This window comes from Rhopalosiphum maidis, chromosome 1, assembly GCF_003676215.2.
Source record: "Rhopalosiphum maidis isolate BTI-1 chromosome 1, ASM367621v3, whole genome shotgun sequence".
In the NCBI taxonomy this organism is placed as follows: Eukaryota; Metazoa; Arthropoda; class Insecta; order Hemiptera; family Aphididae; genus Rhopalosiphum; species Rhopalosiphum maidis.
The window spans coordinates 72,732,506-72,876,684 of NC_040877.1; the positions used below are offsets into that span (position 1 = coordinate 72,732,506).

General features: G+C 27.9%; 2 protein-coding genes and 1 pseudogene across 2 annotated transcripts; 1 reads left to right on the forward strand and 2 right to left on the reverse strand.

Annotated features, from left to right (window-relative positions):
* Window positions 1-9,106: 9,106 nt before the first annotated feature.
* On the forward strand, window positions 9,107-117,344 carry LOC113560408. Its single transcript, XM_026966266.1, has 5 exons — window positions 9,107-9,712; window positions 24,120-24,152; window positions 83,718-83,905; window positions 100,460-100,971; window positions 116,452-117,344. Exons 3-5 carry the CDS (start codon window positions 83,766-83,768, stop codon window positions 117,342-117,344), a joined length of 1,545 nt encoding a protein of 514 aa, XP_026822067.1. The 5' UTR covers window positions 9,107-9,712; window positions 24,120-24,152; window positions 83,718-83,765.
* LOC113552359 lies at window positions 25,724-63,342 on the reverse strand. The gene is given in 32 exon segments (XM_026955262.1): window positions 25,724-25,817; window positions 27,849-27,957; window positions 28,115-28,241; window positions 29,617-29,748; window positions 29,896-30,099; window positions 30,297-30,395; window positions 30,397-30,418; window positions 31,218-31,369; window positions 32,509-32,719; window positions 33,978-34,248; window positions 37,911-38,012; window positions 38,080-38,228; window positions 38,747-38,875; window positions 39,796-39,950; window positions 40,024-40,350; window positions 41,635-42,148; window positions 42,236-42,348; window positions 44,063-44,141; window positions 48,271-48,471; window positions 50,153-50,253; window positions 50,399-50,497; window positions 53,190-53,315; window positions 55,264-55,466; window positions 57,543-57,792; window positions 58,733-58,865; window positions 58,927-59,020; window positions 59,085-59,274; window positions 61,165-61,310; window positions 61,777-61,860; window positions 61,939-62,031; window positions 62,100-62,178; window positions 63,334-63,342. Coding segments are annotated over 32 exon segments (4,797 nt in total).
* Window positions 68,258-69,057, reverse strand: LOC113552449 (annotated as a pseudogene).
* Window positions 117,345-144,179: the final 26,835 nt, after the last annotated feature.

Genomic DNA, 144,179 nt, shown 5'->3' on the forward strand with positions numbered 1-144,179 from the left:
ACAAAGATATATGTATAAACGTTCGTTTGTGTTTTCATTTATATTTTATTCGAGTATCATATTATTGCTAATTTCTAGAAAAAAACAAATAATTAAAAAAAAGGTGGGAAAGTGGGTATTAATAAAGTAGCTGTACTTTAAAAGTGGTTACAGATTCGACGATAGGTAAACAAAAGCAAGTGAAGAAACCTTGGTTCAACAATTCTTGCGAGGAGGCACTTAATAGAAGGAAAGAAGCTAGATTACAATGGATTAATGACCCCTCCAATAGAGAGAAGGAATCTACTTATAAAGTACGCCAAAAAGAGGTAAGTAATATATTTAGATTCGAAAAACGTAAATTCACGAAAGATATACTGTGGTAACCGAGACCAATCACAGAGTTAACAAAATTCGCGAACTATATCAGAAGATTAATACAATTAGGGGTGGGTACAAAAAACATGAAAGATTAGTATTAGTAGTACGGTAGGTTGATTGAATTTTCACCAAAAATATATATAAAAGAATTAATTAATGTATAATAACAGTAATAACTATTAAGTAATATCTAATAATGTGTACATAACTTACCTTTTTTAATTATATTTTTATAGTATACATATAATATATGGTATTATAGATTAAACAAATTAAAAAAAAAACTGTAAAATTAAATTGAATGTGTCAGTTATAAATATTTTATATTATGAAAAAAAAATCAATAATATATAATTCATTATTATTTATAACATTTACAGCAATAATAATAATAATAACAAAAAATGAAACATGAAAATATTCTAAATAATAGGCAGGTATGCATATAATCAGATTTTCCACGAACTATTTTTCCCTTTGGTTGATATTAATAATAAACATGATGCATGATATTATTATATTTTATAGCATTCATACGTTATTTATACCGATAGTACGTATACCATACCATGTATACATATGTTGCAATAATTTGAGTAACAACACTATAGAAACTCTGACGTATTAAAACATTGTAAAATATATTGTTTTTATGTACATTACTGATTTGTCTTTTGACCTGACACACTGTTTCCGTTATTAATATTTGATTCCCTTGCTAAAAATCATCTAAAGGATATGTTGAATGTGAGATCTGTTATATCCAGATGTGTTTTGCATTTGTTGGAGTGCAAAACAATTAACTTGTGTTCTGTTGAATCGTTGTAACTCATTTGCGTGGATCGGGGATAATACAGCGTGGCTCTGTCCGTTATGGTGACCGTGGCGACGCGACGTCCGTCGAAAAACTGAACAGAATAATATTTCATTTCGTAAACTATGAAGATACATTGGAAATGAAAATGTTGGTCGCCAAATCTCATTACTAATCATTAACGGCCAATGGTCAGCAAGAAATGCACGATTTGCAATGAGCCGCAGATGTAGGATTATGTGACAACGATGACGATTTCCATCGATCTTCCGGTTTGTCTGTCTGTGTTACGAGACGATGAGCTTTAACACCGTATTTATAAAACATCATCTCATCACAGACAGGCAAGCAATACGAGTAGTCTTAATTGTCACAAGTATCACTACCAATAGTGTATTGTAGAATCCACGAACTCCCCGGTTATTGTCGGAGACTTCACTGTAGGTTTATCGTTTTACAGTTATACAGTCTGATGGTGCTATTCTCTCGTGGTCTATTGCCACTAAGCTGCTTTCGTGAGATGTTGCTTCTATACCTTTTAACGGCCAGTTATCGCTACTAATTCGATACTACTTGTCGAGTCGTCTTCGTGGACCGTCGAAGTTGTGTTTTTGCAGTCAGTTGTCGAGTCACCTTCGTGGCTTGTTGCCGCTATGTCTTTGGGATGTGTTTAAAGTGTGTTTTCTTGGCCGGTCGAAGCTATGACTTGTTGACGTTGCGATTACGGCTATACAGTTACGGACTGCAATTATTTAATATAAACCACTCCGTTCAGTGAACGCCTGAAGTATAAATTAGGCTAAGTGCAGTGCCACTCCCGGTCACCTTTACCAGGGTGATGGCAGATAATTTTGAGGTCGAAACGAGACGCCAGGCAGACAGCCGTCGCAACACACTTGTGGAAATCATTTGTGATGGCTTTACTAACGGAAGTCTGGTAACATAGTTGTATGACGGCAGCGCGTCAGTCGACAACCAGGTTAGTTTTGAGGCATCAGAGGAACTGTCTCGAGTCCGCTGCGACGGAGGTGCACTGATTTATAATGGAAAACGGTGTAATAAGGATGTGTGTGCTTTGTGGATACGGCACAATTTTACGTACGACCGATAAGTTAAACAAAACTATGAACATTATTAAACATTAAAACGGAAATATATCTCATGCGTCACAAGTATAAATATAATATATGTATAACACAAGTTTGCCAGTACTGTGATAATATATATTTTTTACTTATACAAATTTGTTAGTTTTGCGGCAACATATCTTTGTAATGGTAATTTTTGGATTTTTCTAAATTAAATTTGTTGTTAAATTATTATTTGTGTTTTTTTATTCAATATTATGTAATGATTAATAGTGTATTGCGTGTACAAAAGCTTATGTTCATATAATGTTTCATATCTGTCGTCGTATAAGCTTTATGTGTATTTATATTATGTACAAGACAAGTACATTTTTGTTGAAAACGACAATTGATCACTGAATATATTGTATACATTCAATGATTAAAATTATACACAGTAGAATACACTATGTGTAATATGAAACTGAAAACTGTACAGTATTGCAATAACAGTAAAAACACGATATTACAGTATACTTTATTATAATAAAACATATTATATAAATAAATATATATGTATATGATAAATCATAGATATTTCTGTGATTCGTTCATGTATAATATCTGTTGACCTGCTACATAATACTATACGTGAACCAAAATAGTCTCGTTACAAAATTAAAATATCGAAAAATTTCTTCTTCTAATAAAGCGCAGATAATGTTGTTACATTTAAGTCTTAAAGTATGATTTTAATATGTTAATTTATTATAATATTAATATTAACTTAACTATTCAAAAGTTATTGACCATAATTTTTCCATGCTAATTTGCACTGGTGAAACTAAGACAACAACGAATAACTTATATTATTAAACATACATTACCATTTGTTATAAGCACTAATACTAAATCAAATATTTAATTTCACCAGTACCTATATTTATACAATCATCTTGAAAACCATAAATATATTTAACTTGAATAGAATTATAAAAGAAAAAAATAAATTTTTACTAGTAAAGTTTAATTTATAATTTATAATAACTAATAAAAACTAATAAATTAATAAATGAATACCTTAACATTTAAAAAACAAATATACCGAAAAATATTATGTACTCGTATTTAACATATGATAATACATACAACATTATAGATACCTACCTAAAATGTACACTTATATTGGTATATTTAATTATCATTATTTGTTTAAGTAATATTAATAATATTATAATCGATAAATTATGAATGAACAGTAGCGAATGAACATAAACACGACGGAAACTTTAGACACATTTTTAGGATCAAACTCGGAACAAAACAAGAATATTTTAAAACTATTATAATTAAAACAATTTAAGTGACAATATAATCATTGAAATGTTAAATGAGTGTACAATGAGTGTAACATAATGTAAACATTTTTGATAACTATATCACTAATAATAATTAATACAATGTAACGAATTACCATTGCTGCAGTTGTATTAAAATTTAAAAGTCAATAATAATAATAATAATAATAAAAAATTATGAATTTCAAAGCATAAAAATATTATATATTTATCTTTTTAAAATTATTGTATGCAAAATTTTCTTCAGATATACGCTGATTTAGTCACAGTTTGCCCAAATTGATGGTGGGTAATAAAAGTTCTTTCATTATTTTTACATATTTCAGTTTAAGAATAAATACAATTGTTATTCGCTTTCATAATTAAAAAATGTACTTATGTATATTTGTTTTGTTTTTGATTTGCTTGTATCATAATATTTTCTTTTCAGCATGAAAATCTAAAGAAAATTCTACAGAATTTGCTATAAACGCTACCATTCACTTCACTTAAAATATTAAAATTAAGTAAACTATAATTTATTATTTTATTGCATGTTGTAATTGATTCATCAAGGCAGTTAACAGTTTAAGATGTTTATAGGAGTTCAAACTATCAAATTTGGCACAGGGCTCTTCTAAAAATTATATTATTTATTATACTAATAATATAATGGAAGGTTGATTTAATTTTTGCCCAAAATTTTGCATTTATTATATTATAATATTTTAATAGTTCTATTAATATTATTACATATTCATTTATATTGTATGTGCATACTCGTATATTTACATTATATACATTTATAAAACTCGTCGATAGTTGGCTAGAAAATAATCAAAGTTTTTTTTTCGAGTAATTTTTCCTTTAAGGGTCCATAACATTGAACTACTACGTAGTATTGCATTCTGCAAAATAAGATAAGCAAAAAGTTTTTTTCACTCGTGATTTTCCAAACTCAATTTCGAACATTTTCAAAACAAATTTGTTTCCGTCAAAACCACCAAAACTTCAGATGGAGAAAATCTAACGCCTGATTTATCATTTCATTTATATAGTGTTATCTGTATAGTGTGAAAGCTCCAATCGATTTTCAGTGAACTTAACCACTGATAAAACAAAATATATTTATATATATATATATAGTTTTCTTAGTTTAAATTGGAAAATACTTATTTCCCGTTGACTGTATATAATGTATATATGTAGATATCAATATTGGGTTGATTTTTATAAATTTTAATATTTAGATGAAATAATTAGAGATATAATAATTTGATAATATAATAATAATATTATTTATTTAAAAATAATTTAATATCGTGGTTTTATAAAATTTCAAAAATAGAAGAAAATGTATGAGAAAAATTATGGCTTAACGGATACAAAATGTAGGTACATACACATTTATATGGCTATATGGCTATATGAGTATACTGTCTTCTATAGAGTTATATACTTATGTGTATGTATAATATTTGATTTAGTATTTCATGTTGATTGTGAGTTAATGATTATAATAATATGACATAAACCAAGACTATCCTTGAATAACCATTGTGGTTTAACATATTTTGTTTAGATTAACCTTCATTTAATTTTTTTTTTCACTGAAAAAAATTGATGCATTATGTGTTAATTTTCAAAAGTTTTTTAAGTATTGTAAAACTTGTTGTTACAGATTTATCGAGTTAAAGATAATAGAATGTGTGGATTTTATATACTACAGGTAATATTTTTACAAGCGCTATAAATACAGTAGACGCCATTCACTTGTTAGACAGAGCAACACAAGCGGGTGAGATATCCAATAATAATAATCAATGGTAAATTTAGAAAACATAATGTAGAAATTAGGTTTGCTATCGTTAAAGGATTGGAAAAATAGTTACAATATCTAATAAAAATATAAATTGCAAAATACATTTTAAATTTTTGTTTAAAAATTGTATTTAAAATTTCAAAATAAAATATTTTTTTGAGAATGTATTTGAGCATAAAACACAAATTTAAAATTATATAAAAAATATAAAATAAAACACATTTGAAAAAAATTATTCGGTGATTACTATTGGCAATAAATTAAAGTTGTCTTAATTTAGATTGTAGTAGTTACATTATTATACGGAAAATCATGATAAAATTAATTTTAGGTGTAAATTATACAATGCGTATAAAATGTAACTTTTTTGGTTGTTAAGTAAGTAAAGGTGATTACTCCTAATTATCCATAGATGCAAATTGTATACATTTGTACTATATTTATAAAGACGATGATTGAACCATAATGATAACAAAATGAGTATTTTTATATTTCAAAAAAATCATAAAAAACAGATTAAATACGGTACCAATAAATTATAAAAACGTATTTATGTATAACTTATACTTTATCACATTTAGTATATTTTTCTGTGGTAAAAAAAGTAGTAGTGTTGATTAATACTAACATAAATAGGTATAGAAAATAGGTGATTAATCGTTGTACGTCAACCCACTTCAAATATTCGGTATGGCGTTCTCAAACTGTTCCTCATATGACATTCATTATATTAAGCACTATGGTTGTTGTATGGAATCGGATCTAATAATGAAACATTTTGTGTGAGTGAATTTAGCTAGATAAATGTAAACCTGGTGTTTTGGTATATGGTATTGATAAACATTCGAGTACGTTAGCTAGTTATTTGTAGTTATAAATACGAAGTAACAATAGCCGTGTCAATAAGTGTTCATTTTAATACAATTTCATTGTTTTAATTAGGTAGTATTCATATTATATAATAAAATATAATATTCTATCTGCGTTATTGATTTGTAAGTTGTAATTTTAAATTATTAAATAATATATGAAACTAATGAATTAACGAAACAATATAAATATATAAATATAATTTTAAAATGTAAAAAACTATTAAATATATTTTAAAACTTATTCAATCAATTTCATTAATCGCTCAATTTTAAAACTAAGGGAAGTAAAACAATAGAAAAAGTTTGAGGAAATTGTTGGAAAAGATTTCATTCATCAATTTTAATTAACAGTAAAATAATGAAATCATGCAATAAATAATAAATGAAATTATCACACAAAGAAGGTCAGTAGAAAAAGTTTACTAATACAGTAATAATTAGGTATAATATCTATATTTTGTTGGCTTAAAATTTTAATATAGCTATAATCTGTTTAATTTAAATTTGGAATTAAATATTTTAAATCTATTTTTTAATTAAAACAAAATCTAGTTTATTTTTTTTCAAGAAGATTTATTTCAATAAAATAAATATTATTTTAATATTATGTAAGATATACTATTGAATTACACACAATTATTTGCATACATATTTAACATATTTGTATTAGACAAGTAATTATTATTAAGAATAATAATCATAATAATAACAAAAATCTTATAAAATATATTAATATAAACATTTTAAATATTTGAATAGTATGATAGTAACACGGCGTCTTGTATAGGCAATTTAGCTACATCTGGGCCGTGGTTTAATTTTCCTGTATCATAATAATATAATAATTAATATTACAGCTATTAAAAACTAATATTCAAGTACGAGTTTAAACATAAAATATTATAACAACAACAAAAACAACAACAACAACAACAACAAAAATGAATTAATAAATAAAATAAAGTTAGCTGTTATTTGTTTGTTTAAATAAAAATTATAAATCATTTTACATTAAATAAGTTTTTACTTAAAGGATACATATTACAATAATATAGTTATGATTATATCATCCACTCTTATTTTATTAACTCTCCTACTTATGAAAATTTATTTAAAATATTTGAATATAATTTGATTTATAAATATCTTAATATTTATTTATGCTGCTTAAATAACGCCAACACAGTGCACCAAACTCGGGTCTCGTTAGAAAAAAACAAACAAGTCTGTGTCTTGCACATTTGTCTTGACTTTTCATTAAAAAAAAAATTTAAATATACTCTGCGTTTTTGTCACACCACGTATTATTTTTGTCCGTGACATCAGAAAGGTTACTAATTTGATAATATCTAAGAGAGTTGAAAATAAAACGAACAAATTCTTACGAATAATAATGTACGAGTACTAAACATAGAATGGATTTTTTAATTAAGTGATATACTGAAAAGTAAAAACGTAAAATTAAATATAATATATTAATAAAATAAATATATTATTTATTTTTAAATAATTTTAATGCTTATAAGTGAAAACAAACTATTTAATAATAGTAAAATAAATTACTAGCAATATCATAAAAAATATCATGATATTGTATACATTTTACAGACTTTTGACAGACTGTATCCGCTCATTTGTTTTTCTTATATAATTATGTAATATAATTGAATTGAAATTTAACACATACATTACAGTTATCTACTCTACATCAACTGTACAGCAAAGAAGTACCACTTGTTCATCGTTTTTGAAGTTTTGTCATTTTTCGTTAGAAAGTGGTTATTATAGTATTGGTGTGGCTCATGATTGGCCCTCTGGTCAAATAATTTGTAATGGGTTTCGATGTCTCATACAAACTTATAAAAAAATGTAATTTTCTTTTAATACAAATGATTTTCTTTTTAATTAAAAAAATAGTTTGATATTATAATAGATAATAGCTACAAAAAAAGTTATAATAAATATGATTTTAAATATTTTGTTTTATAATTTTTTTATTGTTCGTATAAAATAAAAAAAAATTCAATAAATATAAATAATATTAATCAAATGAGTAATAAATTATAAATAAACTAAAAGGTTTTTCAATTTATTGCTGGAAGACTCCAGCATTAATGATTTTATTTTTGTTTATAAATTTAATGGTGTCTTATTCAATAAACAGACTACGTTCAAATTTAACTTACGTGTACAAAAGCATAAGAACGTAATTTTTAGTTACAAAAATAATTTGAAATCTCTCATTCGCGACTCACGAGTCATTTCAATCAACATAATATTTCCATTTAGAAAAATGGGCCCTCGGGCTTCGATATCGAAAAATAAGCCTTCCGGTGGTCGTCGGATAGCCGGGAAGCCCGGACCGGTACAAGTGGATTGTACAATTAAATGATTACAACGGCCAATCGGACGAGCAGGACAAAAAGGCGCACGGCTGACGACGTACACGAGAACTCGGTCGGTCCGAGCCGACGAATCTTCGGGTCGCACTGCACGTCGTCGTCGTCGTCAGAAACCTTTCGCGTCAGAGAGCCACTCGGCGAGTCTTTTGCCGGGTCGCAAAGGTTAGGTTATTCGTCGCGGTCGACGCGTCCGTAAAGACGCCGTCCGGTCCACCGGCTACAGATTTGACGGTGTGGCTGTTGCCGCCACTGCTGCCGTCGCGGTGATGGCAGCGGCGGACGCTGTGCCGCACAATCGATGGGGGTCGATACGGGTGGCCACTTGCCATGCGCTACCGCCAACGGCGTCGACGACGACGCCGCCGCCGCCACCGGCACCGCCACCGCGGCCGCAACCACAGAATACGCACGCAGTGTGTCAGTCAGTCGCGCACGTACGCCGGCGGCCGGTCCGTCTGTCGTATCCATCCGCGTGTCCACACACGTCTCCGTGGCCGCGATCGTCAGTTTATCACCAGTCCGCGTCAACCAGCGGGCCTAGTGGCCGCCGTTACGCGAAGTTACACGTTTTTATTTTTGACATTTTTTCCGTCGCCGGCGCCGACGTCGAATTCGAATATTGTCGTCCTCGTCGCCACCCCTCGACCCCCCACCAGCTGGTTTGCCGAGAACGCGACGCGACGTGTTCTTCCGAGTCCGTTTTATGCATTCGCTGTCGGGTTTCCCGCTCGGCGACCACTCAAACGTTGGCCGGCCCGTCACCGCGCTCGAGTCATCCGACCGTCGCACTCGTTTCCGTCTCGGCCGTCACCGCTGCCAGCGGCTTGTGATCTTCGTACAGTTTTTACGGGCACCGTTCCTCCCCCGCGACGCTCTGCGTGCCGTCTCGTCTGAAAAAATAATATTTTAATATAATATTGTCGCCACCTCTCCCCGACCGCCAACCACGTACGGTTTCCGATCAGTTCGTCTTAGCGTTTTCGAGCCTTGTGTGTACATACGTGTCATCATCGCAGCACTTTCGTATTCCGATGAAATGTGAGTAAATATTATACACGATTACATAGGACCTATCCGGATAAGTTGATGCGATGCGCGATCACACGATTCCGAGGTTCGGGCGCACTGTCCTATTATAGATCCTGTCGGGCCCACTCCGCGACACACTACAATTATTTTAACGTCGTCATGATGTTACCACCAATTATGATTGAGTGACGTGCTCGCGCTGGTCGTCATTGTGGCTTGGATTGTCCGGGAAGAGAGAAATCGGTGTCTCCGCGATATCTGTGTTCATCCGACGACCGTGTTTCTTTTCTCGTTGTTCAGACGGATTCATTAATCAGTCGGACGACGTGCCGTGTGACGCTTACATGCATATATATATATATATATATCACAATAATTGATGTCTTTTTGAAATCGTTAAGTCTTAGAAGTCATTGTATACTGCGAGTAACGGGGACAATCGTATCAATCGGTCTTATAATATTGTTATATCAAATCTTATGGTGCATTGAGCTAATAAATTGTTACGTGCTAGATAACCGGTTAAATGATGTATTTTAATATTTACCAAAGTCCCGAAAAGTGCTAATTTTCAACAGTGCAAACACGGTTTATATGACGATGCATTAAAAAAAATAAAAAAAAAATACTTCTTTTGTGAGGTTTTATCGAAATTGTGTAATATTGTTTTATCATCAATCATCATCGCTGCCACTACCACCGTGGTATAAATATAATGTTGACAAAATTATTTATAGAAGTGTAGTGTATATTATATTATATACTTTTGATCGAAACATATATGTGGTATTATAGACCACTGCACTTATAATAATGTACTACGATTACGGCTTAAGCTCGGTTCGGGACTTATAAGGAAAAAGAGAGAACGTTTTCTAGATACGAACTCGACGAGGCAGAAATAAAAGTATCGGTAATACGCGTCTACAGTGAACTTAGTGTGACAGAGACGAATACGCGGTGTACTGCAGCATAAAGCTTTCGTGGAACTATTTAATTGCGGATCGGGAAATCGCTAATAGTGTGTAAAATGTGAATCAATGAAAATGTTTCGCATGAATGCCTGTTCAATATTGAGTTTATCTTGATACCATCACATTTATAAGTGAATTTATATTTAACTTTAAATAAAATCTATAGTAGTTTTTAAAACCATTGGGGTAGCCATCATACGAGAGTACAATTAATATATTATTTGTGCATATTATTTATTTATTTTTACAATATTCCAAAGCAATGGTTGATGAATTATATATATAATGTTAAACTCTAATAAATTAATATAATATTTTACTAAACGTTAATTTTACAATAATCATTAATAAAAATATCACGTGCAGAAAATAATATTTTTGATCACATACACAAAAACCATATGTTTGTCATTTGTCCGGGTAAAAAAATTAATTTATTAACTCTTAACTCTAGAGTTCTTCAACTTTCATAGTTCGAAACAAATGATTTACTAAACATGTTTGATATTTTCTTACTGTAAGACTTCATTTAAAATATTTTTCAATAGTATTGCACTTTACTTGACAATATGATAATTTATTTAGCATTCAATCTAGATTAGATGCCTAAATAGGATTTTAAATGGAACTGTATGTGTTTTTGCAGACCTTACAAAAATAAACTACTTAAAAAAATATTCTAAGCAATAACAAAATAAATTAGTATATTTTAATTCTATTGTATATTATAAAAAATGAAAAATGATATGGAATATTTATATTTTTTTAAGTAAGCTGAAAGTCGAAAGACATTTTAAATCTAAGTAGATCTGGTGCTTCTCTATTCATTACAATTACGTGTTCTAAAAGGGTATAAAGTGGTTAAAAGAAGGCGTAGTCAAGATGTTTAACCTCTTGACAATTTAATAAATGTCCTAGTAAAACTTGTTACAACCTTTATCACTGTTCATCATTTTTTATATCAATAAATTGTACTTTATTTTTTGAATAATATGGCGTTTCATAATATTATTTATGAATAATGATTTATATTTAATAAAACAATTATTTATCGAATACTTTAAAAAATTTAAATAATTCACGGGTTTCATAAAACTCCATCTTTTTACGAGTTATTGTAGTGAGGTCCGGTAATCTGTTACCAGCTTATAATTATAATAAATAAAATTGTGACATCGTTCAATAACTGTTTACCTAAATTAAACTTAAATAAATTTGATTTTTGAATATTAGTAATTATGAAAAATATTTTATGAAACTTATTAGTAAAGTATAATAAGTAAATATGAGAAACATATAAATGTAGAAAATTCTAAAATATTTAATTGTTATTTTAAAGTATTATTTGACGATTAAAATTAAATTGATTTTGTAACGACATTTAAAAAGTTGTATTATATCTTATCTGTCTATATATTTTGTTTATGAAAAAAATACAAACCAAAATGTCATAAGACAACCATTTTATTATCACTTGTTGCTGTAATAATATAGTCTAATACCTGAGCGTAAAATGCATATTGCGTAGTAAAAAGTTTTTCACTGTTCTTTCTTATTCATGTTATAAAGCCTATACTTCTACTCCAATAAGAACTTTATTTATCACTGTCAATTTCTATTAAAATTTAAAATTTAAAAATATTACAATATTTATAATATTTACCGACACAATTTCGTAATAAATAGGTGTTTATATTATGAAATCACTCTTTAACGTATCAATAAACTTTTTTTAGGTATACATATTAATTAAACGATCAATGTGCATAAACTTTGGTTATAATTGATAATAATATAAACACATGATTATTTATTATACATTTTTATTATTGTAATCGCCCTTTACTTCTGTGTTAATCTTATTTAATATTGTTTTTAACTTGAGGCTCCAATATATTATTTTTATTTTTACGGTAAGGTTAGAATGACTATACACCTATTTAAAAATATTTAATAAATGTATTTTTACTGTTTTTATCAATGATTCTTTTTGAAAAGTTGTTCTAATGATTTCTGTTTTCCTTTTATACAATACAATATGGAAAGCGCAGATTCTGACCAGACATGTTCATATTTCGTCTCTTGGAATCTATGTTGTACGAATTTTACATATTTTATTTCCGAAAGAAACTTCGGGTGACATTTAAACTTTAATGTGGTACACAATTTTATTATTTCCGTGAGTTAGATGCGTGTTCTAAACGAACTAATGCGATAAATCAGAACAGCTGCTCTTTGACCCGTAAACACCAAATACTTACGAACCGAATATTTCGTATGCGTTTGTTTTCATGGTAGGGAGTGGAGAAGTTATGGGGGTGTAATTTAAAGCCAACGACTATTTGTATCAGCCTGGAATTTCGCTTACCATTTAGATATGTACGCTATTGCAGAGAGAGGACAGTCACACACGAATAGCCTGGATAAACAATAGGGCCTGATATTTCTTTTCTGGCTATTCACCCAATCTATTCTTTAGATTTCTCTTTTTTTCGACATTGTTTTAACATTTAGGAAGATATTGATGGTGGAATTTGGTCGTTTGGAGTAGTTCTTCTGAAATCTGGCGATAAAAAATAGCAATAAAAAATGTATACGTTTAGTATTGGCGCGTTTGATTTTTTTTGTTAAGTTTCTTATGATAGTGGGTATGTAGAATTAAATGTTTTATTTAATACTCATAATATAGTATTCGAATAATTAGAGTAAGAAGTGAGTTAATAAATGTAATTTGTTAATTTTAAGTTTTAAATTTTTTATGCTTATTATACATTTAATATATATTTAAATACATAAAAATAATTATACACATTTTCTTTATAGTTGTATATAAACGATTGATAGTTATTTAATAAGATGAAAAAAAAAATATCTTATAGGATCTATGATACGTTTTTATAACTGACGTTAAAAATGTAAATTATTAATATATACTATAGAGTTGTTAAAATTATAAAAGTCAACATTTATCAATTTCAATATTTAATTTTAAATTTGTGCACTCTCGTTCTTAGCATGTCTGCTAAATTATAACAATATTAAATAAGACAATTTTGAAACCCGTTCTATGCCAAATTATGCTGTTAATTTATTTTAATATGTTTGATAATAAGTTTTTCAATTTATGATATTGGTACTTTTAAAACGGGGATTTTTCCTAGGATTTTTATTTCTGATATTCGTGACAAATATTTATATAATCTTATCTATAAAGCTTTAATAATACACTATAATTAAATTAAATAATTACAAAAAATATTTATATTGAAATATTGGCCGGTTTTAATACATGTATTAAATAACAATAGGTTTAAATTTAAAAATATAGTATTTAACTACAAAGTGATTCATTTCAGAAAAAAAAATGTGTAAGAACTCAATTATACTTGACAGTTGACATATTTTAATATTTTGGGTTTTTAAATGATGGTTTAGTAATTTAACTTTAATAGAAATATTAAAATGTAATGGTTTTTGAGAATTATTGTTTTTTAATACCTAAAACTATAACTATAGCCTATGTTATGACATTGCAATTTTAAAAAGTAATTAGGCGAAAACAAGTGTTTAATATTAATTTTTTTCGTATATTTAATTTTTAATTATAAAATAGTATAGAAGTTAATATTTATATTATAGTTAATATATTATTCTATAAATCAGATAAATAAATAATTGAAATAGAGATTAAAAAGGTTTTTCAAAAAAACAATTTTTTGAAGTACATAGAAATCTAATACTTAAGTTATCGTTGTTATTAAGACAATAAATTACTTGTATATGTTGTGCGCTGATTACAATTTTTAATAATTACGCATAAGAAAATATTTTCACCAAACAGAAATCACTGTGAATAAAATCTATTATCAGTATTACATTGTGATCAGAATATTGGAAATGCATTTTACTATATTGCGTAACATAACAAAAATATGCTTATGGTATTTATGTGTTCATAATTCATTTCTAAGTAAATTTTAATGAGAACATTCATTGTAAAATTACAATGATTTTTCTTTTTAAATATAATTTACTTCAGTAAGTACTAATTGAATTCCACTAGAAAATATTTAAAATTTAAAATATTGTTCTAGTGGATGTTGATAATGAGTTTTTAATCAAACGAGTGCAATATGCACCAATACATAAAATATTAGATATATTGTTTTATTAGATTAGTTGACTACTTCTGTATAAATAACTTTAAATTTCTTTAAAATCAAAAATATAAATATTTACAGATTAAATAAGTGAAACGCTTGTAACTTGACACCACAAAAGGTAGTACTAAAAATAAGTGAGATATTTCCAATCAGATAACATTAAGATCAAACAGTAGTTTTTAGATTTTGTTTTGGTTTTCTTTGTTATGGTATGTGTGCATAACTGTATTTTTATTTCTCTTATATAGTTTTTATTTCGTTACAAACTTTAAATATTTTTACGAAAAATATTATTCCAACACAAGTGTATCTTATAATAAAAAACCAAAATGGCTTATGTAATTTTGTTATAATTGTTTCAGGGTTTTTTTTTTTTTTACCAAAATACGATTTAAATACATGGTTTTGGCAGATGGTCATATAACCTGTCACAAAAGATTTTGAAATATGATATAGTCGAGAGCTCAGCTGGGGAGAGAGTTATTTTCTTCGTGTTTATTTCCTTTGGGATTTCAAATGTAAAACTTCATAAGTACTTTACATCCGCGTTATACAAATTGTCTGCGATACATACAAATTAGATCTACAATTATTTTTTTTATACTTTTCAAGGTATTTTTTAATTTACATTTGATTTGTATAAATATTTTAAAATCCGGATCTTTTGTTTTTTTAAACTATATTCATAAGTTTAGCGGGAAAAAATTCTATCTTTGTTCAAAAAAATATATTCAATTTTAATTTTGCGCTTATTTGTTGTTTAAACGAAAAATATTTTATATATTTTTCAATTAGCTGTAATAACAAAAGATATTCCATGTTTTTCTTATACATTTAAATAACCAACAATATCTAAAAAATATAGTACTTTATTATTTATTTCTATTGTTTTTGTAAACATTTTTAATAAACATTTTCGTAAACATAATGTTGATAGTATCTATACCAAAAAAATATTTTTTTTTCACATGGCCAACTATTACTTGAATACTTATTTTTTAATTTGAATTAAATATTTCCATTAAAATTCAACATTAGTTGCTTTGAATTAGTGAATTAGTGAGTTATTTACTTGTATAAGAAAATAAAATATTTTTGTATTTTGAATTATCAAAAGCCATTTAGTTTAACTCGATAAGGAAACGTTAACTAATGGTTGTTAAAAATTACATTGTGTGGTTGAATTATCGATAAGGTATGTTACAAGCAAGACTATGCCTCCACGTGCCAACTTTCTCCCTCATAGACATATATCTTTCTTAAACTAATATGTGTTTTGTAGGGTGAAAAATACAGATCATGGAAAAGATTTAATATTTTTTTTATTATGTTTTTTTGTTTATTTGTTTGGTAATGCAGTTTTTATTCTTTACAAATGAAAAAACCGTGTGAAAATGGCAATAAAAGTCTAACGGCTCGTTGCACATACCCATTGTATAAACTACAAACTAAACAATAATGTAAGGATATGTCAGAATTTGAAATTTGAAAGTATTTGTAAGAAAAGATTTGTTTTATATCTTAATATTTTGTATATACATGAAAAATAGTACTAATTAAGAGTGTATAATTGTATATAAACAACTTAATTTGAAAAAAAATCATTAAGCGGACTGCTCACTTTGTGAGTTGCTTTATATTTATGACTCAAGTACTTAACAAGTTTACTAGTTAGTAAAAATAAACTTTATAGTATTAACCAATATACATTTATTTTATAATATAAATGATAATATGGCAGTGGGATTTGACGAATTCGTATGTAAGTTTGTGAATTAAATATTAGAGATAACGTATATTTTTTTTTAATAAAAATATAATATTTAATTGTTATAAATAACATTTTAAGTCTTATAAATTATATTTGGTAACCATAAATGACTTTCTTTATTTAAATTACTACTAAAACACCAAAACAAATATAACTTGTATCAAACATTGGGGATTTTAACCCCATACTAGTATAAACGCATTTATTTATAGGCCGAGTGTCCATGACTATCGGTAATGTAAAACTATATGTATCATCTACTTTAATCAAACAACAATCGTCGTCTATTTCAGTGTATGGCTCTTTATTTCGTTACAATGTATTCACCAGAACCCACGGTCACACACGGTAAAATATGCATATATACCAATATATCTACATTTTTATTCATATATGTATAATACATTTAATTTAAATAAAATTATTTATTATAATATTAAGGTTTTAAAAAATTTGTAAACATATTATAGTATTTAACTATACATAGTGTCAGTTCGTCTCTAAAATAGTGTATAATGAAATCGTTAAGTAAAGTTTTCTTTTGAGTTTTCTTAGAGAAGTGTTGGTCAAAAAGACGTTAAATAATTTATTTATTGTAGGTATATAAAACAACTATTGTTTAAGTCACTGTAGAACGAAAGTTGTAATAGATGAATGCATGTACAAAGAATATACAAACACTATAATGTAATAAATTATCATTGATAAATAAGATAATTGAAAATAAACATAATAAGATCTTTCTTATAATATACGTTATTTTGAGTTATTTGCATGTCTAGATTAATTGCTGTTATTTTGATGAATGTTTAATTGATGATTAAAATTTTCACAGTGCTGTAAAAATGAGATAACAAAGTAGGAAAATAAATATTTTTAATTTTTCACAATCATGACGGTGAAAATTATTATCGTGATACATTTATCAAAAGTAAACAAAAAATAATTATATTGACTGTTAAGTACAAATATTTTATTTTCGAGCTAAACATTATGAAGAAAAACAATTAAACTACTCAAAGTGTTCTCCTAAATAATGTAAACCAAGATGTAATTTTATAGTATTTATTAAATATTAATTTTATATTTACGTTATTAAACTAGTGTAGAATGGTATAGTTGAGATTTTACAAACTATAATTAATATCTTGTAATATTCATCATTCTAGGTAATAATTCTTAAATTTAATATTAGATATATGCAATTCATAACTAGAGTTATGTAAAAATGTAATATAAACTCTGTTAATACAATATTCAAATAAATGGTAAAAAATATTTAAATAAATATGACAAAAATTATGTAATTATAATAATATGTTAAAATACATATAGTTATTTATTTAATGCTTACTTATTATGATAGATAGTATGCATCTCTAAATATTATTAAAAATTATATAAACTTTTAATAAATGGAAAAATTAAGTTTAAGGAAACTATATTTGGTTAAACATTGAAAAACATGATGTGTCGTCTATACATAACATAAAGTTATAAAATCGAAAAAAGTGGTTTACAAAATCACGTTATTTATAATGAGTTGATATGTAAACTAATATAAACAAACTTTAGGTAAAACTTTTGATTCGTTTAATCTTAAAAGTAATCTATATGTTTATAGCTGGACCTATATTTCCGTAGTCGCGCTAGTTGTATAGACTGCAGAGGTTGCGAGGATAAATTCGATTTTGAAACGTTCACCTCGCGTAGATAGTGTAAGGCTATTATTTTCGACAAGAAAAAGTTGGCCTCGTTGTCACCACAGTCCACATTATTTCATTTCGTCCTTTGACCTTTTATCGAGTTATAGGAAAACCGATGATAGGCGAGTGGATAGGAGAGGAGTACGAGGAAAAAAGTTTTGCCATTATGACCGGTGGCTATGTCGGTAAAAGATAAACCGATATTAATTTTTATTTACCGCCTGTGCTAGAAAATTCTGATAACTATCCGTTTGAAATATAATAAAAGCATCATTGTGTAGAATTTTATAATTGTGTGTTTAGATGAGGTTATTTGTTAAATTGGTGATACATTAAGGAAAAGTATATGAAACTGAAACAGTATAACCAAGTGAAACTGATATTCAGCAATTTTTACAGTACTCGTGAATGTTCAATGATTAAAAGATTATACAAAAAACGCAATAATAAAAACAAACTCAATGTAAGAACTAAAATATAAATTATATTTTGTTTTATTAAATTTAATAGTAGGTATCCAATATTTAGTGTTTTTTATTAAAATATTTAAAAAATCTTGATATTATAGAAGAGAACATTTTATGGTTTTAATGTAAGTATCTTTCTTATTCTTAAAAAATAGACAAAGGTAAAGTGTTATGTAGTTTTTTATAAAGTAAAATGTATGGACTGCTTAAAAAAATATTAATTACATTTTGATTAATGATTTTAAATTTCGCGATTTATTGTTATCATTTTTATAAGTTCCGTACTAATTATTGGGAATTAACAATTTGATTTCAATTAACCACATACGCTTGGGAGTTTGGGAGTAAATTTCCTAGAACCCTACTTTCAGATTTTTTCTTTTTATGTTTTTGGTTATTATTAATGTTATACAAATGTTGATGACTGATACAAACTAATTATAATTTATTATAATCTACGGAAAAACCTTTTATTTTATAAAAAATATATTAAAATACAATTATATGTATATTAAATATACATTTTGTAATCATGTATTTAACTGTCTTATTTAGTATACGGAGCAATATCGTAATAATTTATTTAGCACGTTATTTAATTTCCGGTGAACTTTATAATTATTGTATTAGAACGATATGGATAGCATAAAAATAGTGTCAATTTTATTTTATGTAATTTAGGGGTATTTAAAATTTAATTTTTACTGAGGTTAAGATATAAAATACTAATCCGTCTCTTATCATGTATGATTATAAAATAAAATTACTTAAAACAAGAAGGTTGAAGAAATTAAAAATAAATTCATTGACTAATTCCGTTTTAAATATTTTAAAATTTATGATGAAAATTATTTCATTTTATGTCCGCAATATAAAAGATACTATTCTTATATTAGGTTTTTGATATTTTAACTATTATTCTGTGTAATAAGATAGTAATGCAATTATATTAATGCAGTTATTAAACTATAGTCTAAAAAATCTTAAATAATAGTTTATTTTTATGAATTATGTAATTTAATAATTTAGTATAATCGAAAATGTTTAAATAGTAATAATTCATGTGTTTTTTAAACTGTAGTTTTAAGACATTTTTTTTACCCTTTAGAGCATGAATTATTTTGTTTTATTAATTTTAAATAAAATTTATTCATAAGGTACTTAGATACAATTTTATTAAGAATACAAAAAACGAATAATATGTATTTTTATGTCAAATTTAAATGTATTATTTATAATTTATAATTACACAATTAATATAAGCTTATTAATTTTGTACACGCACTATATTAAAATCAAAATATGTTATTAATCATGAATATTCTTAATTTAAGTATACATTTAAAATAGTTAATTAAGTAAAATTTTGAGTGACAGTTGGAATCATAAGGATTAACACAATATGTGCGTGTAGTGAAAATAGAATTATTTAATGGTATACATTATACATCTATTACGCTGTTAAACATTATTTTATTACTTTACATTAAATTTCGAGTTAATAATAAACTTGGTAGAATTATGTTAAGGTTAGTTAAAATAATAATTTGACATTTATGTGTCTAGGTAGGTACTTATATTATATAGATGTGACAATATCGTTAAATTGTATAAATCACATATTAATGTAATATTATATTAGAAAGCGGTTTAAACATTGAATAATTATTTAGATGTTCGTTTTTAAAGTACAATTGTTATAAAAAATGAAATAAAAATTAGTTTCTTCATTAAAAAACATTCCAATAATTATTTTGTAATTGAATTATATGTTAGATATTATAATGTTATGTCATGTATGAATATAAAAATTAATAAAACAAATCAACTAAGATAACTACTATAAAACTAGCTCTTAATTACTTTTTTTAAATTTTATTGAGAGTAAGCCTCTGCGACTTGGCCATTGGTTGTTTCTAAAATTGATTTGTTTGTTTTTTTCGTTAAAATAAATTTCAGGTTAATTTTTTTTTTCAAAAAATCTTACAAATTTCATTAACAAAAACGTTTAATTTGTCTTATTCATATTGTAAAATAATATTGTATCTGGAAAAAGTTTTGATTTTTTAAAAGGCTAAAAAAAAGACTAAAAAAAAATCATTTTGTATGTAAAAAGGTTATAAATGAATTCTCTCTATAATTATTTTTTGGTGTGTAATATGATAAAATATTATCGATAAACTGAAAGTGTTAAATATTAATATATACAATTTTTACTGTCTTAACCTCATGTATGCAAAGGTTTTACAAGATTATTCTAACATAATATTACGTCCATTGTGTACATTTTAAAATTGCCAATTCATCGTGTAATTGAGTTTATTTTAAACATTATATTATAATTATATTCTGTTCTTTTAATGCATAATAAGACTACAAATCACAAATGAAAGCAGAAAAATTATTTCTCTAGATGAACGATAGTGGAGAATATTTGTATGATGATTTACAATGCAAGATTCATGACCCAGAACGTTGCGTCTTATGGTATAACCCGACAATACACGTAGGCTGAATTGGAATCAGTAAACAGATATTATAAATATTACATAAGATATTGACGAAATGAGGATGAAATAATTGTATGGGTGTGGTTTTTAGAAAAAGTTGATTTGCATATAATCACGGTGTTTATTAGTATTCAGATACACGTTTATTTTCTATAAATTTTTTTTCTTAGCTTATTTCTGAATATATGTTTACATATGTAAATTATGTAAACATCATTACATTTTAAATATATTTCTCAAAAAAAATTATTAATTTTAATTTTAATTGTGGTACTAAAAAATATTTTGTTTATACCAATGAAATATATAGTATGATAAGTATTAGATCAGAATAAATGTACAATTTTTATATTATGTGTATTTTTTTAAATACTAAAATATTCATGGTAAAATTATACTGTGTGGTAAATTATACTTCATGGTAAATTATATGTGAATATTATTATTAATATATTAATAAAAAAAAAAAAACACTATATCTACAACATGGTTAAATTATTGAACATACTTATACCTATTCGTATCTTAGAAAAATATATTTTTAAATATAGTTAAATTTAATAAATTAAGATAATATAAACTTAATTATCGAAATTGAATCAATGACATTTTATTGAAAGTCATAAATCGAATTTAAAAAAAATCTCACTTTTATGATAATTATCAAATCCTCCTGTCATTTAATTTGAAAAATGTTTTTGTTATTGAATAAATAACAGTACGCGTGAAAACATTCAAAGCATAATATTTACTAGACTGTGCATTTATTTGATTAATATGTATGCATGATTACTTTAACTTATTAATCTATCTATGACACAACACTTAATATTTATCCACATTTGTTATTACGAGTATTGAATAAGTGCCAATAATACGAACTATCTTTATACCATTTTTAACTTATGGACATCTGAAAAACTATACAATCAAACATTTTTGGCAACGGTTAGCAATAGTTGGCAGAAAAGTATTTTATGAAACCGTAAAAATTACTAAATAGGGTTTCAAGTAGAAAATGTATGTAATTAATGGACTTAATATATATTTTAAACAATAACTATGCATAATTCATAATATATAAATTAATAAAGCTATTGAATAACATATTATATGTGTTATGTGTACTAAATAATATAGTATAAAATATATATTTTATTATTGGCAAAAATAAAGTAAAAGAAATTTATGAGGACTTGAGTAAGACCACAATTATAGCTGTATGATAACAATTTATTTATTTTTGATTGCAGTATCTTTAAAAGAAAACTAAACAAATTAATCAATTTTTATGAAAATATGTTATTTATACTTTTTATAGTTTATACTGTATACTCAATGAATATTGATAAATTTAATTTTATTTATTCGGGTACATTATTTATTTACTTATAAACGCCCAGTGGCCATTAATTAAAGATATTTTAAGTTATTTCAGTATATAAAATAAAAACAGGTTACTATAAAGAATCAAATAAAACATTTATGACATAATTATTATTTATATACAATTATTTATTATACAATAATGTTTTAATTCTAAGAGAGAATGAAAAAATATTAAATTTATTACTTAAGTGGACGCTTAACCTTCATCTGCAGTGTGTAATCTCTGTCTTACTAACGTACATCATGACAAATTTTCCTCCAGCAAAACAAATTTTGTAATATTAGTTTAATATTAGAGTAAATTTATCTATTAAAAACTTTAAAGGTAGAATATTATCTAAAAAATGACTTATGATTTTATTGATATTATCATTTTAAAGTGAGTTATGAATATTTCAAAGTTGTTATATTTTACATTGTTATAACTCATTTTAAAATGATAATAACAATAAAAGTATATGCAAATTTCTAGATAATATTCTTACGTTTAAATTTGATAATAGATAAATTTACTTTAATATTAGACCTAAGGTCACAAAATGTGTTTTGCTAAACGCAATTTTGTTAGTAAGAAAGAGACAACACATTTGCGGTTATAGGGTCTTCTTAAAGTTAAAATTCGGTTAACTGGTGCGAAGAGACAATAGTCACAATTATAGGTAGGAATATAGAATGTAGATATGGATTTTAACGTTTTGTTTGGGACATTCATAGTAATTAAAACAAAGTATATCAGGATAGTAAATTTTGGAATGTTCAATATTACATTTTAAAGCTAATAATGATTGTAAAAGTAAATCAGCGTTGTTTGCTTTATATGCCAACATACTGTAAAAATCGATTTTGGATTCGTTCCAATTTTTTTATAAGATACTCTCGATGGGGGTTCCAGATTATTGAATCATATTCAAAAATCGATTGTATGAGAGAAAAAGACAAAACATGCATGCAAATAAGATCATGCGATTATGTTTTAAATACTGGAGTAAACATTTTGCTTTACTATGGATTTCATTGATATGTTCGATGTTTGTATGGTCACAAGAAGAAAAATATCTAAGTCTTTAACTTTAGATCTGATATCTAAAAAGTTTTATATTATTCGCAAATAATGCAGACCTAGAATATTATCTAAATATGTTATTTATATCATTGATAAAAATTATAAATATCAGATGTTAAAAATGACTTAAATTCGTGGAGTTAATTAAATTTATATGATTGGTCACCCATTTGGCGAAACTGTTTTTTAGATAACCGTTGGTTTCTGCCATTCTCTGTTTAGAAGTTTAAATTATTATCTGCCTAATAAAGGACATGTTGCGACCTGATTCGAATTGTCATATTTGTCCTGTAATCGGCTACTCCATTGATCTAGTTTTGAATATTTTTAATGATCCAAATAATAATATTAATAATTTTAAATTATGTTTTAGGTGGTTTTTACTTTGATATCTACTCTTCGGTTGGTAAGTATATTACAATAATACACCTTTTAAATTTTTTAGAAAATAGATTTTGATTAATTTTTTTTGAAACGGAATTCTGTTGAGATTTGATTAGATACCAACGAAAAATGAATTATATGAATATGCACCGAACTATACATTCTACCTATATTACATTATTAGATACAACATTTAAATACATACTTGAATGTTTATTAATATATTAATTAGAGTACCTTAAGGATTAAGTAGTTTAACTAGGCATAATACAATTTGTGATGTAGTTCAAATGTTTGAATATTATAAATTTAATACGATTTAAAACTAGTTATCAATAATATGATAGTATGATTACAACTTATCAGGTGATAGTTTTATTAAAATATATATATTCTTTTGTAAAATTATGTCCCGAAAATATTTTGTAAAATCTGTTTAAATGTTTAAAATGCTATATGTCTATATTTAAAATTATAAGGAAAAGACTTTACCTATCCCTATCTAATTTGTAAGTATTATCAAGCAAGTCATTAAACAAAATAATGATTAATACTTATTGAATAATATGTGTACTGTATTTATAGAATTTAGGTATTATACATTTTAAAATAAAACACATTTAAATTAAAATGTTACCGTTGATTGGCACCATTGACCTATACAAATATATCTTAATAATATTTTAATTTATATAGGCAAATAATGAACATCATAATTCATCATTCAAATATGCAATTTCATCAAAATTTAAATTTCAAACGCATACAAAAAAAAATAATGGTTATGTATTTTTTATGTTTTTTTTTTTTCACATATAAAAAAAACTTATACAGGATCTTGTATTAAAATTTAGTCTAGAATTTGCATTGAGGCAATAATCAAAAATCAAAATTTCTTCTATAAATAGCTCAAAAAGTCAAAATATTTTAAAAATTATATTATATATATATATATAATAATAATTAAAACGTTCAGTGATAATGTTAAGTTCTACGGTAATCTGTTTGTCAAAAATAGGTTTTGTATAAACTTTTCTGCTTTTCCTTAATTTTTTTTCCACCGATTATTTAGAAAAGTACTAAAATTTTTACTGTTGACCCCACAAAGTACCAATAACTTTATCCAATTCGTTATCAGAAACTAAAAGAAGTTTAAAATCGAAGTATTTTTACTGCCTTAAAAGGTGATAAAAGGTAAAAAAAAACATAAACACCATTGTAAAATCAATACATTAATCGCTTTGCTTAGAATCTAAAATCTGAAAAGTTTTAAAATACCAAGGTATTTTAGGGAAAACGTTGATAATTATAGTTTACATATTTGTTATAAAACCTCTTTTTTATTTGTAAATATTTTATTAATAAAATAAATAGCGAAGTTTAAAAGACTCGTGTGACGTATGATTTGATTATATTTTTTTTCGTGAGCACTTAAAATTTGAAGAAAAAAAACTTTATTAAACTGAATTACTTTATATTTTATGTTTTTAAACTTTAGAGATATATCCGTTTAAAACTTTTTAGGTCAAATACAAAAGTGTAAATAGTAAGTAGAAAATGTTTTATTATACTACATAAGCTTGTACACTAAAATTATTTTATCCCTAATCCAGATACTTCTAAAAAAATTACATCCATGGGTATTGTTGTCAAAATTTCCATCTTTGTCAAGTATTGTTTATCAGACCTTGAACATAAAACATTAATTACTTTAGTAAAAATAAAAAAAAAATCAATACATTTTTATGGTTAGAACTGTTAGAACTTTTGGAGAGTCGGACTAAATATTTAAAAATTTATTATTTTCTTGTCTGTTTATAACACTATTGACTAGAAAACAATCAATTTTTGTAAAAGTGTTTAATACATTTAATATAGTTAATATGTGTATTCATTTTAATATATTGATTTCACAGCACGTATGAAAATATATAGTTTACTCTAAAGAAACCCGGTCACATCTATTTCTTATGAAAAAGTGTAAACTATAGGAATTTAATCAATTGAGTATGGATATTGGTTAGTCTTTTATAAAGTTTAATTTTTTTAAGTTTTGAAGTAAAATATATAAATGAAAACTAATTTACAGCAATTCTTCAACATAAAGTTGGATATTTCAATTTTTATTGGAGCATTTTAAGGTTTTTAAAGAAAGATACATAAACATTTATTATCGCTGTTATATTTTATGTCTTGATGTTCTTCAAGTTTAGGGCTCAAAAGACTCGGGGTGTTAGAAATATTAAAATAGTTTGATTAGTCTTTTAGTTTTAGATCTTTACTTCCTAATTTTATTAAAATTGATAATGAAATATATTTTGTCGTTCTTACATGAATCTATTATGCATATTACTATAAAATGTATCCATGATTGTTTTCGAGTTTCAAATAAAGTAAAGAATAATATAATTCAATATTATTATTGATTCCTAATCAATACTTATATGTAAAAATATACCATGTATAACGATTAAAACGATATACGAAATGTTATAATTTAGAGTATGAAGGCAGTTAGTTTATAATATTGAGTTGTATTTGAAACAGTCGTAGAAATTAAATTTTGTTGAAATTGGTGTGATTTGAGTGCACATACGAATGTACTTTTATACTAATAAACGAATTCTTTTCCACATTTGATAACTTCCGTGTAATAAAAAATAAAAATGCACCTACCAATGGTAGCTTTTGCGTGCAAAAGTAGCAATGGTATATATAGGCCTGCTGTATAACACACTGTCTAATGATATTTATATTTCATATGCACTTACATGTAAGCATATAATGTAGCCTATATTCAACTCATTAAAAGTAGTCTGTTTTAACTCTCATAAATTATATTATTTAGAATTAAAGTTTATTTAGATTCAAATTAAGTTAAGTAAATGATATAATTTAAATAGAAATATTTATTTTCCTAATAATTATTTACTTTTATGTGTCCAACAGTTGCAAATGTAATGAATTTAAACATTTTACGGTTGAACTAATGTATGATATGTGGTAGTTTGAATTTTTAATTACTTTTCATTAAAACTTTAAAGTAGATCTTACATTGTATTCTTGTAGACATTAACACCAGTTTGTAACTGTAAATTTTTATACTGACTAATAGCTTTTTCTTTTTAATCTTATGAAAAAGAGTGATCTGGAAAAAGCTTTTAAGTTTATTCTCAACTTTTTTAACGTTAAAATGTCAAAAACAAATTACGTTTTTTAGAAAATGATAAAAACTTTGTTCACGAATCCCTCGATAAATTCAATCAGTATTAAATCTTTTTACAAGTCATTAAATTTGTCTTTAAACATGTGAATGATGATGAATATTAGTCACTTTGAATACAAAATTATTTCAAGATGTCTAAAAGCTATTAGCTTAAAACGATGATCAAATTCAATAAAATAATAAAAGTATAAAATTATATATCGTTATTTTTTTGAATATACAAAATTAAAATATAGGATAATATATCTATTTTGGTTTAAATAACACTAAAAAAATCGTGTAAAAATACAATTAATTATTAATGTGTTTTTATACTTTTAACACAGAGATTAGTATCATATGTATTAATCTTATTTACTATGTTTAATTGAAATATATTTGAATAAATGTGCAATCATTTTTAAATTGGATGTCTAAATATTTTTAACCAGTATATCTATTTGAATTAAATTTAAATTTAATTGTTTTGGAAGGTAGATAATATGAACTCACTTGGGTTTAAACGAGACTATGAGTGGGATTGGCTTATTTGATACGACAGCATCCGGTGGTGATATTGTAAATACTTCGTCAACGGAGCGCGTAACAAAACGTTCAGGACCTTTAGAAAAAAATCAAAAAATCGTACAAGCGAACACCATCGAGCGATGAGCTCACAGGCGATTTGATGCCCAACAAGGTGGAAACCGGGTCGGCAAAGTTAATCTATACGTTTATTATTTCACTTGTTAGTCTGTAGTGAGCATATATGCGTGTACCTGAATAAGAAGATAACATCACGTTTATGCTTTTAGTTTCCTCTACGACCACTTGACCAAAATTTATGTAGTTCGTTGACAGTTTTAGTACTGGGAAGTATATGTGAATTTTGAATGTAGCAACCATCTAAACAAAATACCCTAATATTATCGTGTGTATATACTATGAATACTAATAATAATTAAATTGATAGATAGCAATTTTGTATCCGTTTGCTTTTGTGTTACGCTAATATATACATATTATACTAGATGATTCTTTTATAGAACAACAGTTGTTTCTATAAAAAAATGTATTGAAGTTTTTGAAAATATTTATATATATATCAAAATACTAAAAAAAAAAAAAAAATTATGTTTCAAAATATGAAAATGTATGATGTCATTCAAAAAAATAATTAATGATTAAAGATATAAAAAAATTTATTTATTTCGACTGGAAAAACAATATTTTTAAAAACATTAATATATTTTTTGAATAGTGAGTGTTGTTACCAAAGATAATTGCTTTGTATATAACTTATCTATATGTATTCTTAAAATTGAAATAGTGTACAACGATTAAATGCTATGCACAATGTATATACATAATTGCTTAAGAGAAGTATTCATTATCAACAAATTATTGGATAAAATTGAATATATTATAATATTATACAATCTATTTACAAATCAATATTTTATTATAAATATGATTCTCAAATTATTGGTTTTTTATGGAAATATTAAAAATTATTAAACAAAATATAAAATATTCCATAAAGTATAAATAAGCCTATTTTTTTTATCTTAATTAATTAATTAATATATTTTAATAAAACATATTTAATCATTTTTTATTAAACACTTTGCTTCCTAGAATAAAATCAACAATATACCTTAAAAATGGAATCTAAAGAATAATAATTTATTATATTATGTTCGTACTCGTAAATAAAACGTGCTCATATATAATCGTATATTATTTTGGTAACCCATTCTTATTTGAAATCATATAGGTCAAATAAACCTTAACCAGATGCTTTTTATGCCATTATAAAGGATAGAAACGGAAAAACAACCAATTGTTTTGGGAAATAATAGCTTTAAATTCAATTTTGGGCCGAATATTATAGAAATATCATTTTATTGGAAATATAATATATAATATTCAAGATTTAATGCAAGTGTTTTTATAAAAAATCTTAACTTTCAATAGAAATATAGAGTCGAATATATAAATACCATACTGTTAAATCTACTGATGTTTTTAATAATTTGAATACCCTAGAGATCAAAATACATAAAGAATACTTGATATGGGTTAAATTTAATGAGTGACACTTTTTTTAAAGTCCCTAGAAAGCATATATAAATCATTAAATTATTTATGAAATTAATATTTATTACTATTTGCATTAGATATTTTAAATACTTTATACATAAGTTAAATATTTCAAATTTTAAATAAAAATTAGTGAATAAAATGCATTATTTCTTGTATTTTTTTTTTATTTAAATACCTTAGGTTTAAAATAACTATTTTCATATACAGCGCTTAAGTATCCTATTTTTTCGAATTTTCTAGGCGATAGTGTTGTAGGCATTTTTGGTATATAGACTTGTTTAATATCTATAGAAGCTTGCAGTTCGATCTAAAGGAATATCATAAAAATTAAATATATTATGTGTGAAACATTAACAATGTTGAATATTGATGCTATGTTTTAATAAATAAACGTAATAACATACAATATTTAATCAGAAATAAGTAAAACATATTATGCAATAAATTTTTATACTTCGATCAAATCCTTATGAAACAAATAAATAGTTTCTTTTCCGGGACGAATACCACATCTCAATGTTCTCAAACTTGTTATAATGAACGGGCTACTGATTTTGAACGAAATGTTTTCAGGATATCGTAAGTGATTGCACATGGTAAACAATCGACTTACCGTATAATATTGTGATCGGGAGTTATACATTTGCGATGCTGACACCTAAAAATTATCATAGCTATAATGCTATATCCATCGATGTATTTGATCAAGAAGTTTTTTCTTAGAAGGAAGTAAAAGAATAAATGATGCGTTCACGCAATAAAAAATAATATAAAAAATGCCTTGTGGATTGTTTTTTTTATCCTATTAACATTTTTTTTATGTTATTCTTTAATGACTCATAACATATTTATTACTTGGAAAATATTATCCAACTCTCGTATGACTAAGTTTGGTTGAATTGAATGTCTAGTTTCCGAATAAAGATTAACAACAGCTGGTTTCATTTTAAATCCAGTCTTTTCTTATACAATATTCTCTGAAATAATTACAGAAATATTATTGTACTATTCAGGTACTGCTCTATAAATATTGCATAGATAACATTAATTATGCCTATTTCTGTTAACTTATCTTAATAGTATGAAATGTCATATCAATTTATCATGACATTGAAAGTAATGAATTTCAATATTTCAATATTTAAGACTCAAAACAATATTATTATCATTTAAGATATTTAAGATGAATTTGATATTTTTAAATAATAATAGTAGAGACGAGTCTTGACTGATGGCCGATTTTAAAAGTTGTATATTTCTGTTTAGTTATACTTTAGAAATTTCTTAGAACTTATAGTTATACGTAACTTGCATATTAATAAATTATTGTATATTGGTAATTTTGGATGTTGATAATATATATAATATATTATATTATATCACTATACAAATATCCGTGAACACGTGAATACGTAAATTATTCTAAAATGTGTGAACACGGATAGTGAATTCACATGTATTAAGTATAAGTGAATACAAAATGTTCTTTCGCGGACTTAATGTTCATATACGTATTAATTCACGTTTTCGATCAAGACCTCTAATATATATGGCTTAAAAATTAATTTCTATACATTTTAATACATACTCGAGAGTCGAGAGTTCTAAATTATGGAAATAAGTTGCTGTTTAAGTATATTATATGAGAAAAATATTATTGATAGTAATATGCAAGACATTAGTGTTAGTACTATTTACAACAATCTTTTTATTATTTTTATGTTAAAAATGTGTATAAATAAATATAATATAATTAAAGTAAGATCTTAAATTTACCCAGCTGGTTCAAGAGCAGTCACTATTCCAACTGCTTTTCCATTTACTATATTATTTTCATCACGGTTTATGGATATTTCTTTAGCCCGATCTAATGAAAATGTCACATATCCTAAGGTCTTTGGTTCTAATTTCAATATAATAGGTTCAATCTGAAAACAACCAGTTAGTTTATGAAAGTGAGGTTAATTGTTAAATAAGGTATATAAACTAGATATAAATTTATTTTTACATATATTATTATAATATATGTGTAGCATAGTTATTGAAATTTGTTTAAAAAATAAAAGAGTTTTTCATTAGTTTATATGGTATACGTATTAATTTTGATTTTAATAATATGTATTAATATGAGTTTCTTATTTATAAAAAAGTAATGTAGATTAAGGTCAAAAACTGTGGTATTGTCAAGCTATCTTAGTTTGCTGAAAACAGATTAATCATTCACGCCATTAGGATAATGATTATAGTAAGAGGTTTGATGTTTGGTATTTATATATTACGTTTATACTACGTATAATAATAGTATACAGAACTATACTGTATTTTGCTTTTTGTCGTGGAGATTTTTCTTTAAAAAAATTTAGATACATTATTGTCTTAATCTAACTAATTTTAATATATTATGTAGGTGTACACCTACATAATATATTAAAATATATATGTTTATGTATATTGAGTTATTTTCTATTGAAATTTAAGATTTTTATAAATATTTTTTTCAATTTTACAGGATTGTGAATTATACTTTTTGATTAAACTTTTATTAAAATAAAGGTATAAATATGTATTGTTAGCATTTTTTATGAATAATAATATATAGTATAGATAGGAAAATTTTTAAATACTAGAAAAATAAAGTACTTAATACTTAAAAATACTAGTTGTTAAATTTTCAAGAAATATGTTGGTTGGATAAACAAATAAATTGTGTTCCTTAGTTAACTTATAGAAATATATATTTCTTTGAATAATTTATAGGTGTAATTAGATATGTAATATATTATATTTTAATATTCAATTCAAGTCAATTGATTTTCAATATAATTGGTAATTACGTAAGGTTAACATTATAGGTTAACAATTTAGTTAAATATAATTTTTTTTATTCGTTACATCGATTTAATTTTTTAATAGTTAAATAAGGCTTGTATGATGAAAATCATTAATGTCTGTATTAACATTTATAAATTATTACGGCAGTGATGCGAATAATTTAAAAAGTTATTATATCTTAAAGCTACTAAATTATATTATTCTAAAGAATGATAAAGTGGTGTTAATATCTTACTTTAAAATACCGAGGATTTTCTAAACCATCATAATTGGTGATTCTGACAGACCAGTGGTCTGGATGGTCGGGAGTTAATGTATCAATTAATACTCCAAATGGTTTATTTTCTTTAGTTTTATTATAAATGCGCCAAGATATTTTGACCGGAACTTCACTATTATTCAATATTTCTAATCGATTTTCCGATTCAATCGAGTAAAGGCTGAAGCTTAACAAATAATTCACACAAGACAGAAGCGTTACCTATTTAATATGTATATGCTGGTATGCAATAGTTTTCATAAAATAAATTAAATGTCTATAAATATATAAATATATAGTATATTAAATTTGTATACCACACTACTCAATGAAAATAATAATTGTATATGTATTCTTTCAATTTATGTATTTTTGTTAATACATATGTAATTTAAAGAATGTATTGGTTTTACAATGGTCGAGATTTTTTTTCAGTTAGCTACCATGTAAGTAAACATTTTTTTTTTTCAATAGGAGTTCTCTAAAAGTTTCATGTAATCCTTTGTATAACCCTTTTATAGGTTCGTATTGAACACAGATGGTACTTTAGAAAGGTCATTATTTATATTTTCTGTTAGTTTTCGGAGAAATGCAAAAACTTTTGAAAATCCATGGAAATACTTTGAAATTTACGACACAACATCTTTACCTAACATGTATTTTGGTTATTTTGTTACTGAATAGTTTATAAGATAATTCAATATAATAGAAATATCCAATGTTTTTGATTTCAAATATTTATATTTTTCATGGTTTTTTTATAATTTTATTTAGTAGGTAAAACTTTAATTACGACATAATATTCAGTTTATTATTTTAAATAGTTTTCGATGAACCGTTTGTTAATTTAACGTACCTTAAACACTGGATAGTTTAAGAATTATATATTATATTTATACTCGTTTCAACTACACTATATTTAAAACTCAAATACCATATTTGTTCTCATAAATAATATAATGTTCATCTTTTAAATTTAAAAATATAAATGTTCTATAAATATTAGAATAAACTAAAATTTTTTCATAAGTTTAGTTTTATGTTGTTTTGGGTTAATTTGAATTATTTTATGTGCATTTATATTTTATAGCATTACTATGCATCAAATTTGTAATACCTACTTAGGTTTATAGTTTACTGTTAAAAAATAAAAGTATATATTAAGTAGATTATTATTTAACAGTTTTCATATGGAATTTAATATACACTTTATAGTGTTGAACAATTTATAATACGAGTACGTTTAGTTAAAAAAACGTTTTCTAAAATAAAAAAATGTATTTTAATTTTAAATGCTATACGTAGTTTAAGTTTTGAAAAAAGAAATATGACAGAGTAATGATATACTTATTTTTATGAGATGTTTCATATAAGTAGTCGTTGCCTTTGTTTGTTGTCCCAGTTGACTAAAAATTGAATTACGTTGTGAAAATGTCGTTACTTACTTGATGGTTGGTTTGTGAACGTCTTTAGCTAAAGGGAATTCTATAGGGAACGTAATGGCATTGATGATGAGTGGTATGTGGATGGCCGGTAGAATATCGAGTCCTACGTGTAATTCAATAGTCACCACGTCCTCATATCGACCCCAAGTCGTGGCCAACACCCATATGGACACTTTGAATTCATCCATACCGTACAAAATCTCATCATCTCTTTCTATCCATATTGCACAATATTTTTTCGATGTAATGTCTATATTATCTTTGTAAGTGTCTACAAAGTAAATAAAATTTTTATTTTTATTTTGTAAATTAAGCTATTCAGTCAAATGACTTATTGTACACAGTATAAATATATATATATATATATATATGTCCAGCTCAAAAAAATCTAAACATCTTTCTAAATTATAATCATGGACCTACGAGTAATATCTGTTTTAGTCATAATCACAAAACTAAAGTTACTTTTATAAAACTCAACATCGTATTTAATAATATTGTTAAATTAAAGAATATTAAAGATAACTATGTAATTATTAAAAGCAAATTGCTGATCGAACTTAAATGTTACCTATTGTTAAGTGGGTTAATTTTAAAACTAGCTGTACAACAGAATAATAAATATATTTAATATCAATTAGTTGAACATATAAAATAATACATAGTAACATTATCTAGTTATAATAAAAATCTTTTATATTTAGAGTTTGTAACAGATAAGTTAAAATAATTTATTTATCAATTTTTATGATACTATCTAATTAAATAAATATATAATGTTACTACTTGATAGAGCTCTTAAATTTAAATCAGAATTTAGTACGGAAAGAGTTATAAACATGAAAATATGATTGGAATCATTAAAGTTGAAATACTATTATTATTCACAACAATACACAGTAGAGAATTAAATTTTGTTATAACAGCAGTTGTCGAAATTAACTTTTGTTATTAGTTCTTGTTTATATATTGTTTCTTTACGTTTAAGTATACAATAATAGAATATACATAATAATAAAATATCAAGTATAATTACTAATAACTGCAAACAGCTGTTACACGAATATTTTATATGTTTATCTAACCTATAAATATTTGTTTTAATTTCATTATGTATTTTCATAGTTTTATGTATAGTTAAAATATAACATTTATAAAGATATGTAATAATAAACTAACAAAATAAAATTAAAGAAAACATATATCATAATTTACTTAAAAAACATATAATAACATAATATTAAACATATTATAATAACAAGCCTATGTATAGGTAACAATTAAAAGTATTTTAATCTTGGTTATTGTATAAAATATTACCCAATTTTATTAGTGTGAATTAATAAATAATAATTTTGTTTTATCCAGTTCAAAATATACAAAGAAAAGTATTAATTATACTAATTAAAGTAATTCGGCGGAAAAAATATTGTGTTACTTTGTTGGAAATACAATGTACTATTCGAAAATCACTGTTACACATTATTTTTATCATTCTTGTTGTTTGCTTTAATTTCACTCGCCTTCTGTTATTCTCATTTTATACCTTAATCAATACAGTTGTCATTCATATTAAAGAACAAAAAAATATATGTTTTAATTAACTAATTTTTTTTTTCATTTAAATGTCTAGACTCCGTAAAAAATACTTGCTATCGATTTGAGATACTTATAATAATAATTACATAATAACTTTATTGTATTTAACTAATTTTTAATTTAAATAGAAAATTTTCTCTACATTATTAATATCATTATTATTTGTAAATTATAATAATAAAATAATATCCTCGAAGTTTTGAAAAATATATTTTCTGAAAAAAAAATCGTTATTTCTTACAATAAATTAATTGTTATTATGGATATCTAAGGTAACCTTTTTGGTTAGGAAAACTGTGGATTCTAGAACATGTAAGATAGTAACATTGTCTATAGTGTTTCTATGTCATTCTTTATATAAATCTTTTAAATGATTATTTGTTTTTAAATCAATAATTTCAAGTTGAACAATTTCTTGGACATCATTTTCATCTGACAAAAATGGATTTTCTATCATCCGAAATGAAATCATATGTGATTTGAAATCTTAAACACGGTTTTCAAATTCTGTCGATAATTGTTCCAATATACTCACAAAATTATTTGTCGGAAAGTCAATAAAATAGTTTTGTTTAATTTATTGACACGTATTGAAATGTAAAAAATTTTGCTTTAATATTTGGTTTTTAAAAAGTCATAATTTTATTTCAAACAATTTTACATCACTTATAAGCTCGAAAATAGTTTTTGACTGTTTTTGAAGTTTAAGATTTAATTTATTTAAATGAGCTAAAATATTAGTTAAGAAAGCAAGATCATACATCCATTGTTCGTTTTAAAATTCTTCTACTGGTTTATTTTTTTCTATCATAAATATTTAAATTTCCCGCCGAAGATCAAAAAATCGTTTTAAAACTTTTCCTCGACTTAACCACCTAACCTGGTTATGGTACAACACATCTTTATGTTCCGATTCCATTTCATTTAAAAATTCTATAAATTGTCTATGTTTTAATCCGTGCGATCTAATGAAATTGGCTGTTTTTGTAACAATATTCATCACATGTTTCAAATTCATAATTTTATCACACAGAGATTGTTGATGAATAATACAGTGTAAAAATATAGGTGTATCAATCATTTTTGAAGTTGTTAACTATGCTATTCTTCCAACTAATCCAGTAAATAATATTATATCAGATAAGATATACTATAGATATACCTAATATCCTAATATATCTATTGTACATTTTATCGAAATGAACAAAAAAAAACGTGAAGTATATATGGCCCGCAGTATAAATATAAATTTCGAATGTGGCCCGCAAGTTGAAAAAGGTTGGGCACGCCAGGTGCTATACCTTAATCCTTAATGTCATACTCTGCTGTTTGAATTATTAAGACCATTATACTTATTATATTAGTATTGAACTAACAAGATAATATTATGAATAGGGAATAATGAATCAGTCATAGTAAACATATTATTTAATAACTGATCTTCGCTATATCGTTGTTTAGATTTTAAATATACAAATTTTATGAAATTAAGAATAATATAAAATATATTGAATAAGCAATTTAATACATCAATAAATTCGTTTTTTAAAATTTTGAATTAAAGTTGAAGTAAAATAGTTATTATTAACCATGTTTTTAATTTTTAGATAAATATATTTTGAAATATTTTTTTTTAGTGCTAGTTAATATGTTTAGGAAAATTCATGACTGTATAGTATATTTATAATTCTTAGATTAATCATCACCAAAATGTCGAGTCTACAATTATTATTTTATGTATATAAAAAAAATTAATAAAATGTATTTAGTTTATAACTAGGATATTATAATATATTGTTCAAATAATTTACGGTTATAGAAAATACTGATTAATAAATTTCCCTCAAGTGTTGCATATTACCTATATAGATTTATGAAAATTTGTCTGCACCAAATACTGATCATTTATAACACGAAAAAAAAAATACTCATATATTATGATTTATTTTGAATTTTAAATAAGTGATAATTCAGTGATTAATTACATTATTAATATACTTAATTCTAATAGGAAGGTATTTACGTACAATCTTATTTACCCATTCTGATCAATCATATTGAGTGACGTAGTATTTGGATATCAATAAAAAAAACCTTGTCAGTTTTTGTCTATGCCCATTTATAATATGTTTAATAGATGTTGTTACGGAATTATTATAGTCTCCTTCGAGTCCCTCGCCTCTTTTTAAAATATGTAAAACTATAGACATATTTGTACAATGAAAACGTTTAAATTCTTTACATTTATCTCCATAGTAAGTTTTTTGGCGACTCAATTTATTAGATACGATAATTGATTGTAAGCTTATTTCACAAATATTCATGTGTACTTACTTTTTATTTTGCTCGAAGTAAAATAGTCATAATATCTAACTTTCGTTTTAACTTGACAGGAAATTTTCGTAGTATTTTGAATAGTTATACTCTGTTCCATAGCTAAACATTTAAGAACACAGACATAAAATAGATTATCGTCAATTGTATCGAATATGAATATTTGTGCCTGTATTGCATTCTATGTCTTTAAACGCTATAACGGGATGGTAGTAGTCCAGCTCTCGTTGAAATTGTTCGACCAACGGTGAGCATAACGGTGTGTCACGTCTCGGCCATTCTCCAAAACGCCATTTGGTCGGTTCCTGGTCTTCCGGCCTATATACCACAATTGCATCCGGTCATTTTATGGTTTCCCTGTTAGCTTTTATCAGAGCTTTTATGCTCAACGAGCTAGAAAGTTTTATGCGTATTCGCATAGTCGTTTACTGTGATTATATAATTATTATAAGAAGATTTTTTATGTATAGGCGCATATCTACAATTTGTGATTATATAAACGTGAAGTAAACTTTTCGATTTAAATATTTAGTAGACATACACGATAAAGATCCTATTTTTTTCTACACTGATTTTAAAAACTTGCTTAAGTAACTATATAAGTTTAGAATTTAAATTTAACAGCTAATATAAAAATTGAAGAAATTAAATGAAATATGAATATAAATTTATTAGTTTAGTGTTAACTATTAAAATTGCCTATGCAATCTTATAATTATAAGTATTTGAAATACTTATAGAAATGTAATAATAGATCAGTGTTGCTTTGGGTTTTATCTAAAACTTTATGACTCGCCTGATAAAGAAAGAAAATATTTATTATATTGTAACTTTACTCAATTTCATATTCTTCTGCATTTTCAGTTTCAGAATAATTTAAATATTTGGTTATTGATGTTCGATTGCTTTCAGATTCGAATAAATCAATTTCCATTAGTTCTGTATTAATGATCCATTGTTTTTTACTAACAAATGTAAATGATAAAATAAACAGTGATGTCTATAACATTAGAATAATACGTTTTCTTTTGAAAATTATTATTAAATTTTGAGTTAATAATATGTACCTATCTAGATGATGTTTAATATAATATGTATGTTAATTAAATTATTATAACTCATTATAAATAATTAGTAATTTCCAACGTCTGTTTAGAAATTTGATCAAATACTTACTGGATACTGCTATTGTTTAAAATTATAGAAAAAATTAAGTGATATTAAGTCAATTAACTAATTAAATAATAATAAACGAAGAATATATAATAAATAGAATTGTCAATGTAAACAAAGTAAAACGTAATCACTCATGTGGTATTGTGGTTGTAACTTTAAAATTTAATTTATTATTATTGTATTATAGATATATGTGTATTAGATTTATATTAAAATAAGATAAAAAAGTGTATTTCTTGAAAAATCCAAGTAATTTTTTTAACGAAAAATTATTTGACGTTTGAATCGTAATAAAAGGAAAACAATGATGCTCATAGATGACTTACTAGTACATAATATGTATACTATAGTTAAGTTACGACAATTCTAGTTGGATTTCAGTTAGTGCTTTTTGTATATAATTGTATAATGACAATGGGTATCTTTCAGTATTTTTCATAATACAAACTGAATTTTAAGGTATGGATAAAATAAATTGTAATTGAATATTTACTAAATAGAATCATTGGTATTTATAAAATATAAAATAATTATTGATTTGTTCACCTATAGACGGATTTTATTATTATTATCTATTTGCAAAATTTAATAGAAATAAATAATAAAATCAGAACTAACAGTGTTTTTGTTAAACTGTTATATAACTGTAAGTTTTGTTAATTAAATTACAGAAAACAAAATATCAATGAGTTAGTATTCTTATGCGTACTTTTCTTGCCACGTTATACTATATTGTGTATCACACGCGTCGACATATGTTACTGTAGCGCTGAATTCATTTACCCAACATTCGAGACTGATCTGTTGTGGTGCAAGTGCATTGCACTGTATAAAACACGGTATGTGACATTTGTTTAAATAGCCCTAAACAAAATCAATACATTATTACATCTTGGATCACAAGTATTTCGTTAGAGTTCAGTGTTGTAGTCCTTACACTTTTCTTAGGCGTTACAATAAATTCAAATTCAACGTTAGCATTGCTATTAACAGTCCCACTGCTGGGCTTAAACATGCAATCTATTTTATCCGTATCCGATCCCATTGGGTTGCCCCAAGAGTAGACGAAATCACAATGAGCATTATTGAGTAACTGAATTCCTTTGTGGGTGTGAGGTATGCCCCTGTAAAGAGACTCGGCAATGGCAATGGTGTTAACATTCAAATGCACATCTGGGAGTGTCGCGTAAGTAACCGACTGGGTATGTACAGTCTTTGACCCGGCGAACGACCATTCGACTAATTGACACGAGATCCCAGTCGCCTAAAGGTTCACAAGATATTATTGTGGAGGACTTAACAGGTAGTAGGTACCTGCCCTTAGTGATTATGAATTAATAAATGAACATATAAACTAATTTAAGCAGGCTCGTATAATCACTTATTCGCCTGACTAGATACACTTAAGGTATTCTGCACCATTTAATTAAAACACGAAGAAATTGTTTTGGAAATGGTTTTAATTTTGTGCATCCTAAGTTTTGAAATATAATTTCACCTATTTTCTTTTTAAGTTTTTTTTCCATAAAAATTTAATAGTTAACAAAAATTATATACTTTTTATTTCAGTACAATACATAATATTTTTCTGTAACGAGTTAATTTATAATTTACTGTTAATAACTATGTTGTAGAGTATTTATTAGACGAAGTGATTATAATTATGCCTTAGATTTAATTGTAAATACATTATATAAATCGTTAAGTTAATTATGTTATTCTTTTTTGTACAACTTTTCTCTTTATATATTACTTTTAACTAAGTTTAATAATATTTTTTGACTTGATAAAATATTTTACTGAGAAAATGAAATAGAAAAATTAGACTATTATTGACTACACAAAATGAAATGGCGTTATTTAATACCTCCTAGTTTCTATAAATAATTAAATAAATTACTTTTTACGACATTCTGTATTCCTAATCCCTATTATAGGTATATACATATGATGCATATATAAAATATATAAAGTATACCAGCAACATTTGAATGATTTAACTATCCATTTAAGATTTAATATATTAATAATAATAATAATATTTCATGACACAAAAGTAAATGAATACCAACATACTTAGTATCATTTAACTTTATTTAAAACAAAAAAGTACACTGGGTGCACACATTAGCAAGCAGAAAATGTTTTGTTAGTTAATCTTAGATAATAATATCATACAAAATAATTATAATAATATGCGAAGTATAACTAATTAAAGACAAGAAACAAATACGAACGAAAGATGTAACAAATGTGTTATGTGATACATATTCATCCGGTAACTACATGTTAAAAGATTACAATTGTCTATACCTTTAATAATAACATTTCAAAACGTATTAGCAAAATATGCATTCGGTGTTACTTGAAACGTACGGTTATGAGTATATTGTACACCTATACTGGCTATACTTTTGTTTTTCTTTCGATCGTCAAAGGAAAATATGCTAGAAAGCGTTAAATTTCCTATTAGCTGAGTTTTATTTCCTACCAGATGCGTTGAACTCTCGTTCTTTGATCGAGCTTTTTTTCCTGAATTTTCGCTTACTTCGGTTTCAACCGGCGTTTTAAAGTTTAACGTAGTATACATCGTATTTTGGTTTCCATATGGGCCAAACGACTTGATGTCGCCGTGCAAACTTAGCGTACCGATGGTGTCGAATTCGTACAGATACCTTTGCACGGAAAATGAGCCGTTGGATATCACATTAAATTCGACGTCGTACGAATTTAATGTACCCGCGCAGATGTTGTCGAGCGGTGCTATTGTCGGTCGAACGCGCACGTTAGGAATCTGTTCGACCGTCCCGCGTACGTATACTATTGTTTCACCGGTGTCACAGTCCCTATTTTTGGTCAAGAACCTTAACATCTCTCGAAATAGACCAGGACATAAGGGTTCGATAAGCACGCTGATTTTAGCTCGATCTGTAACTTCAAAACACTTGGGTTCTACCACTATGGACGCGTAAGCGTTTTCGTCACTAGGAATCCACGAAACGTGCACGGGATATGACCCGTTGTTGATAAAATTCACTGTTTCTTTAACGCACAAATCGGTCCTATACGAAACGTGTCACAACGTTTAATAACAATAAAACAAAATTGTACAAAAAAATGTGTGTAATATTATTTTCCTTTTTGTTCACCTTATTTGGTGCCAATTCAAATCTACAATTATGCGGTCGGTATATAATGATATACGTTCTTTTCCATTATACTCGGATATCACTTCGATTTGAGCCATTTTTATCGACAGCGACTAAAAACCAAATTATACAGCCCTTTTAAGACGTTAGTTTTGAATAGCTAAATTTATTAATGTTTCTATTTTCATTCGTTATTGTCAAACTGATTGTAGATATTTAGAATTTACAATAATTTCAACGACTAGAAAACTAATAATAAAAAACTGATACCATATGGAACGAAATCGGCTTATAATGTTTAATCAGACAAAATATTGTTTAATTTTGTTTTTGTTTAGTGTACTTTTATATAGGGTAAGCGTATTGAAAATAGTATTACATTTAATGAAGCCCCTGTGGTACAATAAAAATATGAAATTTTTACTATTTTAATAATTTAAGCGAAGAACTTTCAAAAAATATTGTGATTTACTACGATTTTCATTAAAAACCAACTTCAGTTTTAAAGTGTTAAATGTTAAATATTATTTGTGTTTATAAGGTTCATCTGAATAAAAAAGAAATATATATATACATGTTTATGTTAAAATGATTAATTGAATTTCGATAATAATTAGAGTAAAAGTAAAGTAAAGTAAAATGAACGTTTTTTTTTTTTTTATTTAAAAAAAATGTATTTTAAAAACTACCTTAGTTATTCTAATTTTTTGTAAAAAATTATGTCCGTTTACCACCGGATTTACAAAATTACATTTTTACTTTTTATTTTTGCTTATAATTAATACTTGATAAATCTAAATCGTTAACTTGTCTTAAATATACATTTGAAAACTAAGATTGTCTTTGAAATTAATATGCATCATATATTGTTATATATGACATATTCTCATTAAAACATAATAATATGATGTAAAAACATTTGGATTATAATCATAGTATCTAATTATCTGCACGTTAGAACCTAACCTATAGTTATTAATGATATTTGACACAGACGGTCATCTCATAAAATTGTCCTCGTTCTGTGAGTAAACAATCGCCATAAATTTAACTACACGTAGTTCCGTTGTGTGGAGACATTATATACATTATATACGGGTTTACTGCCGTGTTATATTTTATTGAGTAATATTATGTTCAAAGATGCTGAAATGACCACGTCCAAGTCGTCGGTGAAATGATAAAACGGTTAGGAAACCTATTTAATATTAAACTGGTATACAGTCATTTTAGTATGAGTGTGTATACTACAATATATAGTAATTACATACTTCGATCTACACAGTAATGTACATTCATTACCTGTCATTTCTCATGGATAAACCCTTCACACGGCTAAGAGTAAATTTAATTTAATTTAATTAGTTTTATTTTTTTTTTAAATATAATCGTTTAGATATTATGTGCATTGTTTAGTCAAAATGTTGGAGACAATATTATCAAATAATATAAAATAATTCATTGCGTTTGCAATATTATAATTAATATTTGTTTTCAGTAATTCTATTAACTACTATAGATTAGAAAGTAATAAAAAATATTTTTGAAAAAATCCCATCATTCTTATCCAAAAACATTTTTTCGGTTTTACCTGCGTGAGTTTATTATTGGCTATTTTAAAATATTATAAGATTAAATAATGGTTTTTTTCTTCACTCTACCGTATTATGATGTCATTATTTATATAATATATATTATACTCTGTATATTGTAATATACTTAAATTTATATCACCAACTCTCAAAAGGAGATTATATAATGTGATGGAACTCTTATTAATCTTGGATAATTAATTAATATTTAATTAATTATACTTAGATATTTTACCTCTGGATTGTCCTCTTGTTCTTCGAAATATATATTTTGATCGTCGATACTTTCTTTGGGTATATCATCAATCATCATGCTTTTTATTTTTATATAAAAAATAAAAAATAAATAAACAAATACGTAGCTATAAATTTATTTTTAAATCAAATTAAACTTTGGTTTAGTGAGTAGATATAAAACATATTTTTGTATAAATAAATAATGTAGTGTTAACAAAATATTGATCCAAAATATTTTTAAACTAATACGAGCAATTTTCGTAATAGTAGAGTTCATAAAAATGTAATCGTACAAAAAACTTGTAAGAAATAAAGATAAATGTTAAGCAAGTTATAATTTTATGAATGTTTTATTTATTATTTATTTACACATACTCCTCTATCGGCTTTTAATTCTGATATTTTATATTTTTTGAAAACAATTATGTATTATTCTAATTATTAATTTAATGTAGAGTTGTAACGTTTGTTTAATCTGTTCATAGTTTATTTAATTAAATAAGGTTATATTCGAAATAAATTTTAACGACAACCACTGGTAATCATGGTATGATTATTAATTATTAACTAAAAAATAATACACTTTAATTTTTCTATATTTATAATTTATGTTTATAACTCATAAATAGAAATTAAGTCAAATAGAACTATAGAATGCAATATATACTTATTTATTCTACTTTACATTTTTAAAAAGTTTATGAATAGAAAATAATAATAATTGTATTAATTATATTAATTTAATTTACATAAACAAAAGTGAAGTAATTGAACGAATATTATGGCAATTATAATTCAAGTAACTAATCTATATTTCCTTCCACTAGTGGGTTTCGCCATAAAACGTGTATAATATATCGTGTACATAAATACATCTGTTATTATTCTGTACCTCTTATAAATTAAATAATATATTGAGTTTAATATTACTTTTAATTATTTAAATCTTACATTAAAAACAATATTATACATTGTGTACTAAGTTATATTGTACGTTAGCAATGTATTATGTGTTAAATTATATTTCAAACAGCTTTTATACTGTTTACTAATTAGTCATTTGTGAATATAATTAAGAACTACGGCATAATGTATAGCGTTAATTATAGAAAAAGACACTAGAATATCGAATTAGTCATTGAGTATTTTATTTAGTTAAGTAACTTAACATTTGTAAGAGTACCTAGAATGATAAATAATTATTGTACTTATTCGATAAATGTGCCAGAAGCTCTGAGGTTAGACTAAGAATTACTGAAAAAAGGTTAAAATATTAAAAACTGGAGGTTGTTTTATTTTTAATGCTTTTTACAATTAATTATATTAATAAATAGAGATATAAAATACAATTTGTGTTCAATCTACAATCTTTATAATAATATAACAATATAGTATAATAGTATAATAATTGTATAATACAACTTATTGAGCACATTATAATATAATACTCGGAGGTTTTTCCAAAATTGATTGTAAAAACTCTATATTATATTTATATATATATAGTCACTTGGTAATTCATTATAATAATATAATATAAAAACCATACGGTAACAGTTTTTTAGCTAATTAGTAATTCTATAGTTTTTATATTATGTATGTTAATTTTAAATAACATAAATTAGTTTTATTTTATATTCACTAACTAGGTAGGTAGTTTTAAATATTAATTATCAAGTTTAAATAATGATAAACAGTATTTCAAATGTTGATAATACATTTATTAGTTTACTAATACATTAAAAAATTATTATAAGTTTTAAGTACAAAACAAAATTTGCAGTAAAACGTTATATACTTTTCATTTTCATTTTAATATTTTATATCAACTTTAGTAAATACCTCAAAAAATAATAAGACATAGTTCCATTTAAAAGCTAAAAATAAAAATTTGAAATGAAAGATAAACATTTTTATAATTAATTCATTAGAGATAAAATATTAACCTTTAAATATACAATAATAAATATTTATAATTAAATAATTTATATTTCAGAAAAATAAACATATTATGTTTTTAAAAATGTACACAGCAAATCAGAATACTTAATCAAGATTTATATTTTAATTCACATAGTTCATCGATTATAAATAGTATTTATAATAGCCTGGTTGTTTAATATTTTTGCTAAATACCTCATTTTTGTTCAACTAATTTGAGATCAGTTTTTTATTTCTATACAATTCCAATCTAAATCATACTTGAGTATTTATTTCAGTTATTTTTAAGCTGCTATTTTTACGTGGTTCTTTTTGATATCGTTTATATTTGTTTAGAAAAAAAATATGCATTCATAACTAAGTTCTAGGGAGATTTATAAAAGTTTTATGATAACTTTTAATAAAACTGGGGTATAGTGTAAATTACGCGCTACCTTTATATATGGTACACATCAAAATTAATGTACCAAACCCAAAATTAACATAAAAATACAATCTAGAATTTTCGTTTAAACGTTTTAATTTGAACTATTTTTATTTTAAATTAAACAACTATGACATACACCATAATCCTGTTTTTTTCATTATAAACAATCCTACGTATCCTATGGATAACATATTAATAATTATAATGATTCGTATTAAAACGTCATTAAATAATACTTTGTCTTATAAATCTATTTTAGTCGACATTCGATCAGATGGAATATTAGTATAGGTGACTATTTTATTTTATTCTTATTTAGTAAAATATTTACAACCCTTAAATCAATAACTATGTTACTCAGTTTCTATTCAATTAGATACTCTGATCTACAATTAGGAGGTACATGAAATAATAAAAAAAATTTTTAAAATGTATTTTAATCATTACTATTCAATAACTAATTGTCAACTTATAATATTATTTGTGGAATAATAAGAAAGATATTTTTAAAAATTCTCAAGAATTTAAAAACAATTATAAACTATAATAGAAAATGAAAATTACATAAATAAATATTTAATTATGAAGTAATATCAAAATTAATAAAATGTATGTATTTTTTTCTTTTCTCTTACAGCAGAACCATACCTTAGTACCTCACTAATTTAACTTCACAAAAATGTTACTAACACTATTGTGAGATATAAAAAAACGTGAAAACATTTTTCAGAGTTATATATAGGTCAGGCTTGTAAGCAAAAAAGATTCCAGAGGGGAACATCTTCTATCTTACTCTCTATACGTGCCTGGTATACGTATAAGTTGTTTTTATTAGTGTGGATTTTTTTTTAATCTATTTTAATATATTTATGTGTCTGATCAATAAAATTTAAATGTAAATAGCGTTTAATGGTTTTAATTGTTGTATAAAATGTTTTTATGACTAAACAATTTAACTGATTATAGTGCAATTTTGTTTAATTTATTAGTTATTGTCCTCGAAAAAAAATTTAAATAAATATCATTGACTTGATTTTATTTTTAAAATTTTTTTTAACTTTTTTTTATTTTTAATTTTTTAAATATTCAATGTGTTTACAAAATAAACCAATAAGTAATAATGATAACACAGAAAACAAAGTATATGCAAACATGAATCACGTGGAGAGGAGACCGTTCATTAACAGAACCTCAGAGTTTTTATTTTTTATTAATTTTTAAAATTCAAAATTTTTTTCATTAATGCAGTGTTGTTCAAAATTATGTAACCGTGAATTATAATAACAAAAACTATTTTGTATGTTTAAAAAATGTATGTATCCATAACTTAACTAAAATACTAATCATTTTGGTGACTGCTAAAACCAGTATTAATTAGGTATTTTATATTTTTTTGGATATTTTTGATCTAGTTATTGTTTGAAAAATATTAATTTAATTTATTAAGTAATACATTTTTTAAGTAAAAAAAATGAGTAGGTAACGAAAAATGTATTAATTTTGTTTAATTCATAATTATTTTATTCAATTGAATTGTAATAATACAATTTTGTAAAAATAAAGCAAATTGTGGTCTTTACTCGTTACACATTATATTGTATAAATTTGGCATTTTGGATGGTTTAAAAATATGAAAGTTTGATTTAGTAACATAATATTTGATAGGCTAATATTATGAATAATCAATATTTTGCTATCAGTGTACCCTAAATCACAATCATTTCTCGGTTTAATGCGTATTATTATTACGTAAGACGTAATATTTCGTTTCTAGTTACAATTTTGGTTGTGGAAATGTTTATGATATAAAACAATAAAAAAAAAACCGTAATACTTACGTGGCAGTTACACGATACTTGCCCGTAAGTTGTTCATTGACTATCTCGTTGGAGACGCCGCATTCCACTCGAAACATCGTTTTCGAGAACTTGTCTAATAGCCCAGTTGACGGATGAATGCTGAAATTTACTTTGGCGTTTTTTGAACTTGGATTGTCGATTGCATGATTAATGATCCAGCGATATGGATATTTGATACGACTATTTGAGAGGACAAAAAAGAAGAAAAAAAGAACAACAACAAAAAGAGATTTATGGTATTTTATATCGAACAAGCTAATAATTGATACGTTTTATATCGCACATTTTTCTCCCACTCGCATGTATTTAAGTGTTGTAAAACTTCATAATTCATTTTTTAATAATACAGTTTATAATTTTTTTTACATACTAACCCGACGTTCGAAAAATGACGTGATTAAAAAGAAAAACGAGATATTTACGATAAAGCCTGTCTATGTAGAATGTATAATTTGAACCAAAGCGAAAAATCATTAAAAAATAAAAACTTGTAGTCTATTCGTTTTAGGGTTAATGACTTGTAATAAAATATGTATTCATTATTGTAGTTGTTCTCTATAATATATCTATCATAGAATTTAAAATTCAAGTATAAAGTAAAAATAATTCAATGGTTATCATTGACGTGATATACAATACTTTTTTTAATTTATTTTATTTTAATATTACTGTATGAAATAAAAATTGGTTTAAAATAAAATTCTTACGATTTACCGTGAATTTAAATTCGTTAGGTTTTAAGCATTATATACAGGCTTATTTCGTAAATATTTTCTAATTTACAGTTATGTTCGTATTTGATTATTCAAATAAAAACAAATCATGAATATACTCGTAGTAGGTATAAATTTAGTTTTTAAATTATCTGTATTGGAGGATTGTGTATAACGAAAATAACGTATATTTTTAAAGATTCGATTTCTCAATTATAAAGAATGACTATTGAGTAAAATATTATGACTGCGGTAGAAAAATCACGGAAACTTTATCTTGTTGTGATAATGTATTTATATTTTATCGAATCGGTTTCCCTTTTAAAATACATCATGGTCGTTATTTTTTCTTTCATCACCATGTCAAAAACAGAACACTATTTCGATTTCTACTAAGTACAATTCATCTACAGGCCATAAAATTAAAATTTTTCTCGTCTTAAACCATAACCAAAAGCATACTTTGTAAGTGGCTCAAGATCGACGTTGATATTTTTTATGCACAAGATAGTATTATCGATGTCGGTTTGTATGTGCTCAGCGTACAAAGCGAAAACAAATATTAAAAATTCAAAGTTGAAATATGTGTGTGTTATATAGTACGCCTAATATCCATATTAACACTAACACACTCGTATAATACAATTTTATTTTAATAAAACTTTTATTCGTTATTGCGAAATTCTAATAATCTATTATTGTGAACGTTACCTACATATTATGATTTTGGTTTTCACATCGCATGTGAAATGTCCCGTTATCATTACTTATTATTATGAACATGCTTTCGGATTGCGATTAGCGATCGCTTTCAAAGTTACTGCAGTCCGCCTGCAGCTCATTCCCATACTCGTGTGGTATACACTGTGCACACTATACCTGAACACACACTGCGCGCAGTTTTAACTTTATCACGTGCGTCCCATCCATCGTCTCACGTCAAACACACACCAACGCCCACCCGTATCCATATTATAGTTCCTAACATCACCCCTCACCCTATTCAGAACTGCACGAGAATTGGTGCTCCCAGGGAATTGTTTAATTATTGTATCGCATAATAATACTGAAATATCGCACACACATATCACTACGACCGTCGTCGGTGCCGGTCACGTGGGGTTATCCGTAAACGCGGTCGGCTGTACCTCGTGTTTTTCGCATACACGTACCGGACGACCTCGCCAATTTTTCCCATGTCGAGCACGTAACTTCCTGCCTCCGCCCGATTGCACAGCAAACCAAGTCCCTGCGGCAGGTCATATAAAGGTAAAAATTTATATATATACGCATACTCACACACCGGTAGTAGACGGTATGGGAGCTTTATTGTAGTTTTGTTTTACCTTCCTGCCCCTTCCCCCTCCCCTCGACCCGTGTATCCGGCTTCTTACCGTCAGTTGAACGCTCCCAGCGCCAAACATCTGACCATCGCCAAACACGTTTACTTCTTGCGCGCACGAATTGTCCGACACGATTATAAATCTGGTACACTGCGAACACAAAAACACAACGTCGGTTATCGATTTTTGGTCGGGTGGGCGTAAGGAGGACCCGTTTTATCACAAGGCAGTGCGCGTCGTCTCGGACCGAGACAATTGGCACGCTGCGTCGCGGTGCACGTGACATCCCTCCCGACGATTGGCATGACTATTATTATAGTTTGTATAGATACGTAGATTATTATGCATATTCATTTATCGTTACGGATTCACGTGGTCCAGTTATGTCTTCGAACCTGAGTGCAATGGCAAAATGTTTCCCGAGGCGAATGTATGCAGTAAACGTTTTATAACTTTGCACAGTATTCGTCTCTCTTTGTATGAATGTGTGCGTGCGCGAAGTTTTGCATTTAAAACGGTTGGGTTCACATCGAAACCAAATGACTGGTGCAGTATAAAGGACGGGAATACCGACTTTAATATAGACAATATCAAAGTATTACAAAAATTTGACATATAAAAGTTTGATATAATTTCCCGGCACACCTGGGAACACATAGAACAGTCGCTGCTGTGCACGCGGCCGTAACACGCCGTACGCAAAGATAAATAGAACGAATACTGGGATTAATCTCGACTGGAAAACTTTTATTTTTATTATTCATATGCAACATCAGCCGAGTATTGAGGTTCAAGATGAAAGATCATTTTGGAAAAGTTATGTAACGGTACAGCCGGTAAGCTTGCGAATATTACTATTATTATGTAAGTACTCGACGTGTAAACAAAGTCAAAGTAGATAGAAACATCTCAATGGCTTTTGAACATGTGCCAAATGTAAATAGCTTCTACACGTAAGACTGTCGAAACAATGTGTGTATTTGTAATGTAATGAGGATATGTTTCATAAAATAGACACGTACAATATACGGCATTGATCTGAATAGAAATGAAATAAGAGACGAATAATAGTATACGACTAGTAGGAGTAGTAATAATAATAATAATAATAGTAATAACAATAATAGTAACAACAACAATAATAGCTAGTTTCTAACAATAACTTTTGGGGTAAAACATCTAACTATCTATTCAATGCAAAAAATTTAAAGGGACAAACACAATGTTAAAAAACTAATAATAACTTATTATACTTAACTAAATAAGAGATTTTAAAGTGACTATTATTGTTAATTTGTCGAGAACGTATTTATGCACTTTTAAGTGATTAATATTGTAAACACCTACATTTTCGAAAAATGTAGTTTAGAGTTATGGTTGGTGCTATAAAAGTAATATCATATATTTTGAAATAAAAACCAAATACTTATCAGATGATTGATATTTATATTAAAAAAAAAAAAAGTAAAATTTAATTTTCGAACTTTTAATCGAAATAATTGTGAAATGTAATGCAATTTGAACATAAATTGTGTGTTTCTTCGTCCATCTTAAGGGAAACGTACTATGAAATGTTCAAATACATTGAATTAGCAACTAAACTTGAGATTTATGACTCTAAAAACTAATTAAGCACAACTGTGTTATCATTGAAAACGTTTAACTTCCTAAATAAAAAAAAATTGTTAGTTTAGTGTTTAAACAGTATAAAGTATTTTTAGTAAATTTTAGAATCGCCAAGTTTTTATTGTAGTTATTTTGTAAAAGATTTCATATGTTAATTTAATATAATATTTTAGTGTTTATCAAGTGAATATTATTATAATAACTACTAGGAAAAATATTCTAACTCTTTTCAGGCCACCATAATTAACTACAAGATTGATTTGAAAACGATTGTTTAATATTGTATATATTTTAAACAATAGCTGTGTATACAATTTCATTTTGATGTATTTTTAATATGAACTTCCTACTTAAAATGCTGTTGGCTGTTATTTATTTTTTATGTACATTTATAATTATCATTACGTTTAGATTAGTTTTATTCACTGAAAATAGTGATTAATTGTATCCAATTAAAAATATATTAATATTAAATTTTAAGTTTGTTAACAAACACTGCAAAGTTTTTTTTTATTTTAAATCTATACTTATAAGTTTGCTTTTTCATGGTTTCGACTAGAATCTTTTATTGATAGAACTATTTTTTTTTGTCATTAAAATAAAATTCATAACTTTTTTCAGGATATGAAAAATCTTATCAAAAAATTTAATTAAAGTTTATATTTGAATATCCAAAGACAAACACATAATAGCCTACAGCTTGCAGTGTTTGGATATTTTAGAGTTGTAAGTCTACCGGAATTCAAACTTAGTGATTTATTTTTATTTTAATGAAAATATTTTGTTTATCTTTCTGCTAATTTTAAAAAGCTTAATTGGCTTACTGTTTATGGGCAAAAAAAGGAACGAATACAAAATATACATATTAGATTAGATTAGATTCCTTGAAATAAACTGATTTTTTTTTGTTTTTAGTGAAACACTGACCATTTATTGACAAACATTACTTTTTATGACACAAATCAAAATTTTGGACAGCGCTGCTCAACTTGGCTACAATTATTATTGAGTTATGTAAAATATACATAGAGATTTTGTGAGATATCGACCAGAGGTTTCACCTTATTATTCATTTGTATTTATTCAAAATGAAATGAGCATTTACTGCAGTGTATATTTCATTAGACATATTAATATCATTAGTGTTATTATTATTTAGATCGTTAAATATTAGGTCCTATTTTTAAAATTTAACATTGAAATTAAAGAAACATACGTAAAATGATGGTAAACGTGGTTCAAATACAACAGTAAGATCCATTGTCTGTTCAAAATCAATCTTGAATATTGACGGTGTGATTGTAAATGCACCTAAACGTATTATTTCGTTCCATTCAACATCCTAAAACATACATACCAGTAGGCATAGAGTATAATATACACAATATACATAGATACATATAGATATTTATTAATTTATAAAATGCAGTGCTGGATCCAAAAATATAAAGACTCCAGAACTGTTATAAAATACACATATTTGCATTAAAGATTATTGATTTTTTTAAATTTTTCATTTTTTGGAGGTTTTAACTAATACAATTGGTAATTGTTTATATTAAGATCTGAACATTTTATTCAGGTCTTATTATGTAATTTTATAATATTTATCATACATTATGTTATAGTTTTAAACATTTATAAAAAGTTGAGATTATTGTAATCATGTATTTTAAGTCGCAATACACGTGGGACTCATTTTTGTAATTTAGAAATCTTGTTGTCGATTATAAAAAAAAATTAAGTATACTTTAATTTAATTTGCACTTATTCTATTCTTTTGTTGATGAATAAATTAAATAGAAAAAAATACCTAAATTGACGTATACAATTTGTAGTAAAAATAATTAAGATAATAAACCTAACCCATAGTCTATACAGTAAACAATAAATATTTTATGTATAATAAAATAATGTTAGTTAATTATGATGCCTGTGATGTGGTACTCATCAAACAAAAATACATATGTAATAGAAGATGAGCAATTATGAATAATTATAATTTTATTTCACCTGGGTTTTGAACGTTTCATGTTTTAATAAAAAAATATTTTATAATGATTACGGCTATTCATAATTTTATATACATTTATTATTTTATTTATATATTTTTATGCGTTCACATGTAAAAAAAAGTTCAACACTAAAAACTTGTATAAAGTTAAATATAATTATATATACAAAAAAATTGCATTACACTGAAAGCTATACAAATCCATAATGATCATAATATGATGATTATATTCAATATATCTTTTTTTGCTTTTATACTCTTGAGCTCTTATTGTAAGCCACCCTTTTTATTTATATTATTATATATATATATGTAGTTAAATATCCAATCAATTTAATGTTGTGACGGTACATTAGTTTATTATCGTAATCATATAACTTCCTATTACAGTTTTGAATGTGATTTATTTAATATAATATTGATCCATATCAGCCATTTTAATGTTTAATTTATATATGTATATTGTGAATTGAATTTATGTAGCTATGTTACTTTATAAACTCAAGTTAATTGAGTGATTTAAATTGCTTATATATATTTTTTTATACAGTATGACTTTATAATGTTGCTCATTTAAATTTGGCGGATAAATAAATCCCATTAGCTGAGTGAATAATTTTGTATACATCACGGCTGAACTTCGTAAAAGCAAAGACGATATTCGACTAAGTGTGTATATATTTGACTGTGCGTCAAACGTATTTACTAACACATTAATTATTCAGTATTTAAATAGAACGAGTAGTTTGATAAATAGTTTTACTTGTTTCATTCGATTTCTTTACTTATATACCCTATTACTCTTGCAGCTTATCGTGTAACACTAAACTATTTAAATTTTTAAACTAAATAATACAATTTCAATACTAAATGTAATATAAAACCATTTTAATATTAAGCAAAAGCAATTTTCTTCTATTATTTTAGTATAATCAAAGTTTTATTTTAAAGATAGTATTGCAGCAGTAACTGTTATAAACAGTACATTATGTATGTATCAAATATCACGAATGCAATACAGCACCTACCTACACTTTATTTGTATAATAATATTTATTAAATATTTTTTTAATAATACTTCCATTATAATACTTAATTGATAAAATGGGATTAAATAATTGTATAAAATTACTCAATTTCGTTGAGATATTTGATGTTATGCATACGTGTTTGTCTAATGTTTATTCGCATTATGACCGTTAAATTCGACCTTTAAACTTAAAAAGGTTTCACCTTTGCGTACCTGGACTAAATATTACAAAATACGTGTACTCACTTCTACTGGTTTTGTATACCATACGTTTTCAGGAACTAAAATAAACTTTGATGATCGTCCAACATTTTTTATCTTGACAATTATGGTCTTACGAGCGCCTACCAGGCAAGCGTTGCACTCAAACAAACAGGCGCTTGATGGTTTTCGAAGAGCTAATTTTTTACAGACCGTAGTTTTCATGTCATCATAACATTCTAGAGTATCTAGAAACATATAAAATGTGTTTTAGTAGTTTAAGTACACTTGCTGTGGTATTGTTTGGTTATAAAGACAATGATAATAATTTTGTCTATAGACATTTTTTTCAAACAAAATTACAGTGATGCATATGTTTATTTACACAATTTAAAAAAATGATGACTGTATTGTTCATATGCTGATTAAAACATAAATGTCTAAATAAATCTCACAATATTCAACAACATTTAGAACCGTATGGATAAAACTCGAAAAGCCTGGAATTAAGTCTTTAAAAGCTTATAAATACTCTTAAGAGTGCTTTATAGTTTTTGCACACAGGAATACACTAATTTATAATCACAATTTATATTGAGTTTGTTCACGTTTTATTATCAATAATATAATAATTTATTAAATGGAATAAAATAAATAAAATATGGTGTTTTTTCAGGAGAATATTGTATTATTTTCGGTCCTAGATTTTCTATTAACTATGTACAATAAGCGCATGGTTTTGAGTGAAATACCTAAAATTAAATAACTGTTTGAAAATCATTCTATTTTTAATAATTTTCACACTTACGTCAGTACTTTTATCAGGAAATGAAGTCACTATATGTAGAGTACTATAATATTGTATTTATATCGCATAATTACGTCGGGGTTCTTACGAGTTTATTCAATTAACAATATTTCAATATTATTATATAATATATGATTTAATTTAATTAGAATTTCCACTTAACAGTACACGTGGACACGTTGTTTATTGCTTTGTTGGTATTTACACCTTGGGTCTTATTTTAATAACTAATGTAGAAAGCCGTCCAAAATTACTAGTCCTAATACTTATAGCTTATGTACCTAACGAAACTATATTGACATACTGCCTTTGTTAGCATGTTTGTCGGTTGGCGGTGGGTGGGTGACAGGTGAAGGGTTGTTAGGGTGGTAGTTGCTGCTGTCCAATAGTGTTCACAATGGTGAAAGTACATCGACGACCATTTATAACAATCTTGTCTCGGCGATCACTGTGGGACTGCATCGTGTCCAAAACGGTTTGTTCGACCCCCGGTCGCGGTCTTCATATCACCTGGCCCACCCATTGCGGCAAAAGTGTGTTTGTGGTTTCGGCAATCACACAGCGCAAGAAATGTGTATTATCGTTGTGCGTATACTCGAAACATATGGTTTTACGGTCTAATGTCCGCGTGAACGATTTAATAACAGCTAGTATCTAGGCTAAATGGTATAATTTAGAGTAATTTTTCAGTTATTAAAATGTTCATATTTAAAAAAATATATAAAATAGATGTAATGATGTTTTAAATATTGTATATTTTAGTATTTCACGATTTTTCTGTTTCCATATTTATTTGCAATATTGCTTTTATTAGATATTTTAAGCGAAAACATGTTTTGATACATTCTCGTAAAATTATTATATAGACTTAAGTTATTATTCTTTACGCACCAAAGGGCTAGCGTGACAGGTTTTTATCTTAGGTAACTAAATACATTTTCGCACGGACATTTAGTAATATTCAAATAATATTTGTCGAAATAGTAAATAAATTAATAGTTGTTTAGGTATTTTTTTATTTTAAATATCAGGAGTCTTTAACAAGTGACATTAAATAGTTATTAAAAATAGATTGATAACTATTAACATATATTTTTTTCACCGTAAATTTGCAGTAATTAACGTACAAATCTTCTCACGTAAATAAAAAATACCGTTATATTCACCGGTAAATAATGTAAATGGTTATTTTTCGTCATACAGTAACAAATAGATTGTGAGAATATTGTTATTTTTAATCATATAGAAAATAAAATAAAAGAATAAAAATAATATTTAAACAAAACATACGATTTTTAAATATTAAGGCTATAGAATAGTATTATGTAGGTACTTGTTTCGGAGTTGTAATTTTCTTTTTATCCTACGTGTGTTCACATATTAATTTTATCCAGAGCATAATGATGTATACTAATGATTTAAATAATTATCTTACAATATTAAAGTAAACCGAGTAAATAAATAAATAAATAAATACTTATTGTCACAGAAAATACGTGGTCTTCAATATACTCACAGTTTAATATCGGTGACTCGTTTTCTGCGCAGACGAGAATATTAATTTTTTTATTTTCATTCGTCATTAATGTTATTAGCTCGAATTTATCTTCCATCGACGTACATTTAAATGTTACACTGAGTTTAGCGTTCAAACCGGGTGCAAGTGGACATTTAGGCTTATAATCGTAGTCAAACCATGATAAATTGCTTGTTAATAATTTGAATGTTATAAGTTTTTTTCCAGAATTTCTGATGATAACTTTTTTCTGAAAAAGTATTTTTATCTAGATAATCAGTAGTATCTAATATTTATCTAATCAATAAATATTTGTTTAAATTTGGAGTACATAATATATTATGTATTATTATTAGATAATATTAATAATTTAATTTTACTATTATTAATCTATCGTTACATTAAAAATATGACAGTTTAATATTTTAATAAAAATACTTCTCAGATTTATTTTAAAAATATTAAGAAGTTAAATCAAGGAGAATTTATAATTTTAGTGAAATAAAATGCTGATTTAGTTAAAAACTATTAAAGTAGATACTGTATCAAAAGTTGATCTCTTGCTACATTTCGCATTTATTATTTGAATGTAAGTTGGTACCTTAGTGGTAATTCTGAAACCAAAGTTTCACAGACAGGCAACTTTTTTCTATTTATACCATTTAAGTCAAGTTTTTTCATTAAAATTACTCCTTAAATTGATACTTTATAACTTTTACCGCTAACCAAAAACTTAAATAAGTTATTCATGTTTAAATAATGTTATATAATTCAAACGAAAATGGCTTTTGTATATTTTTAAGTAATATTCTTAAATTAAGTATTCGAAACTGAATTACAAAAAAAATGTTTATATAAGCCTCTTTTTTGATGTCAATTCAAATTTTGTTTATTTTATAACTCTCTGTTAAATGTGTTATTCTATTAAAATAATTTTTAAACGTATGTATTACATCATAACCACAAAAATCGTATCCAAATTACTTTTAGACAGATTTTCGATACTTATCGCTATTGCAGCAATATTACAGTTAATTTTTTTTTGTACATTTCCTTGGTTAAAAATGGGAAAATGATATGTAACTTTTATATTAGAATTTTTCTATAAAAAATTATTATAAAATATATTTTATTAAAGACAGGATAGTGTTACACTTAACGGCTATGTACAAAGTAATAATGATTCTTACTTTGTAAATGCCACCAGATATGAAACGATTAAACCTCACAATATTGGTATTTACAAACAATCCATTATTCACGATTTCATCTAAAATAGGTATTTTTCGTGCAATTTTGGTTACACAATGTGGTAAGCTTAAACTAAACAAGATAATATGTTAATCTTTTGGATAGTATCCACACACGTCTTTAGTACACTAACATGCGTCGTTCTTTATTTAGGCCCAGCCTGAGTCGTCTCATTTCGCTGTGAATACCATAAACGGTTTTCTTGACAATATTGTCATTTGGAGCATCTAGTTTAAAATTTATATTCTTACTTAATAAAAAGGTATTGAAAAAAAAAATGTAAGTACATACCTCCCTTTTGTTCGTTTGTGTTGAAAGCGAACATCCGTGGACACAGAAGTGAGTAATTTTCGACGTTCCACGGCTTCAGTTCAATCCAATCATCTCTGTTGCCAACCCTTAAAAGACGCTCTTGCACTTCCATCACGTCTTTTTCCGCACACCGGATATCTTCAATCAACGACAAATGCTCTTTGAGCTCCTACGATACATTAATTATACTATTTAATTATTCAACCAATTATTAGTTTTTTGCAATTAGTTCTTAGATTCTGAGCGGAGTGATGAATGTATTAATTTTACAAAAATGCATATTTTTGGTGTTTGTAAATACTTTTTGGGGCAATAAAAATACTTCAATTTTTAAAAATCGGTGATGGTTTCTGATAAAAGCTTGTATCTAATTGGTATTTTGTTGTGACTAAAATTTAATAAAATATATAAATACAATAAATAAATAATTGTAGATACTTAAATGTTTTGTCAAATGTTTATATTATCGTTTTTTTATTTACGTAAACATTTTCAAAATATTTCGAATAGTTTTGAGTTTAGTTATTTATAAGCATGACATATTTTTCTTTTTTTCTTTAATTATTGATAAATATTTTTTGGGTCAGAATTTATGAACATTTAATACAAGATTCATCATAAGCATTTACATTTATCATAAAATCTGATAAGTGTATAAAGGGAATTATGTTTATAGATATTTTAAGATCAGATTTCAACGAAGTTAATTATTTAAACCAGTGTTTCCCAACCTATGGGTCGCAACTAACGACTGATAGTGTTTGAAAACTAATTAGACAACTATTATATTTATAATAATATATAAAAAAAAACTAGGCATTTTTTTTTTTTTTAGTGGGGGTCATATACTCAACAAACAGTAAATTTGTGGTTTGTCATTTCAAAGTGACATGTTAATTATTTTGTTATAATCTATAAACATTATACTTGTTAAATTTGATAGCCCAATGCTAATACTTATCGTAATGCGTGTAGATAAATAATATATTTTTATTTTCTGATTTTGTGTATTTTATGATGTTTCTGAAATATCAACTTAACATAGCTGCCCCGCTTAGTAATGATTTTTTTTTGACCATTTAATAAAAATCTTTTTTTTAAATTATTTTTCTTTCTTTTTTTTTGTTATCGAACGATTATACTACATGTCTTAATGTCTACATAAACTGTTTTACTAAATTAATAAATTCTAATAATAAATAATAATCGGTAACACGGATGAAAAAGAAATACAGTGGAACCTCGATAACTCGGACCTTTATATGTCAAATTTTCGATAACTCGAATTTTTTTGTCCTAGACTTGTAGGTTTCACTGTATATCTTCATGTGCGTATTTTCCGATTTTAATAAAAAATTAATAACTCGATTTTTTATTAATAAATTCACGTAGAATTAGAAATAGATTCAAAAATCTGCTCGGTGATATATTCTCTCATCAAAATAAAAAAATCATGATAATCAAATGAATAGTTTTAGAGAACATGCGTGACAAATTTTCCATTTTCATATTTATATAATATTAAGATTATTATGAATTTTTCTACTATACGTAATTATAGTTTTTATTTTTTTTCTTAATATATTATTATCTATTTATACTGCTTTACGTTATTTACAGAAATATGTTATTACATTTTGAATTACCTATATATGTTGATATAATAGGCATGATATAAACATATATTATTGTAATAGTTATATTCTTATAATATAATAAATAAAATATTTCTGAAAACATTTTATTAACCTATGTAATGCTATAAAAGTAAAATAAATGACTTTAATAGTTGCGTATATCAAAAACATATTACAAAATATATTTAGTTATAGGCCGTCTCTGCTCAGAATCGTTTTTTGTATACAATGATATATCAATGAATATAAATTTAACACACCTATAATAATGATCTAAGTGGTACCAACTTGCCTACCTTTTTTCTTTCTTTCTAATTAATTGTTTAATCAATTTCCTTGGTATTTTATAACAATAAATTACACTTTTAGTAATATCGTGTAATTATTAAGTTATAACCGTTTAATTTTATACGTATACTTACCAGCGAGTTAAATGATTGTCTTGTGTTTCTGAGAAGATCGTGACACATGTAATTTCTAAATGTGTCATTTACTATATGGCCCACATCATGAATAATTAGAGGTTCAACTATAAGTGGAACTCCATATTCTATTTTTGATGGTTTCCCTTTTATTATTTTAAAAACAAAAATATAAATTAACAATTAACGCTCAGCTATAAACATGATTTTGAAAAAAAAAATATATATAAATAAGTATTTTTTTATTAAGTATTCCAATTTATATTTGTCAATAATTTTATAATTATTAATAAGACATAGAAAAAATGTGAAATAAATAAATAGGTTTAAATCAAAATATTAGAAAAATATGAACATAAACAAGATTTACATTGATAAACATAGTACAAAAAATGTTTCTTGTTAAAAGTTATAAACATATGCTTATTAAAATTGATTTACATGACGTGTGTTCAGTAAAATAATGTAAACGTATAAAACATTACTTTTACTTGGTTCTTGAAATAAATAAAAATTTAAATGCTTATAGTCATATATCGATGTTCTTTTATATTTTTTGTTCTAGTAGTGTTGTACTAAACACGAGTGCTTTATAAATATTACTAAATATACCTGAAGTTTTCTCCCACACAAATATGTCTGTCATTTTTTTTTCTTGAGAAGCATTTATTGTTTTAATAATATTTTCAACCATAACTTTATTTTAATGATAAATACATAATATAATTTATATTAATTCCATCAACTGCTTATAGTATAATATAATGTTTTCACCTGACATTTGTTGTTTATGTTTCTTCAAAGTTGTTACGTATGCTTTCAGTTCTGGTATACCTATCAACGAACTTGTTATGTTCTTTTCGACATCTGAACATAATCAAAATAACAGTCATCGAGTTATTTATTAAAATATGTTAAATTTAAAAAGAATTCACCATCTGAAAGCGTATCCAACACAAAACTTTGATTCATGTTCTATTGACGTCTATCAAATGTTTCTGAATTGGATTTTTTCTAAAGAAAAAAAAATAATAATAATAACGGTAAGTTAGAAACAAACTTTGTATGATTAAAAATTGAACACTGATTATGTTTACTTAATTTATTATGAACAAAAAACTGTCAAAAAAATTTACACTACCAGGGTTACGTCGACGTGACGGGTTTTTTTTTTATTAGCCAATTAATTAAGTTTTTGAACGCAACCGTTTTTTAGTACGTAAAGCGTCTAAACGCGCAGTGATTATCGGTATTATTTCAAAGGCAAAATTAAAATTTGGTGTATACATCTAATTACAAAGGTTGATGGAAACTTTAACTAGTTTAATACGAGTTAAATCAATACTAAGAACGTCAAATTATAATGTTATAATTTAATAATTAACAAAAAATATATTTAATTATTCAAATTTATAATTTATGAGGAGATAAATATGAACTTTACTCAGTTAAAAATAAATTATACAATCGATTGTTTTTAAATACCACCCGAGTCGCTGTCTTGAGATTGTGCAAATAATAACTAAACTACTAAACGTTTTATTAAAAAAATTAATGCATCTACTATTTTTTTTTCTTATTGTACTCGGAATTAGGTAATTCAGGCCTCAGCATAGTGTTTCCTAATCTATAGGTCCATATTAAGGAATTTTTAATACACACTAGTGTCATTCAAATTATCAAACCGAGGATTATGAATTTGATTATTTTATTGATATCGTTGTATACAGCGTGATTAGACGAAAAAATAATTAATTAATTCGTATTAATTACAATATAAATCGCTTAACGTGTCATCAAAGGAACCACATAGATTCGCTTACAGATAGATAATACAAATCAATATAAATAAACACTGGAAATTCAGCTTAAAAATCTGTGCATATCAATCGGAATGATTTATACTGTATTCATACCTACGTGCGTGATTTCAACTTAACGTATGATTTAATTAATTATCAAAAACATTAGTTTTCAACTTTTAATTATTAGGTAAGTTAACAAAGTTAATGGCCACATTTACGACTAGTTATGAATTTCCATGTTCATACAAATGAACACTGACCAATGCACGGAACAATTATAATAATTATATATTATTTATATATCGTTGCAACTGCAATGCTCACAGTTTCTTTGAATTCGCATATAATATACAACCAAGCGAACCTCATACATCATTACCTCGTCACCGTCATTCACACAATATATAATATTATTATTCCCATTGGACCAATACTACTTATAAGTTATATGATATACACTATATTACACAATAATGTTGTATGCACGTCTGAGCCTTACGTCAAGTCGTCGCTGTTATTATTATTGTACACACGTTTCCGATTGTCTTTGGAGATTATATTTCTGTGGATATGTTGAAGTTCTTCATAATAATGTGACGTATGGTTCAATTCGTTTTGACGGCAACGCAGCTTCGGTATACTCATTTCGATGCGATCAATTTTAGGGATGTAATTTGTAGCGCTTGATTCGTGTCCTGATTAGAATATGGTGTTTGAATGTGTGAAAGAAATTGAAAAGAAACACGTATCGAGCAGTAGTTGAAATACTCGTAGAATCGAAATTGACAAAAATAAATATTATATGTATAGTAGACTTATCTCCAGACAATTCAATTTGGGCACAAAAAAAAAAAAATTAAATAAAATACATTTTGTTTGAAAGACACGATCGCGATTTTCCAAAATAAAGCTGTGTTTTAAATTTTAGAACCTATAATGCTTGCAAACTGGTCGAATACGTGGATTTTGCTGGAAATCGGGTAAATTAGCTGTGGGACGAGTATCGTTGTTGGATCGGGCGACTCGTATAAACTTGCAAAAAAATAAATATCAATAACGTTTACAGTGGCGCCTAGGCAGGTTATCAAATCATTCAACTGGACGCGGTCTCGAAAGGGGGTGGTGACTGAATAAATTATATCGAACGAAATCACAATAATAATATTTTACAATAATTCATTGTTTGTGAACTACCTATGTAAATAGAAATATTTTATAGAGCAGAGAAAACTTTTTTTTGCGCACAAAAAAAAAAAAAAAAACGGACGTGTGGTTATGCACTGTATTTAACTACATGTGATCAGAAAATCCTCTGCGTGACACTGATGTTCACCTATCGCACCGAATCTGTCGGACCAGCAGGTAGTTAGAAAATCGCCACACAGTGGTTCGAGTCGCATTGCACACGCCGTTCATCCGAGCGACGTCATTATGATATAATATTATACATATGTATTACGACAGCACGGTAGATGGCTTGCAAGTGCGTGCAGGGCTTAAGCCGTCCAATACACCGCGGCACATACGACAGCGACGCCGGCGCGTCGTATCGATTCGACATTAACACGCGGTGGCAGCGGCAAAACCTTCTTGGCCCGCGACGCAAACACGGTTTTTACATTTGCCACCATTACCGGCAGTAATACGGCAGTCACCGTACTTAGCCCCCGCCAAACACCGGACGCCACAACTCCTATACACCATCCCATCACCACCGGACGAGGTGTGGCTTTTGTGCGCGTCCGGACCGGTAACCGATTACCACTCGCTAACCGCGCCCCGTGCTAACACTCCGGTTAATATATCCGGACGACGGGGAAAATGTGCGGTTAGGCTTAATTCATTTCTCAGCCGTGCAGTGTAGTGCTTACGGGTGCCTATCATCCGGTAAAAACGACGAATATATCGAGATCCGTAGTGAAATAAATTTATTTGAAAACAATAACAAAATTTTACCAAATAACAATATAGCGTACATTAGATAATTTTCAACAACATACTATACAACACACACTGTGTAGTTATAATATCGACTAAATATATGATCGTAATTAATTAATACAATTCTGAGTCATTAGCGTTGTAAGTATTATTAACCATTCGGTGTCTACTATTAAATTGCCTATTTCTAAAAGTAGACATTTATTAAGGTGTGGTGAGAGGTCGTGAATGCTAATGTATGAATAAGCTTCAAAAACAAATTAGGAATCATACCTGTTGTGAACCGTAATTTTTATATTATATTTACTCTGTAAAGAAAACCGAAAATTACAACTTTTATACTTGTAATAATCGATTTATGATAATAATAAAGGATTAGTAAGATAATGAAGGCATTAATTATTTGAACAATTTAATAATTAATATTAATCTATCAATATTATTTTTATTATATTTGTAAAAATTGACAGAAAAAAATAAGTATCAAGTATCACATATTATACTTTTTTTGTTATTAAAGACTACTAAAACTACTATCTTTAAAATAAATATTTACATTTTTTAATAATTTAGGAACAATTGATTTTAATTTTGATTTTTTTTCAAAAAATATATATACTTATCTCCTTAACTATTTACAGCAAAGTAGGTAGGTTGTAATTTAAAAAAAAATAAGTTTATATTATCGCAAAATACTCTTCAAATCGAATAAAAATCGAAATGAGAATAATAAATAAAAAATATGATCTACTAGTATGCTTGGAAATTCCAAAAATTACAGTAAGTATTTGAATAAAGTAAATGAAAATATGGAGGTGAGCGTACTTAGTATTTATTTTATTTTAATCAATTAAATATCTACAATGTTTTACTTACGGTTTGGAGTTATAGATATATTGGCTGTAAATACATTATAATTTGATGATATTTTTTGATATTAATTGATGTAATTAATTTTAGTAAGTCTATAATTTTAAGTAATTTTTACAATATTTAATAGCTAATTGATTGAATTTTCAATTTTAAAACCACCGTGAGATTTAATATACATTATAGTATAGATGTTATCATATAATATGGAGAGTGACCGTCTAGAATACTTGAATAGTACACATCTGGGATAGTGCTACCTACACAGGTTTTAAAATAGGTTTGCGATTTGAACATGAGCTTTGTGTAGGTTGATAGAATTTATTTTATAAATGTGCGTACGCGTAGTAAATATAATTGGTTGTTAAGAATTTTTCTTTTCAATTAAGGCGTGGGCCACAAGTCAGTCTTTAATCGAAGTTAATATTTGCTTTCCGGATAGTTAGGAATTATGTAGAAATAGACTGTATAATAGACTGTAGATCGGTTCATATTTTATCTTGGTTTATTTTGATTCATTACTTTGATTATCAGCTAGTTATCAGCCAGATTCATGATATGATTATATTTTTTTTTATAAATAACTATTAATGATGTATCTAATATTATAATTTACATATATTTTGAATCTAGAATTTAATTTGTTAATACCAATTTATAACTATACAAATATACATTTGTTGTGACTTTGATGCGTATGATAGAACGAAACTTTTATATAGTAATATCGATAAGTACAAACGGTCTATTAAAAATGTTGAGGAATTGTAAAAATGTCTAAAATAATTTGAAATTATTTCAAATGCCGTCCTAAGGAAGAATGCCGTAATTTCCGTCCATTCAATTTTATGTTTAGTAGTTTTTGGTAGTTCTAAATAAATAATTATAATATTTTTCAGAGTAAAATCCATAGTTTCTTATGGAAATATACCTGATAAATGCAATGAAACTATTCAATTTTATTTTCAAATTTTATTTCATTAAGATATTATTGTTTTGATATTTATACTAAGCACGCTATTAATAATTCAGAATTGTTTACTAGGCAAAAATGCCACAATTCTGATTACGGCATTTTTACGTAGCATACCAAAATGTACTGATCACTAACCGGTTGAAGAAATAACGCCGTATATTATCTATATAATTTTTTAGTTATAATTATTAATTTATTTAGTTATAACACGTCAATTATAAAATGATTAAAATGATAACAATGTCTTTACCTTAAAATCATAGTTAATATCTATATAATAATATTAATTCAAATTTAATTAATTAATTTAGTTAATTATATCGTTTTATTTTCCCAAAATTGTTTTTTATTACTTAGTATAATTTACTTCAAATTCGAAAGTATATCGTCACGTTTTTTTTATGGTATACCACAATTCTTTGTATGTGGAGATGGCGGAGGCATTCATTTTTTATTCATAATTTTTTTTTGGAGAAAATCCAATGTTGTGTATGTTTCATCTCTAAACTGATGTTTAGTAAATAACACATATTTTCCACGTTCAGCTTTTATTGACACAATGTCTCTCAACAAAACTCTATTGGTTGATTTTAATAGTTTCTGTTGTGTCTTATAATCTTTCCATTGACAAAAATCAAAATAACTCATTTTTTTTAAGTGTACATTTCCTTTATTGGCCGCCCCTACTGCATTAGCAAAATCTTTAAAATCATAAGTTTTCTTTTGATGTTCTAATGATAATTCCACTTGATGGTGAAAACTATCTGCTGACATAAATGTGTGCCCTGCTTCAAAATAATTAAAAATAATTTCTTGGGCATAAATATTACTTGAGTTAACTATGTATACTAAAAATGACAATAAACACCAGTTCTTATTTTGATTACTGCAGTTATCTAGCCAAATTGTCAACTTTTGGGCATCGCGATAGTGCAGGAAAAACGAAAAAAATATACTGACCCGGTCTTTTTTTTTGCCCACTAATGCCTTCATGCCATATGCATGCGAATGGAAAAAAAAGTGTTTATTTCCCCCAATAGGCACAAAGCTTTCATTGTAAGCAACTATTCTTTTAGTAAATAAAACTTTTTTAAATGTATCTACACGTGGTAACATAATAACTTTTTGGAGATCTACTGTAACATAAAAAGATTTTTCATCGAATTCTTTTTTAGCGTGCTCTTGATACAGAGCTCTTGCAACATCAGCTTTTTTTTTATGTACAGAGTAAGTTTGGCAAATTTCACAATCGTCAACTAAATTATCTTTTGCGTGTTCATGCATTTTTAAGCTTTTGTGTACCTCACACTCTTCATGTCCAAGTGCAGCTAACGATATATTTTTTTTAGAAACTTGATTTCTATAATTATCATATGAAATGGTATATTAAGGTTCAGGATATTTTTCTAAAAAAATTTGATGCATTAGCGTAACTGTGATGTCACTCGGTAAATATCGAATATCCGGAGCGTGCTCACGCCGGTAGTGTGATATAGTCGGACTAAATGACTCGATATGATTTTTTAGTTGATTTATTGCCACGAAAATCATCAAGAGCCTCTAATTGACCATTGGGATAATGTATTAATACATCGAGAACTCTATCATTTGTTTTTTTAAAGGCTAAGGTGGTTAAAACAATGGGTTTGCATACTTGTATTTTATTGCTTCGATCATTAGTTATATACAATTTTAAACTATTTCTAAGGTTAGTCGACTCTGTGTTTTAACGTGTTTTAATGTCCACGCATTGACACATGCTCAATATGAAAACCCTACGTTCTTTCCAAGTCATATTCAAATATTGAAAGTTCACATCAAATCGTCTGTCTTCTGTAACTTTTTCAAAGCATTGTTTTGTACAATTGTCTTTATCATAGCCTGGTAACACCCTATGTTGATCTTTTTGTTGGTCAAATCTTTTTTTTTTTTTTGCATTTCTACACTTTTTAAATATTTTTTTCTTTTTCTAAGTTCTCCGGATTTTGTGAAAAGCTCGACATCATAATTAATTTAAATTTTACCATCGTCAACAAAATTGGTAATTCAGATATATCTATAATAGATTTATTATTATCTGAAAATTAGAGGAACCCAATTGTTTATTTTTCGAATGAAAAAGCTAACATAATATTATATATAAAGTTATAATTTTAATATTTTATCTCGATAAATTTCTTCAACTCCTGCAACTAATAAATCTCTTTCCGCAATTATTATAGCTGTAGTTGTTGATTCTGGTGAACCACGAATAACACTTATGTTTGGGTCATTATCATACACAATATTTTCGGTATCCATTGCAAAAATAAAAACGACTAATATACACGACTAGGTATCATCGATAACTTAACGAAATATAATTTGTTTGCGATGTGTTAGGATGGCGAAATTCCAAATATTATCAGTTATTTAAAATTAAATATATAAGATACGGCTGAATGGCAATTGGTTTCCTAAACAACAACGCCGTAAATATAGATTATGTCGAGGTGCTAAGCAAAAACGCCGCATTTGAAATAAAACTTACGGCAATGTTTCCAAACAAACTGTGGTTACAGCGTTTTTGCTAAGCACCGATTATATTTTATTAAAATTGCGGAAATATTGTTTTCTTAAAAACAGATATTTCTGGATAAATAATCATAGTTACGGCATTTTTGCTTAGGAAAAACTTGTAAAACTATAATATTAAATGTAATATAGTGTTATCTCATTTTTTTTTCGACTTACGGCATTCTTTCTAAGGACGGCAGAATAGGTATGCGTGAAGGTGGGCAAGTATAAAATAATAATAATTGAGTCGTAATTAAACGAAAATTGTTGAATATTGTTCATGGATATTTTCATAGAAGGCAAAACGTGGTGCCGAAAAATAATTAAATGTCAATATCGATTCCAAAAAAACTAATCCTCAGCAGATAATATATACGATTTCTCAGCGTATAAGTTATTAAATAAAATACTATAACCTAGTATACCTAACCTATGAGTACGCTCATTTCTATATTGTTATTGTCGTTTTATTTTTACTATTTTGTTATCGTCATTGGAATGAATATTTTTGTCGACTAAAAAGTTACGGAGGAAATGTGTGTTCCGTATATGTTTCGACGTTTTTAGACTTTGAGGAAGATCTTGTTAATATTACATGGATTTTCGATTTCCTATAGTTCTCAAAATTTACACAGTTGTGAACAAATGCAACAACGAACTCACATTATTATACAATTATACGACTTATCGTCTGTTAAGTGACGCGAACTCGAGGATTTTTTTTCTTCAATTTTACCGATGTTACCACCACAGCGACAATACTCGAAATGATTTTCGAAACTTTGTCGAAACGTTAAAAGTTTATTGATGAATTTTACGTTGATAATAATTTTTAATACATTTACCCGCTGAATGCATTTTCTAGTGTACGAAAAGTTAGATTATGTATGTCGTTTAAGACTTTAATATACTTATTAGATTTCATGTTATACATATAAGTAAATTTAACATTAAACGATTAACTGCAGTAAGTTTGTGACATTTTATTTTGATTATGTATTCATCAAAATATTTACACAGTCCAATTGATAGTTTACCGCTTCTTTACCACAATGTAGGAAGGATGATTTCATGTGATTTAATCGATGATTAACGTATTTAACTAACCTAATAATTCTTAATAAAATATGTTGACATAATACCTTTTATTTTGAGTTTTTAATCTGGTATTCTATGTATTTACTCTTTTTGACATTAAACCGCACTTATTGTACATTAAAACCTCACTGTAATAAATTCAGTAAGTTATTTGATCAACGCATACAGTTATTTATAAATGCAAGAAATGGTGGATGTAATTTTAAGATGGATTTCGATTAATACAACTTTCAACTGAAACATTTCTCAGGAAAGTCGTGCTTTGAAGTAACCCACTGGGTAATCAAAAATCTCTCTTATAACTTCCTTTCTAATCTTCTCTTCGAGAGGAATCAAATAGGACGTTCCCGTGGGATGCACGTATATGCTATTAAGGAACTATACATATGCTGTATAAATAAGGTAGTTTATATGAGAACATTTTGAGTTTAACAGTGAACAGAATAATAATATATTCTTTTTTATGAACGATATTACATTTTGTTTGTGTTAAATTGCTCGTGTTTGACCAATTTTGTTTTTCAGTAAAAAAAATAATTATCAAACACTTTTTAGTTTTCGGTATGCTCATATCAACTCTTGAAACTTTAATACGAACAATGCAAGGTGCGGAACGAAAATATGTAAATGTAATAAAATATTACGGTACCTATAAAAAATTTGCTGCGTTTTATTTATTTTTTTGCTTTGTTACTATTATATAAAGGCGAAGGGTTGAAAATAAAATAAATAATTTATGTGAATTTTCATTTTCATCCCGGCTTATTCATTGATTTTTTTCATAGTTAAATTTATAATACAAAAAGGTGAACAGAATTTAACTAAAATAAATAGACGCATGTTATGAAATCAAATTTGATACATTTACGAGTTAAACCATATTTTGTGCTGCTTAATAACATAATAAATAATAAATACACGCTTTAATGGTACACCCAGGACTTCCCTCTTAAATAAGTCACGGGCTGATGTTAGTACAATCATATGGTTGATTTTAATTATATCGCTGCGAAAGGCTTTTTAAGTGAATTTATATCGTAATACTACATGAAAATATTATACTGTACAAAGAATAATAATTAATACTCTTGAAGCTTGATACAGATGTGTGAACATTGACGGAACTAACGTTACAGGCACGAATCGCACTCGAGGGGAGTACTTGTATAGACACCGTACATCTAAAGGAGGAAAAAATTAATTATTAAATAAGCCACGTTTTAGTTTCTTATCTCTTTTGACAGAAATGTCATGTATGCATTTCTACCTCTGCTCATGAATTATTTTATGAAATGTAAATGGTAAAAATTAAGAATTTCTGAAAATTATTTTGTATGTTCGAAGTATAACAACAATAGTTTTGGATCAATATTAAAAGTGATTTATTAAATGGGTTCATTCTCATTTATTTTTAAAAAACACAGCTATACTTAAGTCTTGTCTGATTTTTAAAATTGTCAAGTATATTTAAAGACCTTATTTATCAAATTATTGTGATTTGATGTAATACTTAAAGAGTTTCTCGTGGAGATACAAAAATCTATTTTTTAAATGATATTCCGCCTTTTCTATTGTAAACTATATAAAAGATATTTTTTCTGAAAATATTAGCGTATCAAAATTCTAACGAGTAGTTTTTGAGTTAGTATCTTATGTAGGTTCCTACAAAGGATAATGATTTCACGTTAATATGGATCTTGAAGATATGGGGCAATGGTAATTTAAACATTTTATTGATTTATAATATTAATCTATCAATATTACAATATTTATAATTCATAAGAGTTATTCAAGTTTAATAAATAATAGATCCAATATTAATTTTATTTATATTTTTCTAAGACAATTTTTAACGACTAATTTCTTAAGTAGTAAAAAAATATTCTATAATTTGTTGAACTAATAAATTCTTAAATGTAAAATATTGGGGTCGAGGATCTTGGCGAGTGTTTAGTACCTTTGAAATAAACATATAACAACATATGACGTTATTATTATTACTGTCAATTTCCGTCACTCTATGTATATTATACATATTGTAATATAGAGTTACACGAATAAATCGAGTTAACAGTCGCAGCGGTTCGCACCGTCTAGTAATAATTAAAGGCTACACCCATTGTTACGCGAATTGTTAATAACGTCCAACAACGCACGAATAGCGTTACTACAAATTAATTTTTACGAGAGTACCAACACGCGTTATAACAGTGTAGACTACGAGATCACCCCCAAACCATCCGGAGCGTATTCCGTTATAAATTTAACTGCAGTTTCAGTAAATTTCGATTTGCGTGCGACTAAACTTGGACCGATTTGAATCGCTACGACTGCGATATATTTTGCGTTCGTTATCCGCACTCGTGTGCCGATTATTTTACCCCGCACAGTTATTATTATTATTTAGAGCACGTTGTAGACGGTCTAAAATCTTAATAGGCCGTCTCGAATCGCAATTATGATTGCTTATTGTTTGCGCGCTGCAGCATTGTTTATGGATATCGGTATTTTGTATAATTTATAGACGCGCGAGTAATTATTTACCAAAGAAAAATAAATATATTAACGATAAAATCGATAAGTATCGCATAATAACGTCGCGTATTTATATCGATTACGTACAATTGTAGTTTACGGTCCACGAGGAGAATATTAACACGGCGCGTTGCGAAGTATTTCATTATTTTATCATTATCTCTACTCCAGTGTCTCGTTTCTAAACATACGTCACGTCGGTCAATAAAACGATAATATTCTATCGATTTTAGACTTTTATTTATTCATTTTCCGGTAATAAAAACGGTAAATTTATTTCTAGTCACAATATTTAGTACCTAAATGTATACAATAACGATGTAGTTTAATTGACTACCATATTGGAGAATTTATTTTATTTTCTTACGAATATTTTTCTTTGCTCGACATCTTCAGCTTTTTGAAATATTACTTAACTTCGTTAGTCGTTATATAATATATTATGATGCAAAATTATGAATAATTTGTATACATATTATATTATATATTTATTTTTTTGTCAGTTACTTTACCGCTTGCGAGTAGCACAAGATTGAACGAACTTATTTGAAAAGTAATAAAAGAGAGGCGACAGGCATATTATAAAGTAACTATATTTTAACCCTTCAGTGAATGTTTGATGTTTCTTATCATTACTAATGGAGCTGTTATCCCTTTTGAAGACTTATATATGTATATATATAATAAATATTATATAGTTTATAATAAATAATATTCGTTATTAACATCGCATTGCAAACTTTCGTAGAAAATAAAATGGTGTAGAACAACATCGTGAAAATAGTGTAGTTACTCGTCTTAGAATAGATGTATAAAAACTTTCGAAAAAAAACGAATGTTTTACGATTAATTTCCGTCAAGTCCCTCGGCAAGGGAAATTCGTAACTGTAATAGGCGGTGAATGTCTACCGAACATATAGGTTCATATAATATAATATAAATATATAATGTATAGATGTTGTATCGGCACAACGGAACGATATTCAGGCCATAAAAATGGATCGCTGTTCTTGAGATTGTTTTTTGAGTACTCGAACCTTATTTTCTTCCTTTTCTATGCGTTTGTTTTCTTTATTATTGTATCGACCACGACAGACCTGTCGGCTGAAATCGCTGGATCGGTCGATTGCGCCTCGTACATTACATTATTCTGTTTGCGAAAGGGCACAGATGGCGTCGGCAAAACCGTAAAGTATCCAATTGGCGAGTTTGTGGACCATCTGCGCCTTTTACTTGTGACCCATCTGTAGGTGGACGGGTGGTTGGATTTCAGAGGATCGAGAAGAGAAGGCATCAAGTTTTATATTATCGAGTTTCTGACGATGTTATATGCAAAACATCGGTTATTACCCGTGCACGCATACGTATACACATATTCGCTCCCCGTTCTTCATACCAACATGTCTATTTTCCACCAACGTGTTATACCAATGTTTTTATACGCCAAGATTTTCTTAACGTTTTAAAGAAAAAAAATATACCTCTAATACAATATAATATACGTATTAAAAAATATCTGGATGTACGTATGAAGTATAGTTAGGAACTTTTGATTTAATCATTTTAAGTTGCAATAACATAATTCTATTAAGATGACCAAATGGGGTCTTTATATCAGCGCAGTTTTATAGAACGCTTTTCTGTACAAATTATTAAATACACCAATAAATATGCATATGCAGTTAGAACATGTACAGAATAGCATATATTTTTATGGAGTTACTTGGTTCCGTCTAAGTGTATTTCGGAACTTAATTCATAAAAACACTTTTGAATGATTGTGTAGATTCAGTCGTTTTAGGCATTTTATGCTCTTTGGACGGTTCTATTACTAGAAACTCGAATACGACCGAAGCTTTTCTGACTTCCACAGTTATCTCTTTAGTCATTCTCTTTAAACCCATATGGTCCGAAAGGTAGAGTTTTAACATCGTTTTACGACTTGAAATTTGACTGGCTATTCCTCGACTTTATGAATTTGTAACGTAGGTCCGAATTAGTTTGATTTCGGTCACATACAAAACAATTTTTATTTGTTTATTGTCAAATTGAACTGTTGTCCAACTAGTCGATTCTGTTGTAAATTTGTTTGTGCTATCTTTTACATACATTCAGTACAAATGAGACTCATAACCGATTTTTTACCGTTTGATATTTGTATAAATCGATTTTTATACATTTGGTCATAAAGGTTTATAGTTCTAAGATTCAATGGAAACATTTCCACTATACTTACCAGATAATCAGGACGTATCTAAGTAGTAACGGATTGCTATTAAATATTTATGTTGAGAAAATTATAATAGTGGTAAAATAATGATTTGATACGAGTTTTATCAGTATATCATACATTTTCATGATTTAAGTTATTTTACTGCAATAAAATCGTTATGTATAGAGAAAAATTAGCACAATATTTTTCTTTTATTAAAATTAACGATTATATTGTTCAATTGCCAGACAAGATACTACTAGACAGCTGGTGTTAGGAAATTGTTTTTCTGCACTCACTCTGGTGAATGAAAGTGGGAAGTGTTGTAATAATAAATCTATAACTATTAATGCATTTTATTATTACAAAACTATTCGAAAGATAACATATTCGGTTAACTTTTGTGTAGGGTAAGTAAAGTAAATGCCATTAGTTAATAATATACAATCACCTTAATTAATTTTTCTGCACACTTTTAAAAACTACATGCCTAGATAATACTATAATAGGTATAAATATTAAAAATTACTTTTAACATTAACATCTACACTCTATTTTTGATAAATAAAGGATCTGCATGAATATTTTTATCCCAACTATATATACAATAAAATAACAGTAATTTAATGTTATAAAAATACATTATGATTTAATTGACAAGTGTCCATTTGAAATAGATATTCATTGAATACAATTGTATAATAATTACCGTGTATCTAAATATTCATACCACAAAAATATCTATATAAATATTACATTAGATAATAAAATATCAGTCAATAATTTTTTCCCTCCATAAATATCGTTATTTAAAATTAAAAAACCCAATTGTGAAAAAGATAATATTAAAAAATCAAGTCTTATGATTAATGGTATTGAATAAAAATTATATAGGTTTGATGCACCTGTTATCTAATAATAAAAAGCGAACCAATTATTGATATTATTTATGGTTACATGCTAGATATAAATTATAGTAAATATTTATTTTAGCATATAATATAATTATTAACTGTAACTAGTTATCAAAACTATTGCTATTATTAACATAATTTATTATTTTAAACCATTTGATTTCTGTTATAATATGTATATCTTAAATCATACGCTTTTAATGCAATTTATTATTACAGTACTTTTTCATATTATTTTGTAAACATATTAACAAATCAAGATTTATTTCTAATAATATAGTCTAAATATCGCTATTTTGTTTTTTATTTTCAAATTCGTTTTTAAAACTTAGGCTTATTATTATTATATCATTGCCACATTGGTTTTGAAATCTGCTTAAGTTTATGTTTCAAAAATATTTTCTTATGCTCTATACAAAGAGTTAGAATTTTTTCTTCATTTCATAAAGATTCTTTCACAGTATACTTAATTCTTTGCTTATCCATGAGATAACTTCACCCGCTAAATCCTTTTATGAAATTTTCGACTACTTCACTATTTTGTCATCTTATTTTCCCTCTTGTCTTCCATTTAACATTAACTAAGATAACGCCAAAAACAGATCTATCCTTCATCCTTTTCTTCCATACCGTATATCCCACCGGGCATCTATAAATCTCAGCTCCGACCGTACTTAGTAATTGTTTTTCGCAACGCTGAAAGCCCAAATTATACTCTCTAGAACACACCTTTACATTTTATGTAATCCCGTTAAATTGTATTAATTTCGAATTTTACTATACAGTATTTTTACCCTTTCCGCTTTCCGCTGCCTGTAATGTCCATTCGACGATCATTACTTTCGATTTATTATTAATTATTCGTGTAATAATCAAGTGAATTTTGTACTGTTAAAAAAAATGTTAATTTCTAAGTATAATATTTAAACTTTTTAGTGAAGTAATATAGACCAAAACATACGTACACCGTATGTAAAAGCAAATAGTATTCACGATAACATGCACAATTACTTAAATATTTTTAGATAAGGATTTTACATGTGACTAGTTTATTTTATAATTTAGTAAGTATATTCAAGTCATTGCCTTATTTCAGAGTTATGTAAATAAATTAGACACTTTTCAAATTTATCTTTGCTACCTGCTGTTTTGTTTTTTCATTGTATTCTTATAAACCCAAGTAAACATCAGAATGAATTTAATTTTAAAACGGTTCCCAAGGCTATTATTTGCATCAAAATATTTATTATTTTGTTTTTGTTGTTGTATAATATGAGTTTTTTTAATCATTTTTATCAAATGTTTTGTACTTTCTTGAGTTTAAATTAATAGTACTGTATTTAGTCAATCATTTATAGATTAATAGTTATATATTTTATACGAAAATTAAGGCCATTAACGTTTTTAATTTTTTAATCACCATTAGTAATAATATAGTAGTTTGTTATATTGTATAAATACTAATTTTGCTAAATGTTGCATTTTTATCAATTCTTTTCCTATACGGATTTTCAATGAAATATATTTTAAACGCATGGCAATTTAACGACGTGTTGACCAAAATAACCTTTAAGCTGGTAAAATTGTTTCCACTGCATTAGAATTTATTCCAGACAAATCGAATATAAGCCGAGCGTGTTTGATATTGAAACATTTTTTACAAGACTGAGCTGATTGTGTATGGCAATTTCTACTGCCGTCTCTTCTTGTAAGATAAAAAATTCAAAGACCAAACAGCGATTATTACCCTTTTTTCTCATTCCATGATGATATATTATAATATGTGTAGGGTATATAATAATAACAGTATTATATAGTTCGTTTTTTTTTTTATTTACTTTTTACTTACAATTCCCTCATAAATAATTTTATACGATAATAAATAAAACTTTATCGATTGTATGTTATCCTTATTATTAACCTTCATGTAACGTACGCGGGATAATTATTCACCCCGGTATATTTTTAAAAATCCATAAATAATTTTCCGTATTTTGCACAAGTGGATTTTGCTATTTTCTTATCATTAAGATAGAAACAACAATAAAGACGAAACGACTGCGATGTTATCAACATTGTTATGCAAGTGATTGAACAAAAAGCATTATTTGTGACTAAAAAAAAAAAAAATACGTCATGCCAGCGTTCGTTTTATGATCATATATAATACTCGAACAATAAAATAATGATAATAATAAAAAAAAAACCCATAATTTTTACAACTACGGTTGTTACTCACGTGGTAATAACTCAATATAGTAATAAAAATAATTAATTAAATAAGCAGACTGCTCACCATGGGAGTTACCAATTAGACACTGTTTACTTCAATATATTTTGCATAGTGTTATATTTATATACAAGAAAAGGTAATATATTAATATTAATTTAACAGAAACTCATAATCGATAAATACATTCTTAAAGATTAAAAGAACATAGTAGTATGAAATTATTATTAATACAGTAAATAATTAAGAATATAAATGGTATTGAACTATTAACAATGCATCCTTAAGAACTGTTAGGTCTTAGGTATATCTCGATCAATTTTTTTTTGGAAATTCCATTAGTTTTAAAAAATGCATAAAAAAAAGGTACTGCTGTTTCCATAGTACCAAATCATAAGTCTCCTACTATTATCAATCTGATGTCATTGTATCAGATCCGGTATTAATGTAACGCAAATTTCATATTTTTCTGCATTTTAAGATTTCCATCTACTACTAATAAAAAAAAATTAAATTATAAATTTTTGTAATAAAAAAATTATTACTTATATTATGGTGGTATATGGATTAGTAATACAACATTATATGTCATATTAAAAATTGATGTTGAAGTGCTTGTATGTATCGAATAAGTATTTTATTTTTATATGTATTAAATTATATTTTACGATCTAAGGTTCTACCCTTTAAGAATCATAAAAATCTCTGACTGTTATTTATTTAATAGTAGCTTTACAGTATCTCATTATAATGTTACGTTTATATAACGTTTATAAAAATTTTAACGCGGCGTTATGAGTAGGCAAATTAGATACATCTTAAAGTGAGTTTATTTTTATTGTTATTTTTAAAGGTCAGTGAGTTTGACCACACAACTTAAAAATGTTAAACTAAAATTTTCTTCGTAATTAGTAAGTAATTTATAAGTACATATTTATAATCATAAATTCAAAATGTTTTTAATTATTCATAAAAAAGAAGTTAGCTATGAAAACGAACGCATTGGACGTATAAAATTATGACTACATGGTTTTTACAAAAGATAATTCATTAAATATGCTAACTGTCCTTCCTAAGAATACTTGGTGAAACATCCAGTACATAAAAAAACCAACCCAAATCGGGCTATATTGGTTGACAATAAATTATATTGTTAAATAGAAAGTTCAATAGAAAACCGACTATAACTGCTAGAATAATAATAAAAACAATAAGAATTATCATAATATATCATATACAAGCCAAATGAACTTTTTGAATACATACCGTTACTTTTTATGGTTTTAATGAAAAATTGTTGGTTTCTGTTTAGATTTTCACGATTATTACTTATTAGGTATAAAATGAAAGTTTCGTACCATATATATATATATATATATATAACCGGGTATATATTATACCCATCAATTAGTTTTAAATCATCATTATAGGTGGTATGATGCGTAAAATTCTACGAGCACCGAACTTTGCTGCTAATTTATAAGTTACGATGAAAATCTTTTGGTCGTTAAATATGTTTAGAACCAATAAACCGAAAGTTTAGAAGTAATGAAATAAAATGGTAGTCTAAAGTTTGTTCAAGATACCGGTTTTTGACAATGAATTCATTACTCGTAACAACCAACTTACTGCATCAATATACCAATTATAATGTTATGATAACATATTTTCATACTGCACAGGAGTATGCCATAAAAATGACATGGCGTTGTAACTTAATATAGTGAATATTGATATCATGCGTAATAAACATATGGAGATATTGTTTTGCAATGATTTATTAATTTATTACTAATACATTTAGTTATAAATCGTTTTGTTTATATTTTGTAAATTTTTGTTAAAAAATATTTATTTCATAATCGAAAAAATACTCAAAAATTAAATTACGGAAAATAGTATATACGATTTGTATATATTGGTAATAACTGCTGCCAATAAAACAATTAGTTTTATTTCAATTAACCGGAAACATTTTTTTTTCTATAATGACACCATGTCGCATAATTCATAACTATTGACCAATATATTATTACACTGAAGTTATGGACATTTTCGAGATTCCGGTAACAGTGATTTCCTGTAAATATAAAAATAATAGTTTGTATTTAAATAGCAAACCTACTTTGCGGTTATTTTTGATCGTAAATAAATGTTTTTAATTCTGTATATTGTTTTAACATAATATTATATTTGTAATTTTTTTTTATTATTATTTTCAAAAACAAAATTATATTTTCACATTGCAGTCTATATTTTATACGTATATTATCGTTGATCGTTAAAAATTATTCATGGTTCGATTATTGCATTTAATTGGCATAATTATAATATGTAATTGACTTTTCTGTTTAAACGTTATATAGAATATAAAATCAAATCAAAATTGTACATGTTTTAACTTATGGACATTTAAAATGAGAATTTTAGCATTTATAGATTAATAGCGTTTAGTTTTCAATTTCGTCGAATTCGTTATGAACACTACTTGTGAAATTAACGTATTCCAATCTAAATATCGTTGTTAATTGATCCGAACATAACGATAATTTTTTTGTAATCGTTATTAAAAAATTCATTCATAACTTTTCATGAAAACCTCGGGTGCAAAACTGTATAGTCTGGTATACGCATAAACGGGAAACTTAGAAGTGTGTCATAATATGCCAGATTAAGAAAAAAATTCTTAGAATTATCTATTTAATTTTTTTTCCTCTTCTTTCTCATTATGTATTTTAAAGTATAACATTCCTATCCTATGGTTATATATATTCATGGATAATACCAAATAATACATTTGTGACTTTTTAACAAAATGGTTATGTCTATATAGACGATTTATCTGAATATTTTACTAATATTATTATACATAAACAAATAATAGAAAAAACAACAACAATAATAATAATAATAAAAAAATTAACACCAACAATTAACAGATGTAGATAAGGATGTATGGATATAATTTAACTGATGAGATCGTGTGAGCGGCAACGCTTTAAATATGAAGGTTGTATTGTAGTGAAATATTTTTCCTACGATACGTGAAATTCATATAATAAATACACTAGTCTTAGAATCGTGTGTTTTCTAAACTCAATCATTTGATTTTGGTTACCTACATTTAAACGGGAAGAAAATGAGATATAGAGAAATTTGACGTTAGATGCGTTCTGCAGAATACGAAGAGTTCTGGAGTCGTCGTAAAGACGACTACTCGTCATGTCAAAGTTACTTCAGATTGACTTGAAAACGACTTACAAAGATAATGCGTTGCAAGTTGTAACTATATAATTTATAGTTACAACTTGCAACGCGTTATAATATGCATATTATGTATACGCGCGTCTATAGCGTCTATACTGAAATGATAATATTTCAAATACACATATGTATAACGTGTTCTAAGTCAAAATATTTTCAACGCACCCTTTAATAGTAACCACTGTTATTAGTTATCTTGTGTGTTATTAGTTTAGTCTACAAATTATTCACTCGTAGTTTATGAATGCGTTGTTAATGGCGACAAAGGCATATATTTTACCCAGTTATTGTTGTTAAAATAGGTACATAGGCACAGGACAGTTCAATTTTCTTTTCGTAGTTATTAATATTCTATTGCGAAAAAGTCATCTATTTAGTCTAATAGTAATAAACATATATCGAGTACTATTATATAGAATGGAATAATTATAACATTGTCCAAAAACCTAGATATATGTAGACTAGATTTCACTGAAAAGCGTAAAATGTTATTTGCAATCTTTGCTATTTTAACTCTGTTCTAAAAAACTATTATATTAATTATCAACTAAAATGATTTTTTTTTAAATTATTTTGACTGAATAGGCATTTATATAATAATGATATAATATTGTGCTAAATCATAATTATTTTGGAAGTATTAAAATTATTTTTGTAACATAAACAAATCGCACGTGTCGTTATTATTTAATGAGGCCATTTAAAAACCAACAATGAAAGCTCAAAATAATTATTCTTTTTAATTAGAACAATATAATATGTTTAAATGTGCATTGTAGTTTTAATGTTGTAGGTATATTTTAATTTAATTAAACGATTGTTGCTTTTAATGTTTACGGAATAGGATAATGTATAGTAGAATGGAATCCAAACACTATTACATTGTAATATAATAGTATATGCCATATGGCAGCATGTTTTAATGGTAGTTAGTAATTAGTAATTACTGTTCCAATCAGTTAGTGCGATCGGCAATCAATTTCAAAACACAATTTTGTTTACCATTTATAAATTATAGTACTATATACGAAATACACTAAAATTATCATTGATAACATTGATTTCAAAATTTTTAAGCTCACTGCACGGAGGATTGTGTAGTATTATTTATACAAATGATATTTATCTTTTTCCAAAGAGTGTAAAAATGTATTGCGGCGAGCAAGTGAAATCAAAAAATAAAAATTTAAAATATTATAGTTGAAATATTGTATACCGTACAAGCATCAAAAATGAAAAAAGGACGGTTAGCACCCTCGGCCGACATGGTATTATATTCGTTATGTAGTACCGAATAACTATTCCATGATTTATCCATCGAATAAACACTATATAGACATCGAAAAACCGATTAAAATTAATTTTTCCTTATTTGCCGAATAACTCATATTATCTAGCGGATAAAATATATCGAAAACCGGGACATAATAAGACAAACAATTTATAGTATTAATGTATCGTTATCAAATTAACATTTACCCGTTTATATATAATAATTTAAATAATGTATTACACGGAATACAAATACACGGTCAATAAGTTTAAGTGTACGAGCAGCAGTCGTAATTCATGAAGCATATTAGAGCCCGGATTATTATTTAATATATAGTAGTCATTTATATACATGACGTTTAGCTATACTGCGGTATACTTGCACAAGTGACGACTGCTGCAGTTGTTACCGCGACATTTATTCTAGTATCGATGGGATGGAAATTGACGTAGTATTTTATCATAACAATAAACCTATGCGTACAAGTAGATCATATATAGTTTGGTCTCAGAACACTGATTACCCGCAGTGAAGGTTTTGAAAATATTCAGTATCGATTTTTTTTTAAAACATATAAGAAAGCTGTTTATTCTTCACATAATTCATTTGAAAAAAAAAAATTTCCCACGGTGACCCATGTTCTCGGAGCACAGAGTTTAGTTTCTATAATATTAAGGCGGGTACTTCATAAAATGTCGATGTGCATGCCTGCATATTCAATCATCCAAAAAGGAAAAAAACTGAAAAACCATAAATCGAATTTTATTAAAATCACGATAGAGGCCCGTGGTACATACACGATCGCTCTGTATAATATATACAAAATTAATAATGACATTAATGATATTCAACGTCCGTTTGTCGGTTGGTGTTTTGCAGGTCACGAGGTCGTTGCAAGCGATGCCGTAGCGGCGGTGCGGTGCCGGAATGACAAACAGCCCTGGGGCCTACCATGCCGCCGAAAACAACCGTAACATCGGTCACGCAGCTGCGACGTCTACGTCGACGACAGCGCAGGGACGCCGCAGTCAGACAGACGCTTCTCACTACATCATGCCAGCGGACCCGTAAGACCTTTTTTGTTACATCGTTATTTTTATTTATTTTTTACCACAACTTCGCGCGTGACATCGTTTGTACGCGATTTTTTATTTTATTTCTAGAACTGGGGACGATAACGAAAATGTAATATTATAAATTCAAGACGTAAAAAAAAAAAAAGAAATCATAAACAAAAATGAAGTCAGACCACGATAATATGTACGCAGAAATATTGACGTTTTAATAAAATGCTTAATTATAGTAATTTGATGTGATCAAATGATTATACATTTTTTACTGTAATTAGTGTAATTTAAAATTACGTAATTGATTCATAACAATTTATAGCACTATAAATATTAGGCCTAGAACTACCACCGCTGTCGTTATCGTAATCGAGCCGAAACTTGTTGTATTAATATTGGCATAATTTCGAAGTAGATACTTGATAGGCGATGGAAGTTGGATAGTAATGATCGATCGTTCACCCTATAATAAACCACAGTGATGTTTTCTTTTTTATATTTATTATACAAAATCAATTTCTGTTTAACCCGCATAATAAATAATAAAACAAAGACGAAATAAAAAAAACTCTAAGAATAGTAACAGTAATTAAAAATAATAAATAATTGAATAAATAATATATAACAACTACAGGTCAGATGATTTAATTGGAAGCGAAAATATACCGTATAAAGTCTTCAATCTATTCCGAGCACATATTATAAATGTATTATGCATCAGCGTCAATATAGTTTGTCTGTGTTCACAGAATTCCGAGCAAGTACCATCCTGAAGATTTCGTGTGTAGGTATTTTGCTAGTTTATTTTTCCCCGCGTAGACGTTTATCGTTTGATATCGTAAGTTTTAGTTTCCTTTTAATCCGAACAACAAGGCGGTAAGAGTTCCGAGAAACCAGGACCAGTGAATCGACAAATACATGCCACGCATGACCATTGCAAACAGTCTACCCTAAGATCGAACGGAGGTGGGGGGTTACATACACGTGCACGATATGTGGGCATTAATCATGTAAAATTTATAATATAGCCATATGAGTAGGTAGTTCAAGCTTACAGCGAGTGCCGCTTACGCGTGGACGAATGTATTAACGGATGAAGCATAGTGAGCATAATATTACTCAATCGAGCGGGAAAATAAAACGATGTCACTAGTATAAGTACCGAGTAAAAGTCACCCCGATAAATAGAAACGTATCGCGGGGCTCACCGTAATAATACAATACGTTATAATGTGCACTTTTCAATACAGGTATGTGCGAATTAACATCGACTGTCGGAGTCGGTGGCAAAGACACAATCGCGAAAGTTGTATACCAAGTAGGTATAGAGACGGACGAGACGTGAACCGCGCTTGAAGAGTGCGACTCCCTCGAACAACCGTAGTGGCTTTTGAAATGATCTCGATATTATATAGCAGTACAATAATAGTTGACAGTCGGGGAATGATAATATATCGAAATGATAATACGTTTATTACGGGCTGTATGAATTCGCGACGGCAATCAAGTACTTTTGCGCACTCATTCGACTCGACTTGTACGCCGGCTGTCGGCTCCACACGTACCGCGTACCTAAGTGGTTTTAAAATCGCTCACGTACAACGATTTAAATTATATTATGACGGTTGAGCCTCATAATGTTTTTCGCTGTTATTCTCGCTCCACACTCCACCCCGTCGTGTTTATTTCTATGTATTAATGTCTGCGGTGTGTCGGATAAACTTTATTTTTGTTTTCTGCGTCGACCCTCTTCAAAGACTGTTCTCGTGATGGTCGAACGGGTGTATAATATGTATATTGCTGGTCGAGCGGTAGAGTTGGGTACTCGAGACCTGTGTGAAAGCCACACGACACCGGTCTTGAAGACCCATGGGTTGGACGCGGGATTCCGCCACGCCGTCGCTGTCACGTCCTCTGTGCGTGTTTTTTACGCCGAAAATACTCATTTTAAATACGTCATTTATGGTCTCGTTATTGCGATGCGTTTGCTGGTTCCGCTTACCCGTTGTAGATTTGACCCCACCTACGGTTATTATACAGTCTTCTCGCGAATTCGATCATACTCTTATATTTATGTTTATTTTTTTAATTTTGTTATTATATTATTTTCTGTTTCTTTTTCCTTTTTCCTCTTTGCCCCTCTTTTGTCACTAAGCCAATTGTTTGCCGCGGAAGATTAAAACAATGATTCGGCAACGACCATCGTGAAATATGCATGCGAATCGTCGCTCTCAATCTCACGAGTCTTTGTTGTTTCGTTCACTAAAACAGAAGTGACGGTGATCGTGTATTCTTTAAAACGATTAGATCAACTTTGTTGTCCATTGGTGGATACTTCGAGTTGTACTGTCCGACATCGCTGTGTAAAAAACGGCAAACATATATGTACCACTGTACAGCTATCGTTAACGTTAACAGTTTTTTGTGTATACAGTGCATACTAAAACATAACATTTTTAAAACGACATTAGGAATGTTTTTGAAATCGCAACACGACGTGGTCGACATTATTAATTATGATCACCACTTTTTTCATCTACATTTTTAATGTCAGGTAATTTTAATGTGAATTAGGTAATTTACCGAGTGTTCTAGAAACGCGTATGGTTATTACGACGGGGGATAATGAGAACGATAAATAATATGTGTAATATATTCTAGTAGTGTATGGTACGTCAGTTTAATTATTATACATAGAAAAATTGTAATAGTTTAATTAACATAATCACTAAAAAGTAAGTTTATTTTATTTTATTATATTAATATAATATATAATTATATTATTTATTATCATAATAGTTTGTCCATAAAAAAGAAAACCTTTTGTCATTTGGTGAGGATCGAACCGTAACACTTAATTATCTGTTGATTAAAATCGATTAATTTGACATAAAACGGGTTTAGATAACCATTATTTTTTTAAAACATATAGATAATAAATATGAAAAAAGAGATATCTCGGTTCTCAATTTACCAAGATGCCTCTTACTACAGTTGACTTCAGTGGCATTTACCTCTCTAGAGTAAACGCTCCTCTCTTATATCAACGACGCCATTACTGACGTACAAGTGGCTTAGCTATTTTTATAGGAATTTAAATACGATTTGTTTGTTCTCGTAGTGACGAATAAAATAAACGATTTATGTAAAACATATATATATATACACACAGAGGCTACTGTAATTCGATCTTAGTGCTTACGAGCCGCCTTCGTCGTCTCGGAGTTGGCCGAGTGAAAATTGATTCACCAGAAATTCGGTCACCAAAAAATAGGATAACCGATTTCCATGTTTGAAAGTCTAGCAGTGAGTTATCATTCGGTGTAAAAGCTTATCCCGTCGTTTTCCCAGTGCTTTTTTCTATGTTAAAACATAAATACGAAAAATTGTAATTAAGTATCTAGTTATCAGTCATTATCGGATGTAAATCGATACCTTGCTCTACCTACATTTTAATGTGGGATAGGTTTCATGTGAATTAGGCGATTTACTGAGTGTTCTAGAGACGCGTGTTTTTATTACGATGGGGTATAATGGAAGTGAAATATAATATGTATATAATCGTTTATTTTTATCACACTACGGATGAAAAATAGTAAAGTAAATTCTCGGTGAGATGTATGTGCTCACGTAAAAAATATAGCAATCCGATAATACATAGTAGTAATAATAATAAAGCTAGTACACACGGCGTCCACTGGCATACCTGAAAGTGCGTACTACAGCAGCGAACATAATTTTATTAAATTAACGATCGCCAAAGTTTTTTGATCAACACGGTTAAGTCAATATACCTTAATAAGCTGTTTGATTTTAATTGGGTGTTTCTCGTCATTGGGTATTGGTATTATAATAGGATGGTTTTGGACCATTCTATTGGTAGCATTGATGAATCTGATGAAACTAGGACAGTGCGCAGGGGTCGAATGCATCCAAAGTTTAAAACGTGCAACGCCCCTCATCATAAAAAAACGACGCTTTTTTCTATTCTAGTTTTATTATTTTTTAGTAAATACTATCAATAACTGACATGGAATACGTCGTCCTGAACTAGCGTTAATTTAAATAAACATAATTTACTGGACAAAATATCATATTAAATTATTTGTGACAATTTTATTTGGTTGAGCTGTAATTGTTTAAATTATATTGATATTTATATGTATAAATGGAATGGATGTTGATATATCCAACATAAATAGACTAAAAATCTACATAAATATAAATTTGAAATTATGGTTAATATAAATACAGGGTGAAGGGTCTGATGGTCTCAGAATACTTTACTATTTGTGCACCCTCAAAAATATTGGTTCAATACTATAGTTTTACCTACACAGTTTTAGTTGGTACCTATATCATGTATTGGTTCAAGATAGAACACACAGTACACCTTGCGTTCAAAATAGAGACATATGATTATATAGTTGTATCTAAAATTCTAAAAACATTTTTGCAAAATCAACTATAAATCATTATGTTATTCCTCGTCAGATAACTTCACGAGTGCTCCAAAACTTTAGGGAATGACACACCAAGTATATTCTAGGGATGACAACCATAATATGGATATTGAATGATATTATGTTTATGTCTGAAATAACAAATTGTTTGTTTCAGAATCTTGTAAATACAATAAAAATTAATTTTTGCGATATCTTTTTGCTTTTTCAAATTCATTCGTTTCTTATACCCCACCCTGTATAATTTACACACCATAAATTCTTGATTATACGTAACACGACATGCATTGCTCGTTGGGTGAATAAATCTCGAGCTTTATGCCATGCCGTTAATATTAAAATAATGTATAGACGGTCAGTGTACGCAAATATTCATAATGTAGTATCGTAACGAATGCGTTTTCGAATATTTTACCCTCTGTGTTAAAACCCGTATATACTAAGCCTATAAATGCAATAATCTTCCACACGCACAATACTATATAATTATATGCGAAATTACATTAAAACACGTGCATAGTTTAAACGTTTATAATGTTTTATTTATGCGATCTTAACACTGCGACAAAATAATATTATGAAGTCGTGTCTTGTCCGGTATTCGCTCTATTTATAGAAAAAAAAAGTATCAAAATCAATATCGTAATAACACCCAATATGATATCACGTAAACCTCAACCAAATCGTTTTGTTTTGTTTTGTTTTTATATTTTTAGTATTAAATTATGAAAAATAATAAAATCTAATGGCTGGTACGAGAATAACAAGTATAGTAAGACTAGTAGTTACAAGATACAACTATATTATTATATACGCCATAGGTACGTTGTGTTTGAGTTACAGGAACATAAAATTTAATGAGATCTCGTAAAAATATAGAAATCCACGGTTGAATCAATATGTTTTGGGGGTGGCTGAAAGACGGTTGATTCGGTTACAATGAAAATGATAATAGCGCAGCGGAATATTAGTTTAAAAAAAATAAAAGCACTTATACTGTGTAGGTAGTTTTATTTTTATGGCACGTTCTCAAGGAGAATCGTACCGAATACAAACTAACACCAAGGGAAAATACAAATACTTAAAAAGTTATAATCCCGTTTTCGTAAGATTATATATAGAACGTAACATTAAATTCTGGGTTAACAAGTTGTTTAATTTGGATTAAATATTGTTAAATTAAGTACAGTTTTAGCATTTCAGATTAAGTTTGTTCATTTTTCAAAACAATCGAGGCAATTTATTTTCAATCATCGTGATAATACTTGAGTTTAAAATGATATAACTTCTTTCGGTATTGTGTTTAATATAATTTATACAATATCGTGATTATTTTGAGACTTATGCAGTAAATGCATTAAATCTATAGTATACATATTAAATTAATTCGAAAAAGGGAGATTTCGCACTTCATAGGATGGCATAGCATAAAATTTGGTGGGCCTTAGGCTTGTGAAATGCGGGGCCCCCTAAAACACAAACATTACATTATGAAATACAAATCTATAGATTTTTTTTCGTATTTTAAATCAAATTATTTTTAATATAAATAATATGATTCAAACAATAAAAAAAAAAAAAATGCTCTGCGTTATTTATGTTGATCTAAATACGCCACTTTCTGCTACGGTTTTGAACGCACCTCGTCATTGTTTTTAGTAGGTCATTATAGAAATAGATATACCTAAATTTGAATTGAATAGTAAACCATTATCGTGTAAAAAATAATATTATAAACGTATATCTATAAAAATAGTTAACGATAGTCTTATTATTTTCTTAATTGTATAGTTAGAATTAATATTCACATACATTATTGCAATTAACTTATAGTAAGTATAGATACGTATTAATTTACCGCTGTATACTGTATATATTGAAGTGAATAGGTTTTTGGTTTAAATAGCTTAAACATTTCAACAATTTTATTGTGTGTATAAATTGTAATATAAGTTTAAGTAGAATGTTTGAAGTTTTGGTGATTAGTATTTTTTAAATTACAACAAAATATGAACTAAATTTTCATTTTAAATAAATTGACACTGATATAATTAAAATGTTTTAAACATTTTTGCTTCGTAATTATTCCGTTATCATGCTATTTTGGCTTTTTTTTCTAATTATTAAAGCATTGAGATTTAGTTATTTTTAACCATAAAAGAACTTATCAATAATATATTTATTTATTTTTATTTATTATTAATATTTAATATAAATACAAAATACCACATAAATATAACATAATAATAATATAATAAACAATTTATAATGAGTCCTACTGCAGAGCAATCAAACAATCCTTAAAACGTATTAAATTAAAGGTACTATTCTATTTTTTTATAATAATTAAAATTATTAAACTATGATTTTAGCTAAAAATGTTTAATTGTAATTGTTAGGTAACTATTAATTTTATAATATTTTATTAAGCATTAAGTATGATCAAACAATTTTGCGTAGTATTATTGAATTATTAGGTTAAAAAAAAACCACGATTGAAAACATTTACGAAAAATACACGATATTTTGAATATTTGTATAATACTCTTAAACAAATCAACTTTACATTTAACAATTGTAATCAGAAAAAATTACATTGGCTATAACTAACATATCGATATACCTTTGTTGTATATCGTGTAAAGGAACAAAAGTAAGCTACAAATTAATGTTATTTACCGTTTTATACCATACAGTTTTATATAGGCTTGGACCGTGCGGTAACACAACTTGTACGCCGTTTTGTCGGACTCTAGAGATGTACGCTAATGCCAAAATGTCGAGACGCACATCTAAGCTATTTACGTAATGAAAACGGTTTCGGTCGAAACAAAAAGGGAACAAAAAAATAATAAACAAATAAATAATAATAACATAAAATATAACGGATACACAATACGAGAAAAATCGTTTGGCAACAGGCCCTGTAGCTGCTGCGACTGACCGTCCGCGACGACTCGTGCCAGGGTTACGGGTTCGGCCGTTTCTATTTCGTCTCTTATTTATTTATTTTCTTTGAAACGACCTAGTTTCATATCTGAAAGTCGTCGTTGTCGTGTACTATCGTTTCGCGCGTGAAAAATACGTGCGTGTGCGCGGAAATCCGGTAGTCAACAAACAGCCTTTGCCCCGCGACTCTGATCCCTTCGGCGATACACGTTCGCACAAGTCGCTTGAGGCGGAATTAATGAGGTTCGTCGGTGGTGGCAGATGTCGAGACGTGCCGAAAAATTTGTCATTTTGAGCACGCGACGTAATGGGCACGCTAGCTGTAATAACGATAACGATGTAATATATATACGATAAATTGTGTACAGCACTCTATATATTATGCACAATGTATACCTCCGGGTCTAGGTTATCCGACACACTCGCCGTACACGTTTTCGTGCACAATGAGCCGATTTACATGCGACCTGAAATCCCTGGACCTTTGCGGAAACGGCGCGCGTCGAGTATATATAATGATAATAATAATAATAATAATAACAATAACAGCGGGAAAGGCTATTCGTGTCGGACAAAAACTACCTCTATCCGGTGGCGCGTTGGGGATGCAGTTCATAGTCTTGTAGTTACGTTTCACCTTCGCCATCGCAATCTGAGTATAGGTAGGCACTGCGTATATATATAGCATACGCGTATAGATTTAGATAACTTTTTATGTGCGATAACATCGATATTATGTATTCATAAATTATAATAATATGTAGGAATATGTAGACTTTAGTCTTATGTGCGGTTTGGTCGTACACGGAACTCCGTGGCAGTACCCTATCGTGGCGTTTGACCGGCGAAAAGAATAGTCCTCTTTCGACCGCTTATTGTTACCCACAGCCTGCGCATAATATAAGTAGATATTACGAACGATAATATTGCTAGGGCTTCCCTAGACGAATTTGTAGTGGAAAAAAGGAGACTACGAAGTCAGTATTTTCGTATTATAGATTTAAAATCAAATTTTTAAAATCATACAAATTAGGTGTTACTGATATACATTACATAAAAAAGAACTGAGCAAAATGTTAACAATGAAAGTCGAACTAAACGGTTTTATATTACTAATATATTTAATAAACGGGACGAAATCGAAATGTTTCGAGTGTGTACATATTTTAATATTGGTCAATTCTATTTAAGTATTATATCGTGTATTTATAACAGAAATAGAGATTTCACGTTAAAAGAAATTATGGACAATTTAATTTATACTGATAATTTGGTAAAAACGGTAAACGTTTATTTAGCTGTGACTTGTTGTGAACGATAGATAAATAGGTATTTTATATTATTTTTTGGTATAAAACGGAAAAAGAAAAAAATCCATACAAATTGGGTTTAAGATGAAATACTTTTTGATGTTAATCAATAATAATAAAATATAATACTCGTATATAAATATATATATCTTCCATAAATTATGATAAATTACAATAAATTTAACGGGTCACACACTGATAAAAAAGTAGGTTAATTTTTCATTCATAAAATTTTACCTTGTACATTCACCGCATTTGTATAAGGTACGTAAGTAGTACTTACTAAGTGCCTATTTAGCGTGTAATTTAAATCATATACATTGTAATAATATAAATGAGGAATTTGTCTAAGTTTATTGTGAAAACTACTTTATTCACATGGGGCTTATTTAATAGCATTTATTATTAGTATTATTGCAGTACATCAATTGATAAGTTTATGATGAGATTAATTTATGGATAATAATGATTATGCAAACGATTACTAATAAGCAGTATATATCAAATTAATTGTTAATTAAATTGGAATTAATATTTACACCGTGATTATGACTAGGTAGTAGAAGATGCTATAGTAGGAGAACTCGTTTCACGAAAAATTGCCTATTATGTGGTTTTTACGGGATTAAGCTAAACCGAACAACTGTAGGACTTTGTTGACGAAAAAACCTGTTGTACTCGGTATTCAGTATTCACATTAAAAAAATCTTCTTCATTTTTTTATGTATCTATCTATTAAAATACTTTATACCAATACGTTGAATAATTTTAAATCTTCATATACCTACAATTGTATATTATTTTCGTCTTTCTGTTTAATAACCATAATTCAATAAATCGCATCTGTCAAAACATCATTATATCACTTTAATTATTGTGTTTTTAACTGTGTATCTACCTATTTTTGTTTATTTATAATAATATATCACTTCTATATTCAAATTTAGATATTGAACTTTGGAAAAAAAATATCGACAAAACAATATTATAAAATAAAAACTGTTCACACAGTGATATAAATTTAATTCGCAATAGGTAGCTAGTTCCTCGTTATTATAATTTATCTTTGGAACAGCAATCAACTAGAGACAGTAGCATCAAAAAACGCTTTCAATCCGAAAATATTTATTATGGTTTATGCATCTTGCTAAGTAAATATGAAATACCATCATAATAATATACACATATATATCTATATATATATATATATATAGATATTGATATTGGAATTCATTCTGGTTCAGGTGTTTCACCCTGGCCATTAAAGTAGTTCAGCTCAATTAATTAGTTTTCAAAATACAATACGGAATGTTAACGGTGTACAATGTGTAATACTATAAATATACAGTAATAATAAGTTATAACTTATATAAGAGCGTGTGCGCACACACACACGCACCTACCCACCCACCCATTCACATACATATATGTACCTTCATACGAACACCTGATAATTCATTCATGTGTCTACAAATACAATTTAAAAAAGTTTTAACTATTTTTAGTAAAAAAATATTTTTTTCTACTTAATGAATTTTGAAAAGTTTCTTTAAGTTTTTTCTTTTTTCTTTTTTCTTTTTTCAATTATTGTTTTAGCAACAACGTACATTTTAAATTTCATATTTCGAAGCAGAATATTGTTGATAGTATTTCACTACATAAGTTAAAATTTAATTTCGAATGACAAGTTCATTTGATTTTTATGTTTCAAAAAGTACTGCGAATAACATTTTGCTTCATAATATTAAATACATAATGTATGTTGCAGTTTAATAATGTTAACAACTTAAAATATAAGACACATAAAATATTAAAAATAAAAAAATGTTCCACAATAGTTTTAAATTACATAAAAACAATGTTCAATAAAATTAAAACTATTCGAAATAGTTATTATAGAGTCATGTAAATCCCTATGTATATATCTATATTTATACACCTAATATATTATACATTTAAAAGTCTAATGAAAACAATTTAAAACTAATAATAAAAAATACAAGTAAATTTTGGCATGGGAATAATGCATAAGTAATAATTTATGGTGGTCAGCTCAAACATGTAATGGCGATTCTGAGATATTAGTTACAAAATGTATATATCTACGAGTATATTGAAATATATTATAAACGTTCACGAATGGGACAAGTATGGAGTAAAAATAGACGTGTGAATATTCACCATAAAGTGATGAGTACAAAAACAAAAACTATAGTTACTTCTCGATTCGAAGCTTCTAAGTTGAATGGTATCAAACCAATTGTTATGTTTTTTCTATAATAGTATTAGTTGTGTTTTATAATGTTAATTTGTTAATAATATAATTATATTATATTACACTAGGTATTATATTATTATACTAAACTATATGATAGTTAGTTAGTAGTTACAATGAATAACATCATAATACTACGACCAAATAATAGTAGTTTATGATAGAGTTCGACACTAGACGATAATAATAATTAATAATAATTGTTTTACGTTTGGCATTGGTATCACTCGGAAACAACCGGCGCAATGACGTACAGGCGCGAGTACATTCGGAATTCATTCGTTACTCTTTAAACAATTTGTTTTTCCAAATTTTGTTTTTGTGTTATTTTTTTCCCCAATATTAAGTGTCAAAATAAAAAAATTAAATCATTATTTTTTGGAGGTTGTGTATGTCTACAATATTTCTATGTCATTGAAATACGTTGTTTAGCAAAGAGTTATAAAAAACGGCTGGCACCGCGGAATGGATAGGAGACCTAGTGCATGTACCACGTACGCACACATATATACTATAAATACTTGTACTCGTATTGTTTATTAGCAGGAGGACTTGCGATTTATCACTTATTAAACTGTATTTAAGCACATCATATTTTTCAGGTACATTCTGTTAATAACTCACATATTTTCATTGCACATTTCTAAATAAAAACATGGTTACTGTTCAAAAATATTATACAATTTTTAATTTTAATAATTAGCAAAAGTTTTAGTATACAACTTAATATTTTTTGGTTTATAAAATATAATATTTAATATTATGATTAATAATTTCATCACTTTAACCATTTAAATTATAAAATATAAAATAAAGTATTAATTTAAAAGTATTTTTAACTTCTTATACTATCTATATTGTAATTGTTAAAAAAAAATTGAATATTTCATATTATATACAATGAAATATTATAAATAAGCAATAACTGCATAAAAGAGAGTAGATATAACATTTAACTCCCGATCCAATTTTTCAGCGGCTAGTTTAAACAACACGCTGAAAAAACTAGTTCGTTTTCCTATTATCCACAATTATAGTTTAAGACTCATTATTACTTAACTAGCTGAATAACCTGTAATTCTTTCTGAAAAAAATAAAACTTAAAATTATTAAGATTGTCCGCTTAAAAATTGGTAGCACTTACATCAAAATACATGTGTGCTCTTTACCTTTTTTTTAGATAAATCTGGAAATAGAAACTATTTGTAAAAAAAAAAAAATCATCAAATTATTCATACACCTCGCTGAAAAACTGAAACATTGAAATACAATGTATATCATCCTCTCCACTTTCCACACCTGGTCAAATATGGGATATACCGGAGATATGCTGCAACGATGTTACGTTTGGAAAAAGAAGGTGGTATTTGCAACAACTCTATGATAAAAAATTCAGTGAAATTATTCAAATGCCTCTTCGAAACACTGGAACATTGATACACAATGTGTGTTCTTTCCTTCCCTTACAAGACCAAAAATGGAAAATAAGGTGATAGTGTGACACTTGGAAGGGGAAGGATATTTGGTAGTACATAGAAAAAAATCGTGAAATTATTCAAAAGTTTCGTCAGAAAAGTGGAAAAACGATATAAAGTGTGCGCCTTCTGTAAGCGTTTCCCCTTGACAAAAAATGTGGAAAAGGGCAACGCGAAAACAGTCTGTGAAGTACTATTTGAAAAACTTACTAGGAAAAAAAAAACATTAAAAATGTCAATAATTCCGTCAAAAACGTGGTATAAATACATAAAAGAGACCTGTTATTTTATATAAATATTATATAAAGATATAAGAATAAGGATTACATTACAAATGCGTTGGACTGTTCCACGCGCTTTGGTACGCTTATGTATTAATAATATATTTAATTTCTATGTGCAAAGCACTCGTACAAATATTATGCTTGTATGTGCATTATTGTGTATCGAAAAATAATATGGTGGTCATCTGCACGCGGAAAACAAGCTTCGGTGTGCACATTGTGCGCTATAAACGAGCGACGCCCACGGAACATAAGATGCCACAAATTAGCTAATGGCCGTACTTCTATAATTTGGTGTTTTTCAATTACCTTATACTATACAGTTTCTTAGAAGTAGTCCATAGTAAACGTATTGGATCGGCGGTTACGGTTTGGTAGTATACACGCAGTTTCGACAGTTTCGTGTGGTTGTTGTAGTCGTAGGACGTGACCGAAATAATTTTATTACTCGTTTGTTTTAAGAAGAAAACCAAAATGAGAGTCCGACCGTATTACTTATATATCACTGGCTATACAACACACACACACACACACACACACACACACACACACACACAGATAAACAGATTAGAAGTAAAGCTTACACGATACGGTATGTTGTACTGTTGTACTATTCAACTACTGTATAATCATTTGATATTTACCTACATCTTACGGCGGATCGGTTGATTAATTATTTCTTTCTTTTCCGATTAATCTCAAAGCACTGCATTTTAATAACTGTTATAAATAAAGCAAATGACATCTCTACACGAATATTTACTGTATTGATGTTCAGAATGTAATTGATAATCATCAGGCGCAAACAGTATATTACGGTGCATATTATTATTCTATCACGTATAGTGTAACATACATGTTAAAAACGCCATGTCAGGCTTTGGGGTATATTACCTCTATGAAGTCCGATTGATTTATCATATTTCAATTGAAAATTTTATTTCAGTAACTAGGATTTCATTTGAACATGTCAATAATAATTTTAGACGGAATCAATGATTTTTTTTTTATTCCATTTGAACTACTTAAATGTCACTTAAACAATAATCAAACCAAGATATTTTCATTGTATTTTCTTATACCATTTGTAGTTAATACGTTTCTTCTTCTTAGGCGTATAACTGTATTGTTAAACTTTGGCCGTTCGTTGTGAGACTAGTATCAAAGTATGTACTAGGTAATAAGATTCTGATACACAGTACGAGGGGAGTAAAAGTAATTCTACTAATACTGTTGTAGTAACATTGTGTTTTAGAAAGTTATAAACATACTTAACCACACATTGTTTTTCGAATAAAGGTCTGTGTTTAACAATTACATTTTAGCTATAATCGTACAAATTTTAAGTAACAACCTTAATAATCTTAACATTTTCAATTCAAAAACTAATTTCAACAATGCAATTATTGTTATATTGTTTTATTAAAAGCTGAAACATCTTGAATGACCATGTGTTTTACCGACAACAAAGTCATTATTTTTTTGTCACTAATAATATTTTTTAAAGTATTATGATAATAACTTTTTTTTACTTATAAAAAAAAGTATCCTAGCCGATTACTATTGCATTAAATTAATCAGAAATGTGTTTTGATTAAATATACATTTTCATATTCTTGTTTATGGTTTCAGTTGGTAAGTAGTCATAATAATAAGAAAGCGTTTGTAAACGGGTAGATTTTTGTATTACTCTACCTATCGTTTTAATTCTTGACTAAAAAAAACGCGTGGGACAACCACCCAATGGGTAAAAAAATTTTTGGTATTGTGCGCCCTTCTACGATCTACATTTCGTTCACTAACACTCACCTTTAAAATAAACATTCCGCTTCTTACGTATTTTATTCTCGTCCGTGTTATTTGTCTTTTTGGTTTTACTACTATTCTAGATTTTTTGTTCCCTTCATTCCATTTACATGTGAATTTCGTTTTTCATTTTAAATGTTAAAAAAAAATCTCATATTGTCTAACTTCGCATTATGTTTGCCAGTCAACACCATGACGCATTTCTGCAGTAGTGATTTCAAGTATTACTGTTTTGTACTGCGATCAGAGATTAGAATAGTGTCACGTCGTTCCATTTAAACATTCCCAAAAAGTCCATTTATAATTTTAATGGTTCTAAATGACAGTTTAAAGCGTATTTGCGTATTAATAACAGTTTCGTACTTGTGTACAATAGTAATGTATCACTAACACTACTCTATCAACTGTTTGGAGAGCTCCAATATAATGTTTTATAGTATTATTTCTATATTGAGCAAATATACGAAGTACATAATTATAGGAATTGAATATTTTCAAATTTTTGACGTAGCTGTTAACTGGTCAAATTGGAAAATCTAATTAATATATTGCAAAATTATCCTTTAAAGATCAATAATTTATTCATTTGAGATGTTTCGCTTCATAAAATTATTTTTAAACTTGCTAATAAGGCTTGTGAATTATATAACATATCATTTAAGTTTAGAAGATAATTTCAATTTTAAGCGATGATCATTATTTATCGTTTTTATTACCTATTGATTGTTATATGATTTGAGCAATAAATTAAATTCGATATTTGGCAGCTTGAACGTGCCTGTGTAAATATTTAATTTCAATATTTTTAATTTTGTAAAATATATCTGTATTTTTATCGTTATACTAAATAAATATATGCACTTTTATTGGTTATTAAAATAAATGACGGCATTGTATTAAAATGTTTACGAGAAAAATATTTACTTGTATAATATTTAAAAAAAAAAAACATAAAATAACAGTTCTTTTTAATCCGTTCGTATCTGTACACAGTGTATGTTATTGCGATACTCTAAATATTAGTTATATTGAGTTGTCATGCGGTTAAGGAACAAAGCGTTAGCTGCACGACCATTTCTTTTAACACCAAACACAATAGAAATATATTGTTCGAATGCTCTGGGATTTACTATTGGTATGTAATCTCTGTTTTCTAACAAAACATGACTCGATGAAAGTCCTTTTTTTTTGTTTGCCGTACAAAAGTTTACGTACATAAATAGTATTATTTCACGATTTCCATTTATAAATTTAAAAAAGTCCTATAAATATATGAATGCACTATATATACATATAAGTACTTTTTTTCGAAATGTTTGTTTATTGTATATTATGTATGGTTTTGATCACTCTCGAAAGTACCAACATAATAGCAATAACAATATAGGTGTATAGGACACCGAGAACTGGATACAAAGTGTTTAAAATATATTGTCCATTATCCTCCTGAGACCCAACTAATATTATTATTTTATAGTATTGCGAGCCCTATGTCCATTTATACTAATATCCTTCTTAAACGTATTAGTGTCTGACCTGGCTAAAATATTTGTGGTATTAGAAACTCAATGTCTGGTTTATTGAACATTATTTTTTAACGGTGCATCTTAATATGGATAAGAAAAAACATCATCTATAGTGGACAACGGAATTGTAATAATACAACATTTAAAATTAATTCTGACACTAAAGCTGTTATAATAATGAACGTTGATGCTATATTAATGTTATTTTTTTAAAATTATTTTATAATCAAAATAATTTGCTATTTTTACTATTATTTTATTTTTTTCATTTCGATTCTCGTTTCAATCCCTTTAGGTAATCGATAAAGTATATTTCAGCATACAGAAATGTATAATTAGAACGACACGATGCTTTTTTATTTTAAATATCCTCATGGTATTTCAACTATGCCAAAAAATTGCACGCAACGCTCATGTTTAACGATTAAAAATATTTAAAAAATAATTATTTTCGTTATATTTTCAGCCACAGTTGTTGTGATCCCGCTCCGACCGTGCTTTCAGGAGCCGGCATATGCCTGATAGTGTTGGGCTATACGATGTTCGGTGCTTTCACGTTCATGACGTTGGAAAATGGTGGCCGAGATAGTGTGCAATCAATCCGAGGCGGTCAGCACCAGCAACCACAGCCCCAACCTCAGACCCAGCAACAGCAGCAACAACAACAGCAGCACAACCAGCCACAACAGCATCAGCAACACCAACAGCAGCACCATCAACAGCAACAGCCACAGTCGCAGTTTCTGCTAGCACGAAACGACAAGCTTAGAGCGCAGACTGTCGAAAAGCTGTGGAAGATCACCGAAGATCTGAACATCCTTTACCGAGACAACTGGACCAGGCTTGCCGAAGAGGAGATCCTCAAGTTCCAGGACTCGTTGATCAGGAAATACGGTGGTTCCAACCAGGTAGACCGAAGACACCGGTGGAATTTTGCATCGTCGTTCCTGTACTCATTGACGTTGATAACCACTATCGGTAAGTCTAATATCGTATGACGTATAATATATGACAAATAATAGTATGGCTTACGTACATCGCCTCTGTTAACAGCCATAACTACCGTGTAACTACAAAAACAATTCTGTTACTACTGAAAAACAATAATTATTCTTAATTTACATTCGAAAAAATAAAATTCAATGTATGTAATGAACCAATATATTTAGTTAAATGTTCTTTAAACATGATTTAGTGGTGTATGATTGGTTCATTGAATATTAATAAACAATTAAACTAATCAATATATTTGCGAAACTTGGCATAAATATTAATTAATTAAATTATATTATATAATTACATAGATATTTTTGTACGTTTCACGTATGTATTATAAAATAACGCTTGGTATAAAAGTATTATACACCTTATTATAAAACGTTGATCCGGTACTCCCGTAGTATAAAGTTAACATCACGTTATATTTATTTTAAATATAATATATATGTAAAAACTGATGAGTTACATACAAATGCGATAACATCATCATAATTATTATAATTTTTAAATCTTATTTTATTCATACATCGATCGACTGATTTATCAATCATATCGAATACCGTCGTAAAAATAAATAATCGAAATTCATGTATTATTCACGAAAAAAATGGGACTTGTATTTTTGTTTGATAGCAATATTACATTCATTTCTTAATGCAGTTTTCGTAATATTTGTTACACTTCGAAACCTATAAAAACCGAACGATAAATTTTGAAATTGTCCGTCATGCATTTCAAAGCAAATCTTAACGGAAGATAAACGAAAACAGATTTAATTAAATACTGTGTATTATACATTTATTATTAATACTTAATATTTCGGTATCGGGTTATGTCAGCAACAATGTGTTTTTGACATTATCATGCCAAACAAGTTGCTGAGAGTAAAGGGACATTTTAACATGTATTCAAAATAATATCAAGTGACTCATTTATAAAATAGTGGGTACTTAAAACGTGGTTCGCATATTATGTACATTTGTAATAATTACAAAAGAGACATTACATGTATATATGCATATTATATGATGCTTTACCTACATTTTTAACATATTTGACGACCACGTTGAAATGTTATAATATAGTTAGTCAGACACTCATGCATTTTACTTTCAACGACAAGCGTCAAATCTTTTTACGCTTTTTCTGTGTCAGCTCCGTTGATAAATTATTAATTACTACAAGATGTGACCTTCTACTGTAGAGCTCTACAAATTAATTTGTTTTGATGGTCAATGAACAATTTAACAAACAACATGTCAACATGGCGTGTATATAATAATTATTTAAATCAGATATACTTATATGTACGTAATAAGAAACACGTTTTATCAATCATTTATGTGAAAGGGAGGGAAATTAAATTAAAAAGCATTTTAAGCAATTTTATATCCGACGTTTAAAACTGTTACATATATACATACATATATATATATCGTTTTTAGAATTATATTTTAAAAAATAATAAAGAAAACATGTTTTATGAATCACTAATAAATTATTAAATTTCCATTTATTCTCAAAAACAAATTTTTAATAATAATAATTATCTAGATATATTTTTAGTTTTGTAGTAGAATTAAATTAGTTACACACACATACCTACATATAGTATTAAAATTATAAAACAGAAAAATAATTCCAATAATCCTCCCTCCTTAATTCTACTTTTGACGTAAATAATAATATTAAAAGTATCTTCATTATAAAACGTCAACAATTATGTCTCATAAACAAATTTAATAATGTTGGAAGAGTAGAAAATGGTACTCGCATGTGTTATAAATTATAATATGTATCTATATTAAACATTTAATTACGTAATGTAATTGCATACCGTCTTGCATTTATGGTTATTGGCAATTATGAAATGAAATGAACGTGTGTGTTTGTGAGAAAATTTGTCATTCCTTATTATACATTATTTTAATAATTAACTATATCGTTTGGATTAGTACCTGATAAATGTGGAAAATTCACTAGGTTTTTAAATAAGACGTCTATTATGGATTGTTTCACTGTATTCACCTAACCCAATCCAGGGAAATTTCGATGAAATAATAATAATTTATCAAACGATTCTAATAAATGTACAATAACCATTTTAAATATATACGTTCACATGACAATTGTCTTTATATTGATCAAATTTATTAAAAAAGTTTTCAAACCATAACTGAGACATAATAATATACCATATTGGTGTGTAAAATTTAGAAATATATATTAAAAAGAGCTATTCGTATTGAAACGTATTTAAACAATGCTTAAAATGCTTAATTTTCATACATAATCTCGAGTTATACATAATTTTCCCGAAATGACACTTGTAAATTATATTTTTTATTTAATAAAATATTTCATGTTTGTATAGCGCTTTAAGTCAGAGCTTAAGCTATCAAATTATAACAACTTAACATTGAGTGAAACTGATTTAAAGCCGAAAACTAATATTTTTTTAATACTAAATAAAGTTAAATATTTTTTGAAGAGTGACATTACATACAAATAAATAATGTAAACTAAGTAAATAAGCAATTCAAAAGTAATTTAGAATTAATAAAATATTGAATAAGTATAATATCATAATTATTACTTGTGACATACTTATTAAAAATTATTTGAATATATATTTTCAAAAAACTGCTATCTACAAAAATAGTCTAAAAGTATTTAAAATATTTTCGAATACTTCAATTTTATAAATTGTAATTTATAAAATAGGTTAATTGTGATTTATACTTATAAGTTAAAACTTATTAATTATTACTTATTTAAGAAACAAACATTTATAAAGCTATATTCTCGTCGACTCATTCAATGTGTTGTAGTAATAACAGAATTATTTAATGCTGAACAGATTAAATCTCCGTGGTATTAATATTTTAAAAATTTGCTTATATTAAGTATTTTTAAAATATAAAATATAAAAATAAGTAAGTAAGTATATTTTAAAATTTGTTTAAAATACAAAACACGTATTTAAGTACTTAATAATTATATAATTGTTTATACAAGTATAAACTCAATACCTAATTATTTTAAATTTCATGTTAAAAGTGAAAAAAAAAATGGTAACTTTACAATTGCATAGGTAGTCGCATCTATTATTTTCAAATAATTTTTTAACAGTGGGCAGTCATTTGGTTATAATAGTAATTTAAATGTTTTGACTTTAAATTTATCAATTGATTGGAAATATAATCCAGTCGTCCAGTTAGTTCAGTGGTGTTTTAGATTTTTAACTTTAATTACTGTATGGTGCAACCGAGTATTCAGTAAATAATTTGTAACCATAAAACATTTTTGAAGAAGTTTAAGCAAATACAAGAATAATTTATAATAAAAAAAATGACGCATGAAATTTTATTTGTTATTGCTCTATATTTAATAATTATTATTTTGCATATCGCAATCTTTTGACAAAGCAAATTTGATATCTTGTATATAACAAAGTGTACTACTTATATAGATTTATAATAATTTTTTTTTGCTCTTATTAAAATTACATTCATCTTATACTTCAAAGAATAATTTAAATACTTATCATTTATTATTTCCTTTTCTATGCTGGAGAAAATATTTCTGATATAATACATTTTATTAATAAGGTTTCAGTTAAATATATTTTTTAAGAAATTTAGATTTCGATTAGGAATAAATTGAATTATAATGAAAAAATAATAAAAACGTACTCATTTTATGCACATATTATTATACGAATGTCTTATAATATTAATTTAAAATATATAGGTAATTGTATTAGTTATGTTTAATATTTTTAAAGATGTATTTTGTTGTGAAGAGTAATAGAGTAAACAGCAAAATTATCTACTAATTTTAGTCAAAAATAAATTTAACCTCAAAGATTATTATGTTTTTATTTGCATAAATATATAAAATAAGAATAATCAAATTGTTTTTATAACAAAGGAACTAGAAGAGAATTTCAAAGTTTTTTATCCTTTTTTTTATTGCTTTAAATATATTATAAACAAAGAATAATATAATAGTACATTATTCGGTTTAGAATTTTAAGTTGTGAAAAAATCAAAATTATATATTTTAAAACAATTTCAGCTCAAGAAATAAATAATCGTCAAACACATCATGCATCCCAAACGTAATAATCATTTTCTCTCGAATATATCATTACACGTACAAGTTATTCAAATCGTTTTACCAGTAATTTCGATTTGTATGAAACTCAACGTACCGTCGAACTCAGCGATGTATGTTTAAATTATGGTGCTGAAAAAACACATTTTTTTCTCGTTTATTTGTTCGACGGTGAAAAGAAAAACGTTACTCGACCTTATGGAAATATACGCATACGCACATCTATACATCATTCGGGTAGTATCTCTGTGTTGAGACTGCTTTTCTATTCTACATTTCAAACTAAAGGGTGTTTAAAGCGTAGGGATATAAATTTCATTATAAGCATAGTCGGATAAATTAGTATCAAGCAATCAAATGCACTATATCTATTTTCTTATGCGCATTTTGCGAAAAATTAATATCGTCTAAGTTCATCGGAATCATTCAATATTAATCATTTTTTGGCTTTTTTTTTCTCATAACTATGTACGTATAGATACGGCGATACACTTAATACTATAAAAGTTTAATACGAGCACCTCTCTCCGAGAATTCCTTTTTCGACGCAGTAACTTTTAATTAATTACAAAACTCAAACGCGTATGCTAATAATAATATATGATTGATCTTGTTCGGCTGGTAATACGCGTGCACTTCTTAGTACAATGGCACACGAGTACACGACTATACGGCGAAAATGTATTTTATTCTAATAAAATGGTATGGCTTGTGATGTACGTAACTCGTACGAACTTGTTTCAAAGGCAAAATTTAATATAATTTACCATCACCGTATAAAGGTATAATACAGTACTAGACTGTTCCCGCACTCGTGTATATTGTGCTTATATAGGTACCTATAAACTCGATCTAAAAACAAACTGTTAGCTTATAAACGGTAGCCGTAGGTAAGTTGATAGGTAGTTCATCGTTGTAATATTATGTTCAGTGAAGATGATGGTTTTGAATGTTAAACCCATAAGTTACGGAAGGAATTTTTTTCTCTCTTTAAATAAATATATTATTTTTGTCAAAAAAAATATTATATATACCAAAATAAACAACCCCTGATGGCATGACCTTTAATAATTTATCTTAATTTGTTGCAACTTTTTCCGTGTAAGGCTGTTGTTTTTATTTTTTGTAAAAATATGCGCACATATAATTTATAAATTCCGTTTAGGCGTCTACACTGCAGTAGGTGCTTATGCTTGGAAACTAATAAAGTAACACGCTTCCCACCCGTACATCATAAATAATCTATAACAATTTGACATATTATTATGTTCTATATTATACGCACCAGTTTTATTTTTCATAAACTATTATATTATATTATGTCACGTTTCGATTAAAATATTATTCAAAACTGAAAGAATTGAAACATCGTTTTTCCATACTTTGATATTGTCGTGGAGATCATTGTATTTTTTTTATTATTATTACTAATAGAATTTGACGTTGATAAATATTTAATTTATAATGTACAAATCTAAATTAATTTGAAATAAAACCGGTGCTAAACAACAATGTTATTATTATGATACGTTTAAGTATAAACTAAAAAAATTTTTATTGTCAACCTACAATATATATAATATCAATAATCATATAATTCATAACAATAACATAAAATAATAATTTATGTGGTTGGATTAAAGTTTTATGTCTAATAATAATAAAAATTGCTGTTGTTTTTGCACTTTATTTATTTGTTCAGAGACCACGCCTTATTCTCACATGATTGGCATTTATCGTATCCCCTCTTTGTTATTCGTTTGTACAAACCTTTTTTTTCAATTTAATGGTCAGATTGGATTTGTAGATGATATATATATATTATATACATCCACTAACTGAGCTGTACAATATAATACACGCTATTGTTTTTTACCCTCTTTATTTATATAATATGTTTATTTTATAGAACCACCATAATAATTTAATATACCTGCCCCAGTTTATATAATTTATATGAATATGCCAAAACAATAATTATTTTAATAGGGTCTTAATTTAATATAAAATATACTACAACTGCCTTTTAATATTTAATACTTATCAATTTAACGTTAGAGTATAGCTTAAGATATTCAGAGATAAGCTTATAAATAATTATGTGCAACATATTATATCAGTTTGATATTTTTAAATTTAGAAAATAAAATTATTCTAAACATCAGAAAATGGTTCACGGGAGTTGACTGTGGATTATCACATTAAGTCGAATAATAATAATTATTATTGTTAAAATAGATATGAAGTTTAGGAAGTATTTTTTTTTTTAATAATGATGTGATACATAAATAAATTATAAAAATAACTTCATATTTAAAAATTAAAATATATTTATCTATAGTTACTGTAAATGTATTTTGGTGTAGACAGTGTTCCACGTGTTTTTCAAATGTTATAGACATAATGTAAAACTCATTAATATAAAAATAATTTAGTAAATTTTTAAAGAACACCATATATATTATATATATATTATAATTCAATAACCATTTTTTCAGTTAAATGACGTTTTGACTTTAAAAGATATAATCATTGTTTCTTTAATTATTTAAATGCCAATAAATATTTTAAGCAGTTTACGTCAAATTATGAAAGCCAACTTTTGGTTGCATAAATCTTATATCTAACTACCTATATAACTATGTATTTTATAAGGCGCCTTTAATTTTCCAAGAAATATAAATTCTCAGAAAAATTATAAAACGAAATGGATGTTGAAGTATTTTAATCGTCAAAGTTTGATTTTTTTGTTACCGGGCTTGGTTTGTGACTGCACTGACTGTAATAATGATAAATAATAATATTTTTGTATAATAAAAATATAACGTTCGGGAGTTCGTATAATATTTCACAGCATTGTCGCATTGTCGAACGAAAATATTCACAACTGAAATTACGAATTATGAACGAAAAAAATCAAATAAATATTTAAATTAGGAATCCCATCAGAAATCAACTACAATCGTACCTATGGCGCGCAGAAGAATTATCGCAGAATAAATGACAGATCACGCAACATTAATAAATGTTTATTTATACGTGGTTTTGTTAGGAGAGTCGGATAATAGAGTTCCGGTTACAAGAAAGATTTCGTTTTTAATTAATGCGGTGAACTTTTCATAAATAACTATTTCACTGAAATACAATATAAATGTCGGAAGAACTACAAAAGTCGAATATATTTAGGTATATAAAAAAACACAAATTTCAATAGACTCGTCGAATTAATTATAAATATCAATAAATGACGAATATATATTCATAATATTTGATTTGTATAATATCATTGAATGAAGTACATACGTGTGTAATATGTGTTGTAACAGTAAACTAGGCACTATGCGTGATAAGGACGTGTGCGAGAGACGTGCGTACAGTATTATAAATGTAATATCCATCTCGGATTTCATAAATAATGCCCATTTACTAAAAAAACTGAGGGAAAATGAATATAAAAATGAAATATATGGTATTTCAACTATTCGGCAGTGTACAAGAGTTATAATATATTATATTAAATTATATTACATGTGTGATATAAAGGATTTGATTACTTGAATTGTAAGTGGTGATATACGTATTAAATTCTATGGTAATAATATGATTATTAATAATAATTCTGGTTTATATAAAAAAAATTTTAAACTGAAAATCTGTGTATTTAAAAACGTATCTGGGTTGAGATTATGCAGCCTAATATACTCTAAATGCATTTACTAATCGTGACCATTTTGGGAATACACGTCTAATATCATTATGGTTGTACACATGGACAAAAAGGTTTCTATTGTTATAAATTATTTTATACATCGGTAGATGAACAGATTCAATCCACTTAGGTAACACAAAAACTTGGGTTACTGTTTTCTTACTGAAGTTTAGGAGCAAGTTGTGTCAGTTCTAATATTTATCATACAAATATATAATTAAATAAATTAAATATATAATTGTATGTTTTGTAAATTGTATATGCATTAAATGTATATACGTCATTATATAAACTTAAATAGTTTTTTTAATAACAAGTTAAAGTTAAAATTAATTATAAAATTATAGTATAATGTTTAGAACGTTCCCAGTTTTCCCTGTAATGTATGATGATGACAAAAGTTTATTTTATAGGTTCATCTACAAACTTTTTGAAATTCATTTGATTAAAAAATAAAATTATAATTATATAAATTATTGTCTAATATTATATGCATTATGCAGATGAAGTTTCCAAGTACAATTTTTATTTATTAGTGAGCTATAAGTCCTCAATCTGCTGTACATTCTTTTATAACGTTTATGTATTAATATGTACATAATATTACCCAAAATTGTGAGATTAAGTAATTTCTTTCAATTAGTGTAAGTTATGTTACTTTATAAAACTACCTAATAAAGATAGGATATAGTTAAATTGGTTTTTAAAGTTTTCCAAATTTTTAACTTGGTTAAGGATAATATCAGCTACTGTTAAATTGGAATACAATTTATAAGTTAGCCATTATAATACTAATTATAATATTTTTAATATATATTATATCAATAGATCTATAATTTAAAATATAGATTTAAAAATCCATTACAAATTTAAATATTGATATTAATTTAATAATTAACTGACAATAATTACTGTTGATAATTGATTAATTTAATTTAATACAGCTGTAAGTTGATCGAGCAGCAATTTACTAATTTACCATGGCGATACCTCTAAGACAATATTATTTTTTACCACCACGCTATATACCCCGTGTATGGTTTTTCGGATCTATAGCTTATTTGCTCAAATCATAGGTATATAATATAAGAAATTGATGAGAAATGTCTATTTTTTATTTTATTTTTCTTTCTATTAAACACTATTTATTAATGAATATCCAGTCATTAGTCACCGTGGTATTTACTTGAACGCATTCGATTAGATAATTGAATGCATTCAATTGAACTCGTTAAGTAAAAAATTTATTATGAATTAAAACCAACTAGGTGTTAATTAAGAATTTTACATTAAAAGAAACTTTGCAATTTAACTTAAACTTTCTTACTAGATATTTCTCAGCTTTTAATGTATAGGTATGGTTTTTAGAAGTGAAAATGAGCGTTGTACACAGTAATTCGATAGAATCCTGCAAAGATGTGTGAAAACTACCACGGATACCGTAAACTAAAGGTGTCAGGTGGTGATGATAATGATAATAATAATAATAATATTAAAAGTTATGTATGAGATGAAAATGACTAATCGATATTATAAAATTTACCATTTTTTCAATGTAAAATGTTAACTATTCTTTTAAAATTTAATTTAATTTAATTATCATATAGATAAATAAAATATACAAACAACAAATAGATTATCAATTTCTTTTAAACGAGTTAAAGCATTTTAAAACTAAAAAAATAATAAGTGAATGAAAAAAGAAAAATAACGGGTGATTGTTTCTACATTTTACATATTTTTAAACGCATATTATACACACGAGGGAATTAAAAATTTTAATTAATTCTAAGAATAATCATTTATGTACCTACAGCAGGGGTATCCAAACTGTGGGTCGCGTTATATTTTTAAATAGTATATCTTATTTTTTTGTTGTGAGTAATTAATTCACTAAAACAGACAAAAAAAAGAAAAGAAGGTCATTCTTTAATATTGTGGGTCGCCAAATTTAAAAAAAATCCCAAAATGGGTCGTTCAATAAAAAGTTTGGGAATTTTTGAACTACAGTATTTTTAACATTACTTTGAAATTTGAAGTAATAAATTAGTATATTAAAAAAAAAAAAAAATTAAATGTCATTAAATTGAAGTATGTAGATCGTAGGCCCTAAATAATCCACAAAAGATTTTTTAGGCATTTATCGTATAATCTATTTTCTCTTTTATTTTCGACTATTTTTTACTGGATTTAACGTTTAAATATCATGATAATCATAATTAGAATTTTTTTAGTAGAATGATTTAACTGGTAATACGCCTAAATCCATAATATAGTTTTGTCTGATCAACCCTTTTAAAGTAAATTAATTTAAACAAATTCGAATAACTGTATTGTTTTGATTAAGCTGGAGTGGTTTTAGATTATTAATATATATAGTTCATCCTATACTAATAAACCATATTGATATACCAAATGATAGAAAGAAAAACATATTGTACGTGTATGTGTAGGTATCAAATTTTCGAGTTTTAAAAATGTCTACGTTATTGACTATTGCCAATGTAAAAATTAATATAGTAGATTCCCTACTAGATTATGTTAATGTAAATTATATCTTTAATTTTCATCTAAAATAATACCTAAATATCTAATTCTTGAAACTTCTTTAATATGTTTACATGCATGTATATTGCATATTTTATTACCAGTGCAGCTATATATTATTATTGAATTGGAATTTGTGAAGGTCTTGTTAATATAAAATTACATAAACATTGTTTTATCTCCATTTTGTGTTAGATGTTTGTCACAAAGTAGCTCATACAGTTTATTCAAACCACTAAAGTAGCTTTAGAATGAATTCCGTTCTATGATTTGTCTGCGAATATATTATGTATTTATTTATTTTTCTTATTGCTTTTTCCAGTGGTCAAATATATTTTTCTACCATCGTTATTTTTGTCATAATAATTTTCTATATTATACGTTTCTACGTATATTACGTTATTGTCAGTCCGTTATATATATATATATATATATAAAAACAAACGTTTTGATACATTATTTATACGTGTATATTTGTATTTAAATCGTTCAATGTTTTTTCTACACGAGTAAAACAACTGTGATACATTATATTACAATGATGATAGTGACATTCATCGTATATAATTTATCGTATACTAGTAAATGTAATAGTTTGATTAATGTCGTGTTTACGGTTGGTTCGATACGTGCGTGAAGAGTAAATACGAATAAAATTGAAAAAAAAATGAAATGAAAATATCGATATTTTATTTTTTTAATATTTTTTCCTCCAATAATTACATTTTGACACGTTTTCCACGATTCCGCCATAGATTACAGTCCAGTGTACACAATATAATATAATATCATGTCTTAATTCCTAGTATATATTATATATTGTATAACAATTATTAATAATATTATTTACAGGTATATTAGCATGTAGTCAATATTGTTTTTAAAGTATTAGTCAATTCCTGTATTATAAAATATAAAGTTAAGATTATTATCCAGTGCATCTCGAAAGAATTTATTTATAATATTTCAGTTACGAACCATGCATAAGTATTTTAAAACTGTACATTTATTGTACGTTTTAAAATGATCATAATTTGCTTTAAAAATTAAACATCAATAAAAGCCTCCAAGTTGCCCCCCTAGATAAAAACCTAGACTTTTAAGATAATTGATTTTTATAATAGAAAAATTCACTCAAATTTTGAAAATAAAAGAGTGAAGTTTTTTTTTTTATGGTGGACGTGAAATTTGTCATTTTGTACGTTTATAGATTGAGACAGTGCATGTGGGTGTGCTGTCCTGTTCAATATGTAAAATACGAGTATATTGCCTTTTTGTTCTTATAGCTTTGGCTATATTCATAGTTGCGTCTGTTGTATTTATTAAGTCGCTTGGGTATACACGGCACTGGCCTCAGAGGATATATTAGTAACTATATATTATATAAATTGAAAATTCGTGGTTCCTGTGTTTGGGAAACACCAATATACTTTCAATCTGTTCTTGATTACAGCGTGTTCTGTTTGTTGTGATTTGAGATGTTCGGGCGGCAGTTGCTGTACTTTAATCGTAATGCGAAGTTGTTGTTCTAATTTAATGATATCTATTTCGATATCGATCATATTTTGTTTTTAATATTAAACAGTTTTTCCTCGGACTGTAGTTTTCTTTGATCCAGCCATTAACGGAGATGGTGTCTTCTTTATTAACCTAGTATACAGTTTTTATACGTACATCGCTAGGCATGCTCATCCTGCAGTTATGTATGAGTGCCATACTAGCAAAACCTTTCCCTATTAAAGTTCAGGTGTTGGTTTTAAACATCTAGCTGCTAAGTGACATGTTTAAGTCTTAACTTCTTCACATGACACGACCTGTTCATTACTAGGTATGAATTCGGCTTTCTCCGGCTTAATATCATAAGGCAAGTGCAGTAGTTACGGTAGCAGCTGCAGGAGATTAGCTCTCCGCGTCGCCCCGGTTTGTTTTCTAGGTAAATTATTTCATGCTGCGATTTTCATCTAACTGTTGTTGAAGTTATTTAAAATATCTTGTCTTGGTGATTATTATAGGTAAGTTGGTGTCTGTGTATATTGAAGATTAATGTCCCACTATTTCTTCAGTTTCTAATTAGTTTTTATTAATTTCCTGCAACAATTAACATAAAATAAAATGTTCAATTTAATAATAAACGCAATTTTTCATGTTTCAAATAAACCTTTATATTATACTCTGATTTAAACATTAAAGCGGTAAAAATATATTATTATTAAAATGCATTTTACAATTTTTAAAACATAACATAAAAGTGACAGTGTTCATTATAGTACGTATACTGAAATATTCCATTACAGATTTTTGGGGAAAAACATAAATCTACTCGTATATTTTTTTTAGGAAACTGTGACAGTTTATTCAATCCGCAGTCAATATAGCCAATAATAATTGATACGTCGAACCCATAGTCATTTGCAATTCGTACATATGTAATTACACATTATATCTCGATGACGACGGACGATGTACGAACACGACCCGTGGCCACGGGAATAGATCTCTCTGCAGTCTTTGAATTGGGTCATATTGTATAATATTATACTGTATATCATTATAACGCGTAACTGTATTACGTATCATTGTATTGAAATGTAATAACTATGATACGATCGTGTTTTTAGTATACATTATACAATATACATAATATACCCGAGACCCGAATTCGTGTATTATAATATTGTCGCACGAAACGGCGCGATATTGATATCGTCCTACGTAAATAATAATATTCACATTATAGTCGCGTTTTGTATATTATATCAAAATTATAACGTGTATTTTCGATTGTATCAAAAACCGTAAACGAAACTACCGACAACGAAATTAAAATGGTGGTCGCTGGAGGTGGATAGGATACAATTTTCAATATTGAATAGTAAATATTATACTCTACGATATATTTAGTACGGTGCAATCATGTATGTATATTATACATGTGTTTCCATAGGTATGTGTGTGTGAGTGCGCGCGTGCCTTTAACGTAATTATAGACACTGTTCGAGTACTTTAATTACTTTTGAGGTGAACTAAATATGTAATGAATTAAAAAACTAATATCGTACATACTGATTAAAAATGCGCCATGGTCTAGATAACTCGCGTTTCTTGAAAAAATTTAAATATATTACGTTTTAACGTTTGATTATTGACATTTTCGTTTTCCACATTTTATATAAACATTTAATACACTCAGTTTTATAAGCCACATAAATTTACTAATTTCTTTAACTACATAATATATGATTTGATAAAATATTGAATTGTGACTTGTTATGGTGTTTAAAGAAGAATATATATTTAAATTTAGTTCCTAGATATAACTTTTATTATTTTAAGTCTTATACAGTCTTAAGATAGCCAATTTAAACATCGATTTCTTTGAAAAATTTAAAATTTAAAAAAATTTCTAATCAAACGATAAACATTTATAACAAAAAATATAATATAATATTAAAGTTATGATTTGATTTTATAAATTGTAAAAAAGTAAATTCTCGAGATTCTTGAGAGACACCTTATTTATTTCCGATCAGGGTAATAGGCTGACGAGTGCTTCGTGAAAATTTGTAAATATGGTTATGTAACACAAATATTCACTGGGTTGTATGCTTAAAATTATTTTGCCACATGATTTAGTCTTGTGAATTACAACAGTGTAGTTGCATAGTTCAAGCTTTAAAGTAATTTATTATATCTGATGGCTGTTGTACATTTTTAAATTTATATATCTGAAGTGTCACCGCTAGATGACTTCCCCAATTCCCACACATACTTCGTGACTCCTTCACATATAACATTCACTTATTGTACGCGTTGTATTTAGTTTGTAAATATTTACGTATTAATTAATCAATAAAAAAATTACATTTAACCATAATTAAAAACAAAAACATAAGTCCTGATTATTATTTGCACAGTCTGGATGTTTTAGATATTATATAATATCATGGTATAATCATACTGTACTCGACTGAAGAGGTTGTAGACTACATTTTAGTGTACAATTATATCAGTTCGGACCTTTAGAGCGTCCAAAGTATGTAATTATTATATTATTATGTAAATCGTTAAGACTTGAGGTAATTATAGTAAGGTGTGTCTATAAACTTTGGCTTATAACTACACATTGATTGTGTGGATTATGCCTAATCTATTTATATATACGAATATACTATATGATAATATACACGTAACGGCTTAATAATTTTAAGGGGTTTTAATTTAATTAACAAACTATAATATTTAATTTGTTATTATTGTTATTATTTTTGATCGTCCCAAAACCGAAAAACAAATTTAGGGATTTTCAAACACATTTTAATATGACTAAACCTTAGTGAATAACTGAAGATGTCAGCCATTGAAACATTTTGGTCATCTATAACCAGAGTTTACTCATGGAAAATAAATTCATTCACCTAACTTAATTATATTTAATTTTGTTTTCGTGAATATTATTGATGAAATTAAATGACTTTCGTCGATTGTTCACTATTTTTAACTCTGAAAAATCACAGAACCAGAAAAAAACTTTTTAAATCATAACTTTTGCAATTCATACGGATTGCCAATAAAATAGTTGGTGAATAAACGCCTTAACTCTATACATTTCATTTAGAAAAAAGGGGTGTTGAGGAAATGTTTAATTGTGCACTCTCAAGTATTTCCTCGATATCATTTAAATGTAAATCACTATTTAGACTCGGAAGATCGAGGTTGTACGAATTTCGCAAATCGGCATACAAATCCGTTCAAACTGCATACTAAATTTTATGGCATTGAGAAGTCCGCCCAAACAACGTCCGCTGATTAAACGCGACAGCGGGGGAGATGTTTCGAAAACAAAATACTATGAAATTGGTACGAGCGGATATCCGCATAACCTGTAGGGCTGTAACGTACAGTCATAGTAATTATGATAATCGGCACGTTAGGTACATGCAATAGATTTTGCATTTTATCAACGTGGTTTTAATATGTTTCTGACGCGGGGAGGTTGTTGACAAATGATTGTGTGCGTCGAATTTTTACTCCATAAACACGTCTCCGATTGCCAACCGTCTAACGTTTTTTTTTTTTTTTTTCAGGTTACGGTAGTGTGACGCCGCAGACGCCGTGGGGCAGGGTGATCACGATCGTGTACGCGCTGATCGGCATACCACTCATGTTGCTGTATCTGTCCACTATGGGCGAGACGCTGGCGAAGAACTTCCGGCGAATCTACTCGAGGATGTGTTCACCCGGAAACCGGGAAGACAGGGACGACGGCGGTGGCGGGCGAGGCAGACAGGGCGGCGGCAAGCGAGCGCCGCCCAACACGGTGTCCAGCAATCACGTGGGCGGCGGTGACTATTACCGTCACCGGTACGAGTTCGAAACCGTTTCGGGTGCGGCCGCCTACGCGGACGCCGCGGCCATAACGGCGTCTGGCGGCGGCGGCGGCGGCGCACAGAAACGCGTCCCCGTGCTGCTGTCGCTGTCCGTTGTCGCGGCGTACGTGGCGCTGGGCGCGTTCATCTACCAAAAGCTCGAACGGTGGACGCTGCTGGAAGGCTCGTACTTCTGCTTCACAAGCTTGGGCACCATCGGATTCGGCGAGCTGGTGCCGGGCAGCATCGAGTCCACCAAGGACGTGTCCGTGTTCGTGTCTTCCGGTTACATACTGGTCGGCATGGCCGTGGTAGCCATGTGTTTCCAACTGCTACAGGACGAACTGGCCGCCATGTCGCGCAACTGTCGGTGGTGCTGCTGTTGGTGGTGGATGTGGTCACAGCAGCAGCACCAGCACCAGCAGCACCAGCACAAGGACAGCAACATGGTCGTGTGCACCGTGGCCGGCGCTGTGGACGGCGGCGGCGGCTGCGACGACGACGACTGCGGTGGCGCTGTCTCTTCGGTGGCGCCCGCCCCGCACAACAACCGCGGACGACAGCCGTCTCATCCGCACAATCACAACAACGGCGTGACCGCCGGTTCCTGACACGGGGACTTCGGGCCGCCGCCGCCGCCGGACGCTACGGCCACGGCCATCGACCTGAAGCCGTTCGCTCCACCACCTTCGCCGCCACTGCCGCCGCCACCAAAACTGCCACTTCTACCGCCGCCCGCGTTCGACGACTGCGACGACGGCGGCGGAGGCAACGGCGGCGGCGGCCTGCCGCTCCCCGCGCCCCCACCGCCGTTCCAGCGGCAGTCGGCCGGCCGGTGTTCCGTGCAGCAACCGATGATGGGCCACCACCGGAATCCGGCCCACTATTCCGACGACGGCGGCGGAGGCGGCGTCGTTTCCGAGTACTTCATACCGCGAAGCGCCAGCGCGCACGACCTGTGCTCGGCCATCGAGATGCAGAAGATCCCGCCGCCGCTACCGCCATCCGCGTTGCGCACGGCCGCGGCCACGCTCGCTCGGCCGCCCCGGCAACCGGCCGCGTGTCGCGATAAGATGGTCACGTTCGAGGACGAGAAACGGGCGGCGTTCGACCACCACCAATCGCAGCTACAGCACCACCGCCAGAACCATCACAGCCACAGCCAGCAGCAACAGGATCAGCAGCAGAAGCATCACAGGTCCAGCGGCGATCTGATCGTGTAGATATGTCCCTTCTACCGAGGCGGCGGTGTGTACAGTTAATGTTTAATGCATTATTATTTATATAGTTATATTATGTTAATGTTAATGTAACTATTAATTATATTTATATATACATTATAATATTGTGACATATTATTATCTACCGATTATTATAATTTGTACAATTTATTGTCGTAAAAAAAGTTTTGTATAACTCGCCGTGACGTGTCGCTCATTATATTATTATATTATTAATACACTATTATTATGACATGAATATTATCATTGTATACAGATCAAATGTTCCGTCCGCCTCTGCGTGTCGGGTCGTGTCAGGCCCCTAATAATCGTTATACCGCAGCGTCTCTGAAACCAACTTTACCTGGTATATTAAACGTTATAATGTATACGTACAGCAGACGGATCTATCAACTCAAAATTGTAAAGTAATCGCATTGCTCGTTATGTGAAGTGTTGACAGTAATAACAGATGAAGATTTTTGTTTTTTTGAATTTTCAGTAAACATGAAATACTTAATTTCAGCACTTTTGGGCCGACGATTAACGACGATACTGCGATGTTGCGCGTAAACCATGACGTGTGCGATATTTTAAGGCAGAGGTCGCGGAACTCGACGAACCATGTAATAAATATAATATATTACATTGTACTACTATTGTTAAACGCGTATAATATTATAATATATACAATATACATAAAAACTACGTAAGCCGATTTTGGTCGGTACCGTTTGGAAATTCGTTTGTTCGGATTTCCGTTTGTTTGTTTGTTTGTTTTTTTTTTTTTTTTTTTTTTAATGTTCCAAACTGTTTATTGATACATTAGTGTTATTGAGAATAATAATAATATAATATATGAATCCAAAGCGTACTTGACAAGTTTTATATCATTATTATTAATTCTTTTTTTACCTTCCCTCGTCCAAAATAAACACTTACATACTTTCTTTCATTTCAAATTTACCCACTAAAATATCGATTCTGGTTTCCAGGAATTTAATTTATAGATAAAATAAAATGTACAAAAGCAGTACACCAAATTTAAGAAATAAAGAAAGTGACTCAAAAATCACTATAACGGATCAACATATGAAAAATACTCTCATAATGAACTGCGTTATAATTGTATTATCCAAAAATACGAGACGAACGATGTCCTACGATTGAATCCTTGGGTCAATGATTCCCACTACGATCGTTTAAAGCTTAGCTCCAACACTAGGTCACTATAGCGGCGACTCTATCCGTTGCTCACGATATTTGTCGATGAACCTAGAGGATCCAGTGGTTTGCAGAACGGTATGATTTGAGTCAAAATATGACTAATCTTTTCTCTTATCATACAATTGTGCTTAATAATATTATCATCAGAATTTATTTAACTTAAATCAACAAATTTGTTTTCATTAACTATTTAATGAAACGACTTTATCATTCTTCTTCAACATCTTATTAGTTAGGAATGACAGAGTGTGTTATACTAATCTTATCTAAAGAAGAGGATTTTTTACGTGTGTGTGGACGTCGCTCCCATTAGAGTGAGCCTGGGTGAGTATTCGAAACAACGGATGATAAATATGAAAAAGTATTTTTTTTCACATGCATATGTCGAACCGATGAGGTGTGACCATTGCACCACAGTACCACACTAATCAACAACATCATTACTGAATTTAACTGACAATTAGTTTTTTTAAAGCAAATTGAGAGTTGATGAAATTAAGTATAAATTATATTTGTTTTAAAAATGTATTTCAAAATATTTATTTATATTCACCTAAATATTATTTACTAAATACTAGGTTTTGTGTTTATAAAATATCCGTATACAAATACTTTAGGTCGTTCTGTACAATATGGTACATCCAATATATGCGCATAAATCTATTGTTTGATTCGATTATATATTTTCGTTTTATTTCATAAAATCACAATGACATACAATGCGAGCGGTGGATATCAATATTTTCTATCCAGATTTTCAACGACCGAGAAAACTATACATTGTAAACGGTAGTGAATTGAAAGAAAATCGCCACAACTGATAGGATGGTACGCGCGTGACCGAATATAAAAATATAATAATATTGTTATTGCACACAATAATATGGTAATACGAAAACAGGATCCGCAGTAGCAAAAATGCAAAACGGAGCGCGCGCATGTGTATCGAAAATCAATAGAATAGAGACAATATTCATTGAGTGAACAATACCAATAATAGTGGTTATTGCTTAAAATATTCAAATTTAACAATAGAGAAAAATCATTTTTCATTTTTCAGATTAACTTATTTTGAAAAATGATTAAATTCAATTTATAAAATGAAATACAAGTTAAAATGTTTGCGAAATACAATTAAACACAATTATATGGAGTACAATACCATTTCCTATAAAACTTATCGTATTGATTAGAAACAATATTATAGCCGACCGTTTACTAACCGTATTTACGACTAAAGTATCGAATCCGTTGAACTCGGAACCACCGAAAAAGCTACTTGTACCTACACAAAAAACGTGATTTCGCATAATTTTTTGTTCAGGAGATGAATATGTACAATTCAAATGTTTTGTTGCTGATATAGGGAATTTTATTAGAATATATCTGGGTGTGTAAGTATATCGTGGTAAGCATATATTGTTTTTCAGTGTCTTATTTTTCAAATGAGAACCTTTTATTTGCACTATTAATTGTACTTGGTAGGTATACAAAGTTTTATACCTAAACAATTACTCGCTTAAAATTTTATTTTATATATTATTAATATTTACAAAAAAAAAATCTGCTTGAAATTTTAAAGTAAATAGAAAATAAACACTTTTGAAAAAAATTATCATTGCAAAACCTACTTACCTAATTCACAGTTTAGATTCAAAGTTTCCAACCTAATCAATTTATCAAAACTAAAAAATTAGCTGATACGATTGTCTTTGCACTTGGAAAAAACAATACTTCACTAGACTGTTTCTTGACATTCTGAAATGCAATCTCACAAGCGTTTTATGAATTGAATTAATAGTCTACTATATATTATTATAAAAATAAAATAAAATAAATACCAGCTCCACTAAATGTAATTTTTAATTTTTTTTTTATATTTTACAAAACAGAAAAATCATGTTAATACATGGTTTAATGCCACTTAACTAATAAATGAATTAAAACATCAGTCTTTAAAGGTAGTAACTAACCTAAGCTGATATTCGACTAACATTTTACCACTGACATTTCCAGGACCAATAATAATAGGTGCGCTGTTATTTTACTTCATATATTTGGAAAATTCTGGACATTCATTTTTTTCCAATCTTCGCACTATTGCTGTTTTTCCGTGGTATTTGACTTACTACGAACTATGATATGACAGATTTTTTATTAAAGAATGTCGTAGAATTAGATAAAATTCACTAATTATACTCATTAGTCATTCTCGTACAAAAATAAATTCAAATAAATTGCCTAATTAAAAACTTGACTTCAATTTATGTATATCTGACTACTTTTTTCGCAGGTTTAGGTAAAGCGTAAAGATAACTAAAATCATGATTTACTATCGCAATTCTATGTGAAATATTAACGTTCAGAAGGGTTACAAATTGATGACTTCCTTAATCATGCTTTTCAAGTCTTATATCATATCTTAATCACATAATGTAACACATATTATTTTATATTTTAATTAAAAAAAAAATAACTTAAAAGTTTCATTAGTTATAACCTGAATAAATAATACGTAATTAAAGTACGAAATATCAGTAATTCTGCTAGGTGAATGATTCAACATTTTCTTTTGTTTTAAAAAATACTACTGGTCGATGACGTCTGATCTTGGTCCTATTTTATTTTCTATTAAGTAATACATAAACTGTAATAATATCGTCGTATCGTCAGTCCGTGATGGACGTATTTCCGTTTTAAATTCTTGTTTCCTGTAAACCCAACGAGGGAATGTAAACACGTGTCTGTGTGTACCGTAAACTTATTACTATGTGCTATATGCAGGAACTCACAGGTAGTCATGTATATCGTTACCACGTTATTCCCTCGTGAATCCAGCAGCAGTTTACAGTACAAAATAATGGACATTATATTTTTTTTCTAATCAAACGTCAATCGAACGGTTCATTAAAAACGTCGTAGTGGGCGGCCCGCATTATTCTGGTGGATGTATGTGCGTAAATGTACGTGTGTGTGTGTGTGTGTTTGATTTGTTTGCGCAGCAGTCGATTGTCGTTAAAAAAATTGTATTTTGTTTAAATGATGTACTTTAAGTATATAAGGTTTTGGACCTATACTTTAAAATTCTTGAATTTATTTGTACTGGTTAAGAAGTGTCCTGTGAAGATGACAATTTCTGTTTTTAATATGATAACTCCTTTTTACTGTAAATTATTTAGTGAATAATATATATGGATATGGGTTTTCCCTATATCTTCCAAATCTTTTACCATTAGCTATATACAACATATTATCTTTATTCTTTCATTTTTAATAAACAAAGATAAATAACTCGAACTCGTTCGAATTTGAATTTTGATACGTCATCATGTTTATAAAAATGTTCCACTTAATAATTTACAATATAAATTGGATCTCATTTAAAATAGAAGTATATATCTTAGCAATTTTTAAGTAGTATAAAATTCTCAATAATTTTAAAATATGGTTCTTAAGGTATGTTTAAAAATTTCAAAAATCTGATTTTAAGTAATTACATCATTGGAGAATAAAGAGAGAGGGGATGAGAATCGGTCAATCACCTATTTATCAATAATAGTTACTAGTATACCGAAGTATCCAGTCTCAAACGGCTTAGCGTGGTGTGACGATTTACACATTTTTTGCGTTTTCGTAAAATCGCGTACACGCACCGAAAACTCGAACCCTAAACTAAAACGCCATGTTTTTACTATTGAAACGCAGTCAGTGAATTTCTAAAAGATTTACGACAGCTTCTGTACATAGCATGTGCCGACGGTTAGAACTCAAATATTTCGGCGAAAACGACGACTATAAATCGCAGAGTCGTCGCGATAAATCCAAGTGGTGCAAACGACATTAATATTATTATTATTATTTAACGTTCCTCGTCTATCAATACACACAATATTTCGATACTATAGTATTATTGTATAGTATAATAACATATAATATTATATTGTATACGCAGTACTTGAATATGCGCTCAGTAAACAGAATTCCATTAGGGCGGACGACGGGGAATCGAAAATACATGATGTTAGAGACAACAGCAGTAATAATAATATATTTTGCAAACAACCATGACGTCCGGTATACTATCGGAACGCTCCGTCGACAGCGTACAATACAATATACAATATAATAATGTACAACTGCCACCAACGACGACGTCGACGGTTGTACACGTCCGATCGAGCGAGTGTACCGTGGGTTTATCGCTGATATCGCCGCGTCTATGTCCATCGACGACAATGATGATGATAGTAGCACGTAATTTATGTGAGTTTTCCGGCAAAATAGCAAAGTTTTGGGTCCGCGTGCGGATCGTTGATTTCCGAACACTACTCATAAAGGTTATCTCGTCTAAACCATCATTGCTGACCCCCCCTCTCTCCTGATTACCACAGTAATATCCATAGTACCTACATATTATTCAAAGGCTCGTATAACCATAAGTGGAACCAACGTGATAAAACGCGTGTGAAAATCGGCAGTGACCGTCACGGAGATCCCGCACGCACGCACATCATTCGTTTTGGTCAGGTGTGGGAGGAGGGGAGTAAAGCGGACGTAGTTGCGAAAATAGCAGCTCTCGGAAGACTATCGATCGCCGACAAAACAGTTTTGTCGTGTTGCAGTGTGGTCGTGTACGATAACCACCGCACACATGATAGATATAGATAGACGAACAGTGAGACGGAGAGGATGGCAATAGGTCGCGTGAAAATATTATTAAATTATCCATGAAAACGACCGCCGGAAGCAAACTTCAGCCGAACCAAGAGAGAAAGAGATAGAGTAATAGAGAAAGACCGAGCGACAGAGAGAGAGAGATAGATAAACAGTACACAAGGAATTTTTTTAACACGAGACACTCGTTTTATCAATAATAAAATGATGTATTTTTTTATAGGAATAATCATTTAAATACACTAAATGTTTTGATATTTTTACGACAATGGTTATTTGGATTTTTTTCGTTTTTGTGAGCTACATTTGTTATAAATGTTATACTTGCTTAAATATAATACTTTTATGTAAAAAGTAATATCGTATTAAAATCGAAATTATCTATATTATTTATAAACATAAATATTATGCTTTAATAAGATTAAATAACTAAATAATTAAGTGAGTTTGAATAAGAGTTTTTGATGTTTCACTACTTAGCTCATTTTGATCTAATACTTATATAAATAATAAAACTACTACCTTTTAGTTTTTAAGGTTCGATATTTATAAAGCCATTTACGAGTTATTCTTCTTTAAAAAAACCTATTACTTTAATATATAAAACTATAACATTGAAAACAATATTTACAGTTAAAACAAAATAGTAAGATAATACTGATAAAAAAAAATTAAAGTACGAATAGTTAAATGCAATATGTGGTAGGTTGATAATTTCTAAAATCCTCTAAATAATGTGTTTATTAATACTAAACATGTAAAATATATAATATATACCAATGGGAATTTCTATCAAAAGAATAAAAATCCCCTCATTTATTCAGCATAACAAAAATATTATATTGTATATATTATTATATTAGTATTATATACTAACGCTTGTTCTGCAGTTGTCTTTTGGTGTGTTTCGTTGTATTTTTTCTAGTATTATTTTGTCCATATAATATATATGTCGCGAGCTGTGGGATGCTTATTTTTCGATATTAAATAAAAAGAGTTGACAAAAAAAAAAAAAAAAAAGAAGGAAAAAATGAAGTAAAGAAAAAAAAAAGTTCTCAACCAGTCGTTTTCGATGCATTTTTCATATGATTTTTTCCTTTTGAAACCCTCCGGTGGCGCGGCAAACGAGTGTGTATATGATGGAACGTTTTCCCTCGATACGAAGCGAGAAAAATATTCGGTAAAAGATCGTAGACGACCGCAAAGAGAGAGAGAGAACAATAAAAGAGACATGAAAATATTGACGGACACAATAAAAAGCTGTGCTGCGTATTATGCGTATGGTTCTAAATAAATATTTAATACCGACAGGAAAAAGACGTGCGCGTGTGTACTGAGTAATGGTCGTAGTCATACACAGAAATACGTGGAAATACGTACGTTTATCCTTCTTCATCCGTATCTTCGTGTAAATACCTATTTATATAGTTTATTATATTATAACAATTATATGATGCTGTCACGATGAGAATTTATTTATTTTCAACTCATACTACAGTAGAATCTCACTATTTCGAACTTCGGTATCTCGTAGTTTCAATATGTCAATTTTTTTTTTTTTTGTTCTCTTGGGACTGAGATACCAATGTTTACTTTTACAAGGATGTAACTTATATACATCTCTTTACACTTATTTATCTCTGTCCTCACGGCAGAGGTCCCTATATACTACCAATTTTAATAATAATATTAATTAATAATAATATTTTAATAATATTCAGTCACGAGACAATAATAATTTTTTCTGAGCCAAAATCCGTTTCACCACTTTTCTCAATATTTATATATCATTCCGTCCGAGTAGAATTTTCTTTTCTTACTTTTTTATACATTTTTTCCAACAAAATAAAAGATATTATTTCACCATGAAACTCATACACGGTGCATGAACGGCACCCTTTGTTAGGTACATGGGATATATATGGACTATAAACGTGGGATAGTACGATATTATAAAATTCTTTTTTTTTATCTCTTTTGAACCCTACCTTTATAATGTCCATGATACACGCGCTATTATGTTTTCATCGACTTTGGTAGTACGCAAAGGCGTCTCCGATTGGTGAAAACACCTGCACACAATAACGACATCCATTGGCGACAATACCGTAATGTTCGAGAGTTGAAACCCAATATTATTATAATCCGTTTCGAATCACCAAAAATCGACAATTTTGTGGTTTATAATAATTAGGAGTAACGGAGCAGACGTGTTTTTAATACAAAACCAAACAGGAAAAATTCTCACGCTTTGTGAAATAGTCATATCATTGTAATTGTTATTCTTATTTCAAATATGAACATTTTATGCCGATCAAATTGTCCTTTGATTTTAATAAGTCTATTTACAGAGAATTTTAAAATTTTAATAAACGTCTATGTATCACAAAGTGCTGAATATTTTGAAATATATATTTTTTTAAGTTATTAAATTTTAATAAGACCTAAATAAAGTTTGATGATGATTTCATTTTATTTCGCCATGTGGTTTTTATTGTAAGGCCACGACCCCACGTTACTAGAAATTGTCGAATTTTCGAATCTTAATAATAAAATGTTCAGAGTATCCCGAAGAGCCCGCAGTAAAAGATTTGACGACAACAAAGAAAATCAAAATAATACAAAATTTTAAGTTTGTAAAATATCATAATTCTGGGAGAAACCATATAATATAAGTGTTGTTATAATAATATACCTACCTGAGCTATCATAATTATTTCGATTCAGAGCGTGGTGTGGCACACAATGTAATCCGTCGGTTTCGATCAAATCGCACGCAATTGTTTTCAAAGTTAAGATGTGTTCTTTCGCTGTACAGAACAATATAAACTTTCAGCACTCTGCCTGTCCATGTACTATATAATATATAATATTGTAATCGATTGTTATAATAATTGTCATTACGCAATCACTTTTCTCCGTTCGATAATAATTATTATAATTAATATTTATTAATAAGCATCTCTATACTATAGTATAGTTTCTACCTAATGTTTATATGTAAATTGTATGTTATAGGTAGTTTTTTGTTGCATAACAATATAATATTACGTATATTCAGTTACGTAAAACAATTTCGTTGAACACGCGAAGTTCTGCTCAATATATTTTAACATATTCCGTATGAGAGCCTCTCGTTCGTGGAATGAATCACAACGATTTGCAATATAGATTTCCGTATAATAAATGCTTCGATTTTAATTATATAACAAAATATAATATTAATTATAGAATCGTCACGTAAAATGTTTAATGGTTTCTTCTCGTGCGTCAGCTATCGTTAAATAAACATAAGCCGGAGGTAACGCTTTCAGAGTTGGTTTTCAAAAAATAATTGCATTGTCTGAACGAATATTTGCGTTGCGACAATATAATATTATCGACGCAAACGATTAAATATAATTTTCAATTTAAACTGTTTAATGGTGAACATCGACGACAAATAATAATATGTAAAACTAAAATATTTCACGCCCAGGTATCTACAAAATATTACGTCGAAATAGGATTTTTAAAGTGAAAAATAATATTATGCAATTGAATAAAATGAAAGACGAACGACATATTTATACAATATATATTTTTTTTACTTGGAAGTAGAAATATATATAATAATATATTGATGTCAAGATATGTAATTCTTTTTTTTCAGATAACAACGTTTCGAAATCTGTTTTACTTTTCGAAATGATCGTACTAAAACGGAAAACTTAATAACACTTTGGGACAAATAAAATCACTCACAATACACCATACACATTTATATCGGTTTCAATTCGTCCTGCCGATACGACTCACTACCCTACTCATGCGGTGAGTGGTGACGGTAATATTTCGTGTTCTAAATTTTTGTACTTTGAAAGTTACGTCGTCGTTGTTGTTTTTATATCGATTTCGTCGATTGTTTTTCTTTTTTTCTTGCTAAGTTTACTACCGAACGAGATCACCGCCAGCACGGTGTCTTAAATTAAACGTTATTCGTTCGTAGGAACGGTATCACTGTAATACTTGTACTCGTTCCAAAATACGTGTGTTGTATTATTAATATTGTCGTATGTTTGCTGATAAATAATATAATTGGAGTAAAAATGAGAAAAACTACGCGATACCGAGTGCACCGGGTGAAATAATGCGATTTCTATAATAGGGTTTTGCCAAACGGACCTAGTTATAATTTATTATTATTTGTTTTAATTCTACGTCGTACGGTCTCGACAAAAAAAAAAAAAACAGATAAAATAAATAAATAAATTAACCGGCGATAAACGCATACTCGCAAATATTTGTGAACTATATACACACATCACACTTCCTGAAACCGTTTTAATAGGTATGGAAAAATATTGAAATTTCCGTTGGAATGTGTCGCATGCTTATCGATTTTGCATCGACAGCGGTGGCGTTATAGTTTTCTGCGGATGCTTTTGCTAAGAAGTTGATAAGCCAAGGCATATTAATATGATAATAGTATGTACTATATCTACTTTGTCATAATACAATTAGGGCTCGAATTTCAATTCAGTTAATATTATTATCTTAAATTTTTTTTTATGCAAAAAAACAACTAATTAATAAGTTTACAATTGTATTAATTTTTATATTGTGCATTCATTGATTTAGTAACTATTTTGATTTAGAATTATTTTTAGTATATTTAAGATAAATATATTATAATATTATATACTTAAGTGCTAACAATTCCGAAAGTTAAGCTTTCGTTATTCTAACGCTCGCGTAGTGCGACAATAGAAAAAAAATGGTCAATTTTTAAAGGCATTATTACGTTGAAGTGGCATTATTGATAATATTTAAGTGCATTTTTTGATAGACTTTAAGACGTAGCACTTAAATCCGGGCAAAGCATGCTATCGCTAAATCAGATTATAATATGTATACAGTGTATACTCCCAAATGATTTACTAATCGCATTCAATGCGGAAAACGAAAATATTTGTTTTGGACGCGCTGGATTCATCTTTAGAATTGGGTTATGTCAATTCGCCAAATCGAAACATCGCGGAAATCCGATAGAAACGCCTCTGATTAATCTAAAACCGTATACCAAAATAATAACACCTCAAGGGATTATTAAAAAATATATATACATCATATTTATTTGTCGAGTTTTGCGCCTGTTACCTTGAACGACAACAAATAGTTTACCATCATGGATTTCACAGAGTAAATACAAAAATGTATAGAAATGGGCCGTTGCGCTTGCGCGAAATTTGGCTTCTAGCATTCTTTTTTGAACAATCAAAAGTAGAATAGAAAATGATTCGATTAAATCATTTTAGGAATGATACGTCATGTGAAGTGTATCGACTGCGAAAGTACACGCGTCGGGCGTGTATTAAAGATAATTATTCGTACAAATCATCTACATAAACAGTTGTCTTATCTTTAGATAACTTTAAATCTTTCAATATGAATATTTCACTTAACATAAAACTATTTATTTAGGTATAATGTTGATGTTGGGTTTATAGATATTAGACAGTAATAATTATAGTTAATTGTTAATAAAATCATAACTAAAATAATTTAACACAAATATTGCACGGCCGCCAACCAATTATTTTATTGAGACCTATGTTGTAATGTTTGCAGACTGCAATTTTTTCAAAAATCCATAACTGGCTTATAAGTAGCGGAGTTGCATGTAAACATATTTAAATATTCTATAATCATGATTTATAATCGATTGTTAAAGAAACAATAGCATGTCGTCATAGAGTTTAGACAGGACTAGTCAATCACTACAATTACGATGGGGTGACACTTTATAACGATATAATATTATAATTGTCTATATCGTACCTACATACCTACACTTGATACACTTACATTAAGATATAATGGCAGATCTTCTCCGCTGCGGTCTTCGTGAAAACAAAAATTAATCGACCGCATAACCTACGACGAAAAATGCACTATTGTTATTAATGTGTTTTCTCCGGATGTGATAATATATTTTTACTCCGAACAGCAAATTTTTCCATTAAAGCACTACGGTGGTAGTCAGACGAGCTAAAATGTCGCCACGAGTACGGCACTCGATCGAAACCACAACGATCGTTTGAATTACATTATTATGAAATGCACACACACACACACACACACACACACACACAATAATTAATGTACCATAGTGTGACCTTTCGCCAGACTAGACAGAAATCCAAACAATTGACGGGATTTTTGGGTTTTTCGCGGTACGACACGACTAATGTAATGCGCCAATGTTATTATTTCGTGCCAAACGGACGAAAACAAACCGCAACCGGTGCGGTGGAATTGAGAATATCTAATACCTTATATTATAAATTTTAATATAAGTATATATAATAATATTTGTTCTTAAAAATAGTAAATTAATCACCAGTTCAACTAGATGGTTATATAATTATAACTTTTAAGTGAAAATAGATACATTTTCTTAATTTGTAAAAAAAAAATCCAGTGTCTCAGTTAGTTAAAATTGCATAAAATTAAATTTATTTAGTCAATAAAATAATAAGACAATTTAATAATCAAGAAAAAAAAATTAAATGGCAAAAAATATAAATGAAATAATGAATATTTATAATATTATAAATTACTAAATTCTATAATTTAATGCAATGGGATAACCTTTCAAACTGTAATTTCTTATTTTTCCATTTTTATACCTAATTTAAGTTTTATAAAAGTTGTATGTATTTTTGACTATACATTTTGTGATAAAAATAAAATAAAAATATTTATACACATTTTTATACATAAAATCAGATTTTAAGTAACTGCATTAGATATTAAAGAAAAACGGGATGGACATCATTATTGGCGAATTATCCTGTATTTAAAATTATATACAATTATCATACAATTTAAGAATAAAATAAAATAAACTTTAAATTGTTTTCTAACCGTTTACTTTTAAACTAAATAAATTCTAAATAATTATCTTGAATTAATAGTTAATTTTGATATACATTTATCCGATCGATTTCCAACTTGATTTCCAATAATCAAGATTGACTATTGTCTATGATTTAAAATACAATTTTGAAGTTTAAAATATCAAGCCTTAAAATGTTTTATATAAGTGTTATATAAATTAAGAGGACGTTGACACGTACTATCCGCATGTGTTGTCGTCTCACTTATCTCCGTCTTACACACGTGCGACATACTAAATTTTCGTTCACCAGTTTCAATATTGTGCTATTAGTTTTGATATTAGAGTGAACTGACCTATTATAAAATTCAATGGTAAGATTTTAAGATTATTATCCAGGGCCTCACGTAGCTTTTTATTAATATTATTATTTTTAAGTAAATTATAATTTTTTTAAAACTGTACATTTAAAAATGATCATAACTTACTTAAAAATAATAATATCAATAAAGCCTTCATAGGGCCCTGGATAATAATCTTACGTTTGAATTTTATAATAGGTCAGTTCACTCTGATAATATCAAAACTAATAGCACAATATTGAAACTGGTGAACGAAAATTTGCTAAGTCACACGTTTGTAAGTCCTCGTAAATATCTAAAGAATTTGTTAAAATCATGAATATTTAAAAATAACTTAGTAGATAGTTAAAAATGTATACAATTTAAAATTTTAATGACTATAAAGATTTGTAATTTGAATATAATACTTTAATTGTATAGATATTTAAAGAAAATACATATTATTTTTTATTATTTTTTTTAAGCTACTATATTTACATGTTTAAACATACGTGTTATAATAAGCCTCGATAATCAAATGATTACTGTAGTTTGGAAAGTAAAAATAGAAATATTATTTGGTTGAAGAATAATAATATAAGGAACAAAATATTTTTTTGTTGGGTGAAAAATAATGTATTTTATACTGAAGGGGATGTTGGTAAAGGTACTTATAAAAGTACACTAGTCAAGTTACGCTGTCAATTTTGGCAGTTGAAGAGAGGTGACAGAAAGTGTTAAAGTTTGCAAGGTTGTCATAGTTGAGTGTGCGGAGTTAGGGGTAAACATTCGACATAAATGTAAGGAAATGAAACAAATGTAATGTGTGGCTAAAACGGAGACGGAAGAACCATATAATATGCATTTCCTAAGGAGATTAAGGTTGTAATACCAGTGTTGAGGTGGAAAATAGTTCTATGTCAAGTTGCAAAATGAAGTGAGAGTGTTTCTCAATGGTTTAGTCATAAAACCTTTTTACAAAACGTGAAGTTAGACTATGGGATTTTAATTCTTTGAGTGCACCCGAGAGATGGTATAGATTTAAATTGTTTATCAGTGAATTTGCAATCTATGTTTAGTAAACCGTTTTTGTTATTAGACGGAAACATATTAACTACTCACCGTCTTAGAATGACTTCCGGTTTGCAGACCATCAATGAGCCAGTGCGTGTTAAATGTTAATACATACATAATATGATATTTTATTTTTCACGATTGGTTTAAGCATTTATTTTTCACATTACCGGAAACATCGCGTGCGCGTATACATGACTTTGCAAGATTACGACTTCCGGTAGCAACGACCGTATACAAAAACACGAGTATAAAAGCGACAATATCGTATGTTGTTTTGATCGTAAACGTTCCATCTGCTTCTTTCATTCATATGACTACGTATATTGCGCCTCGTTTTAAACTTATAAAATAAACATTATGCCCATCGTTCGAATGAGCAATTTGATTATTATTATTATCAGTCGTTATAGTTAGTTCATTGTTGTGATTGCGTCATTTTCGTAGGAATTTGAAAGAAGTTGCGTTGTTTTAACTGGCAACGATATTTTTTCGTCTTTGGTTTTAACTTGACATATTCTTGGATTAATTTGTGTTCGTCGTACACTGATCTTTCGAAACAACTGTTCATTTAATAAGTAGGTCCGTACTCGTTAACTATATGATATATTCATAAAATGTTAAAATCATATTATTATGTAACCGTTTATAGTATTTATAACCCGATCATTTAAAATAGAAAAATTATAATACTGATGGTTTTTGTATAGTGTAAATATTTATCCACCATTAAGACGATGGGTAAAATAAATACATTATACTTAATACGCGGCATATATTTATATATACGCAAACGAAGTATTGATTTCTCTGCGGCGTACCTATACGAAAAATGCTATTCCGGCCACTGCGGCGACGTTTCTTATTCGTCATTTTCGCTACCTTATTTATATACCGTGAATTCGAAATCACTAGAATAATATGATAATTTATACAGGTGACACCTAAAAAAGGTCCAAAAAATATAAAATTTTAAAACGTAGTTTTCGAAACACCCCGCCGTTTACTGTTTTTGTCGATATTTGAATACATTGAGCATAATATATTTAAATATTGTACACTATATATTATAAGTATCATGATTTAAGTACACCGATTTTTGATGAATACATAGTCCTCCAGTATTGTCTAATTGATTAAAAAATATGCCAATATGTAAATAATATATCAAATTAATTTAAATTGATCGGATTAATTACGTTTGGGAACACGTATTGTTTTGGGAAGTACTGCCTGCAATCCACGAAAATTACAAAGCTTGTCCGCTGTCACCGTCTCAGCAAAGTACCGTGTGGTAGCTGTTTGTCGTCGTCATTCAGGTTATATGAATAAGTCCAGTGGCGTATGCGGAGGGAGGGGGTGACAACTTATACTGAAGCCCCTCTCCATTTCCCGTATTATTATTTTTGTTTTTAAATCTACCCACCGTTTAATACAGTATCTCAAAGCGTGTATTTACCCATCTATTACAATCACGAACTAACATTTATATTACCTATATATATATATTTATATCCTAGTCTGTGATTACGATCATGGTCCATAAATAGGTATCTATAATTTATGATTACAATTGAGCTGATGTTACTAACAATCCAACAAACCTTGTTAAGCTAGCCAACATTCCGATAGTTTTACTCGTATATTTAGCATTATACAAATATATTTTTTATTTTTTTCATATTTATTTTTGTCTAATTTATGCTTAGTTTAAGTAAGACATACAAAAACAACTATTTTATTTTTAAGGCCACCAAGTCTGTGACAACTCGGTAATTATTTATTTTCAAGCCAGGGGGGGGAGCTTCATTGTAAAATCCTGCGTACGCCACTGATTAAGTCCAGTGGGTCAAACACCATATTTTATTATGTAATTTTCAATTTTAACGAATTATTAGTTTGTAAGAATTGTTATTTGAGCGCCTGTATTTTTATTATTATTTAATATTAGTTGACATACAAATGGACTACATCACTGTGTATATCATATTCAAAGTTTTGAATCTACTATTTGGGTAACCCTTCTTCACTCCCGTCCTCAACACATTCCCAAGTCGTTGCCGACAACCACGATAATCATAAGATCGGTATATTGGCGCAAATACTAATAACCATAGGTATACACAGAATTTTAGCTCAGGTACAGTGAATAGGTATTTGCAACTTTGTTCTCACTGCTCATATTTCAAATGTAACTGAAATAGAGAGTCCTTCACCCGCTCAGTAGGATATTAGAAAATCTTTCTACATTATTTTCATTGGATACTGATATTTTTCTTCCAAAACGATAACCAATCATAACTATTGTTTAAGAAATTAGTCAGAAAAAAATAGTTGTACCCTTGTCCAAAAATACTGTTAAAAGTATGTGAATATTGTAATAGGATATAATGTGCTTTATAAATTTACTATTTTTCGGGACCAGACAATTGACGGCCTGCTGTAGTTGCAATAACAGTGTCAACATGACTTGGAACATCGTTACCGTATATTTCAAAATCACAATATCAACTTTTTTTAAGTAAAAGATGCAAAAGTGGGTATATAAAGTAACCTACGTTAAATACATGCCCACCATAGATTCGTCTTTATGAACAATTCGGTATTTATAATTATTCGAAAATAAATAGTATTTTTATATTATATTATAAATAGACGTTACCATAATATAGTATGGATATTTTCAAAATTGATCATATTATTTTTTTGAAAGATGCTATTCATTTATATTTAATTGAAAAATAAAACAGTAAAATCTATTTACAGACAAGTTTAAAGCTATTGGTGATTTTGCTTGGAATGGGACAATAAATGGCCTAAAGCTTTTTTTTTATGTATGTTCTTTTGGGATAGCTTTTTTTTATGTAAGACCCTTTAATTTAAAACGGTTTTCTATTATTTTTAATGGTAACGACAAAAACGTTAAAAACCTGGGTACTTCATCTGATATCCAAATAATCAAAAAAAAAAAAAATACCTTTAAAATCTTTTATTTAGGTTTAATGAAATGGCATGATCGTTTTTACGGAAACGTTGGAATGGACTCGAGAATTTTTTCAATTCGAATTCGTTATAATAAGTATGACTCTTTTCTATGAAATGCTCCAATTATACTTAACGGGGCTAGATTAGCTGAGTTTCCCTTTTTCCTCGTAATCCTTTTGCGTTTCATTTCTCAAAATCTTGCTTAACTTTATGTATATTATTATTATTTTTTTACCCCTACAAAGTTGATTCACATCCTTATTACATAAAAAAAAAAATGTACGCCACGTTTCTTGTATACAATTAATAAAGCTAATAATAATCGTTGGGAACAATTACGTTGAATTATTTCTTTAAACAGTAATATCTTTAGGCGTCTATATGCGATGGTATTACATTTTACAAATATTAATATAATATACCTATAAGTACGTGGTGTATAATACATATATATACGCTCAAAGTAGGTTTCAATTTTATAATTGAGATATAATAATATGTTTTACTGTATACTATCTTACAGGAAACCGAAAGTCCTATGTTCCATTATGTTTAATTTTAATTGCGCTTTGATTATTTCATTTGTATACGCATTTTATTCCTTAAAAAGGAAAAAATATGGTAAACCGTATATTTTATACACCTATATTTATATTTATGTGTAGGTAACGTTTGTGCGCATGTATAACAGATTCGCATGTATTATACAACATGTAAACATGTACGTTCATATTGATATAATAATAATGTTCAGAAAATAAAAAAACAGGACGAGTTTAAAATGGGGAAAAAAACGTACACGAATATAATATTATATAGATATGCGTAGAACCTTTGTGTGCATACCTATCAGTACATACATACCGAATACCGTAATAATTTATTATGTCCGTGTATATGCTATTGAAATATGATTTAAAAAAAAAATATAGGTACGACATACAACTGTTATTTTGCCTAATACATTATATTATAACTTATATTTACATAACAAACCGTCGAGTTAGTCATCAAGACGATTCAAGTTATTCAACACTAGACATTTTTTTGTTTTCGAGCACTGATTATTAGTATAAAAAACACTTGACGTTATGATAACAATATTGTATATTATAACTCATAAGCGTTTTACCGATTACGTATAATTAGTATTGATTTGATAATATTAATAATAACATAATATTATTTATGTACTCATTATGATATTATATAATGTCATATGTACAAGAGTTACACTTTTTATAAAACTAGTGAATATAATATGTATATATATAGACCAAACATGCATTTTTCAAAAAGGTTATATAGGGTTACCGTTGGAAAAACCTGAAACTACTGGAAAAACATGCACGAGCACTTCAAATCGTCGCCATCGGTAGGTACTTACTAGAATATGCGATGGACTCGATGGCCGAAGGAACGCTGTAGGTAGTTTTTATATTTTTTTATTCACAACAAATTTGATAAATAGCATTATCATTCACCTCATTATTGCTTTTAGTTTTTAATAGTTAAATTTTAATTTTTTTTAATAAAACGGCCAAACAGGAATAAATAGGATGATTTTTCCAATCTATTAAATTAAAACCACATAATTGACTACAGAGTACAGATCGTATATTATAATTATAATATATAAATGCGAGATAAAAATATTACGTAATCTTTATCTCATACTTTATCACAGAAACAAAATAATATGTTTATGTTGACTTTAATAATAGTCACAATGTTGATTTTGATTGGCACATTTATACACATTTATACCTACTACTGGTACTTGGGTAGGGGGAAATCGCTTCTACCACTCGCCATAAAAACGTGTCGGTAGCCGGTAAATACAATATTATAAATTATAATAATTATTGGACGCTATGCCGAAATCGCCGAATGAAGTCATTGTTGTACTTCGATTACACAATTATTTCATGTAATATTATTCTTAATTCTTATCATATAGGTACTTATTATTACTTAAGTAATATCATAAAATGTCGCGTATCGATGAGGATATCTTCAAATATAACATAATAATTCTCGGAAAAAGAACACTCTTCGTATGGGACGGCATCGCTGAGATAACGCGATGTTATATAATAATGCTACATAAACATTGAGGGAGAAACGTACTTAACTATTTTCTGCTTGACTCGTTGTCGCCCTCACGCTGCCATAACTGCTATAATACTATCTACACAGTACACAATGAGCAATAGTAATAAAAATAAAAATATACATGTACAATATATTATAATGATGTATAATACAGTTAACGTGGGTTATTTTCCACGGCACATCGTCGCGTTCAAAATGTTCAGCTTTTTCCGTCAAAATGGCTTGAGTGCTACGGGTACCTTACCTATACATTGTTATTATAATAACGTTATCTCTAGAATAATATTGTACATGCGCTCAATGTGTTGAGGGGCCAAAGAATCTGAGTTTTGAACCCGTGAAACGTCGTTAAGGCGTCACTGGATCATATATATATATATATGTATATATTATAATATAGTTTGGCTGGTACGGAGATAAAAAAAAGCACAAAACTTAGACGATAATGTCAAAATTCACTTGAAAAGATTTTCTTAGGGCTTTTTGAAAATTACTCACACCGCTCATTCAAATGTTATTTTATGTTTTTAGTTGTGTACGTTGTTCGTTGGAATAATATTGTTTTTGGACAAAATATAACATGTATAGATATAATAATAACAGGTATAAAATACTTAGAATTTCAAAATGTTATAAAATACTAAAAATTGTAATATTGTATTTCTAGACTAGATTACTTTTTTCATTGCGTTTGTACGAAACAACAAAAACAAAGTCCTAAAACGATCCCTCTAAACATTTTGTTTTTTCGTGATACAATTAAAAATCAATCTGATAAAATTTCCTATTATATTAAATCCATCATGTTTTATGATAATATTCATATTCATATCGAAAAGAAAACATTAAAAATCAATAACACGTCTTATTCGAGATTGCTAAAATAACTTGTCTAAGTGGTATTTCCACTCAGGTTTTATTTTCTCAACCAAAAAACCAAATTTAAAATTCAAAATTCAAAATCTAAATTATTTTTAGGTAACACACTTTTTATTTTTGTTAACAACGTAAAAAAAACTATGGTTGATTTTCGATAACAAATTTAGAACACTTTGTTAATGGTTCTGAAAAGAATTTTTTTTGTATTCAGTCGCAATGGTAGATCAACTTTTCTAAGCTGCTGTCGGTATTTTCTGGTTCGCCGGACGTGACGCCGCAGTGGTATGCAACACACCTAGGAACGGTTGTTGTGACGGCTTTTGTCGGGAATCTAGATAGTGGATAATACTAATAGTCAACTAATTCTGAGCGGTAGGCGCAACGGATTCGCCGCTGGTTGAGGAGTATAGGCCGCCGGCAACACGTCGTCAAGAACGTCTACGACAAGTACCACAACGTTGGTCACGTGGTCTTGCTTGAGCCCGCAATGAATGATCGGCGTTCCAGAGGTTGGCGTTCTCCGAATGACTACAGTCGGCCTTGTTGGTCGTCACAGGGTGACTAGATAGTGGATTCACTCGTTGTCATTTGGCTGCTAGACATTTCATTGTCTGATCCTACTATTGACATTTGTACAGAGTTGCATAGCGCTGTTAACAATCTTAATAATAACTTGAATTTGGGTACCCTGTGATAAATAAAATAAGTTACATACGGTTTATGTAGACACCAAACTATTCTGGAATTGATGGCCATGAGAAATCTGACAAAGTAGCTCAAAAAAACAGTAAAATATAATCTTATGGCAGAACATAGAAATACGCACCTTTTATCACATATTGACATTCGTAAGAATTTTAACATTTATATTGTATCAATTTATGAGAATCTGAATGAAAAGGTACGCTTAATGACAAACTCAGATAAATCAAAGATACTACCAAATACTGGTCTACACCGCAATCGTTCAATCGCATGGATGACGTAATTACAAACATACTATGTATATGGGTAACTCAAAGATGTCCAATGGTTATCATATACGATGAGAAGAATCAACAATATTCCAAAACTATTGAGAACCTCTTACATTGAAAAATCTTTTTCATGTACTGTTGAAAAAAAATGAATACTAGAAAAATCCTAGGAATACCTGACAACCTCTTTCAACATCAAAAATAATATCTAAATTCTCAATAATATTGATATGTGCAAATGTACGTAATTAGAAAAAAATTGTATTCATCCATAATGTGTAGGATTTATACTTAATTATTAATCTAATCATTCAAGTTATTGAAGTTGTACTGATAATAATAATAAAAAACAATCAAATTTAATTCACTGAAAACCACAAGCATACGATAATCCTCGCTCATATTCGTGTATATCACAATATGATTTCTAAGCCTGAAAAGTAAAAGCGGGCTTAAATATTTTTATTTTGGATTTATGGCTTGAAAAATGAAAATTGTTTGTTGGATAAATATCGATTTCCATTTTACCGAAAATTCATGAAATAATCGTGACCTTCAATAAAAATCAATGTTTATATACACATATAAACAGATATAAATTGCATGCATTTTTTAGAGTATAATTAATTATTAAAATGATTTAAATGCCTATTATAAATATGAATATATTTGATTTATTTAGTGCGTCTATATAAACTTAACTAAAATAATTATCTCAACGTACTAATTTATAAATAATATAATATAGTTACAGGTACAATATAATATAATAGATAATAAATTGTTATTTATAGGTAAGAGAAAGTAGTAGGAAAATAATTTAAATAACATCGTCTACAAGTCGTAGCTTTAGAGGGTCCGGTTAGTGAAAATATCGATTACTTCACAGAAGTGAACGTGAAGTATATAGGTAAGTGTATGACGAATAGCTGTTTGCAGTATAATTTAGTGTTTTTGCTTTGTTCAGGTTTTCAGGATAAATCGATATTTTATTTTGAGATGTAAGAATAATTTTTAGACAACCGTAGTATAATAATATATCGTAATTCGTAATAAAGTAATATAATATAATGGTTTTTGTTTTTTATTTGTCTTTAAAAATAAACAAGTTATTTTATATTATTAATTTAATTTACTTCGTAACACTATAAATGACTTAATTTAATATTTTAAATTGACCATAATATCATTATATAACGTGAGTAAAATATGCGTATACCTAAGTAAAATATATTAGTACTCTCGGAAACTACTGTTTCATGTTATTTGATCCTAAAATTTTGCTTTACTATAGTTATCATAAAATATAAAATACCATACATTTTGCTATTAAAAATTTTATGTTCTAGTAATTTGTGAGTACCTGCAAGTCCAAGCTGAAAGAGATAAAGAGAGGGAGAAAGAGAGCAGGCAAAAGAGAGCCCATAAATAAATTTAAACCAAATATTTTTCATAACATTTGCATGCACAGGAAAAATGACCTTAAAATTTAAGAAGAGGATGAGAAAATCATCTGTTTTAGACTGAGGGACGACTCGATTAATTATGAACACATTTTATTTTCCAATATTTTTGTGGTTCCCGTAAATAAGTTATCGTTACTCATCTTTTTTTCCTCTTTATGAATATATCTTTATATATATATATATATTTTTTTTTTATATCTAAGTATTAATTTTTATTTTTGTTGACTAAATTTACATTATCTAATAAAATATTATAAATACGAAATAGTCTAGGGATAATTTATCGTATTTTAAGCTATATTTACTATAATTATATATTTTATTATATTTAAGTGCAATACCTACTTTATATATTTTGCATGATTTTCTGAATATTAATTCTATTTTCATTTTAACCGTTTCGACAGGTTCATGTTCCAATTTTACAAGGATGTCAAAAAAAATAATATTTTTAAATATATTTTAGTTTTTTTTGTTCATTTTTTATTTTATTATTATTACTACTATTGTTAGTATTATTGTTATTATTCGACTAGAGTTTCTGTAAAACATTAAAAAAAGTCAATGTTATAAGCTATTGATTTTCAGATGTTTTTCCTGGTCTTTTTTAGGATAAGACCCAAAACGATTTCAACGTTGAGAAAATATTTTGTATAGTGTAATTTTATAAGGTCAAGCAGAGAAGAAAAAAAACTATTGTAAATAGAAACGGGACTTATTTACAACAACAACAATAAGTAATGTACATAAACAATAGAGATACATCAACCTCGTGTGGTATACTAGTTTTTGTCTCGACAACCCGACAGTTACATAAAATGGTATAGCTATTTATTTTTACTAATATGTGTATTGGAAATTTTACTAATAAAAATATAAATAAAATACTCTTTCGAGTATGTATAAAAATAATAATAGATAATCATTTAATATGTATGCTGCAATAATTTGAGAAAAAGACGTCACGTGTACCTAATGAAATGATTGTATTACATAATACTACGAGTACCTATATCGAAATTTTCTTTTCAAAACTAAATGCTATTTTTTTTAAATTGGTCTGTAATTTTATATTATGTTTCGAGTTTTCAAATTTGCTGTCTCCAAACCCAATCTCTATCAAACACACTTGTATCAAAATTTTTTTCTTGTGTTAATATATTTTTATGTATGTAATTTTGTACAGCTATATATATATAATATATAATATTCATAATAATTAATAACCAATGTTGTCTTAATATGATTATTATTTTTTATTTCTTTTTTTTTAAAGATTATACTCATCAAGTGTGACGGTTTTGACAACCAACTTTGGATGTACAAGGTACATGTACTATTCTTCACGTGTGACGTTATTCAAAATATTCGCAGTGAATAAATAAATTTCCATAGACTTATCTCAACAACCTGTCATCATCAGCTCCTATTCTACCCGGCATTCCTACCGACTTTAAAATGAAAAATTTGACAGTCATGAATTTAAATTTTGGACCGTATAATCGTCGTTCGTTCGCTATGGTTTTTTTTTTGTCTCGTTGAAACTTGGTTGAACTCGATGACCCGATAAAAACCACAAGGCCCGCGTCATTTTATTATTTTAATTTGGAATGCGAAGACACTCTTCTTTCCATTCGATAATTACAGAAATCTAAATCTTTTGTCTTACTTTCAAAAACAAAAAAGTCACTAAGGGCCGCCGGAAACGTCTGGGACATCCGTCGTATAGGTAGATATACATTTTTTGTAGTATAATATTACGTAAACTCATAAAAAAACAATACGCATATACTTCGACGTTACACCAAACGACAATTCTGTTTGTTTTTTTTTCGTCTACCGAAACGAACGATTTATTATTATGCTACCATTCCCAACTTTAGACACGTTTTTTTCCCCAATCGTTATACATTATTATGTCGTATGATACTCGCAAACGAATCGTACTAAACAATTCCGTACTACAAGTTTATATATGAATTCATAAAACAACAGACATTACGTATTTAGGCCACGTATTCGAATGCAAAATAATTTTTGTGCCTTCTATAAAACACAGTTTTTTCCTAACATTAGATGCTATTCTCATACTGAAAAGTCTTTAAATACATAATAATACATATTTTGTTTTACACTTTCTAATATCTATAATATATTATTTATTTATATCAGAACATTTTATGAGTGAGTATAGAATACAATACATAATATATTATAATAAACAATATTATTATTTAAAAAATGTCATCAGTATAGTTTTAAAATGTTATTGAAAATGACAAATTGATTTATATTATAATATTACAATCTAAGCGTGTAACCAATTTTATATAATGCAAATATCTGCCTATTTCTATTATCGAAACATGTCATACAATTGAAAAATAAACTAATTATTATCAGTCTTGACACGGTACGCGGGCGTAGACCGTTTGGGCGAATAACTATATACCGTTTGGGCGAGGGTTTAGTCAACTAAAAATACCGTTTGAGCGGTATGAAAATGCTTATAATATACACTCAACAATTAATTAAACAAAATCATATAAAATATGAATAATTAATAATAATAAGTGAAAAATCATATAAAATATAAAGAATCTTCAGCCAAAAAAATCATATAACACATAAATAATTAATAATAAGTCAACAATTATAAATAAAATTACATATAATATAATTATAGTACAGTTTAAAGTAATTTATTAGCCTGATATTTTAAACCTAAACATTTTATGTATTCTAATTGGCTAATGTTCCCTCTTTCATATTTATTCCATGTTTCTTGCACAAACTCTTTTTTTTTTTTTATAGTTTCTTTTCGTTGAGCGTTAGGGATATTCTTTGAAATGGAATTGATTTTAATCATATTTTCAGTTTGGATTTCTAATAATACTGCAATGACTTGATGTACATGAGGGTGTGGTGTGTAAAATTGTTTGTTAAAGTGAGAATGAAATGATTCTGGTCCATTTGTGGTTCTGGGATGGTCAAATATTGGTGATGACACCCACAAATGAGGGGGGAACTCTGAGTTTTCGTCTATGTAGGTTTCCAAAATATAATCGGTAAATTGTACACATTCATTGTCAGCTGGCATAATTGATAACAACTCAGTAAATGCATCTCCTACTTCGGCTGGTGGCAAAAATGATAAACCGAAAATAAACCGTTATTAATTAAATACGTTTTCGATAAGTTTTTATGTTTTACTATTTGCCTATACCAACTTTGGCCTAAATGAAATGTACATGTTATTAACTGACAGTTAGGAAATGTTTGCATTGTAGCTAAATGTGCAGCTTTTTCAAAATCCGAATGAAAAAAATCTACTTGAAGAATTTTGCCAATTAGTTCATTACATAAATTAGATATTTCAAACCACATATTCAAATAATTGTTTTTTGATTTTGATGTTAAAAATATATATGTTACTGGTACATAATAATTGTAGGTATAGACATGTAATGTCTATAGTTGACAAAAAAACTTGGGACAATACGAAAATGTCCCGTCTCTAAAGACATTTTTAGATTTACACAGGAGTTGTAAATTGTTACGACACGTTATAATAACAATTGGCTTTTGTTGATTTACAAAACAAAATT

What these genes read in the sequence shown, in the direction of transcription:
- LOC113560408 (XM_026966266.1), top strand. Translation starts at nt 83,766, where the DNA reads ATGACAAACAGCCCTGGGGCCTACCATGCCGCCGAAAACAACCGTAAC. An exon ending in TACATCATGCCAGCGGACCC is followed by an intron (nt 83,906 to 100,459) that starts GTAAGACCTTTT and finishes TTATATTTTCAG; the next exon opens with CCACAGTTGTTGTGATCCCG. An exon ending in GACGTTGATAACCACTATCG is followed by an intron (nt 100,972 to 116,451) that starts GTAAGTCTAATA and finishes TTTTTTTTTCAG; the next exon opens with GTTACGGTAGTGTGACGCCG.